The sequence below is a fragment of the Eurosta solidaginis genome, chromosome 3, assembly GCF_040869045.1.
Source record: "Eurosta solidaginis isolate ZX-2024a chromosome 3, ASM4086904v1, whole genome shotgun sequence".
NCBI classification, from domain to species: Eukaryota; Metazoa; Arthropoda; class Insecta; order Diptera; family Tephritidae; genus Eurosta; species Eurosta solidaginis.
In genome coordinates this window covers 275392401-275496643 of record NC_090321.1, presented here as the reverse complement: position 1 = coordinate 275496643, position 104243 = coordinate 275392401, and the positions used below count along the sequence as shown (strand labels likewise).

Sequence of the window (104243 nt, the reverse complement as noted above, 5' to 3'; positions counted from 1 at the left end):
AAGTAGAGAGCGCAGTGAGCGTAAAAGTCTCTTTGCAATTTGCTCATGCATTGACTGATGTTCGCTGTTGAAATGATCAGTGGGATCAGTTGTTTTAACAGAAAAATCAGTTAGATTGATTCGGAATCTGTCAATTTTACAGAATTTTGTTAACTTAAGAACGACAATTTATCTTCTGTATTTCTTCGCTTGACAAAGAACTCGGTTCGATCAATTTTGCCGAATCTCCGTTAAGTCAAGAACAACAGAACCGATTTGTTGATTTTACTAGTACCATTTCTTTCAGTGTAGCTTGGGAACGTGACCTATAAGACAGCATGGCGGATAATACAAAGGAAACCACTGTCAACTTAAAAACATATGGTAGGTATGCACGACCCTCGTCGTAGAGATGTTTAAACCTCGGTGTGGCTAATCCTTCGCGGCCTAAACCTTGTCGTGGAAATTTTTTTTTTGCTTGTGTGATATCTTTATTGTCAGTACTGACTTGAGGACTGTGGTTTTATTTTCCCCAAGTAAAATATATACTATAACGATCTAATCAAAAGTTTTATTATTATATTGCACGTTGTTGAATTAATAAAAATCTTAATCCAAACTACAATAAACCAATAAAAACTGAAGCTGTATAACATGATGTGTAGAGTTGTGATATGTTATTTATATATATTAGACTGGGTTGATTTATTAAGCGATATCGTGCCATCGATTTTTCGATAGGATTTGGGCTCAGGAAGAAAAGTTCCACTACGCATACCCAAAAAAATAATTTTCGAGACTGCGAAATTTCATTTTTTTTACTTTTTTTCGACTTTAATTTTTAAGGTTTTTTTCATGACCTAATTTTCAATTTACTTTAATGGAATTCGTACCACGAAAATTGCTCAGTCAATAAAATTTAGCACAACAATGACATTTCATCTGGGAGATAATTTAGGCAAGGCATTAAAAAGAGAAGTATTGAATTTTTCGGCAAACCCATTGTCATAAATTTTTGATGAAACAACGGACTTATCAGAAATATAGTCCTGTTTTAGTGGTTACTTAGATATTTCGATCGGTTATCAAACACTTTTCGTGATATATTTTTGTGACTAGTAGAGAAAAACAATGTATCTCAAATACCTGTGTGTCTCTAAGAAGTATGAAAATGAACTGAAGAAACTAATTTGTTCCAAACACTGTTCGATACATTTGATATATTCGTACTTAAATCAGCTTCATTATATGAAGAAGACTTAAGGTAGCCATTTTTCTTATTGCTCATCGAGTGGTGAATCACAAATCGTTAAAGAAAGACATATTAGTACTTTACTTTAAGCGGAAAAAAGTATGGAAAATGTATTTAAAGATTAAATTAAATATTCTTAGGTTGATTTTATGTTTTTACAACATAAATATCCGCACTCTATCCAGTCCTTCCGGCTTAAAATTGAAACAGCTAGTGGTACTTTCTACATTTAAAACAAAAATTTTGAATGGAAACATGACGGTATTCAAATATAGACCGCATTTGTTCAAGTTCAACTTTGGTCTGCATGCATAATTTTTAGGAATTTAACACCCCTTACTCTCCTTTTCCCTCTCACCCTTTTCTCTCTTTCTGGCATCTTCCTTCCTCCCCGTCGTGTTCTTCCCTTCTTTCTCACTCTCTTTCTCCCTCCCCCACTCCATCCTCCTATCTGCATCTAACTTAATCTAGTTCTCAGTTTCTTTCCTTTCATTTCCCTTCCTTTCCTTTCTTTACCTTTCCATCCCTTTTCTTTCCCTTCCTTTCCTTTCCTTTCCTTTCCTTTCATTTCGTTTCCTTTCCTTTTTCTTTCCTTTTCGTTATTCCTCTCCTTTACTTCCCGTTATTTGCTTTCCTTTCAGAAAAGTTCACTTAAAACCTTCGCAATTATTTTGATACATATATGCATATATGTAATGCTTCTATATTGCTAATAGAAAATGCTCGAATTGTGTTGTGAATTTGAAAAGAAAACAAGGCAGCCTATATTTTGTGATTGCAGCAGCAAAAGTATGACAAGAAAAAATTCAAATTTAGGTACATTCGATTATTTAATACAAAAACAAAAACGTTTAAACAGCAATATATCGGCACTCTGATGTTTGGGAATGTACCCAGCTTTTTTTAGCAATATAGGAGTATTACATATGTATATGCATATCTGCGATAATCTGAACTTTATTTATGAAAAATATTGATCACTTGTAATTATTTCATTGGGACTATTTATTTTTATTTAAAGAATCACACTTTTGTTTTAAGAAAGTTTGTGAGAAGTCACTGTTCCTTATAAAAGAACACATTTAGGGCTGCCATGAAAAGATATTAAGAATGAATACCAGGCATGCTTAACCAACGAACCGATATCATTTCGTTACGATAATTAACGTTAATAAACGAAACAAAGTCATTTCGTTTCGTTTATTAACGTTAAAAACGTCAAATTAGCGAAATGATTTCGTTTCGTTTTCTGCCATATCAAAACGAAATCAAATCGTTTATGTTGATTATTAATTTAAAACTATGCTGGCAAAGCTGATTGATGGCGGAGTCATTAAAGGTGAAAGCATTCGCCAAGCTGATTGCAACTTTTCTGATGAATTTTGACAGTACGAACATTTCTCAGAGTATTTTTGACATTACCACCAACGAATTACACAAACAAATTACATGGAGTTTGTGTGTGTATGTGCCCTCGTTGTTACCACCTTACGGCTTCACCATGGCTATAGCATTACCAGCACAATTCAAACATAAAGTATCACGTTTTTGTTAACGTTTTTAACGTAAACGAAAGCTTTTCGTTTCGGTTAAAAACGAGATACAATTTATCTTGATAATTTCTTTATCGATAATATTTCGAAGTGTTTCAACGGAAACGGTGGAAATTTTTTGATAAACGATTAGCTTAACGTTAAGGTGCATCCCTGATGAATACTCAGTTATTCTGTCTGTAATATCAGCATACAAGTGTTAGCATAAATATACTCCTGACGTTAAATAACGCTAGCGCATGCTGTGTATATACGTATGTGACGCATAATGTTCCACTCAAGGCAAGTTTCTCGCACAGTTGACAGCGAACAAACATACGCACTGCATTTTTTGATAAAAAAGCCACTTTTGTTTAAGGAACTTTGCTCATATAATAAATAATAGTTTAAAAAAACTAAAAAACATGCTTTTATAGCTAACCGAACTAAAAAATAGAAAATAATTTTCAATTAAAAAGAGTTTATATAACAGTAGTAGTAGGTCAAACAATCATTTATAGTTAATCACCTCAAAATAAAATTATAATAAAATTTAAGTTATTAACAGAATAATTTAATTCAGATTAAAAAGCGTGGGGTGCATTTGACTACATCTCATATCTTTCCTCTCAGATAGTTGCCAATAGAATGATTGTAACATTCAATATCAAGCACCCCACGCTTTTTACTGTGAATTAAATTATTCTGTTAATAACTTAAATTTTATTATAATTTTATTTTGAGGTGATTAACTATAAATGATTGTTTGACCTTCTACTACTGTTATATAAACTCTTTTTAATTGAAAATTATTTTCTATTTTTTAGTTCGGTTAGCTATAAAAGCATGTTTTTTTAGTTTTTTTAAACTATTATTTATTTTTAATTTTTTAGTTCAAGTAATTTTAAAAGTTTTAGTCGAGAGTGATGAAACCTCGAAACTCCAGCGGTCCATATATGAGTCCAAGCCCACGGCACCGAAAAGGGCCAAGACGCAGGGAGGCTGGACGCGGTCTTTCGCCGAAATTGCCAAGGGTCGGCAAATCATTGGCATTATAAGCGAGAGCAGCGAAGATGGCAGGATCCCGAAACAACAGTGGAAGGGGATCGTGGCCGCGCTCGCTACGGTGGCCGTAAAGGTCAAGAAAGACAACCCTGGTCCGCCGCCATCTTACACCGATGCAGGGTGGTTCCAGGGCAATGTCAAGCTAATTGCCTGTGACGACGCCAGGTCGGTAAACCTTTATAGGGCCGCCTTCACGCTGATAGGAGTGGTATATCCGGCGCGCGCCTCAAGGTAGTGGGGCGCGTGATATCCCCTCACGACCAAGGGCTAGAGCCTGGGTTCCAGTCACGCCAACGGACCCAGCTGACATCTTGGAGCTGCTCCAGGATTACGTCCAAAAGCCGGATGGACACTGGACGGACTCCAGCGCTGAAACCATAAACTTGCTTATGGATACACACTTCCCTGCAAGCGCGGGCGTGTCTTCAAATATTGTTAGCGGAGGATCACCCAATGATCAGCTAATAAGCGAAACCACAGATGATAAAGGGATTGACTGGGCTTTACAGACCTTCAAACCCTATAAATCCTCGGGGCCGCATGGAATTTTTCTGGCTCAGCTACAGTATACTGCCGAACTTATAAGGTCCTGGATAAAAGGGATTTTTATAGGTTGTCTTAGGCTCAATTACGTACCAGCATCTTGGAGAGAAGTCAACGTGGTCGTTATCACCAAGGAAGGGAAAACCTGCTACTCTAAACCAAATGATTATAGGCCTATAAGCTTATCTTCTTTTCTGCTAAAAGCACTCGAAAGACTCCTAGAGGACTACATCAGGAGGAGGATTGAGCCATCGCTTCTTTCGCAAGCTCAACATGCCTATACTAAGGGTAGGTCAACTGACACGGCAGCAACGTTCTCCCTGAAGCCATCACCTCGGCGCTGGCCGATCTGGGGGTTGACGCGTGCCTGGTGGAGTTTATATACAATCTGCCGTCGTGTAGGCAGATTAAAACTGAGCTAGGTGGATGCGTGATTTGCAGACCGGTCGGCAGAGGCACTCCGCAGGACGGCGTTCTCTCTCCGCTACTTTGGGTGGTTACCGTCAACCAACTACTACGCCTCATGGAGGCAGAAGGTCACCAAGTGATCGCGTATGCAGATGACATCTGTGTCACAATGCGGGGGAAATTTCCGCAAACTCTTTGCAACCTAATGGAAAGGGCACTATCCAAAATTTCGCACTAGGCCACAGCCACAGGTTTGGAACTGAACCCGGATAAAACCTAGCTTGTCCTCTTCACGCGGAGGTACAAAGTTCCAAATCTTACACCGCCCAGAATTGGAGGTACGTTCTTAGCGTTTAGCGATCAAGTCAAGTATTTGGGAGTCATTCTGGATAGGAAGCTATTATGGAGTGACCATATAGTGGAGCGATCCAAGAAGGCAGCAGCAGAGCTGTTCACTTGCAAGAGGGCAATTGGCACCTCCTGGTGATTCTCCCCTAAGGTGGCCTGCTGGATTTACACAGCCATTGTGCCCCCGATTCCTCTTTATGGTGCCTTGGTCTGGTGGCTTGCACTAGCTAAAAGTACCTATCTTAAAATACTTTAAAAGGTGCAACGGAGTTCGGAGCTCTGCATTACCGGGGCTCTCATCTCCACTCCATATTCCGTTACATACATTCATGGATACATAGATACATAGATAGATACAGGCCAAGCTAATAAAAGCGTGTTAAAAATGGCTCCAGTATGCTCTTTCGTAGATATGCCATCCATCCACTTCTATCATTAATAAAGGAATGCGTTTTTCGCATTATGTGCAAGGTTTCAAATCTATGGCCATTTGGGGTGGTCATAAGTTCAATTGACCTTATGTCCGTTAATCTTATGTCACCCCACCATCACATTATTGCATTGTTATCGAGCCTTGATACGTGTGCAAAGTTTCAATCGAACTTATGGCCATTCAAAGTGGTAATAAGCCCCATTGACCTTATGGCATTTGACCTTATGTCACCACACCATCACATTAATGCATTGTCATCGAGCCTTGATACGTGTGCAAAGTTTCAATGAAACTTATGGCCATTCAAAGTGGTAATAAGGCCCATTGACTTTATGGCCGTTGACCTCATGTCACCACACCATCACATTAATGCATTGTCATCGAGCCTTGATACGTGTGCAAAGTTACAATCAAACTTATGGCCATTCAAAGTGATAATAAGGCCAATTGACCTTATGACCGTTGACCTTATGTCACCACACCATCACATTAGTGCATTGTCATCGAGCCTTGATACGTGTGAAAGTTTCAATTAAACTTATGGTCATTCAAAGTGGTAATAAGGCCAATTGACCTTATGGCCGTCGACCTTATGTCACCACACCATCACATTAATACTTTGTCATCGGTCCTTGATACGTATGCAAGTTTCAAACTAATCAGACCTCTAGAAACTGGTGAAAATTAAGCTCAAAGTTTCCGTTACATAGATACAGGTCATGCTTATAAAAGCGTGTCAAAAAAGGAATGAAGTTTTTTTAATGCAGTACGTTTGTGTTTATAGCTGTGTAAATAAAAATATTATGATTTTTAATAAAAAAGTGGTGATTTTAGACTTTCTCAGACAAATATTATAATTTTTCTCTCTGTAAGATCCTTACTCGTACTTCAAGGAATATTTTTAAAAAAGAATTAGCGAAGTCGGTTCAACTGTTCTCAATATCTATTAGATGCTACCAAAAAGAGTATACGAAATTTTAAAAAATCAATGCATTAAAATTTATCACACTTACAGAAATATATAAATAGCTATGCTGGCAAATAATATATATATATATAATTTAACCCTACACGGAGATAATTAAGTTTCTGCAGGGGGACTTGTTCCATTATGTGATTATATTGCTGTTGTAATAAGCAGATTCATTATGTACACAATTGAAGTGGCTTACGAAAAAATTGTTATTTGCTTCCGTGAATTCTAAATGGCCTTCTATTTTTCAATGGCTTTAAAGTTAAGCCGGATTTGGTAGCACTGAAATGCTGTGTGTTAAGATGTTACTTCACTTTTTCGAAAAAGTTTGCGAATAAGTTCAATCGATGAGATATGATGCCAAAGCCAGAGACTCCTCGTTTCCTTAAAATCTTATTTCATTATATCTTCTGACAGTATTTCGTAGCACTGCCACGCTACAACAAATCAATGCCATGCTATTCCTACGAATAATACATATAAATATTTTTGCGAAGTTTCAGCATTGAGGTTGAATTTAATGTAATCATATTATAAGAGTTGATCATATTTGCAACATTTACATTTATAAGGAATATAGAAAAAAAGGCGGTTCTTTTTCTCCCATGTTTGCATTGGTGTTTACTGTTGGTATTCCTGGTGGTTTCTTGAATTTTTTATCTTACCTACAACTTTTTTTTCTGAGCTTATTTATTGAACAAAATTATGCACTTTTTGTAAAATCACTGCCACGCTAGTAGCATGACGCTGCATATGTTTGACCAGTTTTTGTCCATGTTGCCTGTTGTTATTCAGTGTGGTTTCAACAAATACCGAAACTCCATCAACGATGTTAAGAAAATTTCACAGTGCATCATTAAAATGTTGCCTAATTTCATAAAAAATAAATACACAAAATTGTAGCCTAAATCAATGCAGCCAAAAATGCTACAATTTTGTGTATTTATTTTTTATGAAATTAGGCAACATTTTAATGATGCACTGTGAAATTTTCTTAACATCGTTGATGGAGTTTCGGTATTTGTTGAAACCACACTGAATAACAACAGGCAACATGGACAAAAACTGGTCAAACATATGAAGCGTCATGCTACTAGCGTGGCAGTGATTTTACAAAAAGTGCATAATTTTGTTTAATAAATAAGCTCAGAAAAAAAAGTTGTAGGTAAGATAAAAAATTCAAGAAACCACCAGGAATACCAACAGTAAACACCAATGCAAACCGATCACAACTGGGCTTAGACTTACTACGATTCAATTAAGATTATCTATTTTCTTTCTGTTAAGTACAAAACTACGCAAAACAACCAAAAATTAAATGAAATTTTACTTACCACTTTCCACCTCAGAGTTTAGTTTAAAAATGAACGATATATAAAAATACAAACTTTTTATTCATTGACGTACAGTGTTACTAGGCAGTTTAAGAAATGAAATTTCATACACAATCGTTTTTACGGCAATAGCCGCAAACAAAAACAAATAAGGACGGGACTGTCATCCGCCATGCCGAAGACCTCGTACCTTTCATGAATGGAGCTGAATAACAATGTGTTGAAATTTAATCCGCTGGGCTTTTTTCTTCAATTTTTGTCCTTTTTAGGCAATAGCCACAATTTTCACCATTCTGCTACATGTTTCCCGCGTAGAAGTTTTCGTGGCAGAAATATACTCGAAATGTTTGCAAATTACTGCCGAGTTTGCAACAAATTTTTTTTCGAAGTTGAAAGACTTTACTTCTAAATTTTTTATGTTGATTTTCCCGGGAGTTGAACCCAGAATTTTTGGTGTGGTAGGCTGCCCTGAATCTGCTAAAAAGATTAAAGTATGTATAACATCTGCATATGCATCTCTTTGCCTTTAATAATTTGACATCAAAATCTTGCCTCTACGATATAACATTTACCGCATTTCTTTGACGTCAAAGTCTTTCTGGCATTTAGATGGCCAGAAAAGGGCCTTTGATCCTGTACTTTAGCCTCCTTTCTCAAAGAGTAATATGTTATTATCACTATCACTTTAGTTTTCACTATCACTCAAGTTTTTCGCTATCATTAAGATTTTTTTGTGGTAGTGAAAATTTTTTTTGACAGTCATTTAAGCACTAGCTTTGTTGCAAGGCTTAGTGAACTAAGTTTATATTGCACTTTGTCCAACCCTGGTTAGAAGATAGTCCATTGTACACCAACTTTCGTTCATATATATATTGCGTTAATTTTAATGCAGCAAGAAGGTGGTCGACGATTTTATAAATGTTTCTTATACTTTAACGCTAAAAATACTCCGTTCTCTAAATAAACATCTAAATGCATTAACGTTATATCTTTAATGTGTGCTATTATATGTATAAATTGTATCTAATTCGAATCTGTAACCTTAAAACTAATCTTGGGTTCCCGCTGAACGCTATCAAATCCAGAAATTTCTTCAAATGTACTTTTCTGCGCCGAATTGTTCATGGGCTCTTCAATATTTTGTTTTATAAGAAAATCTGGTGCATCCCATGGTGCGGGCTCCGATGAGCCAAAAATTAAGAATACGAGACTACCCAAAAAGCCTACCGCCGCCGAAATTCCAAAAATTATTTGCCATTCAGACCGATCGTGCTGAGAAAAACATGGTAAGAAGAAGAAGAAATTTATTATAAATGCTGCAGACTTTTATAAATGTCAAGCTTACCACATCTGTGACTACAACACCAACAACCAATGGCGAAACTAAGGGTATAATACTGCATATTGGGTTTATAATACCCATAACAAAGCCAGCATGATTTGGTGCCAAATCAATAGTACTAAGAAGAGCTCCAGTGGCTGTTCCAGCTTCCAAACCAATATTCACAATCAAAATAGTAATAATGAGCTCCATGTTTGCATCATCTAGGAAGCCAATACAAATTAGGAGAATTGTAGGTATCCACGTCCCTATCGTATTGGATATCTTTCGCATTTGTGTTAAAGTAAGCCAACCCTTTCGAATCGCCATATTACCCATAAATGCATAAATATATGTCATAATCCAATTAGCTATATAAGGCAGTGTCGAGTAGTAGGCATTATTTTTGATATCCATGTTCAACACACCATTTAAGTATGATGGAATTTGGCTTTGAAGTGTAGTCGATCCCCAGCTTATACACGCACTTGAAAATAATAATGCCCAAAATGTCACCGATTTCCACATCGCAACCCAAGGAACTGGTATTTTTTTCTTATGAAAATCATTTCCACGATTTAAAGATGATTCAATGTATATACATTCCTCTTTCGTAATAAAACGTGAGGATGGTGCATTCGTTTCCCCAAATATGAGCCATACTCCACACCACACAATGCAAAGACCTCCGGGTATATACGAAACGCCTGGCCAACCCAGTGAGCTACTTGCTATCAAACCACTAAACAAGATAGAAGTAACAGTTCCAGAGTTTACGCCGGTAAAAGCAAGTGCGCTAAGAAAATAACGTTCTTGTGGTGGTGACCATTTAGCTACATGATCATTAATACAAGGAAAGAGTGGACCTTCTATGAGGCCATGTGCCATACGAATGGCGCAATAAGCTTTCCAACTGCCAGTCATCACGACCAACGGTGTGAATAAAGTTATTATGGCTGAAGAGAAAGTTGAAAAAAATATTACGAACTTCGCGCCAAAGCGCCGATTTAGGTAACCAGCTGGAAATTGTGTTACCACATAGCCCCAATAAAAACTGGAAATGATGTAGTTTCTCTCTTTCTCTGACCAATCGAATTCCTAGGAAAAATAATTAAAACATGTTTACATAGTATGTAAATATTAGTCGGTAATTGTATTTTTTTATAGATACTAGAGAAAAATTACAAAGTTTGGTCACGGCGATGGTTACTAAGAAATGTTTCTGAATTTCACTTCTTCATCAGCTACCTTTTCGGGAGCTGAGGATTGAACTCGAAACCTCCAAAATTCATAATACCAAGTTGCAAATTAACGTCGTCATATTTGTGACGAAATAAAATGCTAACTAGTTCCGGAGTTGTGTTTACTTGAAAGGGAGCACAGTGGACGTTGTGTACCGCCTGCGAGACCCTATCACGGTCTATAAAAACTGTACCGCGAGGAGTAGGACATCCCAGTTGGAATCTGATGCAATGTATCGTATCATGCTTGTATTCATGATTTGACTCCTAGCTTTAGGATTTGGATGAACCGCGGGGGTTGTGGTTTCATGGCCTGTTGTGGCGTTTTCTTTGGCTTTATCCTTTTGGCTTTTCCTTAATACGTCGAATTCACCTTTAGGAAGTCGACAATAAAGCATACTCCTCGGAGTAATGCCGTCGCTACAGCCTTCGAATCAGACGATAAAGCATTATCTTCGGAGTAGTGCAGGGTTCTGCGATGGATGGTTGGCATACGGTAAACTGCCTCACTATATTTTCTCGTCTACGTACAAATATTTCAAACACTCTTCTGCGGAAGGTCATAGAAACGGTTGATCACATACCAAAATTGTGAATGTTGAGAATTGAAGGCAGCATTAAACTTGGATGAATAAATACGGAAGTTTAAAAAATGCAGAATAAAAAGTTGATTAATTGGGAGAATAAAAGTAACATAAATGGTCAATCCTTGTGGATAATTATTGATAATTGTAAGAGTGGGTTAGTGCCCACCATCCTTTTTGAAATTGTTTTAAACTTCGTTAGACAATGACGACCACATCATCTGATACTTGAGCGAATGGGATTAGTACTTGTGATAAATAAAGATGGTATCATAGATCGAAGTAGTTTTTCACAAAGAACGGACTTAAAAATCCTGTGTAAATTTTATCAATTTATTGTAGTAGTAGCATTGCTATCAGATGTGTTGACCATGTTATGATCGCATCCCCAAATTGTGATCCACGAATTTCGCAGTGCTCACATCCCCTAATACTTGTATTAAAATTGTGGAATAGTTTCATGTATCTGATGAGCCTTAGCATTAGAACATGTTACAGCGAAATATTTCTGCATAGAATATAATCCTAGTGTAATTCAAGGTGGAGTTCCGTTTCAACAGTATGCGATTTTCCTTAAAATAGCGGGAGCACGATAGATTCCATATCATACCAAGGTAAGAACTTCTAATTGAAACACCCGATTACAATCTAAGTTGGTACCAATGATTTGGCTAAGAAGTGCTGTGGAAGGCAATATCGAGCCGATAGTTGGGTCACTGATCATGCAATTAGATCCGTGTCTGACACCGTGCGGTTGAGCCTTCCACTGACAGTTAAGCCCCCATTAGTGATACTTAGCATAGACTTGACTTGACTTGGCGTAAACTTGGCAACTTAGCCACGATTATACTCCACTTGGCGCATAAAATGTGGCATCATAATCAGCGTTGAAATTTATTTTTAAATAAATGTCAATTTGTATGACAAAATGTCAAAATGAAATGGAAACAAACAAATGGCATCTCAAAATGTAAACGTCACTTAGAACTTACATAGAAAATCAAAATTCAACAGACTTCTAAGTCAAGTTAAGTTTTGAGTAATCAGTAACATGCAATGTTCATTTAACAGAACTGTAAGTGACAGTTCGCAAGCCAAGTCAAGTCTATGCTAAGTATCAGTAATGGAGCCTTTACTCACGTTAAGCACTTATCGTACTTCATACAAAGAGGATAAATACAATAAGAGGCGTCACTCGTTATTTTTTTGGCATTTACTCGATGTATACTGAGAGGTAGTCGCTACATTTTTTTTGGGCGAGATGTTTATAAATGTCTTCTATACATTTTCGTGGAGTATTTGTGTTTATTTTTCGACTGTATTTAATTAATTTATTTAATTCTCTTTCTAAAAATCACAGTTGCACAAGGGGCCTACACGGCATGGATAAATGCGAGACAATTAAAAATGTCCCTCTCAGAAACCATTCGGCATCAATTTTTTCAATTTCCAGCGAGGTACTCGCCACAAAATAACGAGTGACGGCTCTTATTGTATTCATCCTCTTTGCTGCATACTTCATACTATTGTAAAAGCAGCTGCCTTTATGCGCTCAGTCATATGAATGCCCCGCCAGAAATCGGAAGCGGAAGCATTGCTTAAAATCCAATGTTACCAAGCTGTTAAAAGCGCGCCCTTAAATATTCCACACAGTTTAGATAAAAAACATATAGTATATACGTACATATTATGTACCAAATAGTGTATAAAAAGGAATAGTAACAAAAAGGCAATACTGAGAGACAATTAACAAAGCAAGCAACGGGGAATTCATATGACTGAGTGAATAGAGGCATTTGACTTACCACCAGTAAGAAGTATAAATATTGAAGATCCCGAGTTCAATACGCAGCTCCCGTAAAGCTAACTGATGAAGAAATGAAATTCAGAAATATGCTCTAAAAATTTTCGTCACGTGTAAACTTTGTAACTTTTCTCTATTATCAATAACAAAAACATTTATATATGGCAATATCAGCATGTCTCGCTAGTTGAGTACATATAAGTAATAAAGTTTTGCAGTATGTATACATGTACTAAACTACTAAATTAGTTTACCGGAAAATCCGGATTGGTAGTTTCAGCGTTTGTCATTGCCACTACGAGAACAGATATGCTCAAGCGGGCCATATAAACGCAAGTCATATTGAGAAATAGCAAAAGAATCTGAACATGGCGAATTCCAAAGCGTGGACCTGAAAGTGTAAGAAAAAAAACGTATAAAAATTGTTTGGTGCTGGTCTGCATCAAAACAGTTCTTATATAGCTACTTTCTTGACTTTGGACGCAGCTAATATACATTTCATCCTTTGGTTTCTGCACAATTATATAAGTTATTGCTCGCGGAAATATGTCTGTGGCTTCCCGCCATAAACGCAATAGTCACGTACAGCTGATTTCGAGAAAATCAGCAATAAAGTTAGTGCACTTGATCGTGCAGTTTTTTTGTTAAAAATATCGGTATTATGAACTGATTAATAAATACTACATTATAAATTGATACTTTCTGGAAAAATTAATATTTACAGATATCAAATCGAGCACTAACTCAATTTAGGAAAAAGCTTTTTCGGGAATGTCGCGAACCCACAATTACACTAAAGGGATTTGAACAGATCCTATGTTATCTAGAAATATCTCATAATGCGTGCGAACCATATTTATAATTTTTTTTTCGCTGCGCTAAGACCGCTTGCAGCATAAAAAATGAACAAATCGCTGTACAAAACTGACACTGTAAAGGGTTCAAAATTTTTTAAAAATTGTCAAAATCATACATACTTTTGTGGAAACCTCGAATTCTTCTCTATAAAATATTTGAAAATTTTAAATCAATTTATGTATGTACATCCAACTATTTAACAACATTTATTCATTTTATTTGGTGGAAACAGGGACGGAAAATAATGGTTATTTTTTTATACGTTTGAAAAGGTAAAAATAAACATTATAGCAATCAAAATTCATAACGGACCTTCCATAACCATTATAGTAACCGATACTTTTTTTACGTCATTGTTTTATGTCGTATATTTGATTGTAACATGATGTAGGCAGGGTGAATTTATCTTGATTTTTACCGATGGCCAAAAAGCAAAACGTTCTCCAAAAAAAAATTTCGATTACGCAACATGTAAGTCTAAGTTCGAGTGAAACCGAACATTGCTTACCCAGCTGTACACATGAAATGCTGTTGTTGTTTGTTTTGTGTGCTTAGTAGTGTTACCCGGCTGCGGAATAATACATACTAGTATCGCCTGTGGTCGAAATTCGACCACCGTGTATTTTTTTCAACTCAGTCTATGCAAACTGGTCTAACTTAACTTTTTCTTTAAAATTTTGAATTTGATCTAAGACTTTGTACTTTTTGATTGTATTTTCTTAAATTTTCTACACACTTTTCACACGTAATTATAACGTTTTGGATGGAGCTCCTTAAACCAAAATATAAAAATTATGTAAAATCAAATGAAATTGACATAGAATTATGGTGAAATTACTTGAAATTTAATTGAAAAATAGGTCTTTCCACACCCGGAAGGTCCCCGCTGGCGCTCTACCGAAGTTAGTTTTGGGAGCTCGGTTCCCCAGTAGGCCTATATCTATCACCCATATACATATATCGCCCATTTACTTCAATAGTGTCATAATTCAAAAAACATGAACTCTTAGTTAAAAACGAAGAAATTTGCTAAAGGAATTTAGCCTATTTCACGCCACCCGTTTAATTTTGTATAAATACATATCTAATATGTAAGTGTGACACAAAACAAAAATTTCGAGTAGAATAGAGGATACCTTCATAAAAAATAAAATAAAAATATAACAAAATTATGTAATGAGAAAGAAGGCACAGTTTACTAAAAAAATGGTTAAATTAAAGAAAAAAAATAAAGTACTTAAATTGCGAAAAAATTAAGTGAAGTGAACAAACAGCTCCATATAAAAACGCAATAAGTGCACTTAAATTTTTTCCGAGTTTTAATGTGATCATTGTGGAAATATGAAGATTCTAATGTTCGGATATTTAATGTTGGGTTTCCTATTGAGATCTATGTACGTAATTAATTTGTATTAAATTTGTAAGCACTCCATTTCATTAATATATATGACCATATCTACCATAAAATATCGTCTGTGAACAATATAATACTAAGATATAATAAAGCAGAATAAATTAGGAAGAAAAGAAAAACAAACAAAAACATTGAAATTATTCACGCAAACATATTTACTAAAATAAAATTGATTTCATAACTTTAAGCGACATAAACAAATTAGGGTTATAGGATCTAAGCATCCGATTAATGTATATATAATCCAACAAAGTTAGCCTAATAATAAATATAGTGGGTAATATACTGCCTATGCAATACGGCCGCTATGATGCCTGTTGCCGCTTTGACCTAAAATCAAAAACGTTTTTGGGGCGTTTTGTTGTTTCGTCATTAGCATAAAAGGCAATTGCCATCATCCGGTGGTAAAATCCTGAGCCAGATAAATAATTTTGCATTTAAATGCAACAACAACGATTTGAGCCAGATAAATCCAGATAGAAGTCTGGTTCAATTTGAGAGCCAGATAATTTGTTAATTACTTCTTTTTAGTTTGGCAACGTTGCCTTTAATAAACCTAATTTTTCAAAAATAGATGTCGCTGCTTAGACTTTCGCCGTATAAGTTAAATGAAAAACGGCGGCGACATCTGCCTATCACATTTCACGTGTGCGAAAATTTAACGGCATCTGCTTCTCAAGTCTCTCAATGATCCAGAGCATTCCCGTGAGAATTGAGCGTGAGCCGGAGCTGTAAAACTCACTGAAAGACGGCAAATATAAAAAATGTAATGTTATATTTTTGTAACTTTTTTTTTGTTCAGTATAAGACGTACTTTATCTAAAATGAGGATTAAATCTGCAAATGCAACAAAATTTTCGAGCAAATTTGCCATTAATTGTTATAAATAAATTAGTTAGTTTCAACAAAAGTTAACTCATTATATGTGATTTCATGTTTTTTTGAAAACAACTAAAATAAAAAACAAAGAATCTGTTAAATAAAGACATGTATTTACGTGTAAGTGAAATTTGCCACAAAAAATGGGCCGGTCAAAAATTAATTCTATTTAAGATTTTTTGGTACGCTACAAATTATTTTGGAACAGTTTTTTAGGATTTTGGTAGAGGCTATTATAGGTAAGTGGCAACAATGGGAGTCCATATTTGTATGTTGGTGAAACATTTATGCTTTCGAATTTAGCGGGGATACATAAAATTTTAAATTCACATTAGAACACTTAGATAATTGTTCCCAAAGACGGCGCGCTTGTGAATAAAAGTTTAGGTCATTGAAATTCGCATTAGAAAACTTAGATAATTTTTCCCAAAGATGGCGCGCTTGTGCACGAAAATGAATTACGATATTTGTGTGAATTGTTCGAATTTACAAACAACTTTTTCTATTAATTATAAACAAATAGAGTTATATTTGTTAACAAAAATAGGCCTATGCACTGCGGCCGATCAATACGAATCGATTCATATAACTTTTGTATGATTTTACGTATGCTAATTATTCGAAACAGCCTGTCAATTGATTGTATGGAAATTTTGTTAGCGTATTAATATATAGATATAGTGTACTCTCTCTTAAGCGGACACCTAAGAGACTGCCAAATTTGCCCGCTTATGAGAGGTGGCCGCTTATGAAAAAATTATTATTGATGAATGTTTAAACAATTTTATTTCCAAAACAAGAATATTAATACATATAAATAAGACTGAGTAAGGAGGTTCATAAATTAAAGAATGAAGTTTTGTGGACAAAATATTCAAAAAAATTGTACGGAAAGTTATGTTGTGACGTTTTTTGAACCTTTCCAGCCAGCCGGATGATGCACTAAAATCGTCGTAATTGAGTCTCACTGCAATTTCTTTAGCTTTGCTCCTTATAAGTATGCCTGACAGAGGAATGCTCTTATTTCGAGCTTTCACAAACCATTCGTAGCACAATTTATCAAAATTAAGGCCTTTGGGCTTCAGCAGACTCCTTTTTGCTCCGGGTTGACGTCAGTGTCCCACAAACTTAAAATTTGTTCTTTGTTTTGATAGTGCTAACAGCTTGTGTTTTGCTGATCTTACATTTCTTTGCCAACTCTCGTACATTTAGTTTTTCTTTCTTATGAACTTCAATGACATTGACTTTGTCTTTAATACTCAACACTAACTTAGGCATTGCGATTCACGTACATACACACACAAGAAGATACTAACTACGTGTATGCATTTTTATGTTTTTTACTGTATTGAAAACAGGCTCTTCGTATTTTGGGGATTCCCCTACATCCATGCACGTATTAGTGAATAAGCAATAGCTGTACGAATATGGTAAAGAGTAAATAAAAAAAAAGTGTTGTAAGCTGACGGTTATGGGAAATTAAAAATCCCTTAAAAAGCCCTTTGGGGTAAAAAGCAAGTGTCCGCGTCCTCTTATGGGAGGGTTGTCCGCTCAAAAGGGAAAAACTTAAAAAATGCCTAAGGATTTTTTTGGTACTGAAAAAATTTTCCGTTTTTGAGAGGTGTCCGCTTAAGAGAGGTGTCCGTTAGGAGAGAGTACACTGTAAATGTGGTTCTATTCTGAACAAATTTTTCTTAGATTTATAGCTCCCGAAACATAGAAAATTAAAAATAAATAAATGTAAAGCGCGATAACCTCCGAAGATATCTAAGGCGGAGCTTCTCTTCCAATTTGCGTCGTGCACCTCTTGATTTTCTCTACAAACTGGCCGCACGGGACATACATGTTTTATGCCGACTACGAAGGGCATCTGCGAGGCAGATGAGTTTTCACTGAAAGCTTTTCATGGCAAAAATACACTAGGAGCGCTTGCTAAACACTGCCGAGGGGCGACCCCGCTTAGAAAAATTTTGTCCTAATTGAAAAACCTTTTTTCTAAAATTTTGATGTTGTTTTGCCCGGGATGACCCAGGGCATACGGTGTAGTAGGCGGAGCACGCTACCATCACACCACGGTGGCCGCCGACATAGAAAATTAAAAAAAAAATAAATGTAAGGCGCGATAACCTCCGAAGAGATCTAAGGCCGAGCTTCTCTTCCAATTTGTGTCGTGCACCTCTTGATTTTCTCTACAAATTGGCCGGACGCGACCTACATGTTTTATGCCGACTCCGAACGGCATCTGCAAAGCAGATGAGTTTTCACTGAGAGCTTTTCATGGTAGAAATACACCCGGAGTGCTTGCCAAACACTGCCGAGGGGCGACCCCGCTTAGAAAAATTTTCTTCTAATTGAAAAATCTTATTTCTAAAATTTTGATGTTGCTTTGCCCGGGAGTTGAACCCAGGGGATACGGTGTGATAGGCGGAGCACGCTACCCATCACACCACGGCGGCCGCCGACATAGAAAATTGCTTAGTCATAAAAGGGGCGGTGCCAGGCCCATTTTTTAAAATTTGAAGTTTTTCCTATTTGTTGTTATAAATCCACTTGGGGAAATGAAATACCATTGATATAAAACTCTTGTTTGCAAACATATAGCTTATTTTATTCGTCCACGACCGTTTTGAAAATTTTTTATATAAAAGTGGACGACAAAACTTCAGCACAAGCTTCTCAGTTTCAAGCTGCTTTTTCTAGCGCGCAAACGTTGCTGTTGTTGTTGTAGCGATAAGGACACTCCCCGAAGGCCTTGGGGAGTGTTATCGATGTTGATAGCCCTTGCCGGATGCAGATCCGTTACGTTCCGGTAACAAGCATAATAAAGGTACTGTGTAGCCAACGAGCCTTTTCGATGGCTATTTTAATTTGCCGAAATAAAAAAATGCAAATTTCCAATAAGCGTATAAATTTTATTGAAGCGATTTGAAATGCAGCCGGGTTCGATTTAGCCCGTGCACTCTGAATAGCGATTGAACAACGAGTAAAAAATGTACATGTTAGGTGAAAATAATGAGAGCCTTTAGCAAAGGCAAAAGCAATAAATGAGATTAATTTGGATAAATTTGTGTATATGCACGTGTGTAGGTATATGCTAGTATGTATCTAAAATGAATTTGACTTCTCATTGCTTTGCAGAGCAATTTACAATGTATGTATGTATGTACATATGTAAAATGTATTAATTTGGAGTGGAGTTTGTCATATTATATTAACTGGACTGTGCTGCTAGCATTGTTCCGTTTTCGGCAGTGCCCAGCAAGCCAACAGCTAATGTTTCTGCTGTAGACAGTGCAGGCGTAACCAAACATTCTCCCCCCGTTGGAAGGCCAGGGCTTTCAACCTCATCTTGCTTCGGGAGTGGGCACAATTTTCTGATAGCTCTCCGGATGGTCCCAGTGGCAGTTTTTAGCTCTGCAACTCGCGATACTCCATCTGTTCCGCTGATAAGTTTGACGACTCTTGCTAGTGGCCACTTAAGTGGTGGCAAATTTTCGTTTTTCACTAAAACGACGTCGTTGATATATAGACCAGCTTTTTGTTTACGCCATTTCGACCGCTGTTGTAGCAAAGTTAAATACTCTTCACGCCATCGGGCCCAAAATATTTGCTGGTAGTATGACATTCGCTGCCATTGATCTAAGCGATTAAATTTAAGAGCGGTGAGGTTAGGCTCGTCAAACAAGGCGAGAGGAGCCGTTCCTATGAAGTGCGCAGGTGTCAAAACGTCCAGATCATCGGGATGCTCTGAAAGTGAAAACAAAGGTCTAGAGTTAATGATTGCCGCAATGTGACATACGAGCGTGCGCAGCTCATCAAAGTTTAACAAAGAATTTCCGGCTGTTCGATAGAAATGATGTTTTGCCGTTTTTACTGCTGCCTCCCACAATCCACCAAAGTGAGGAGAGCGTGGAGGAATGAATCGCCAATCGATAGAATTGTCTAAACAAAACTCATGTACTGCCTTCGCATGATCATCGCTAAGAAAAAGCCGCCTCAATTCAGCAAGTTCATTCTTTGCGCCGACGAAGTTGGTAGCGTTGTCTGACCATATTCTGGCAGGACAACGTCGAGTGAGAATGAAGCGTTTGAGAGATTTTAGAAAAGCCTTTGTAGAGAGATCCATAACTAGCTCCAAATGAACGGCCTTGGTAGCGAAGCATATGAAGATACAAATGTAACACTTTATGGACTGCTTGTTACGTATTTCGTTTTTGTAAAAGAATGGTCCACAAAAGTCAACGCCTGTGACCATGAATACATACGATGTATTAACTCGATCATGAGGGAGGTCCGCCATGATGTGTTCAGCTATATACGGTTTAGCTCGAAAGCAGATTATGCATTTACTTACAGTATTCGAGACGGTTTTTCGACCTCCTATTGGCCAGTATTGCAAGCGAATGTTAGCCAGCAGCGCACGAGGTCCAGCATGTAAATTGCGCCTATGGAAGTGCATGATGAGTGCGTGGGTTACCGGATGGCGTCTGGGCAATATGATAGGATGTTTTGCATTGAAGTCCAAAGCTGTTTTTTGGAGTCGCCCACCCACACGGAGTAAACCATAATCGTCGATAAATGGGGAGAGAGACGCGATGCAGCTGGATGCCCTTACACCTTCACCATTTTTCAAAGCACTGTAATCATCACGAAGATTCGTCATTTGAATTGTGCGCAAAAGCAGTTTTGTCCCTCCACGAATATCGTCAACTGTCAACCCTGGATGTCGAGCCTTATGAACAAATTTGTAAATGTAAGCGAAAACGTGTTGCAGATTTGTAAACGAAGTATTGTATTTGCATTCCAAAGTTATATCAGATAACCGAGGGACGGCCAGTAGTACTTTCTTGAGAAGCTCAGGGAGCTCCTTTACTGCACTACAACTTAATGGCCATTTGTTTCGACCATCAACTAGAAACTCTGGACAATGCATCCAAATTGGTGATTCAATTAGTTCGCTAGGAGATGCACCTCTTGATAAGATGTCTGCTGGATTTAGCTTAGTCGGCACGTAATTCCACTCCATTTTTGTCGTCAGCTCTTGTATTTGTGCTATACGGTTGGATGTAAAAACTTGAAATCGAGATGGTTCGTCGCGGATCCAGGCTAATACAACTGCGGAATCCGACCAACAATAAAAGGGGCAATTGTAAACATTCATTTCAGCTATATCGTGCATTAGTTGCGATAACAATGCTGCGCCACACAATTCTAGTGCTACACGTGATTTCGAGCAAACTAAATGTACCTGCTTCCCCTTTTCATTGCCAGATACTACGTTTACACAGGCTCCGCATGCTTCTACGCTTGCGTCGCTGAAACCATGAACCTCAACTACTCCTTTTGTAAAGATAGACAGTCTAGGAAAACAAAGTTTAGGTATGCTTACGAGGTCTTCATACAAACTATTCCACGATGAGTCCAACGATGAGGGCAAGCTTTCGTCCCAGTTGAGTCGTTCTCTCCACAGATGCTGAAGGAAAATCTTTGCCCTTGAAATTATCGGACCAATTAAACCCAATGGGTCGTAAAAACGAGCGATTGTTGATAACACCGATCGCTTGCAGTTTCTCTTTGCTGTATTTGTGGGTGTAAATGTGAACAGCAGGCAATCGGAGGCAGGATCCCAAGTAAGACCGAGTGTTTTAGTGATGTTAGTTCTATCATCGAAGCTTAAGAGAGTTTCGGTGTCTTCGGGTGGTATGTCTCGAAGAAATTAGAGTTATTGGAGCACCACTTACGCAATTTAAACTGGCCCCCAGCCAACATTTCAGTTATTTCATTCATGATTTGTCGAACTTCTTGAACAGAATCTCCTCCGCTAATAAGATCGTCGACATAAAAGTCTCTCTTCAATATTTTAGAACCAACAGGAAATGAGTGCTGTTCGTCAAACGCTAATTGATGCATTGATCGCACCGACAGAAATGCAGCTGGGCGAGTACCATACGTAACTGTATCAAGTTTGAAAATTTGAATGGGGTGTCGTAGGGTATCGCGCCATAAAATGCACTGCAAGTAGGAATCAGACTCTGCCACCTGAACGCATCTATACATTTTGCAGATATCGCCTGTTAAGGCGACCGGAAATGTTCGAAATCGCAATAATGTGTTAAAGAGTTTGGGTTGTATGGTAGGCCCTGTCATGAGCACATCGTTGAGCGAATACCCGGTTGACGTGGCTGCCGAGCCATCAAATACTACCCGAAGTTTAGTGGTAGTACTTTCGTTTAAAACGCAGTGATGTGGTAGAAAATATTTACAAAGATTATGATTTTATTCGCTAACTAACGACATATGTTTCAAGTCTAAGTACTCATGAATGAAAGCACCGTACTGAGCCTTTAATGTTGGTTGTCGCTCTAGTTTACGCTCTAAATTCAGAAATCTACGCAAAGCTTGTGAGTATGACTCCCCCAACAGGCTTATATTTGATTTAATAGGCAAACGAACAGAATAAGCCCCAGAGGGTAGTCTAACGAAGTTAGCCTTAAAATGGGATTCACAATCCATTTCTTCTTTGGTATATTTGGCAACAGCGGAGCAAGAGCTGTCCATTTCCCAAAATCTACGAACAATCTGATCAAGTTGAACCATGTTTTCATCCTCTACATCGGCTGAGACTACCCACCCTAACCTGGTTTTTTGAAGTACTGGGAGGCCAGCTGCAAGTTTAATTTGTCCAACGCACAAGAGCTCATAAAAAAGACTTGCACCAATAAGCATATCAACGCGTTGGGGTTTATAAAATTCACAGTCTGCTAGTCGGATATTTGAAGGAATGTTCCACGACGATATATTCAGGCCTATGTTGGGTTGATTATCCGTTATGCTGGGAGCTACCAAAGCAGTAATAAGAGTTGAGTATTCGGAAGTTTGGGAGCGAAGATTGATATCAACGGTGAAGCCATCGGAATCGAACTTGGAGTCACCAAGACCAGATACTGATGCAGACGATTTAGTTCTACGCAGCTGTAATTGCTGAGCAAGACGCGATGTGATTATGTGTAACTGCGATCCAGAGTCGAGCAGTGCACGGCATGGTACCCAAGTACCGGCATTGTTTTTGACGTCAATCACTGCAGTAGCCAAGAGCACAACATCAAATTTGATATTCTGAGCAACTGAGGAAGAGGGGGAAACTACTGTCAAAGAGCTATGGGGCGGTTGTAAAGCAGCTTGCGATGATGTTTTAGGATTATGATCCGAGTTTGCGGCTTCCTGCTTGTTGGAGTGTTGTAGATGCAATAAGCTATGATGCTTATTGCCGCACGAACGACATAAGCCAGCACTGCATGCTCTAAGCTGGTGACCTTTTCGAAGGCAATTAAGGCATAACAAAAGCCGTTTGGCTTCTTTTAGTCGTAGTTGTGGCGATAAATTATTAAAACGAATGCAACTATATATTGAGTGGTCTGTATTGTCACAAAACACACAGCCATTAGATATGTTAGTTGTTATAAAAGATTTTCTACTAGTGTTAGAAATTCTACTGTTCTTTCCCACCTGAGATATGCGCGTGCTTGCTGCAACTGAGTGTTCAACATTTTCCAACTTTTGACATCGTTTCTCTAGAAAGGTAGTGAATTGTTCGCACGACGGTATAACATCCAAGGGAGCAGTTTCTTCCCACTTTGTCTGCGTTGCACTGTCTACCTTTTGAAGAAGAATCTGTATGACAATGCATGCCGCTATTTGTTCCAAATTCCCAATTGTTAGCAGTGCTCTTAAGTTGGCGTTAACCTTGTCAGACAGCTCACGCAATTTAGCTGCCGAAGAAGACTCTACCCTCTTAAGCCCCAGAATATCAGTGATGTGTGCCTGGAAAATAAGACGCTTATTGTTAAAACGTTTTTCAAGTAGTTCTAAAGCAACACTATAATTTGAACCACTGATTTCTAACGAACGGATGGTGTCTAATGCTGCCCCTTTCAGCGATGTTCGCAAATGCTGCATCTTTTCGACATCCGTTAGATCAGGATCTTTCCCGATTATGGTAGTAAACATGGAGATAAAGTCGGTGTATTCAGTGTAGTTTCCGCTGAAAACAGGCAACTTCAGCTCAGGTAAACGTGGCCGACTTTGCATTATAATGGTTTGCCCTTCATATGTTTGGTCATGGCGCATAGTTGAACAAGGTGGCATTTGAGACGAACGCTTTCGAATCTCATGCTGAATACGAGACCTGAGTGAAATGATTAACTCATCGCAGTTTGATCGCAGCTCCCCACGGATTTCATTAAAATCAAGTACTTCGAGTATGTCATGCGCTGAACAAAACGAAGTGCTAATGTGTTCAAGACGTTCCAATCGCACATTCAATTCAGTTTCGTTGATTAAACCAATTTTTTCACCTTCAATGGCGTTTTCAATTGTTTGCGCTTGCACATAAAACGACTGTGCTTTACGCTTATAAAAGGTCACTTTATTTTCTGCAGATAGATCTTCTGCCATCGTAGCAGTGTACCTTACCAATTAAAAACAAGAATTTTGTTGTAGACAAGGTTCAGGAAAAAACTTTATTTCCGCTACTAAAATTAAAAATGCTGCGGTAAGCACCCTGATGAAAATCAATCACGAGATTTTGTAGCGGTAAAAATGAACGGCTTTCAATTGCTTGAAAAAATATGCACCACCAGCGACACATGTACCCAAGCCGGAATATATATATATATAGATGCGAATCTCCGCTACTTTTATGTCACAAAATCGATATTAAAAAATATTTATCAAGACGTTCGATATTGTCCTGAATTTAACAATAAAGATCACGTCGGGGTCACCAAAAAATGTGTAGCCAACGAGCCTTTTCGATGGCTATTTTAATTTGCCGAAATAAAAAAATGCAAATTTCCAATAAGCGTATAAATTTTATTGAAGCGATTTGAAATGCAGCCGGGTTCGATTTAGCCCGTGCACTCTGAATAGCGATTGAACAACGAGTAAAAAATGTACATGTTAGGTGAAACTAATGAGAGCCTCTAGCAAAGGCAAAAGCAATAAATGAGATTAATTTGGATAAATTTGTGTATATGCACGTGTGTAGGTATATGCTAGTATGTATCTAAAATGAATTTGACTTCTCATTGCTTCGCAGAGCAATTTACAATGTATGTATGTATGTACATATGTAAAATGTATTAATTTGGAGTGGAGTTTGTCATATTATATTAACTGGACTGTGCTGCTAGCATTGTTCCGTTTTCGGCAGTGCCCAGCAAGCCAACAGCTAATGGTTCTGCTGTAGACAGTGCAGGCGTAACCAAACAGGTACCATGCCGATCATCTCGGGAAACGATTTATTATGACCACATGAAACCTTCGAGGCCATACCGCCCTCCCACCCCTTCATCCATCAGGAGTTCGGGGTCGCCAGGGCCTCGGCTGTTAAGGAAACAGGGTTCGCCACGGATAGGTGAGGTTGACAATTGGGTTGGATAAGCTATATAATGTGCTGTCAACCCCTTTCGCTGCACAAGAGACCACGCATCAGTAAACATCAATTAAATAGATGCAACGTAGATACTGAGAGCGTCGAAGATTATTATAGAATCGCATTCTATATTCCATTCCTTGATGCATTCATAATTCATATCAAGAGCGGTTACATGAAACACCAACTAATTTTCGAAAATTTCGGTGTTTTGTTCCCCAAAAATTAATACAAGGCTGAAAAATGCAATAAACTGCATGAATTTTATGATAATGTTGTGAATTGATTCAAAACCGAGATTGCAATGCAAGTCAAAATGTGGAGAAGGCGAGTCGATGGTCAGAATTTTAAAAACGTGTTTGATGCACTTGAGGTGGGTACAATTTTGATGATCACCTACAAAATTTGTATGCTATATTTCTTATTTATCTTATTTTTTCAGATGGTTAATCCAAATGCTTTCGAATATGTAAATAAGATACTGCGCATATTAGCCCTTCTACCAGTTTCGACAGCAACACCAGAACGCACATTTTCTGCCCTCAAAACGTTAAAATCATACTTGCGGAGTACAATCAGTCAAGCACGTTTGAATGGACTCGCTTCATTGAATATCCATATTGGTACACCACTGTCTGCAAACGAAGTACTAGAAGAGCTTTCAAAAAACCTAGGCGATTGTTGGGAAATAGTTATGGGAAAAATTAGTTTCTTTATGATGTACATATGTGTTTAAAGCTTGAATATACAGCCATATTTTACTGACTTTTGTATGACATGAAAATTGGTTCGTAGCCAAAATCGGTCAGTACTGATATTCTTATTAACCCATATATGCCCAGCGCACCATTTTTAAAACGCCTTGTATTTATAAGTTATTTAAAAATCTAGCGAAGCAGTATCAGTAAATGTTTCAGTTTGGTATTTTTGTTATTAGCGGCAACACCAGCACGTGCTTCGTTTTCGCCATTACCTTAGTTTATTCATAAAAATGGTAAAGAGTGATTGGTGTTTTGTACGATGTACGATGTTCCGAAATAAAAAGTAAGTTTGCGTGGTTCTTTTTTTATAAATGTGATATTTTTCGTTTATGCTAACAGTTTTATCTATGTAAAATGCTAAACTAAAATAAACAAATGTGTTATCGTTTATGTGAACTTTTGTGAGCGATGTTTTGCGACGCCCCATTTTTGGGGCGCTGAGCACAGCTGCTCACATGATTTTGCACAAACTTTTTAAGAAAATTTGTTCAAATTTAGTGGATATATCCATGCATTTGCGCTTTCTTTCATTCGATTTTTTCAAAATTTTATGGTGACTCCGCAATCCATAATACAGACTTAACTCTTGCTGATATAATAGACATATAAGACAATAAAGGCGATATTTTCAATGCTGCTGTCTACATTTCCCCTCTCGAAAATTAGTTGTTAAGTGATGAAGATGACACTGTTGAATGAGATTTTAATCATCTGTCAGGAAATAATTTGCCAGCATGTAATAAGAAAAAGTGGTAGTGAATTGAAAACAGAATCTTTTATGCGTAAGGATGAATCAGATATGGATGATAGTGATGAGAACGTTCTCTATCACAATTGAAGCTATACTATCAAGACCAAGTAATAAAGTTATAGAAAAAACCACCTCTAGAGAGGGAATGGTATAAAACAAAGACTTTCCAACATATGAAAAGCAAGTTTGGAGTAAGCCTGACTTTCTCAACGATTTAGGAGCCCCGTGGAGTGGGTTTTTACAATGATGAGTTGATAGATTTAATAGTGCTGAACTCAAAAACGTTTGCTACTTACGAAGGAAACGGAAATTGTACTTGTTATATTCTTATTGACTGGGTATTTTTCTAATTCAAGATATCGAATGTTTTGGGATACCGGTGCTGATACATATTATCCTGGCTTTGCTAATTCTATGCCTAGAGTGAGGTTCGAGCAAATTCTAAGTTATATGCACGTAAGCGAAAATACTTCATAAGTTCACAGTGATAAGTTTACAAAGATTCGGCCATTGTGGGATAAGCTAAATACCAGATAAATGACATACTTCCCGAACTACCATACCATAAGTTCAAGTTTATATCGATAACTTTTTTTATGTTTGCCTACGGCGTTGAAGGAATCTTGGCATCATATTTAACTAACTCCATTTTTTACTAAAAGAAATCTGTCCTGTATTTATAATTTTCCTTAATAAAATAAAGGTCATAATTTTTTCTAAGTTCAGCTACTTAATACATTTTTATTACTCTCTGGCATGACTAGCGCCCCAATTTTGGGGCGGCCTTTTTCTAAAAACCGGCGAGAGATATGAATGAAATTCTTAAAGCACTCGGATATTTGGGTCTCTTAGCACACTTATGTTGTATAATTCACTTCAAAATTTTAGTTTTAAAAAGTTGGGATTATATGGGTTAAAAGTGCATATATTAGTTTATTTAAGTTTTACCGGTAAAGCCGTCATTTTAACTTTAGTACTTTCTATCAACATCTCCACGGGGGGGGTTTGAACCCGAAAACCGCCCCCCGTAAATCCGTCACTTATTTTATTGCAAACTTTGAACTTTCAGGTAGAAAAATGATCTTAAACAAAATTTTATAGAAGTGACAAGGCATCATATGTACCTAAAACTTGAAGAGCCCAACTTTTTAACCCCAGTTTCGAACTCTTCAAGGAAGTATAGTTCGGTTTCTGGTTACAAAATTAATTTGGATTTTTGTTGGTCAGTTGTAAAGCAGAATGGAAAATATGAATTCATATTTAGCTTCTTGAGAAGCCAATAGCGAAAATCTTTATTTATTTTTATTTTATTCGGTGTCCGGTGTTATTCATGTTTTGATTTTAAAAAGGTAATATCTATTGAATAGATTTATTTAATTGGTATTTTCAGCATTCCCGGGATTAAATGACAACAACTTTTGGGATTCCGGGATCCCTGGATATACATCCCTAGTTATTATACATTGGTGCACAGTATGACAGCCAGATCACTGCCATAGTCTGGAATATTTTGGGCCCATGCATTTGGATGAATAATTGAAGCGGAAAAACATGTCCATGGATTCGACGGGAGCAAAGAAGAGTGAAAATTGTTTATATTGTTGACAAGGAGCAACGAGATACTTCGTACCAATCTCATCTTGAACTGATTTCACCATATTTCGGGCTTAGTTATATGAGTCAAAACAGCGAATATAATTACATGGCTTTGGAGTTAAGACATTCATATGTATATAATGTATGGGGAGAGATGGATTCAATACTTGGGCCACGAGAAGATTCAATAGCAAATCTGTTGAAAGGGCTGCTTCGACGGCAACATACTATTAACTATATGGGCCCGCTTTGGAGAAATATTTTGCTATATTTGAACCGTCTTTGGTCGCGAAAAAACGCATGATTCCCGTTCACGCACCACTTGCCATAGGAACATTTAGTTATTTCATCTTTTAAACTTTAGTGTCATCCTTTCTATCAGTAAAAACTGATAGATTGTGTTTATTTTGTTATTAAATTAGGTACTTTAAAAATTTTGATAAGAGTTTTATTGCAAGCAGTTGAATTGATACAAAACGGTCAACAATTTTAGCTTATTTTTTAATCTTTGCAAAGCCTACTGCTGATTTCAAGTTTTTTTATACTACTTCTCAAACAACTAAATAGTCTTAAGCAATTTCTAAGCTATTTTGGTTTCAATTTGAATACAGTCATTTGAAGAATATAATCTTCGATGGAAAGTTTAAAACTAAAACCAAAAAGTTTTGCCCAAAAATTATGAACTATTAGAAGATAAACCCAATTAATAATATTTTTGTTTTTAAACTTAAGTCCAGCAATTTGAAATTTTTTTTTTCCAATGAAAGTCTTAAATTCCAAATTAACAGGGGACTAAATTTAATTGTTTTTGTAAGTGTTTTGAATTTTGTAATTGAAATTTAAGTAACTTCCCGATCAGCTAGAAGCTTGAAACTTGGAATATAGTTCAGAACCTGATGACAATACAATAATAATAAAAAACCGCCGCTAGGTGGCGCAAGTATCGAGATATTCACAAAACTCGTATTTGAGGTCCGAGTTGGCTCATATCTGGAACAAATAATATATACAAAAATAGAAAGCGACCTATGAAAAAAATCGCCGCTAGGTGGCGCAAGGTTCGATATACAAAAATCGTATTTGTGGTCGGATTTGGCTCATATTTCGAACACATAATACATACATGAATAGAAAGCGACATATGAAAAAAATCGCCGCTAAGTGGCGCAAGGATCAAGATATTGAAAAAATCGTATTTGCGGTCTGATTTGGCTCATATTTGGAACACATAATACATGCGTGAATAGAACGCGACTTATGATGTCCGATTTGGCTCATATTTGGAACAAATATTACATACAGTCCGGTAGAAGTGGCATCAAAATATTTCGGAGTTCGAGGAGAGACAAGCACCAACGCTTTTATTTAATTGTCTGATCAACGCCCTAGATTGATGAGGAGTGTGATGACTAGTACCTAGGACCTACCTAATTATTTTATAGCTTTCAGTATTATTATTACTTCATGCAAATATTGTTTACAATAAAACCGTTTAACTTAAAACAATTTTTTTTCTGTGATTTAACATATGGAACATTTTTGGTAAAAAAATTTTAACTGCAAGGGATTAAGAAACAAATAGAAGTGTATTATTTGCAAAACTATTTTATTCTTATTTTTTTATTTACTTTTTTTACTTTATTCTATTCTATTCTATTTTGTTTTGTTTTTGTTTATTTTATGCCATTTTTGTTTTTTATTAATTCTGTTTATCATAATACGGAGAGCACCATAAACAAAACATTATAAGCACGTGTACAAGCTGGTAAAAATATGGGTATGACAATACAAGCACAGCTAATAGGCCCGTCACATAAGATTTTTGATGCAACATCATGCGCTGACAGATGAGTAGATTGAATGCCAATATTTGCATGGGGGCGACAAAAAGCATATTACCAGTGCCATCTGACGTGAAAAAGTAGCCTGCTTGAAGCTTTTGTAGCTAGCAAAGCATAAAAAGAAGAATTTGGCTGTGGATGCTTTCAGAATTAGCAAGTGAAATTACTATCACACTCTTTGGTGCTCTTGTAACATTTTTCACAATAAAACTGTCTTTTATCAAAGTAATAGAAGACAAAGTATGTAAGCTAGTGTTTTTCTGTATAATGAGAATTTTTATAAACGTGCTTACCTAAAACCGCAACATTTTGCGCGATTTTTACGGTGTTCGCTTTTGCATTAAAACTCGTGAACATGAGAAAATTCATTGTGACGCTGCCATAAGTCAACTGATATATATGACGTCAAAGTAACAGTTTCTGGGTTACCATTCCGCTACCTATTTCCCAAACACAAACCAATTTAAAACTGGATATCTGTACTCTCATGCAAAACCGCTGAAGTTCATTCATACAAAAATTGAAGTTACGAGTTTCAAAGTTTGCTTTTTGATGCTGTAATGCATTCTCATTCGATTTCATTCAATAACAAGTTTTGGAGAGGTTTTTAACAAATAGATTTCAACTAAAGTCTTCATATTCACCCAACTGACCAATGCTTGGTTTTCATGAGGTCAAATTTAACACAGGCTTGGCCTTATCATGAATACGGCCTATCATTAGTGATAGAACTTTTAGAAAAAATATCGATACCGGTACTCAAATGAAATGATCGGATCAAAGTATCGATGCTGATACTCATACCCAGTCAAAGGATTCCATTATACTCAATCTAAATGGGTACTTCGGAATTTTAACCAAAAGTGATGAAACTCTTTTTTAAAACGAGATCGTATGTTTTGAGTTTAGTGGAAAATAAGTAAGGAACTTTATGTTAGGACGAAGCCGAACATTCAACAGAAATGTCACAAAAATTAAATGATTTAAAAGATTTTTCATGGACTTTAGGCATTGTAGCATTAGCAAAAATATAGTAAAGCATCCTATGTGGTTGGGGCTTTAGTTGTACTTGACAGGCGCACGCAGTGGCAACACGCATGGCAAGTACAACTGCAGCCAACGTCACACAAAGAAAAAAAAGAGAAATAATGAAATACAAGCGGCCATTACATTTTTGACCGACATCGTGGAAAGTGGACATAGGCTGGAGACTCGGTCATTTGAAATTTGGCAGCGACGATGAGTAGAGTGAAAGAAAGTGGTGGTACAGTGGAAAAGAAAATTTTAAAACATTAAATAAAACGCTAACAAAATAATTTCAACTTGATAACAATACAGTTAATAAAATTTTTCTAATAAAATAACTTAAATTTATTTAACAAAAACGGAAGTAATAAAAAGATTTCTAACAAAATATTTTAAAATTATAACAAAAACAGAGGTAACAATTTTCCTAATAGAACATTTTCAAAATTGATAACAAAACGGAGGTAATAAAATTTTTCTAATAGAATGTCCTAAATTTATATAACAAAAACGGAAGTAATAAAAAGATTTCTAACAAAATATTGTCAAATTATAACAAAAAAAGAGGTAACAATTTTTCTAATAGAACATTTTCAAAATTTATAACAAAACGGAGGTAATAAAATTTTTCTAATAAAATAATTTCGAATCTAATAAAAACGGAATTAATACAATTTTTCTAACAAATATTTTCAACTATATAACAAAAACGAAATACAACATTTCAAAATTTATAACAAAACGGAAATAATAAATATTTCTAATAAAATATCTTCGAATTTTTAACAAAATACAGATGTAATAAAATTGGCTAACGAAATACTTTAAAATATATACAGAGAAATAATAGGAAAATTTTACAACTAAATCTACGACTACAAATACACATTAAAAGAAGCAGAGATAATACAAATTAAAGAAACGGAAATAATAAGATCTATAATTCGGAAAACTTAATTCGTCTACTTAAGGGCAACTGTACCACCAAGCATCGACATTAACAACAACATTCCTCTACTCACCTAACGGCAGAAAACCACGCCATATATCTATATATGCAGCAGCAGCAACAACACCAGCAGCGCATAATACTGGCAGCGCAGTAGCAGCAGCAGGACCAACATCGGGGCAGCAGCGCAGCAGAAAAAGCAGCGGCGGCTAAAGCAGAACCTCGGAAGCAGCTCTTAAGTATATTACTTACATATGTATATGTAGTTTTTGTGCAAATTTTTTTCTACATACACACATTTACGTATATACATAAATTTTTTTGGATTTTGATTAAAACGGTGGTACTGTTGAACAACCAAATACATTTTGGATTAAAGCGGTGCGTCCGTCTAAACTTAACAATTAATACTTTTTCAGTTTTCAACAATTCTAAAATTTTCGAACCATTTTATAAAATTCAACATTTGCAAATTTACATTTAAATTTTCCTCTCAAGTCTCAACTCATTTTACGAATTCACATTTTCTTCAAATTTCTAATATTTTCAAATTTCTAATTTAAAAGCTTCTCAACTCATTTTACAAATTCCCATACTCTCAAGCTTCAATTTTTATTTCAAATTTTCAAATCATTTCACACATTTTTCATTCAAAGTTTCACATGTCTGTATTTCCATTTCTCAAATTTTCATTATACTTCAGTTTTTTAATACGTACATTCTCCAAAAAAATTCTTTTTCACCATATAAGACTCAGTGAACTAGATAAGCAGTTCACGTGCAATCTATAAATTTTGGAATTTTGATATAAGCGTTGGTTTGTGGAAAACCAATTGAATTTTTTTTTTGATATAAAATGTGGTTCCGTGAAAAACCAAATGAGATTTTGTTTAACAAAGCGGTGCGTCCGTGATTACCACATTACTGAGATTTTTGCCATTCATACTTTTAAATTTTTGAGCCCATTCTAAATTCAATTTCTTCTTTCAGCTTTCTAGTATCAATATTTTTGTTTCAATTAGATTCTCCAGTTCTAGCAAAAATTTAACTTCTAATTTAGAGTCAAATCTCAACGATTCCAATAGTGCAAAATTAACTTCAACTTCTTCTACCTTAAACCCAGATCTTAACGATCCAATTAGTCCAAACATTGCCTCAAATTCTTCTAATTCAGCTTCAGATCTTAACGATCAAATCATGGCAACACTCGAGCAAAAGAGATATTCCATTACCATGTGTGCTACTTCTATTAGAGAAAACTACAGCGGCGATCCGTTGGCGCTTGAGTCCTTTATAGACAAAATTGGATTACTTGAAGAGTTCGCCGATGAAAATTTAACTGGTACTTTCATATCGTTTCTAAAATCGAAACTCGAGGGTAAAGCACGCGAAGAAATTCCAACTGAGGTAAATTCCGTTAGTCAAATTAAAGCCGCGTTACGAAGTAGAATTAAACCCGACAATTCAAAAGTTGTCGCGGGTAAAATCGCGTCTTTGCATGTGGTAAACAATAACTACTCGGAATTTACCAAGCGTGTTGAAGAATTGTCAGACTCATTAGAGCGTTCCCTGATCATTGAAGGTATGACGCAAGCGAAAGCTCACGAAATGGCTGTAGAGCAAACATTTAACGTATGTAGGCTGAACACTCGTTCAGAATTAGTAAAGTCAATTTTAGCATCAACTACTTTCAGCGACTCAAAGGACGTAGTTGCAAAAATGATAGTAGAACGTAATAATGAGGTTAAAGAACGTCAAGTGCTAGCGTTTCAGTCGCGTGTTAATAGGCCAAATAGTTTTCGAGGCGGATTTAGGGGACATAATTACAGTAATAGGTTCAATAACAATAGCAATCGTTTCAATAACAATAACAGCCGTTTCAATAACAATAACAGCAGACACAATAATAATGGAAACAGCTATAGGTTTAATAACAATAGTAGAAGAGGCCACAGTAATAATTCTAATAACAATAATTCGGGCAATTGTTCTAGTTCTCGGAGAAACAATAGTAACAGACGTGAAAATTAGAGTAATAATGCTAATGTACGTGCTTTAAACGCGGATGCCCCTCAGGAGCGAACAATGGGGGAGCAAGAGCTAGAATACTAGATGAAAACTTTCCTAAAAACGCTGTTTACTGTTTGAATCTCAACTATTCCGATTTCATCGAATTAAAATGTAGTGATTCTTATAAGTCATGCATTTTTCTCGTAGATTCTCAAGCTGATATTTCCTTAATTAAATTTTCAAGTTTAACAGATAGAGTTCAAATTAACGGTAAAGATATTATTAACATAACAGGTGTAACAACAGATTAGGTTTCAACGTTAGGTACAGTAAATATAAATTTAATTGCATAAAATTTTTTCATTCCGCATAAATTACACGTAGTAAGTGACGATTTTAACATACCTTCGGACGGCATACTCGGCAAGGATTTTCTAAAAACATGTAAGTGCATAATCGACTATACAAACAATAGCATAACAATTAGCATTGGCACAGAAAGTCATAGTATAAAAATTTTACATGGTATGACCACAGACACTTTAGTGATTCCTCCAAGATGTGAAGTTTATCGGTTGTTTAATTTGAAAAAATATAAAAATCCAGTTTTTGTAGACGCGCAAGAAATTTGTAGTGGTGTTTTTACCGCAAAGTGCATTGTTGATACAAATAACCCAATTTTAAAAGTTTTAAATATAACCGATGAGGTAAAATATGTCAACAAATGCAATATAGTAACCGAAGAAATTACCAACTTCAACGTATACAAAATCAGTGAAACTTCAGAAAATACAAAACGTCTGGAAGAATTAAAAAGTGTTCTACAAAAACAAATGGCAAAATATGACCAATGCCAATTGCTTGATTTATGTCTAAAATATGCCGATGTATTTGCTTTAAAAACGGACCGTATGACTCTTAACAACTTTTACGAACAGAAACTTAGATTGACTGACAAAAACCCGGTTTACATTAAAAGCTATCGTTTGCCTTATTTACAACGGGAAGAAATAAATAGACAGGTTGATAATTTACTGCAGAACGATTTAATAGAGCCAAGTTTTTCAAATTACAATAGCCCACTAATTTTAGTTCCAAAAAAAGATCCCACAGGTCAAAAGGCATATCGTATGTGCGTAGATCATATAAAGGACAAAATCGCTTAAACCTGGATACTGGTAATTAACGAAGTGTTCCTAAATCAGTTGATTTATTTTAAACCTTTTACTTTTTTAAATAAATACAAAACAAATAAGTAAGTTGTTTTGTCAAATGCCTTTCCTTACAGAAAATCATCCTACCTCATACAAGCTGTTTTTTCAAATTTCATTTTTGTAAAATAGGACATGGTTTTTTTGTCTTATGTCGACACAAGTTTTTTTGACGAAAGCCAATTAAAAAAAAAAGCCAAATTAAGATTTTTTTCTAGCGGCATTTATCTTTGAATTAATTTTATTAATGAATTTGTTTTAAAATAAAGAAAATATTCCATTTATTTTTAATTAAAAAATTCAAAAACATCGCGTATAATATTAAATTACTATTTGCATATGCATATGTAAGTATAGAAAATAATTATAATAATTATTATTAAGTATAATCATCTAGGTCTGAATCAGCTTCGACTTCGCATTCACCTTCTGCTGGTAAATGTCTATAAAAATTATGTAAATCGGTGTTGATCAGGGGCAGCATATCCAATAAATCTTTCTTTTTGTTTTTTGTTATAGTCAACAAAGATGTATAGCTCGTCGGCAATATAGGAATCGGCTTTCCTGGACGACGTGGGTTGATGTTTAACTCATTAAATTCTACTTCTGGTTTCAAAGACGTCTTATATTGTAAAACTCCAGGCTTTTGTTTCTCATAGCGCATCCAGCGAACGTTTTTCCACTCAAACTTGTCACCTGAAATTGACGAGATTAAATAAATTGACTAAATATATACATATAAATAAGTATCATTATATGTTTAATAATGAAAAATTTGAAATTTATAAGTTACGATTTGAAAATTACCTTTTGCGTTTGTCGTTCTCAAAGTGTAATTCATTTTAAGGAGGGCACTGAAGTCAAAAAACTCTTCCTGATGACATATTTTTCTTTTTCCTTTCAATCTTTGCTTGAACGGAATCACATTCAAGATGCGTGTATCCCACAACTAGGAATTTATGGTCTATAACCGCTATACTAGGATGTTTTTCGATAACTTGTTCAAATATGGCTGAAATATAAGAATTACGATTCTGCCCCGGACATGAGTCGCTGTACATAATAACATGACTAATTGATTCTGGCAGGCTCATCAAACATTTAAAAATGCAAGAGCCAATATCATTTGCTCCACGTTTTGCAATTACTTCGTGCCATATGTAACAGTTTGCTTTTTTCATTTTTCCGTCGTGCACTGTTAAATTGAAAGTCCATAATGGACGTTTATAAAAAAACATTGAAGCATTTAGGTACGGAGTTGGCAAACATTGTTGTAAGTCAAACGAAAACATTTTTACATTCCCATGGTTAATGGCTATCTCTTTGTCGGTTTTTTTGCAGTTATATGCAAAATCTGCCTCATCGTGATGTCCTTTTTGTTCCATTAATAGTTGTTTCTTTTCATTTTCCCCCGTCGTGTTTTCTACACGGGATTTTAGGATTTCACATTTATTGCAAAGATCAACTTGAGGCTTCTTAAACTTTATATTTAATTGTCGAAATATTTCTTGATATTTTGTTTCTGAAACCGGTTCAGAATACTTTTCTTTATACAATCTATATAAGTGAGCAAGGTTTAGGCCACGCTGGAAGTATAGCTGACTAGTGTGACGACGACTGTATTGGCTTTGGTACTTAGGTATACTGTGTATATGTGCAAGTACTTCATTATATTTTTCGATTGACAACTTATGATGAGGAGAATGCTTGCCTCGTTGGTCATTTGCGATATCTCCACCAAAATGGCCTTTGATCTTTTGACGACATACAGTTTTAATACTTTGATCCGTTTCACCAAATATTTTTAAAAAACACTTTTTGCATACTCTAGTTTTCTGTCCATTAGTTTCAAAGTGATAAAAATAAACAAACTGTCGATTTCTTGGATTTGAGGCTTTTTTAAGCGTTTCAGTTTTTTGGGCTCTATGTGTATCATACGAGCAAGATAATAGTGTCGCTTGTTATAATCCTCGAGTTTCCAGTAGACTTTGAATATTTTTTCCTGTTGGTCGACGGTGATTTTTGTATTACACATTTTAAAGCAATCGACTAATTTTTCAGTTTTCTTTGCTGGAATTGTCTTATTCTTCCACGTAACATATTCCTTTCCCAAATTTTTGTTTAGTTTATTAGTTTTCTTAAAATTTGTTGGCTTCGAGTTATTCAGAAGTAGTTCCTCATTAAATTGTGGTGAAACTGTATCGCTAAGGTTTGACTCAATTACACCTTCCATCATTCTGATACTTTCCGATGTAGTGTTATGACTAGGAATGCTCGAAGATACATAATCTGAATCGTTGTAATCAGTTTCATGAAATATATCTTCTTCTGAGTGGTCGCTTTCAATGCTCCTAAATTCGGAAGTATTTAGATGTTGTCGCAACATAGAAATGTTACTAGTATCGAATAGCACATTATAGGATGAAGCTGTTTCATTTGGGAGTTCATTCAATACTTCACGATCCACGAAGCTAAACGGATGAACTATTTTTTATTTTGCACACTTTTACTAGGGCATATACTGGAGGTCACTTTTTTTTTTTTTGGGCTAAAGCCACTAATTTTTTACCTCTACCCATTTTTTTCAATAAAACTTGTTTTATTTTCGAAAAGCAACTTAAATTTGCTTATTTTACTTTTATAACTTTAGCTAAAGCAATTCTCTGCAAATAAGATTTCACTTTTTACACTGTTTTTCGCAATAAATAACCTGTATTGATGCAAGATGTTCTGTCACAATTTCATTTGGCAACTGAATGATTGACAAATCAGCTTGTTCAAATTAAGAAAGCAGTTTTTTTTAAGCATGCATTTGACAAAAGAACTTCAACCGAAACAAGTTGTTTTGTCAAATTAAAATTGTTGAAGTTACTCAAACGATAAACAGAGACAAGTTTTTTTGAAAAATTTCCGTTATGATTTTTACGTTGGAAATTCCAACTTAATCGAGACAAGCTCTTTTGTCACACGTAATTGTGAAAAACTACAAAAGAAGTTATTTTGATGACCGTTATAACTTTTGAACTAACGTTCCTAGGAATATGGCTATAAGACAGAAATATGCGCCTTGAAATTTCATATATATGATAAAAATCTTGGAGAATTGTCTTATTTCGAGAGAAGTTGTTTTGTCAAATATCCACAGATATGTAGACGCAGTTATTGTTTCGTTTATGTAGATACATGATGATTGAATTATTGATGTGCATTCACGTCACTGCTTAGCATCGGCCTGGAGCTGGCAGCACTCCTTAGTTTTGCTAATATTCGTAACAATATATATGGCTAAACCGATTTGGGATTTCAAAATCAACTAACCATCATCTCTCCTTCCTGTATCTTTCCTAAAAATTTCATGGAAATCTGTCGAGCCGTTCTCGAGTTATGGAGTGACAATCAAAATGTACACTTCTTTATATATATATAAGATGTTTTAGATACGGACGAGGTCATCAGCAAATGTATATCGGTGAAACCCTTAAAAACTTCACGAAATTTTCGGATGGTGATTACGTGGCGGTTTTAGAAATGAACAAATAGCAAGTAAATGTTTCTTTTTTTGCAGTTTATACGATATAAATAAAAATAGTAATTGAATAACAATTAAAAGCTAAGCTATAAAAAATTAATTTATTGAGTTACTTTATGAAGGCAAAGTTGTAAACCAAATGTTTCCAAACTCAAACTAGCTTCTAAAATTTCTGTTCTATCTTATCGATGAACTAATTAATAACTTGTTAGCTTTCAACGTTATCAGATAGTTTTGAACAATTTTATTGGCTCTCACAGTGTATGAACTAATTAAGATGGAACTGTGTTTTTAATATATAGTGAATTTGTATGTATGAACTGACTATATGTATGTATGTACATCATAACAAACAAGAATTGGAACTAATCAAAAGACGAAAGTGCAAGAGAAACTGAGGGAAAATATATACCCTAAATTTTTTAGTTTTGAAAACACCTTCGGCTTATTTTTATCTCAAGTTATCGTGTTAACGGGCAGACGGACGGACGGACATGGCTCAATCAAATTTTTTTTCGGTACTAATGATTTTGATATATCGAAGTCTATATCTATCTCGATTGTTTTATACCTGTACAACCAACCGTTATCCAATCAAAGTTATAATACCCAGTGTACAAGTACAGCTGAGTATAAAAAAGTGCCGAGTGCTGTTAAAGTAATGCACATGGGCAAGCACAGAAACTAAAGTGTCCTGTGTTTAGAACAATTAACATCCGCAGAGCCTTCAAGGATTATGGAAACATGGCCTGGACGTATTTTAGGAGTCGCTTAACATTAAATTCTATCGTCTTAGAAGAAGCAAGAACGCCGCTGAACGCATGATATAAGTCCTGATAATATGTAATTAACGGCCCACTCTAAAATTTCGGGCCTTGTCCCTCTTATATATTAAGTCTAATGCTTGAAATACAATGCCGAGCGACGATGATATACGCCGCGTCAGGCGATGACATTTATTTATCAAATTACGCCCAGACATTTCGTCTACTTAAAACACAATGCCGGACGAAATTGACGCTGTTTATTCAGAGTGGCCACTATTTAGAAATAAAGATGAAAACTATTAATACTTTTTTAATTTCTTGCTTTAGCTATTGACTGCTAAAACACGCACAAAATGTTAAGAGCTGTGTTAATCCGGAGGGCGAACATTAATATTATAACCCTTTAATTTAAAAAATACAGTTTACATGTGTCAACCCTACCATCGAATGACATGAGTTGAGCGAGGACAGCGAACGTGGTTGCAATCATTAAAGATTGGCTTTTCATTTTTCTATTAATTAACTTGTATTTGTATACTCATTTCAATCGCTTAGCGTTAACACATGCCTACGGCACGTTACGTATGTACGTTTCCACAAGCTTGCATGAGTTAAAATTTTTGACAGCGCACGTTCCCGGTTAGTTGAAAACATTGATTGAAAAAACGAAAATTTAGCAAATGTTTGTGCTAATTACCTTTCAGTTTTTAATACCGAAACACGTCTTTTTATATCCCTCCCAATTTTTTTGAACGTGTTTTGGCAGTAAAATTAAGAATTATATGTAAAAAAGAAATGTTTTTGGATATTATGATTTCTTTTTTTATGCTTAAAGAAATTGAACAGCAGCAACCCTTGGGATGTTTGTCGTCTTCGCCCGGCGACGACGATAGAAATAAATCTATTTGCGCAAAATGACGTCGCGTAAATTTCGCTCTTCTCTTTCATTGTGTTCACCTTCATGTAATTACGGGGATTCTTGATAACTCGAGTTACGTACTAATATTCACCACCCACTTAAACCATCTCTCGTTCACCTACACTCTTCATCATAGTGCTTTTAGTTTTAATGTTAGTAAGTAAGGCTTTATATATGTATATAAAGATTACTTTCAATAAAAAGCCCTTTTGGATGAAACCTCAAACAGTAAGTTCAAATTGGAATTTTATTTAAGGATCGAAGTGGACTCAAATCCGTTAATGAAAGTCGCGCAGTCGAAATGAACCGAAAAGAAATTAAATTTCAAAGTGTTTATTTTTGTGGCAACCTAGAAAAAAATTAAATTAACTGTGGTAAGTGTGTTTTTTTTCTGTTTATCAGAAAACCTTTAACGACTACAGTTGTTTTAATTGCTACGACGCCGTAGTATTTTTCTGGGATCTAAAAATAAATTCGAACTAAATCAAATACTAATCGAAAATAATAAGTAAAGGGCGTAACAAAAACCTATGCATATGTTCAAATAGTTGCTTATTTAGGAACAATGTTTTTGTGAGTACTTAAGTTAACAAATTTAAAACAAACAAAAAACAAGTAAGGAAGGTTAAGTTCGGGTGTAACCGAACATTACACACTCAGTTGAGAGCTATGGTGACTACATAAGGGAAAATAACCATGTAGGAAAATGAACCGAGGGAAACCCTGGAATGTGTTTGTATGACATGTGTATCAAATGAAAGGCATTAAAGAGTATTTTATGAGGGAGTGCGCCATAGTTCTATAGGTGGACGCCATTTAGGGATATAGCCATAAAGGTGGATAAGGGTTGACTCTAGAATGCGTTTGTACGATATGGGTATCAAATGAAAGGTATTAATGAGTATTTTAAAAGGGCGTGGACCTAAGTTCTATAGATGGACGCCTTTTCGAGATATCGCCGTAAAGATGGACCAGGGGTGACTCTATAATGCGTTTGCACAATATGGGCATCAAACGAAAGGTGTTAATGAGTATTTTAAAAGGGAGTGGGCCTTAGTTCTATAGGTGGACGCCGTTTCGAGATATCGTCATAAAGGTGGACCAGGGGTGACTCTAGAATGCGTTTGTACGATATGGGTATCAAATGAAAGGTGTTAATGAGTATTTTAAAAGGGAGTAATCCTTAGTTCCATAGGTGGACGCCGTTTCGAGATATCGCCATAAAGGTGGACCAGGGGTGACCCTAGAATTTGTTTGTACAATATGGGCATCAAACGAATGGTGTTAATGAGTATTTTAAAAGGGAGTGGGCCTTAGTTCTATAGGTGGATGCCGTTTCGAAATATCGCCATAAAAGTGGACCAGGGGTGACTCTAGAATGTGTTTGTACGATATGGATATCAAATTAAAGGTATTAATGAGGATTTTAAAAGGGAGTGGTGGTTGTTGTATAGGTGGTCGCCTTTTCGAAATATCGCCATAAAGGTGGACCAGGGGTGACTGTAGAATGCGTTTGTACGATATGGATACCAAATTAAAGGTATTAATGAGGGTTTTAAAAGGGAGTGGTGGTTGTTGTATAGGTGGTCGCATTTTCGAGATATCGCCATAAAGGTGGACCAGGGGTGACCCTAGAATTTGTTTGTACAATATGGGCATCAAAAGAAAGGTGATAATGAGTATTTTAAAAGGGAGTATTCCTTAGTTCCATAGGTGGACGCCGTTTCGAGATATCGACATAAAGGTGGACCAGGGGTGACCTTAGAATTTGTTTGTACAATATGGGTATCAGAAGAAAGATGTTAATTAATATTTTAAAAGGGATTAATTCTTAGTTCCATAGGTGGACGCCGTTTCGAGATATCGCCATAAAGGTGGACCAGGGGTGACCCTAGAATTTGTTTGTACAATATGGGTATCAAAAGAAAGGTTTTAATGAGTATTTTAAAAGGGTGTGGGGCTTAGTTTTATAGGTGGACACCTTTTCGGAATATCGCCAAAAAGGTGGACCAGGGGTGACTCTAGAATGTGTTTGTACGATATGTGTATCAAATTAAAGGTATTAATGAGGGTTTTAAAAGGGAGTGGTGGTTGTTGTATAGGTGGTCGCATTTTCGAGATATCGCCATAAAGGTGGACCAGGGGTGACCCTAGAATTTGTTTGTACAATATGGGCATCAAAAGAAAGGTGATAATGAGTATTTTAAAAGGGAGTATTCCTTAGTTCCATAGGTGGACGCCGTTTCGAGATATCGACATAAAGGTGGACCAGGGGTGACCTTAGAATTTGTTTGTACAATATGGGTATCAGAAGAAAGATGTTAATTAATATTTTAAAAGGGATTAATTCTTAGTTCCATAGGTGGACGCCGTTTCGAGATATCGCCATAAAGGTGGACCAGGGGTGACCCTAGAATTTGTTTGTACAATATGGGTATCAAAAGAAAGGTTTTAATGAGTATTTTAAAAGGGTGTGGGGCTTAGTTTTATAGGTGGACACCTTTTCGGAATATCGCCACAAAGGTGGACCAGGGGTGACTCTAGAATGTGTTTGTACGATATGTGTATCAAATTAAAGGTATTAATGAGGGTTTTAAAAGGGAGTGGTGGTTGTTGTATAGGTGGTCGCATTTTCGAGATATCGCCATAAAGGTGGACCAGGGGTGACCCTAGAATTTGTTTGTACAATATGGGCATCAAAAGAAAGGTGATAATGAGTATTTTAAAAGGGAGTATTCCTTAGTTCCATAGGTGGACGCCGTTTCGAGATATCACCATAAAGGTGGAGCAGGGGTGACCCTAGAATTTGTTTGTACAATATGGGTATCAAAAGAAAGGTTTTAATGAGTATTTTAAAAGGGTGTGGGGCTTAGTTCTATAGGTGGACGCCTTTTCGAGATATCGCCATAAAGATGGACCAGGGGTGACTCTAGAATGAGTTTGTACGATATGGGTATCAAATTAAAGGTATTAATGAGAGTTTTAAAAGGGAGTGGTGGTAGTTGTATATGTGAAGGCGTTTTCCAGATATCGACCATAATGTGGACTAGGGTGACCCAGAACATTATCGGTTGGATACCGCTAATTTATTTATATATGTAATACCTGGCAAGATTTTAAGGGTGTTTTATTCCGCCCTGCAGAACTTTTTCATTTTCTTCTACTTAATATGGTAGGTGTCACAACCATTTTATAAAGTTTTTTCTAAAGTTATATTTCGCGTCAATAAAACAATCCAATTACCTTACCCTTTTTTCGTATTTGGTATAGAATTATGGCATTTTTTTCATTTTTCGCAATTTTCGATATCGAAAAAGTGGGCGTGGTCATAGTCGGATTTCGTTCATTTTTCATACCAAGGTAAAGTGGGTTCAGGTAAGTACGTGAACTGAGTTTAGTAAAGATATATCGATTTTTGCTCAAGTTATCGTGTTAACGGCCATGCGGAAGGACAGACGGACGACTGTGTATAAAAACTGGGCGTGGCATCAACCGATTCCGCCCATTTTTACAGAAAACAGTTAAAGCCATAAAATCTATGCCCCTACCAAATTTCAAAAGGATTGGTTAATTTTTGTTCGATTTATGGCATTAAAATTATCCTAGACAAATTAAATGAAAAAGGGCGGAGCCACGCCCATTTTTAAATTTTCTTTTATTTTTGTATTTTGTTGCACCATATCATTACTGGAGTTGAATCGTGACATAATTTACTTATATACTGTAAAGATATTAAATTTTTTGTTAAAATTTTACTTTAAAAAAAATTTTTTTTTAAAAGTGGGCGTGGTCCTTCTCCGATTTTGCTAATTTTTATTAAGCGTACATACAGTAATAAGAGTAACGTTCCTGCCAAATTTCATCATGATATCTTCAACGACTGCCAAATTACAGCTTGCAAAAGTTTTAAATTACCTTCTTTAAAAAGTGGGCGGTGCCACGCCCATTGTCCAAAATTTTACTAATTTTATATTTTGCGTCATAAGTTCAACTCATCTACCAAGTTTCGTCGCTTTATCTGTCTTTTGTAATGAATTATCGCACTTTTTCGATTTTTCGAAATTTTCGATATCGAAAAAGTGGGCGTGGTTATAGTCCGATATCGTTCATTTTAAATAGCGTTCTGAGATGAGTGCTCAGGAACCTACATACCAAACTTCATCAAGATACCTCAAAATTTACTCAAGTTATCGTGTTAACGGACGGACGGACGGACATGGCTCAATCAAATTTTTTTTCGATCCTGATGATTTTGATATATGGAAGTCTATATCTATTTCGATTCCTTTATATATGTACAACCAACCGTTATCCAATCAAACTTAATATACTCTGTGAGCTCTGCTCAACTGAGTATAATAACAAATAAATGCGAGAGACGTAAAAACCACAGCAAACATAATTCGCCTAACGTTAGGAAAACAAAAATTGTACAATTATTGCAGAACACTACCAATTTAGTGCTGGACAGGCGGACTTCCATAGCATCGATAGAAGTGCAGCGAAACTATACTGCTGTGTAGCGCCAAGACTTCCAAGCTCTTGTGCGCATACAAAAAAGGTTGCCGAAGCACATACTGAAACGCATCACTCGATTAACTCAGTGCATCGCCGTGCAGATGTTGCCTTCGCGCTTTACTAACATGCGTAAAATGCCTACATACTACATAATCGCAACGCTTTGTTCGCATGATCTGGAAGTCTCCCATCCATAGTACTCCAAGGTAGGACATAGATGTAACTAGTCTAGATTGCATAGTCCAGAAGACAATTATAAACATGTAAAATAGATTTAAGTTAGGCTTAGGAAAGCCGTAATAAATAAATACATTACATTACATTACAAACATAAATAAACATCGTATGATGTGTATATACAAAATTATTTATACATACATAAAATAATATATACGTTTGTACGTTAATAAACAAACGAACAAGCAACAATAAAAAGGAGTAATGCAAAAATTATGCGAGAAACAGTGATCGTGTTACGTTAACATAAAACGTTACCGTGAGAAAATGAGAGCCACAACATAGTTATGTAGTGCAAGTACAGAAGAACAGAACTGCAAAAAAAAAAACACAAAGGTAAAAGCCTAGTTTGTAAAAGCAAATATAAAAGAAACTAAAATAAAACAAGTAAGGACGGGACTGTCTTCGGCTGTGCCGAAGACTTCATACCTTTCATGAATGGGGCTGAACAATAATCTTATCCCGTTCGTAATCTCCAAATAATCGGATGTATAAGATAAGAAATATATAGTGAACAGATGTGCATACCTAAACGATTTTTAAGATAAATATAAAATAAAAAATGGCAAAAACCCCCTTATCTGAACGATCGGTTGTATAGGATATATATTATATATAGCTCCGATTGAAATGGTTTTCTTTCTATCTGAACGATCGGTTGTTTGGGATAGGTATGTACTATATACATATTACTCCGATAAACGTGATTTTCTCAGGGTATCTTCTATGATATATTAGAATAAATATCACCAAGTTTAACGTTTTTATATTGGAAATTAAGGGAGAAATTGCCAAAAATCTTTCTATTTGAACGATCGGTTGTATGGGATATATACTATATAGAGCTCCGATCAAAGTGATATTTTCAGAAAATCTTCTATGATATATTAAAATATATATCTTTTTGTTGGTAATAGGCTTTTTTGACCAATCGTTTCTTAATTGCAAATAAAGATATTTATTTCAATTTTTCCACCTAACGTTTCGCTAGACTTCCTAGCATCATCAGAGGTGATGTAATATATTTGTTATTTAAATATTAAAACTAAAAGCATTAGTACCATTTAACATTGGTATCATTGTCATACGGTACTAATGCTTGTCAATTTCATTTACATAATCAATTGTTTACAAAGTAACCCTCAAAATAAAGCCGTTAGTTCAACAACGCTCTGGGGATACCATTCTTGTAATTTTGAGACATTCTTTATATCAAATCGAGGTCTTTCAGTTTTTAAAAAATTAGCAACACAATAAAAACTTCAATTTGTTATTGACATTTTTGGTTTTCTATTTCATCAAATTTATTCATAACCGTTTGTATATTTAGTTTCATAGTTTCTTTTTTGTTCACAAACCTTTCGCTATTTCTGGATCACTTTTTTCTCCATTCATCCTCCTCTAATATATTTTTATATTACGTTAAATAAATCACTTTACGCAGATTACTCAAATTAATATAAAAACATTTTTTATAAACTTTGTTTCAAGCGGATCTATTCCGGGTCACACTCTAACCAATCTAATCTACTTGGTGAAGCGAATGCGATTGCCTATATTGCCGAAGTTTTCTAAACATGTTTCATATTTATCTGTATCAGAAACTAAATTAGCCGCAGGTACTTGAATCGAGTCATGCTAATTCATTGTAGCACAAATGAAATAAAAATATTCTCGTTTTCTTTGGGTTTGGAGAAAAAACTGTATACCGTGCAGGAAATTTGGATGAGTTTAACCAACTAAAATTTGTGTATAAATAGTACTTGAGCAAATTGCATACAAAACTGAAGTCAGTAAGAATTTCACTACATGTTTATGGTTTAAAACAGGGGAGGATCTAGAATCTAGATGAACTTTGTGGAGGGGTGGTTCAACAAAATCTTTCAATTCCTCATACAAATCGACCGTTTATATGTAAACAGATGCTACTCAAAATAATTTTTTTTTTTCGATGTGTTAACATCTTTGCTCCCTATATGGGAGAGTCCTGAATATGTAAATGCAGGCGTAGTGTGTAATACTGGTATGTATATATGTATGGAGTACCAAAGAATGTGTTAGTGTAGACGTTGAGTGTATTATCGGTATGCTGTATGTAGTAATAAAGAATGAGAGCGTGATTATGTGGGAGCAAAGTACGTGGTAGAGTTGATATGAGCGAAATCAAACAACAACTTAAGCCTACCAGGACATCTACATAGCAATTAAAGTTTTTGTTCACATACACAGTTTTTGTGGATTTATGTACGTGATTGAGTAAAACCTGTAGGGAAAGTCTCTGGTGGTTCAAAACTGGCACTAGAAGGTGCTCTCAACTGGCGAGTTAAACATGGCGATGTCTTAGGAGGTGGAAATTGTCCCCGCTGCGTTACTTTTTCTGTAGCTCCGAACTAGATTCAAGTTTCCACTTTAGAGATAGTTGGTTTATTGGTACTTTTTCGATCGTTACGAACTATTGTAAAAATTTACTGTTTAGATTTCTTTCTTTTGATCGCACTATTTGGTTCATTCCGAAACGGTACATGTTGCACCTAATACGATTTTATCCACTTTTTCGATAGTTCCAAACATCTCCATAAATATAAGCAGTGGAAATATCAACTCCCTTTTTCTGATAGTTCTGATTCAGGCGAAAATTCCAAATATTTTAGTTGGTACCTTCCTGCTTAACCAGACTTCGGCCGCCCTTTAAAAGAATATCCCTTAATTGGTCTAATACTGTTTAAGCGATGCAAAGTATTTCCAGACCAAAACCCTTTGATAAATGTGTGTAAAGTTAATAAGTACTTGGGATTTCCCCGAAATTTCCCTCCAAAAGGCTCTTGGCATTTTTAATATGAATTCGTTCCGAGGTGTGGCTAGATCAAGCAGTTGTTTGCTAAGGTGTCCCGGTTTTTGACAATTTAGCCTGTTCGGCTATGGTTACTAGGGAATATTTCTGAATTTCACTTCTGCATCAGCTAGCTTTTTGGGAGCTGAGTATTGAACTCGAAATTTCCAATATTCATACTTCTTTTTTTTTTAATTTTTCATTTTTCGAGATTTTTCGAATTTCGCCATTTTTTTTTCTCATAAAAAACTTCAATTAATTCTGCAATCATCCCCACTAATCCCGGAGTGGGCCGATTTTCTTTTATATTTTTTTTTTATTTAATTGAAAAAAAAAAATTTTAAAATAAAAATTTTTTTTTTATCAATTTTATTTATATAACAAAAAAATGTAAGAAAATGATTTTTAAGTATTATTTTCTGATTCTAAGTATTGATTTCTGATTTTTAAGTATTCTTTTCATTAATCCTGGTTATTTTAATCGTAGATTACCATAATATAAAAAGGAAAGAATACTTAAAAATCATTTTCTTATATGTTTTTGTTATATAAATAAAATTGATAAAAAAAATTTTTATTTTTGAAAATTTTTTTTTCAATTAAATAAAAAAAATATAAAAAAAAATCGGCCCATTCCGGGATTAGTGGGGATGATTCCATAATTGATTGAAGTTTTTTATGAGAAAAAAAAAATGGCGAAATTCGAAAAATCTCGAAAAACTGAAAAATTAAAAAAAAAACTTTAAAAATTTTTTTGTATTTTTTCCGAAAAGTATATTTAAAAACAAATATAAAAAAAAGATCCCAAACGGTCAATTTTTGAAAAAGTTATAGCATTTTGAAAACAAATATAGTGTTTTTTAAAAATTCATATCTTTTTTTGAGTTGCATAAAAAAAATTTGAAAAAATTCTGAAAAACGTCTTTCGTAAGCTAGAAAGAGAAGAAAAACTTTCAGCCATTTCTAAAGGGGTCGGGTTCAAAATTGGTCGAAATGGGATGGAATACCCCATATATTTTCTAACAAAAATGAGAGTCCAAATTGGGTTTGGTCATGCATATAGTAAAAACTAGTTTCATATCTAGGCTCAAAGTTTTGACCGTCTATATTTATAAAAGGATCCATAAAGATCCCTATATCTATCCTTAGAACTAGTTATCAATTTGGTTTGTTTGAATTTTTTGAGAGGTTCTGCCGGCTGTAGACACTATCACATTCCTATGACCAATGACTAAGTGTTTCATTTGCTCTGCTTCATAGTGTGTGGGTAATGGCTCATTCCACCACTGCACTTTTGTTGTGCCAAATAATAAAAACAGAAGATTACCAAAAAATGCAATTGCTCCGGAAAGAAAGAATACAATGCGCCATTGAGTAATGTTTTTCTGTAAGCGAAAAAGACAACTATAATACATGTAATAAAATAAAAATACTTTGGCAATTCACAAGGTTTCTTATTCGTCGAATATGCTGTATTAAAATCAAATTTTATACGGAAAAACCTTACAAATTAAGACTTTACTTGCCTAATAAGATACCCGTCAGAATTGCCTAATTGATTTTTTTTTTGCCAACCGTATCTGTGACAATGAATCCCACAGCTAGCGGAGCCAAAATGCCCATAAAACTAGAAAAGCAGTTCGCAATGCCAACCAAAGTTCCGGCAAGATTTGGCGCCAAGTCGAAATGATTCACAGAATAACCAAAGTATAAGTTCGTGGATAGGGCAATAGCGGTCGTTAGCAAACCAATAGCCAAATCAGCTTGATCAGTATGTAAATAGCCCAAAGACACAAATCCCAAAGCGGGTATCCAAAAACCAATTGTGTTGAACATTTTTCTGCTTACAGTTACATGCAATAATTTTGACTTTTCCAACCAACTTGCCAATGGGCACAATAGCAAAGATAAAGTAAGAAAACATAAGTATGGTAACGCCGAAAAAAGGGCATTGCTATTAATATCCTTTCCTAACACACTCTTGATATAAGTTGGTATTTGCGTGAGCATTGTCCAAAAGCACCAATCATTTGCGCAATAATTAAATAGAAGCACTAGAAATGGTGTCGACGTAACAATACTTCGCCATGGCACCACCACCGGCGGTCTTTGAATTACTCCCTTGTCTTTCTCCTTATAAGCAGTCAATGACTCTTCAATCATAGCCCGTTCATTCTCTGAGATATGTCTACAATCTCGTGGTGTATTTGCGCCATACACAAACCAAATTACGGACCATAGCAAACCCAAAGCACCGGGTAAATAGAAAGTGCTTGGCCAACCCCAACGAGATGAACAGAGTTTACCACTGCTAGCCAACATCAAAACTATGCCGAATGGTCCACCAGTGTAGGTGAATGTTTGCATTGAACCACGCTCTTCGATTGGTGCCCATTTAGTCAGTATTGTAGCAAGTGCCGGCAGCAGAAGACCTTGTGAGAGACCCTGAGTAAATCGTATCACGCAAAATAATGGCCAATCGCCAAAGCTTACACTAAGTGGTGTTAAAAGTGAAAGTAAACTGTTGATGCCAATGCTGAGTAACATCAACAAACGAGCTCCGAAACGGCGTGCCCAACCACCAGCGGGTATTTGCAGTAAAACGTAACCACAGAAGAAACTGCTGAATATATACGATTTGGTTTGTTCAGACCAGGAATATTCCTGTAATAATATTGAAGATTGTGCATTGATTAATTTGTATTACATATGAAAATTTTTAACTTCTTCAACTTACGGGAAAATTCGGATTTGCTGTATTCTTATCCATCATAGCCATTATGGCTATAGATATGTTAACTCTGCTGGCAAAAAGCAGTCCAAATCCTATGAAAAGTTGGAGACATTGCAGGTGTCGATAGCCCAGTTTGCTGCGTCTACTCTTCCTATTGGCTTCCATACAGAGGCGTTAACGTCTTTTCGCGATATTTTTTATTTCAACTCTATATCGAGTTGTTTAAATCTTTTAAATTTTCAGAGTGTGTAGAATTTCTAGGTGCCAAGGTTACGTGGTACAGCAGCGAACAGAAAAATAGCAGTGGCAATTTGTAGCAAATTTCTTTAATTAAAATGTTTTTTTCTTATTTGATAAAAAATTTAAAAAATTATTTTGCGATTTACCTACGAAGAGATTTAGGCCAAGTTTACCTTCCAATTTGCATAGTGTTCCTTTTAATTTTTCCTAAAAATTTGCGGCACCTGCAGGCAGGTGAATCTTCATTAAGAAGCTTTTCAGGACAGAAATACACTCAGAGTATTTGCCAAAGCACTGCTGATGGGCGACCCAGATTAGAAAAATTGTTTCGTAATTGAAAAAAAAATTTTTTTATATATTTTTCATGTTACTTTGACCGGGTGTTGAACCCAGGACCCTAGGTGTGGTGGGCGGAGCACCGTATGCCACATCACGGCGGCAGCTGTTTCGATTATGCCTTGTAAATCTTTTCAAAGCCATTTCTCACAGGAGCAGGAGTCCAATCAGCTAAGGATATGCCTTTGTTGTTGTGCAACTGCAAATGTCTTCTTTGGATAGTTTATTCTTTGTACAGTTATACTGGGTTGGTCCCCATACGAAATAAAAAAGTTGGAAAAGTCCGACCCCAAATGTGAAGTTTAATGATGAGAGACTTTCGGAAGAATTTAACAAAAATTTGATCCTTGCAAATACAGCCGAAGTTGCCACTGATATAATCTATAATTATTATACTCAGTTGAGCAGAGCTCACAGATATTATTAACTTTGATTGGATAACGGTTGGTTGTACAGGTATAAAGGAATCGAGATAGATATAGACTTCCATATATCAAAATCATCAGTATCGAAAAAAAATTTGATTGTGCCATATTCGTCCGTCCGTCCGTCCGTTAACACGATAACTTGAGTAAATTTTGAGGAATCTTGATGAAATTTGGTATGTAGGTTATTGGGCATCATCTCAGATCGCTATTTAAAATGAACGATATCGGACTATAACCACAACCACTTTTTCGATATCGAAAATTTCGAAAAATCGAAAAAGTGCGATAATTCATTACCAAAGACGGATAAAGCGATGAAACTTGGTAGGTGAGTTGAACTTATGACGCAGAATAGTAAATTAGTAAAATTTTGGATAATGGGGGTGGCACCGCCCACTATTAAAAGAAAGTAATTTAGAAGTTTTGCAAGCTGTAATTTGGCAGTCGTTGAAGATATCATTATGAAATTTGGCAGGAACGTTACTCTTATTACTATATGTATGCCTAATAAAAATTAGCAAAATCGGAGAAAGATCACGTCCACTTAAAAAAAAAATGTTTAATTCAAATTAAAAAAAAAAGTTAGTATCTTTACAGCGTAAAAGTAGTATAAAAGTAAATTATGTCAACATTCAACTCCAGTTATTATATGGTGCAACAAAATACAAAAATAAAAGAAAATTTCAAAATGGAATACTTTTAATGCCATAAGTCGAACAAATATTTACCAATCCTTGTGAAATTTGATAGGGGCTTAGTTTCTAGGACGGTAACTGTTTTCCGTGAAAATCGGCGAAATCGGTTGAAGGCACGCACAGTTTTTATACACAGTCGACCGTCTGTCCTTCCGCTCGGCCGTTAATACGATAACTTGAGCAAAAATCGATATATCTCTACAAACTCAGCTCAGGTATTTATCTGAACTTACTTTGTATTGGTATAAAAAATGGCCGAAATCCGACTATGACCACGCCCACTTTTTCGATATCGAAAATTACGAAAAATGAAAAAAATGCCATAATTCTATACCAAATACGAAAAATGGATGACACATGGTAATTGGATTAGTTTATTGACGCAAAATTTAACTTTACAAAAAAATTTTGTAAAATGGGTGTGACACCTACAATATTAAGTAGAAGAAAATGAAAAAGTTCTGCAGGGCGAAATCAAAAGCCCTTGGAATCCTGGCAGGAATACTGTTCGTGGTATTATATATATAAATAAATTAGCGGTACCCGACAGATGATGGTCCACGTTTATGGCGATATCTCGAAAAGGCGTCCTCCTATAGAACTAAGGCCCACTCCCTTTCAAAATACTCATTAACACCTTTCATTTGAAACCCATATCGTACAAAGAAATTCTAGAGTCACCCCTGTTCCACCTTTATGGCGATATCTCGAAAAGGCGTCCACCTATAGAACTAAAGCCCACTCCCTTTTAAAATACTCATTAACAACTTTCATTTGATACCCATAATGTACAAACGCATTCTAGAGTCACCCCTGGTCCATGTTTATGGCGATATCCCGAAAAGGCGTCCACCCATAGAACTAAGGGCCACTCCCTTTTAAAATACTCATTAACACCTTTCGTTTGACATCCATATTGTACAAACGCATTCTAGAGTCAACCCTGGTCCACCTTTATAACGATATCCCGAAAAGGCGTCCACCTATAGAACTAAGACCCACTCCCTTTTAAAATACTCATTAACATCTTTCATTTGATACCCATATCGTACAAACAAATTCTAGAGTCACCCCTGGTCCACCTTTATGGCGATATCTCGAAAAGACGTCCACCGATAGAACTAAGGCCCACTCCCTTTTAGAATGCTCTTTAAAACCTTTCGTTTGATACCCATAATGTACAAACGCATTCTAGAGTCACCCCTGGTCCACGTTTATGACGATATCTCGAAAAGGCGTCCACCTATAGAACTAAGGCCCACTCCCTTTTAAAATACTCATTAACACCTTTCATTTGATACCCATTTCGTACAAACACATTATAGAGTCACCCCTGGTCCCCCTTTTTGGCGGTATCCCTAAATGACGTCCACCTATAGAACTATGGCTCACTGCCTCTTAAATACTCTTTAATGCTTTCCATTTGATACACGTGTCATACAAACAAATTCCAGGGTTACCCTAGGTTCATTTTCCTACATGGTGATTTTCCCTTATTATGTCTCTATATCTCTCAACTGAGTATGTAATGTTCAGTTACACCCGAACTTAGCCTTCCTTACTTGTTTTAGTAATATATTCTTTTTGCAAAGCGTTTTTCAAAATTATTGGCATAGTTTCTGTTACAATTTATGAAATATTTTTTTTTTAAACATCAAAAACAAAAAGAAGAATTTAATCAACGACATTTGATAAAAATTGCCACTGCTATTTTCCTGTTCGCTGTTGTATATAAACAGTTAAAATATTTGCTTTTGATTTAAACATTTTATAAAAATTTCTTGACGTTTACCATAAACAAGATGTAGATTAAAATGATAAGAGTATGTAAGTTCAACTGTAACAAAAAACAAGTAAGGAAGGCTAAGTTCGGGTGTAAGCGAACATTATATACTTAGCGTGAGCTTCAGTTGTACATTTCATTTCACCGCCCATTTAAAAAAAATGTCTCCCCATTTCCTCTTACAATAAAACTTGATAAGTGAAATATCGTTGATTCAAACTATTTTTTGCTAATTTATAGCTTATTATTCTAGTTTACGACCCTTTTAAAAATCTTTTATATAAAAGTGGGCATGGTCTTTAACTGATCTCGCCCATTTTTTCTAGAAATATTTCCTGCTATAGGGAAAATTTGTGTACCCAATTTTATACCGATCCATTAATTTTTCTTCGAGTTATGGCTACCGAAACATAGAAAATGGCTTAGTCATAAAAGGGGCGGTGCCACGCCCATTTTTTTATATTTGAAATTTTTCCTATTTGTTGTTATAAATCCAGTTGGGAAATGAAATACCATTGATATAAAACTCTTGTTTGCAAACATATAGCTTATTTTATTTTTCCACGACCCTTTTAAAAATATTTTATATAAAAGTCGGCGTGGTCCTTAACCGATTTCGATAATTATTCTTCTAAGAATTGCTTATAGTAAAGGCAACCTCCGTGCCTAATTTTGTTACGACAGGTTTAACGATTTTTGATTTATGATTAATAATATTTGTAAAATTGATATTATCACAAATGGGCGGTGCCAAGCCCATTTAAAAAAAAATTTAAATTTTTATCAAGAGTCTTAATATCAGTCCACACGTTAAATTTCAACATTCTACGTGTATTATTTACTAAATAATCAGGTTCTTTGTGTTTTTCAAAATGTTATATCATCCCAACTGGAAGCGCAAGAGGCACGTATAACAGAAATGTCATCACAAATATCCACAAATATGTCATCACAACTAGAAGAACAGAAAACGTATATGTCATTACAATTGGAATCGCAGGACACGTATAACATCCAAGATGGAAGCACAGGAGACACGTATATCCGAAATGTCGTCGCAAATGTCATCTCAACTGGAAGAGCAGAAGACATATATGGCATCCCAGCTGGAATCACATGAGACACGTATTTCAGAAATGTCGACACAGATTACATCAAAGATGGAAACACAACTGAAAGAGCAAGAGGCACGTATATCATCAAAACTCGAAGCGCGTATGGACGAGAAAATAACGCAGTTTGAAGAAAAATTCGAGGCAGAGGTGGATGCTTTGAGAGGTCGTATACAGGAATTGCAACTAATTCGCCCAGTTGTTTCAGCAAGCAATACGAAGGTAAAAATTCCAACTTTTGACGGCTCTGTTCCTTTCCAGGTGTTTAAGATACAGTTTGAGAAGACCGCAGCAGTGAACAACTGGAATGTGGAAGATAAAGTTGCTGCATTGTTCATGGCGTTGAAAGGGCCTGCAGCTGAGATTTTACAAACCATTCCAGAGGGCGAACGGAACTGTTATGAAGCATTGATGGACGCTCTAGAGAGACGATACGGAATTGAGCATAGGAGACAGATATACCAAATGGAGTTGCTGAACCGCTTCCAGAGGCCTGGTGAAACATTGCAAGAGTTTGCGTCGGATATTGAAAGGCTAGCACATTTAGCGAATGCGGACGCACCCGTGCAATACACTGAAAGGGTAAAGATTCAAAGCTTTATAAATGGCATAAGGGATGTCGAAACAAAGCGAGCTACATACGCAAACCCAAAGCCAACATTCGCAGAAACGGTATCACATGCTCTGATTCAGGAAACAGCGTCGCGTCTGTGTAAGCCAGTTTTCAAAGCACGCCGTGTGGAAGTAGACAGGCCAGAGTGGGTAGACGCAATATTGGAGGCACTGAAAGGATCGCAAAAGCGAAGTGAAAAAGTTATCAAATGCTTCAAATGCGGGAAGTCCGGTCACATAGCATGTCATTGCGATCTTGGTCTTAATAGTTCCAACAATGTGAGTGGCCGTAAACGCAAAACTGGAGGAGATGAGAAAGAGCGAGTAAGAGGTAGAGAGCTAGATCCAGCTATTGAATGCCCTGTGATATCTGTGTCGCAAATTGGTAGAAAATCGAGCAGTATTACCGTCAGAGGGAATGTGGATGGCAAAGAACGAGTACTGACTGTAGATACGGGCGCATCTCATTCCTTGAACCGATCTGACTTGGTCAACAGGAGAGTAAAACCGTTACCTGGAGCAAAGTTGCGTACGGTCACTGGCGAGTATAACCAAGTTCAAGGCGAAGTGGTATGTGAGGTATTAATTGGAAAAGTCATGGTTCTACACAAATTCGTTGTGGCGGAGATCGTTGATGAAGTCATATTGGGAGTGGACTTCTTGGTTGACCATGACGTCAGGATCGATATGCGGAGAAAAATTATGCGCTATAAGAACCAGGACATACCACTTAACTTTAGTTTGGAAAAAGGGTTCAGCAGTAATCGGGTACTGGTGGAAAAGACTTGACAAAGACCACGAAAGTCAAAGGCAAAGGTTGATAGATCGAATGGGCCAAATAAATCAAAATCAAAAGTACCTGCGAGAGAAACACTGGCTTTGACAAAATCTAAAAGACGCAGGAAAACAAAGCAACGAATTTCCGAGAAAGAATGCGAGGGTAGTTTCAAGCCGGAGCGCACTAATGTTGTGAAATGTGGGAACGATACCGATTATGCAAAGCAAATCCGTCCAGCGCAAGCTCTACGAAGTGGTTCATTGACCAAACAACAGAGTGTGAAGGAACGGCCCAGAGTAACGAGCAGTAAGATGAAACACTGGCATGACAAGAACTTTAATTCGGAAGGTTTCTTGGCGGGAGATTTGGTACTGTTAAACAACCCTCACCGGCGGAAAGGTGTTCCAGCCAAATTTCGGTGCAGTTGGGAAGGCCCGTACAAAGTTGTGAAGAAGATCAGTGATACCAGCTACCGCACACAAACCACTGGGAAATCACGGATTAGAAGGGTGGTACATTTGGAGATGCTAGCGGCGTCTAGATTGGGAGATTTGTCTGATCGGGACGATCAGACTTAGGTGGAGGGCAGTGTTACGAATATTAGCAAAACTAAGGAGTGCTGCCATCTCCAGGCCGATGCTAAGCAGTGACGTGAATTCACATCAATAATTCAATCATTATGTATCTACATAAACGAATCAATAATTGCGTCTACACATATGTACACATTCCGACGAGCAACATTTACATACAAGGCAGCGAGAGATGAGATGGCACACACAGATGAATTTACTTATACGATTATGTGTGTGCGAGAGACTGTAAACTACAAACTCACATATGTACATCTGAGAAGCGCTAAAAAGTAGACAATTGTAAACAAGTAGAAACTATATGAGAACTATACACACACGAATATAGTTGGTAAGTTCTGGAAATGGAAGAGCCTAGAAGTATGCAGCGTAAACTATAAAATCGGGGCAGGCGAGTAAGAAATAATTCAGTTTGAGTTGAGCTATCAATCAGTTTGATTAAGCACGCGATCTGGCGGCCAATAGTAGAGTTTCATTTGAGTTATCAATCAGTTTGGTTATTAAGCCAGCGAGTAGCAAAGTATAAGTGTTATTGTGAAGTACTTTAATAAAGGCCATTTTTCCATTGTTCAATATTGGAGTTATTTATTCAACAGTTTAGTGATTCGAACTTAGCAGAGGATTGCAAATAAGAGGATTTTCAAGTAAATTCGTTACAATATCCTGTGTACAAGTACAGCTGGGTCTAAAATATTAAATTAACTGTGTTAACAGGAAACCTTTAACGCCGATGTATTTTTCTTGGATCTGAAAATAAATTCCACCTAAATCAAATACAAATCTAAAATAATAAGTAGAAGGCGCAATAAAAACCTATGGATATGTTCAAATAGTTGCTTATTTAGGAACAATGCTTTTATGAGTACTTAAGTTAAAAAATTTAAAACAAACAAAAAATAGCAAATAAATGCGAGAGACATAAAAACCACAGCAAACATAATTATCCGAACGTTAGAAAAACAACAAAAAATAAATAATATGTTATGATGTGTATAGACATAATTATTTATACATACATGAATACGTTTGTACGTTGATAAACAAACAAACATGCAACAATAAAAAAGTTTTACATAAAACTTTACCCTGAGGAAATGAGAGCCACAATGTAGTTATATAGTCAGTGGCGTAGTGAGGCTTTCTTGTGCCCGGGACAAAATATATTTTTGGCTCCCTCCCTCCTATTATTACCACAACAATATAATTTTATATAATCAAAAATTATGAACCAATAAAACCGTAGGCTGAAAATATCATCTATAAGTAGACTCAAATACATATTTAATAATAATATGATTATAATACTGATCGTGCGGGGATCGAACGAAGAAAATGCCGGTGCGAACTCACGGCAGATTTGGTACCAAAAGAAATGAAAAGCAACGAATTAGAGTAATGATAAAAGTGTATTTAAAAGGATAAATACAAAGGTATACAAGCAAGGTAAGTATATAGATTTATAGGTACAATAGAAAGTTAATCACGATAGAAAAAACTTATAGTTTACCTGTAAGACACGATGATGGCTGGATGCGATTCCGATGATGGTTATCAAAAGACTCATCGTTCCAGCCAATCATTAGTTACTTCACTCTTATTATGCAAGTGATCACTGGTAATTTTCCAATGACAGAGTTGCTTTGTACGGAACTGCTGAATTGGGAGAACACCAGCGATTCCCAACCATTGCAAGCCTTTTGGCTTCAACAATACATTAGTAAAACTAATATCTATGTGCAAAATTTGCTTGCCTTTGAGGAACCAAATATATCAATGATATCATCAAAATTTTCTTTTTCCACACTTAATAATGTTAGGTCACTTAGACGACATTGCCCCATCATCCATCGTAAATATGTCAAAATCTGTTTTAATTTGCTGAATGAACGTTCACAGCTAGCTATCGATACTGAGATATACAAGAGTATTTGAAGTCCTACTCGCAAGTTTGGAAAAACATCTTCTCCATGCGAGATTATAAAAGTAAGTAATTCTAACGGAGTTTTATGTTCAATTTCTTTTCTACTGCCAAGTAATATTTTGCAATCACATATTTCGAAAAGTTCTGTTCCATCGAAATCTGTAATATAAAATTCACCAAAGTTCTTATAATTTCTTTCTAATTCGTTATTATCTTTGTTTAACAAATTTCCAACGTCTAATAGGAATCAGATTTAAAATTAAGGTAATTTATGTAAGTATTTCTTGTTGGAGGCGATCGAAAACACTTTTCATAACGGGAGAAATGTCACATTCTGTGGAAAGACCAACATCACTAGCCGATTCTCCGGTCATTTTGCGGCGCCTTCTTGCACGTTTTATTATATCAGTATCCCATTTTTCACAAAGAGATTTCGCTTTTTCTATTGCTTCTTCACAGAGAGTGTCTCGAATTTCGGATAGTTCAGTCGCTAATGATTTAAGATCATGATACACTTCTCTAAAATTCATCCCCGGATTTTGTAATCTGAGCTGCACATGATCAATCCTCCTTAAAATTTCATACCAGAAATGAACTGATGTTATGAAACTAAAATTTAGTATATTTTGCAACAGAATAGTAGCGTCGCTTCTGGTGTCACTTGTGGTGTTAGTGTCCTCTGCTAATTGTTCTAAGTTATCTACTACAATCTCTAGCCCATCGACGATAATGCTAACCGCTTGTTTCTGTCTCTCCATCGTCTTTCATATTCACGTTTGACAGTTTTCGTTAAAGCATTTTTTAATAATTCCCATCGTAACGTTGAACGTGAGAAAAAAGATGTGTACATATATGGGCAAATCCCAAAAACTTTTACTTTTTTGGAAATTCACGTTTTACACACGGGCAAAAAACTTAAGGTCTGAAAAAGGTAAAAGGATATTAAGTTTCGCCTTTTGACTATACGATCTGATGATTTTAAAAATCAAGAAAGTTGGTAGTAAGTTTTTGCAGAACTTCGAAATGTGAAAAACGCCGATTTTTACACTTTTTTAAGCGATACCCCTGATTTTTTTTTTTTGAATTTTTTTAAATTTTGAGGCATCGCTGAAACGCTATGGAATTTAAACTGAATGTTGTTTTTGAGACGGAGATTCTCAAAGTATGAGCAAAATTAATGTGCCCCTCCAATACTCAAAACTATCATCAATCAAAGTAGCGATACTTATTTTTGTCATTTTCAATATTGACAGTTTTTTGCTTATAGCTTTTTTTTTAACCAGGTTTTATTTAAAAGTAAATGAAAAGAAACACAAATTTGGTACAAAAATTAAAAAAAATAAATAAAAATTTTTTCTACACTTTTTGACGATTGCCAATTTTGGTCGGAAATTTCGTATATTTGCCCCAATAACTTTCCTTGCGTGAATATTCCAAGATGAGGTAATTGGTGGTATACTACTGTGGTGTAGAGAAAAAATTAACAAACGGGTATGAAATATTTGACGGTTACCCGGTTTCATATTTTTGCCGATATCTCTAAAACCGGGTTTCGGGTATCAACAAAATTTTACCTAAATATACCCCACATAGATAGGTATGTGCATCCTGATAAAATTTCAACACAATCGGTTAAGAAGTGTTCAAATAAGTAAACACATTTAAAGTTTTCCGGGTTTATATTTTTATCAATATCTCCAAAACCAGATCTCGGGTATAAAAACTTTTTTACCTAAACATACTTCGTTCACATATCTATATGTTTTTAAAGTTTTAAAATAATCGATAGAAAGGTGTTAAAATACATGTGTTGCAAACTTTGCAGTAAAAAATATTTTGTGGTTATTCGGTTTTATATTTTTACCGATATCTACAAAACCGGGTCTCGTGTATCAAAAAAATTTTATATAGCTAACAGCTGCATATATCTCCATATTGTGTTAAAATTTCGATATAATCGGTACAGAAATAAATGAAATAAATGTATACATATTTAACATTACGACCTCAATTTATATATATTTTGCTCGATCTTTTGACTATATCTTTTTGAGGCATTATCTAAGACGAGTAAAGGCGATGCACTATAGCTCAAATTGACCCATCAATGTTCCTAACAAAAAGATATTTGCGTGATACCATGTTTCAAAAAAATGTTTTTCTCCAAAAAAACCAAAGTTTGGCGGATTTCCCCATATACTTTCAATTATTCCACACCTGTCGCCAGTGTTCCGGATAAATGCTTGCATTTTTTAGTATAGAAAATGTTTTCCAGAAATCAGTTATAATAAAAATACAATTTTTCCAGGAAGTTCTGCTTTGCCGACCATTTGGCGTCCCCTGTAATTAGCGCCTGGTGCAAGAAAAGGGCAGCAACAAATAAACGATTAAATTAAAAGAATTCAAATTGCAATTGATAAGAACAGACAATTAGTTGGAACATCGGCTACAATGAACGAACAATCAAAGCATCAAAAAAATTTTTTTTACATATCCAGCACTATTTTCAGAACCGTTGAAAATGAAAAATACCGCGGGAAGTAAAAAATAGGTATAGTTTAGCAAAAACCTTTGCGGTCACTGTCAGTAACCATAATGTTGATTAAAACTGCCAAAATATCTGTTCTCAATTGATAAAATTTAACAATCCTTATCTTATCCCGTTGTTTTCATTTTAATCAAAGTGTGCCACTTCATAGACATTTTTAAACATAAAAAGGCGAATCTTTAGCTTCTACATAGAGTGAAAACAGTAATGCACTAAAAACATGTTATTCGAAAATTATAAAGAACTTACTGATTACACAGTACAACAAAATTAAAAATTCTTCTTGTCCCAAAGAAACCTGAACATATTTATGGCTTAGCATGTCTGAGTGCTTATTTTATTTGCACAAATAGGATTTATTTGCATCGAGGATTCACAAGTACTCTTTCGGCCAAGTTGTATAATGTATACAATACATAGTTACTTACTTACTTAATTGGCGCTTAACGGTTTAAATGGTTATGAGCTTACAACTTTAATATCGCAGCAAATATTTCTCCTTAAATAAAGCTAAATATATCATAAATAAAACATGTAAGGCGCGATAACCTACGAAGATATCTAAGGCCGAGCTTCTCTTCCAATTTGTGTCATGCTCCTCTTGATTTTCCCTACAAATTGGCCGGACGGGACCTACATGTTTTATGCCGACTCCGAACGGCATCTGCAAGGCAGATGAGATTTCACTGAGAACTTTTCATGGCAGAAATACACTCGGAGCGCTTGTCAAACACTTCCGATGGGCAACCCCGTTTAGAAAAATTTTCTTCTAATTGAAAACCCTTATTTCTAAAATTTTGATGTTGCTTTGCCCGGGGTGAACCCGACGTTCAAAACAGTGATTTAACAAGTAAAGGTGTCTAAGTTCGGGTGTAACCGAACATTATATACTCAGCGTGAGCTTCAATTGCACATTTCATTTCAGATAAATTACTTTTCTATATAACATGTGGCACCGCCCGTTTAAAAAAATGTCTCCCCATTTCCTCTTACAACAAAACTTGATAAGTGAAATATCATTGATTCTAAGTTATAGCTTATTATTTTCGTCTACGACCCTTTTAAAAATCTTGTATATAAAAGTGGGCATGGTCTCTAACCGATCTCGTTCATTTTTTCTAGAAATATTTCTAGCTATAGAGGAAATTTATGTACCCAATTTTATTAAGATTCGTTAATTTTCTTTCGAGTTATGGCTCCCGAAACATAGAAAAATGCTTAGTCATAAAAGGTGCGGTGCCACGCCCATTTTTTTAAATTTGAAATTTTTCCTATTTACCGTTATAAATCCACTTCGCAAATGAAATACCATTGTTTTAAAGCTCTTTTTTGCAAAGATATAGCTTATTTTATTCGTCCAAGACCCTTTTAAAAATCTTTTATATAAAAGTAGGCGTGGTCCTTCACCAATTTCGTTAATTTTTCTTCAAAGCATTCCTTATAGTAAACGCAACCTCTCTGCCGAATTCTGTAACGATACGTTTACCGATTTTTGATTTATGATTAATAATATTTGTATAATTGATTTTATCACAAGTGGGCGGTACCACGCCCATTTTAACATTTTTTTTTACAAATTTTTATCAAGAGTCTCAATATCAGTCCACATGTCAAATTTCAGCATTCTAGGTGTATTATTTACTAAATAATCAGGTTTTTTGTGTTTTCCAAAATGTTATATATATAAAAAGTGGGCGTGGTTATCATCCGATTTTGCTCATTTTCAATTCCAATCTATTCTGGGTCCAGATAAGCTCGTGTACCAAATTTGGTGAATATATCTCAATATTAACTCAAGTTATCGTGTTAACGGACAGACGGACGGACGGACGGACGGACGTGACTCAATAAAATTTGTTTTCGATAATGATGATTTTGATATATGGAAGTATATATCTATCTAGATTCTTTTATACCTGTACAACCACCCGTTATCCAATCATATTTAATATACTCTGTGTGCAAAGCACGCTGAATATAAAAGTGGAGAAGATACACTTAAGTTTTTGCCATTGTTGAGAGTACATTCAACGTTTTAATTGAACTCATTTTAGTACTTCGAAGTTGCGGTGGTTAGGGTTGAAGAAGAAAAGGAGAAAAAGGTTAGTGGGTTTAACTACATCAGCATGTTCATTGAGATAGACCCAAAATTAAACTTCCCAGATTTATCTTTCAGAAATATGAAACGGAATCCACTAACCTGGATACAAGTTCAGGCCAAAGCATCATCTAAAATATGTATAAATATGGTTTGGAAAATACTCCAAGTGTAGTTCTGCTATAAAAAGCTTCTCAGTGAAAATTCATCTGCTTGCAGATTCCGTTCGGAATCAGCCTTAAATATGCAAGTTCCCTACCGCCTATTTATAAGTACGTTCTTTGTTAATAAGTGTCTATATGGCAATATTGTCAATATCTGTTTTGTTACAGTTCGGAACCATACAAGAGCTGCACGGTAGCATACATACAAACATAAATAAAAATGCCATGTGTGTTTTTGTAAATCGATGGACTTATACAAAAATCCTACAGAACCGGAAGTTGGAGAGTCAAACCATATTAAAAAGTACCAATCAGCTTATTTCTGGCCGTCACCTGTTCCTGTTTTAGTCTTGGTTTTGTTGTCTATACTTTTTTTTGTCGATGTGTTTATTATAGCCCTGTTTCTTTTTACATGTCTACATTTGCAACTAAAGAAGCGCTTATTGTTTGGAGAAATAGGGAAGACACAGACCTTTTAGGTGAAGTGAAGAATTGTGGAGGCATACACTTTTTAGTACTTATTTTATGCGCACCAATTTCATAAGTGTAGATAAAGTTATGCACCTAGCATATAAAGTTTAAACAAAACACAGCTTATATGTATGTAACATTTCTATGTCGTGCTTTCTTACTTGTTATTCTTGCTGAGCAACTGAAGCGTCGTTGAAGTTCGGATAATGGCTTTTGTTAGCACAGTGGGCCATGAGTGCTGTTTTATAGCTACTCGTACTGTATGGTTTGGTATGCGTTATACACTAGACCGCAGATTTGTATCTCTATTATTTCTCCACACAATACTTCTAAGTATAATTGTGGGTGAGCGTTTTTTAATCGCAAATGTAGCGGGTTATACATGTAAAAAAACATGGCTACTGTTTACATTCGGATTTATATTGTGAGAGTCGAGTCTACAATTTTGATTTGGTAGTGCCCAGATAATCAATCTCATTCCCTTTGCATGGTATTTTATAAATTACATTGCTTTTTTCCTTTAAAGGAATTTTCGATTTTGTTTTATTGATTTAAATCATTTTGGGGCCCACGCTTTTTTTCTGTTTCCATAGGCGGATTCGGATAAGAATATTATCTTGGCCGGAGGATCATCTTTCATTCGCTTAGCATTGTTCGGTAATCGGCGTCACAAATACGTAGAGTCCCGTAAATATTTCGGATAATTTTTCACTCGAATACACCCAGGGCCGCCTGATTTGATTAGTTTAGGGTCCACGCTTTGGCACCATATAACAGGAAGAGTACCATAAGTGAGAGGAAGAGTACCATAAGTGACTTGTAGAACATAATTTTCGTTTGCCGAGAGAGGACTTTATTTTCAATTGTCTATTCAGTCCAAAGTTCCACTTGTTGACAAATATAATTCTTTCTTAGACTTCTAGAGTACCATTGTTGTTTGTGTTAATGCAGGTTTCCAAATAAACAGAGATCTTTACTTTTTCTAATATATGCCTGCAAACAGTCGTGTGGCAATTTAATTTCTAAAATTACAAAATTTACACACGGCGATAGTAACTGGGAGATGAACTGCTGAAAAATCCAATGCTACTAATCAGTTCTGTTGAACGCGCCTGAAAATATTCCACAGTATTTGCATTAAAAACACAAAGTATACATATGCACCTAGTTGTTTTTAAACGGACCTTGCAAAAAATGCGATTTGTCTAGGATGAATACGGGATAAGTCGCAATAGAGTATGAGACCAATGCCAATATTGTGCTCTTTGCATGAGTCGAACTTTTCCCCTTTGTTTGAGCAAGTCCTATGAAGAGACTAATTGTACCCATTTATACCCGAACGGGATCGATAGGAACAATCTCCTTTGAACATATATAAGAACATATGAAGACTAGTCCCTTTTCGGTTCAATAAGAGAAACACAATCGAAGGGTTTGTCAAGCCTCAAATATATTTGATGTAAGTTGTTTGCCCGCTTTTCAAAAAGGAATAAAAAATATTCGCTAAAAATTTAACCCTAACTCCGTCGAAGTTGTTAAGTCCTAGTAATTTATGTTCGGTATAGGCCGATTCAATCACCTGTAACCTTTTTTATTTCACTCATTTTGTTGCCGTTCTTTTTAATATTTCTTAAAATGGGCTACGTAGATTTCAAACTGTCTAAACCCAACTGTACTCGAAAGGGACTTAAGGCGACCAATTATGCCCAAATGTAGAAACATATCCTAACTGGATTAAGCTTTATTTTTTAACAAAATAAGTTGTACAGACTTAGGGAAGGATTTTTATGACGAAACATCATATACCATTTTTCCATATTTGAATAGCTACTTTCTCATTTTTTATAATTTTTTTTTTTTGAGTGAAGATTGGCCAGGTCCTAAGCAGCACTGACTGACCCGGATCACGGTGGGCGTCAATATTTTGCCTATATACGATACTTAGAAGACCGAATTCGCTATAAGTTTCTCAGTTTACAGGATCCCTTACTTCAAACTCTCCCCAACCAACTCTCATAATACTATACTTACAATTCTCCATAGTAAATTTGCATCTGTTTTTTGGCCATTAGAATGCGCCATTTCATAGATAAAAAAAAAAAATAAATATAAGGCGCGATAACCTCCGAAAAGATTTTAGGCCGAGTTTCTCTTCCAAATTGCGTCGTGCTCCTTTTTAATTTTTCCTACAAATTGGCGGAACGGGACCTACTTGTTTTATGCCGACTCCGAACGGTATCTGCGAGGCAGATGAGTTTTCACTTAGAGTTTTTCATGGCCGAAATACACTCGGAGTGCTTGCCAAACACTGCCGAGGGGCGACCCCGCTTAGACAAATGTTCTTCTAATTGAAAACCCGTATTTCTAAAATTTTGATGTTGTTTTGTACGGGGTGTGAACCCAGGGTATTCGGTGTGGTAGGCGGAGCACGCTACCATCACACCACGGTGGCCGCCGTCTAAAGTCCGGATTTAACTTTTATTTTCGTCCGGGTTTAATAATTTCTTTCGCATATAAAATTAAAAGTTCGAAAACAGTTATTTCTGAAGCATTTTTATTATAAGAGTAATAATGGTTTGGTTCCCTGGTTTTAAGTCGTTTACAATTTGTGAAAAGGAATAAAACTTAATTTAAATCATATCTCGTATGTCAAAAAATTTATTTTTCAGCTACCATGATTCAATCACAAGACGTTTGCTCGGCTGACAAATTTTTTGACAATTGCAGAAATTTTGCTCCTAATCGACATCCAAATTGACATCCGTGAATTGTGTTGTTTCTTTGCGATTTTTCGAAAAATATTAGTAGTAGAAATAGGAAGCAATCAGTTTACAAGTACTGAACTGAAAATTCCTTAGAACAATTTTTTAAACTTTATGATGAATTGATTAACTATACCATGATCCATTAGTGTGGCTGAACTCAATGTAACGAATTTTGCGAAAGTCCTGATTATTTTGCAGCTTCTGTTAACGTGCGAATCTCTGAACTGTCGACTGAATAACTCAAATATTCAATATAATAAAACGTTCTTAATTTAGACTAATTTGGGAGTAGTACTTCAAAATTACAATTATCGCATACTTCAATTAAGCGTGTTCAAATCAAATTGAATCCTCAGCTTGCGTTCCTTTTATACTCTTTGTAGCCTCGTTCGCATACTTCTCCTAGGGTGTAGACGTCTCACGAACAACTTACTAGAACAGCTGCTTATTTCTTTCTCTTTTATGCATCTGGTAGTTACATTTTTCTTCATTTTTCTTTTCTGTACTTTTTATTACACCCTCAGATTTATTATTTTCTGTTAAACAAATCTACTAAGCATATTCACTTGTCAAGTTTATTTTTTAATGTTATTTTTTAAAGTAATTATAAGCTCGAACACTGTAAATTAACCTAAAGTTGTGTGCTTGATTAATCATAAATAAAACAAATAAAATAAATTATGTCAAAATGCATTGAAGTTATGCTCAGATAGGGAGTCTTTGAAACAAATTTTGAATAAAATTCTGACGTACGGCATTCTTCAAACAAATTCCGAAAGAATGACCAAACCAACATAACTCTATCAATTCACGTATTATTTAGTAGAAAATGAATTATTTCCACCAAAACCTGTAAAAATTATTATCACTACCAATATACTACTAAAGGTACTCTTCTACTACAACTTTCGTTGAAGGAGATTAAATTATTCCCCGTTTTCCTTAGTTCGTAAAAGCAATCCGTTCAGATTCTTAAATTTGGGAGTGTCAAAACTCTGTCATCATTGGAGAACAAACCCCTCCTAATTGAATTATGTTCAGTTACAACCTTGCAACCAGTCTCCTGAGATATGATTTTATTAATGACTTTGCTGAGGTACGTCCTTCTTAACAAAACTTTTAAGTTACGTCCTTTCTATTAGTATAGGTCGATATATGCGTTCTAATTAATAAGTATTTTTCAATTTTTATTGATATTAATTTCTATTTAAAGTTTCAATTTTGTACTTGATTTAATTTAAATCACACTCCTTTTTAAAATTTGTGTTTCCAGATTCATGATTTCAGTGTGTATACTTTGGTCTCGTGCTTAACATTATCATAGCCGAATATATCTTTAAATGTACTTTTCTGATCTGGATCAGAAGTGGGCTCCACATTATTATGTTTTATCAGAAAATCTGGTGCATCCCATGGGGCGGGTTCAGATGAGCCAAACATTATGTATATACAATTTCCCAAAAAACTGACCACAGCTGCAATTCCAAATACAATTTGCCATTCAGAACGATCTTGCTAAAAAAGGATATAAGATTGATACTCATTAAAGTGGGTTTACCAAACACAATAAGCTGCAAACTTACCACATCTGTGACTATTGCACCAACAACTAAAGGTGTAACTAAAGGTATAATACTGGCTATGGCATTTGTAATACCCATTACAACGCTAGCGTGATTTGGCGCCAAATCAATTGTACTAAGAAGAGCTCCGGTTAATGATCCACCTTCAAAGCCAACACTCAAAACCAATAGAGAAATAGCGAGCCCACTATATGTAGAATCAAGAAAGCCAATAACGATCAACAGCACTGCAGGTATCCACATTGCAAAAGTATTGGCGGTTTTTCGCATCTTTGTTAATGTTAGCCAACCCTTTTCCACCACTTTTATGCCGACAAAGGCGTAAACATATGACATAATCCAATGAGCTATATATGGTAGTGTCGAATATAATGCATTACTCTTGATGTTCATGCTCAATACACCATTCATATATGATGGAATTTGATTTTGAAGTGTAGTAAATCCCCACATTTCACATAAACGTGCAACAATTAATGCCAAGAAAGGTACTGATGTGAACATCGCTAGCCAAGGTACTGGAATTTTCTTTTTATGAAAATCTTTTTCGCGATTTAGCGACGACTCGATATACTGACATTCTTCCTGTGAGATATAAGGTGAGGATGGTGCATTCCGTGCTCCAAACATTATCCATATTGTACACCAAGCACAACAAATGCCACCAGAAATATACGAAATACCTGGCCATCCAAATGAGCTACTTGCTATTAAACCACTAAACAACATTGAAACCACTGTACCACAACTTATACCCGAATAAGCGAGTGCACCTAAAACATAACGTTCCTCATGCGGTGACCATTTAGCTATGTGATCATTGATTGCAGGAAAGAGTGCACCTTGTAAGAGACCTTGTACAATACGAATGCCGCAGTAAGCTTGCCAGCTGCCCATGGTCACTAGATAGGGTGTTAACAAAGTTAAAATCGCTGAACTAAACGTGCTGAACAACATTACGGTTTTTGCACCTAAACGTCGATTTGCATAGCCAGCTGGGAATTGTGTGACAATATAGCCCCAATAAAAGCTGGAAATGATGTAGTTTTTTTTCTTTTTCTGACCAATCGAATTCCTTAATTAAAAATATAAACAAATGTTTGTAACACAATTTGTAAGTAGTAACCCTGCAAGAACAAAAATATCAACTACTGAAATTAGCTTACTAATACGTCACTATCTTACGGGTTTCCGGAGAGTAACCCATTTATAGTTAACTTCAAAATGTTGAGTATTAACTGGTTGGAAAGTAATATGATGCTACCATGGAATACACCGTAAAACAGAGAAATTAGAAAGGCTATTTCTGTCTAGTCCCAAGTCAAAAAATTTTTGCTAAACAAAACTTTGAAATACATGGAAGTTTTAGGATTTTCAGGCTGGCTCCATCTTCGCTGGCTATCGAGCATTGAAAATCGAATTTCAAACTCAAATCATGTATTTAATTTTAGATCGAATATAACTTTGTTGCGCTGTATCGAAATGAAAGTAAATTATTTAGAATGTAATTGTATCAATTTTATATACATGTGTCCAAGGGCATGAGTACAAAGCAACAGCTTGAAATACTGGTTTCAATAATGGAACAAAGCCGCTTATAGCAAAAGGAATTTGCACAAAGGTTTAGGCTACAAAAAAGTGGGATCAAATATCATTGGACAAAGCGAATAAAGGACACGGAAAACACGGAAATGGGTTTTTTTATTTCAATAAAATGAAGTAACTTTTCACTTCTGGCTAGTTTCAGTAGGCTTTCCTCTTCATCTGGCGAATGTGAAACCACAACCTTGTCGTAACCATGGTTGCCACTTTGGTCCATTTGGACCAAAAATGGCCATTTCCAACCTCATTTAGTCTGCTTGTAAATTTTTTTTTTTTTCAATTTTAGTCCATTTTAGGATGTAACGTAAATTTTTGTACTTTTGTTTCTTTTTCATGGAGGTAAAAATATACAACACTGCCCACAAAAGGTTCCACATCTTCATTAATCCATATAATAATTTTCAATTTACCTCAATGGATTTCTTACCAAAAAAATTGTTCGCATTAAAATGTAGCAGAACAATGGCGTTTTACTTGTCAGATAATTTAGGCAAGGCATTATAAAGAAAAGTGTTGGATCTTAGGGCAAACCAACTTTCGTTAATTGGTGATGAAACAAGAGGTTAATCAGAAAATATTGTTTTGGTGGCTAGATATTTCGATAGGTTATCAAACACTTTTCGTGATAGATATTTGTCACTATCTCATGCGCTTAAAAAAAGTTTTTGCAAATGTACGAGTACCTCAAAGAAATAACAAGTAAAGGCGTCTAAGTTCGGGTGTAACCAAAAACCATTTTTACTAGAAATATTTTCTGCTATAAGGAAAATATGTGTACACAATTTCATTACGATATGTTAATTTTTCTTCCAGTTTTGGCTCCTGAAACATATAAAATTGCTTAGTCGTAAAAGAGCCGGTGACACACCCATTTTCAAGAATTGTAGTGTTTTCCAATTTAATGCTATAATTATATTTAGTAAGAAAACTTCTATTGATACAAAGCTCTTTTTCGCTAAGATATAGCTTATTTTATTCGTCCACAACCCTTTTAGAAATCTTTTATATAAAAGTGGGCGTGGTCCTTAACCGATTTCGTTAATTTTTCTTCAAAGCATTCCTTGTAGTAAAGGCAACCTCTCTGCCGAATTTGGTAACGATAGGTTTAACGATTTTTATCACAAGTGGGCGGTGCCAGGACCATTTAAAAATTTGTTTTCAAATTTTTATCAAAAGTCTTAATATCAGTCCACACGTCAAATTTCAACATTCTAGATGTATTATTTACTCAATAATCAGGTTTTCTATGTTTTGTAAAATGTTATATACATAAAAAGTGGGCGTGGTTCTCATCCGATTTCGCTCATTTTCAATACCAATATATTCTGGGTCCAGGTAAGCTCGTGTACCAAATTTGGTGAAGATATCTCAATATTTACTCAAGTTATCGTGTTAACGGACAGACGGACTGACGGACGGACATGGCTCAATCAAATTTTTTTTCGATACTGATGATTTTGATATATGGAAGTCTATATCTATCTTGACTTCTTTATACCTGTACAACCAACCGTTATCCAATCAAAGTTAATATACTCTGTGAGCAAAGCACGCTGAGTATAATAAATAATAATTTGACAAATATTGCCACTGATGAAGACACTACTGAATTGAAAACTTAATTAAAACCTGAGACAAATTTGTTTATATTTAGTGCACTTACCACTCAAGTGGTGTTACTTTTCGTTTGATATGTCGATACTTAAATTTTACTCATACAGCACAAAGTAAATCAATAAGTTCAAGGAATTCCAAGACTATTGTGGTGTTAAGTCACGCAGGATACTAGGCATTTATTCTACTTCTTGTGGCTTAATTTTTTATCTTTGTGTCTGGAATTTACCCTGCGAAAATCTTCGAATCATGTGGTCCACTGGGGTACTTACCATTATACTCCACTGTAATGCAGCAATGGACCAACTCATGTTTCTACACGAACATATTTGCCGTCTTCCAGTGAGTTTTACAGCTCCGGCTCACGCTCAATTCTCACGGGAATACTCTGGATCATTGAGAGACTTAAGAAGCAGATGTCGTGAAATTTTCGCACACGTGAAATGTGATAGGCAGATATCGCCGCTGTTTTTCATTTAAATCATACGGCGGAAGGCTAAGCAGCGACATCTTTTTTTGAAAAAATAGGTTTATTAAAGACAGTGTTGTCAAACTAAAAAGAAGTAATTAACAAATTATCTGGCTCACAAATTGAACCAGACTTCTATCTGGATTTATCTGGCTCAAATCGTTGTTGTTGCATTTACATGCAAAATTATTTATCTGGCTCAGGATTTTGCCACCGGATGATGGCAATTGTAAGCGGATCATTGCTCGTTTTTAACGAATGTAATCACTGCACGATGTTTATTGGACTGTGGGTACAAACTTTAAATACACCTCTGAAATTGCTACGCATAAAATTTGTACTATTAATTTCAATACGCATTCCCTGCAGTCAAAAGCCAAAGTAGTCAGCAAACATTTTAGTTCGTTGACTAGAATTTTGTGGCGCTCATCATAATAGTCAGTTTTAGGATGGTTCATTGACTATAACTTTGCGATGTTATTCATACTAGTTAGCATTTGAATAGTTTAATTTGCAATGCATACTTCAGTTGACAATGCTAGATATCGTCCAAATCAACGGGCACATAAAGACAAGCATGACGAGCCGCACTTCACCGTTACCTCAACAGAGGTTAAGGAAGCCATCGAAAAGGCCAAGCCTTCCATATCAATAGTCCCAGACGAAAAACCTATGCCGATGGTAAAACACCTTGGTATTAGAGGGATCAGTAGGCTAGCATATTTTTACACCTTTCATGAACATGAAATAGTATACTAACTTTGGTCCGATGATTGTAACGTTGAGAAATATAGAAAATAGACTCACCATTAAATATACCAATTGATCAGGGCGACGAACTGAGTTGATATAGCCATATCCGTCTGTCCGCCCATCTGTCCATTTGAACGCAAACTAGTCCCTCAAATTTTGAGATATCTCAATGAAATTTGGCACAAGTATGTACTTTTGTATTAACCATTTGTCGGATCCGGTAGGATCCGACCACTATGACATATATCTCCCATACCACCGATCGTTCAGATAAGACGATTTTGGTAATTCCTGCCGCAATTTAATCGAAAAAGTATAAACGTGAAGCTCGGTGATATATATTTCAATATATCATAGAAGATTTCCTGTAAAAATCATTTCGATCGGAGCTATATATAATATATATCCCATATAACCGATCTTTCAGTTAGGGGGTTTTTTGCCATTTTTTATTTTATATTTATCTTAAAAATCGTTTAGGTATGTACATCTGTTCACTATATTTTTATTATCTTATACACCCGATTATTTGGAGATTACGAATGGGATAAGATTATTGTTCAGCCCCATTCATGAAAGGTGTGAAGTCTTCGGCACAGCCGAGGACAGTCCCGTCCTTACTTGTTTCTACTTGTCGGTAAAAGCCTTTGCCATTCCAGAATAACGGGGAATGGCACGTATAAACCCACTACCAGGACCCAGCCAGTATCTACTTATATTATCACTTTAGTCATAAAAGTAAAATTTTAAAGCTATTATAATTCCCTCATTTAAACGAAATTCTTCGTTTGTCCAGCCATCAGCATGTCTTCCGTAAAGTGCATATCACTACCACCGTTCTGAACTCCATTAACACTCATCATAAGATGGTGCTGGTGTAGCTAGGCCTATTTTGACACAGTCAACCAAGACTGCTTCGTTCCTTCTCCGCTGGATAAATATATAATTTATTGAGGATTGCACTGCGACCATTGATCTATTGTGCCCTCACTTCCTTCACAGCACCTCATCCAAGCCAACTTGATGACCCCCTTGGCTTGGGGGATTTAATTTGGGAAAGTTCTGGCCATGGTGAGTCTATAAACTTACCCCTGCACCTTGAGATTGCGTCCCATTCTGGGAGGATATGGTCCGCCGTCTCCATCAGCATGTCTTCCGTAAAGTGCATATCACTACCACCGTTCTGAACTCCATTAACACTCATCATAAGATGGTGCTGGTGTAGCTAGGCCTATTTTGACACAGTCAACCAAGACTGGTTCGTTCCTTCTCCGCTGGATAAATATATAATTTATTGAGGATTGCACTGCGACCATTGATCTATTGTGCCCTCACTTCCTTCACAGCACCTCATCCAAGCCAACTTGATGACCCCCTTGGCTTGGGGGATTTAATTTGGGAAAGTTCTGGCCATGGTGAGTCTATAAACTTACCCCTGCACCTTGAGATTGCGTCCCATTCTGGGAGGATATGGTCCGCCGTCTCCACTGATCACAAAATCGGCATGTGTTATTCGGTTACTTTTAGTTTTTATTGTGATGGGTATGAGTGACACTAAGTGATACTCACATCCCTAGTCTGATGCTAAGTAAATGAAGTCACAACAACATTAAAGCAGACAGTTACTTGTATCTACATAAACGAATCAATCATTATGTCTACACATATGTACGTATACGCAGCTTAGAAGCAACGCACAACCACATGCATATATCTGAGATACTCCCGAAGGTATGCAATGAGAGAAGCTATAAAATCGTGCATCAGCAGTTACAGCTGAGAAATCTGTTAGCTGATGGTCAACTAGTAGATTCTGGAATTGGAAGCGCCTAGAAGATGCGAACGATGAAATCAGAGAGTATAAAAGGCATCAAATGTAGAGGCGCAAAAAGTCAGTTTCATTTAAGCTATCATTCAGTTTGGTTATTAAGCCAGCTAGTTGCAAAGTATAAGTGTTATTGTGAAGTACTTTAATAAAGGCCATCTTTCTGTCATTCAATATTGGAGTTATTTATTCAACAGTTTAGTGATTCGAACTTAGCAGAAAGTTGCAAATAAGAGGATTTGCAGTAAATTCGTTACATTATATATATGTGCATTTTTAAGTATTTTTATTAAAATTTATTGCAAAGTATAATGTATTGAAGTGATAATTTTTAAAGTGAAATATGTAGATATGGGGTATTCCATCCCATTTCGACCAATTTTGAAACCGACCCCTTTAGAATTGGCTGAAAGTTTTTCTTCTTTTTCTAGCTTACGAAAGACGTTTTTCTGAATTTTTTCAAATTTTCAAAAAAGTTATGAATTTTTAAAAAAGCACCGTTTTTGTTTTCAAAATGCTATAACTTTTTCAAAAATTGACCGTTTGGGATATTTTTTTTTTTAAATTTGTTTTTAAATGTACTTTTCGGTAAAAATACAAAAAAAAAAATTTTACAGTTTTTTTTTTTGTAATTTTTCAGTTTTTCGAGATTTTTCGAATTTCGCCTTTTTTTCTCATAAAAAACTTCAATCAATTCTGCAATCATCCCCACTAATCCCGGAGTGTGCCGATAATTTTTTTTTTTTTATTTAATTGAAAAAAAGAAAACTTAAAAAATTTTTTTGTATTTTTTCCGAAAGAGACATTTAAAGACAAATCTAAAAAAAAAAAAGATCCCAAACGGTCAATTTTTGAAAAAGTTATAGCATTTTGAAAAAAACACCGTTTTTTTTTTAAATTCATAACTTATTTTGATTTGGACACCGTTTTTATTTTCAAATGCTATTACTTTTCAAAAATTGACCGTTTGGTATCTTTTTTTTTTTTTAAATTTGTTTTTAAATGTACTTTTCGGAAAAAATACAAAAAAAATTTTAAAGTTTTTTTTTTCAATTAAATAAAAAAAAAAAATTATCGGCCCACTCCGAGATTAGTTGGGATGATTGCAGAATTGATTGTAGTTTTTTATGAGAAAAAAAAAAAATGGCGAAATTCGAAAAATCTCGAAAAACTGAAAAATTATAAAAAAAAAACTTAAACATTTTTTTGTATTTTTTCCGAAAAGTACATATATGTAAAAACAAATAAAGAAAAAAGGTCCCAAACGGTCAATTTTTGAAAGAGTTATAGGATTTTGAAAAAAACACCGTTTTTTTTTAAATTCATAACTTTTTTTGAGTTGGATGAAAAAATTTTAAAAAATTCTGAAAAACGTCTTTCGTAAGCTAGAAAAAGAAGAAAAACTTTCAGCCAATTCTAAAGGGGTCGGGTACAAAATTGGTCGAAATGGGATGGAATACCCCATATATACATACTTTTTATGTATATGAAATATAATGAATAAAATGAATTTGAGCTAACTTATCAATTTTCAAGTAATTTTTCAACCCGACTAGGACTAGTATATTAACTAGTAGGATGCTGATGCAAATATCGACTAGTATGTCAACTGGTATTACAATGATGCATAGACTGAGTAGTATGCCAACTGGTATGTTGATGTTGAATACACTAACTAGTACGTATGTCAATTGGTGTATATAATAACTAGTATGCCATCTGATATAATGCTGGCGCAAAGGCTGACTAATGTGTTAATTGGTATGGCCCTGATGGGTATGCTGACTAGTATGACATCTGGTACGATGTTGGTGGATGTACTGACTAGTTTGTCAATTGGATGTTAAATGATGCTGATGCAGAGACTGGTAATTGATATTTCGTAGGACATCGCCGTGTTAAAAATACCAGTTGCTAATATGGAAAAATTTGAGAAATGATACTAGTTGGGATTTTCGGCAAACTGGTTGACTGCAGGGAAGAAGTCGCACCAGTTTATGCATCGAGCTCTAGCAGTGACTGCAGGGAAGAAGTCGCACCAGTTTATGCATCGAGCTCTAGCAGTGATAACGAAGAATCAAGAGATAAAATTACTTCAAAACCCGTCGCATCAAACACTTATGTTATATGGAATACTCCTGATGAGAATTTCGTACCGAAAAAATATGTTTATGAACCTCGCAATTGCACAATAGCAGATAATATACCAGAAAAGATGTGCCCAAGTTCTCTGGAAAAAAACTGAAGAGAGGTGAGACCGAGTTCATATGCACATCAACTGGACTGTTGTGCGCAAAATGGCAAGACACTAAAGAAGTATTGGTACTGAGCAATTGTAGCAACACGCAGCTACTGTAGCGACTGTGACAAAAACCTTGAAAACAGGCGAAAAAATTCAAGTACCATGTCCAAGTCAAATAAAATTTTATCCGCAGATCATGGAAGCTGTCCATTTGGCTGATCAAAGGTCTGGGCTTTACCAATACGATAGGAAATTGGATAAGTGGTGGAAGAAAGTATTTTATCGTTTGATAATGATTGCAGCCGTAAATGCTTGAGTTATTTGATTTGATATCAACCGGAACAAGATGCCATTCAAAATATTTTTAGTTACTTTAGCTGAGGAGTTGATCAGCGAAGGCTCAGAAACCACTTCCGTTCACCGATCACTAAAGCCTGGACGACTGCCACAAACCTCCTCACGTAAGACAATGCATCTTCCTATTGAAGGTCCTACACGAAGGCGTTGTATTAACTGCAGTTCTCAGAAAGTTCAGACTCGCACTAAGACAATATGTCAGGAGTGTCAAGTGCCGCTTTGTAAAATGTGTTTTGCTCAATTTCATACGTGAATTTTATGTCTAACAATATTTTTCCCCAAAATGTTCTTCAATAAAATATATATTCAATAAAATATTGTTCATTATATGTCTTATCTACATTTTTGTGTAAGTTATTATTAATTTAAAAAAGGTGTTTTACCGAACGGTTGGTACATAGTTGTACCACATAACATCCCGGATGGTACAATGGTTTACCACCACCCCCTAAGCCACCCTCTTATTGTACTTCAGATTTTCTTTGATTGGTATAATACATATCACCTAAACAACCAACTCCAATGAAAATCTGGATTCCATCATTGCTGTGCGAATGTCGGGTCGAAAGGGTAAATGTATGAAAAAATTTATTTGAAGCAATTTTTAATTTATAATTTATTTAATAATTTGGGAAAAATTTAAACAACGTGACATCAGGAAGGACAAGGCGACAGCTGTTTCGATTATATTTGAAGAGATTTACAAGGTATAATCGAAACAGCTGTCGCCTTGTCCGTCCTGATGGCACGTTATTTAAGTTTTTCCCAAATTATTAAATAAATAAAAAATGAAATAATTTGACTTGCGGCACGTGTCTTCCTCTAAGGTTTTTCGTTGAAATATATGTATATTTATATAAGGCTTTTTGTTAAAACGAAAGTGCGTGTGACATTGTTCTTTACCAAAGCAGACTAATTCTAGGAATGTTCTACCTAAAAATACACTTAATTTTTGTTTATGCAAGCCTTTACTATTTTAGTATATACATATTTAGATAATTTTGATTGAGCTTTAGGCCAGATTATTGAATAAAACTTCTTTTTTAGTAGTATTCAAAATATATTTATTTTTCGATATTTCGACTTCAATCTGAAGTCATCATCAAGAATCTACGAAAAGAAAACAATTAACATTTTTAAATATACATTTCCGTAGCAAAAATACGACTTACACATATGGATATGTATGATCGACTGAACCGAAATTATGACAACATAATTTTAGTAAAAACAAAAGAGCGAAACATATAAATAAAGATAAATCAAAAACTCCCGCGAATATAAACAATTTCATGTACCGCAAGTGTAAACAAAAAACATATGTATACAATAAAAAATGTGTTTTTAAGACCAAATTTCTGTAGGTTTGTGCACAATGGTCTACATCTGATTTAAAATTCATTTTTATATCATTAGGGATGTTCAAAATGTGTAAGGTTTCTAAAATGAAGCGCTTATTATAATGTTTTTCATGTTCCAGAATGATTACGTTTTCAAAATCTGGATAGTGTCCCGTGTCTTTGCAATGCGCAGCCAATGTTGTCTTGTTTTCTGGATTATTATTTCTCAATTTAATATTCGATTTGTGGGTGGAAAGCCTCGTCTTCAGTTTAAGTTTAGTTGTCCCTACATATACTTGTTCGCATACGTGGGACCCGCCGCCGTTGCATGGAATTTTGTACACCACGTTGGATTTCTCATGATTTGGTATTTTGTCCTTTAAATTACTATAAATTGGTCGTAGAGTGTTGTTGTAAGTAAACGCGATTTCATATTTCTCTTTGTCATATAAATTTGAACCCTTGATTCTTTCAGACACTCCTGGGATATATATCATTGATTTATAAATTTTATCACCTTTCTCGGTTGTATTATTATTGGCGTTCGCTGTGTGATGTTTGTGAATCAGTTTGTTTATAAGGGACTTGGGAAAAGAATTTTGTTCCAGGGTTTTTCTAATAATCGCTATGTCTTTGTTGTGAAACATCTTATCACTTATGTTAAGAACCCTTCCTATAAAGTTTTTCGCTATGTTCAAAATAGTGTTGGGTGCATGTTTGGAATTATAATTGATAAGTCTACCCGAAGCTGTTTGTTTTTTATACCAATCAATGTATAACTTATTATTATTTTTAATTATTAATGTGTCAAGGTAGGGAAGTCTGTTGTTTTTCTCCACTTCCATAGTAAATCGTATGGATTTGTAATATGTATTAAGTAGTTTAAGCATGTTTTCCATTTCCCTCGTTTTGACTATGGCAAATAAGTCGTCAACGCAATAGGGGTTTGGTTTTTGATTCCATCTCGAATCTTGTTAGCACTTCATCTACATTCTACATATTTAGGCAAATCACAAAGTCTCCTATTCGTTTAATCAAAATTTTAAATAGGAAACCATGAAAACAACCTGAAATTTAAGATTTTACAACGAATTCGACACATTTGTGAATTTGTAAACCAAATAAAAACAAGTAAGGAAGGTTAAGTTCGGGTGTAACCGAACATTACATACTCAGTTGAGAGCTATGGTGACAACATAAGGGAAAATAACCATGTAGGAAAATGAACCGAGGGAAACCCTGGAATGTGTTTGTATGACATGTGTATCAAATGAAAGGCATTAAAGAGTATTTTATGAGGGAGTGCGCCATAGTTCTATAGGTGGACGCCATTTAGGGATATAGCCATAAAGGTGGGTCAGGGTTGACCCTAGAATGCGTTTGTACGATATGGGTATCAAATGAAAGGTATTAATGAGTATTTTAAAAGGGCGTGGACCTAAGTTCTATAGATGGACGCCTTTTCGAGATATCGCCGTATAGATGGACCAGGGGTGACTCTAGAATGCGTTTGCACAATATGGGCATCAAACGAAAGGTGTTAATGAGTATTTTAAAAGGGAGTGGGCCTTAGTTCTATAGGTGGACGCCGTTTCGAGATATCGTCATAAAGGTGGACCAGGGGTGACTCTAGAATGCGTTTGTACGATATGGGTATCAAATGAAAGGTGTTAATGAGTATTTTAAAAGGGAGTAATCCTTAGTTCCATAGGTGGACGCCGTTTCGAGATATCGCCATAAAGGTGGACCAGGGGTGACCCTAGAATTTGTTTGTACAATATGGGCATCAAACGAATGGTGTTAATGAGTATTTTAAAAGGGAGTGGGCCTTAGTTCTATAGGTGGTCGCCTTTTCGAAATATCACCATAAATGTGGACCAGGGGTGACTCTAGAATGCGTTTGTACGATATGGATATCAAATTAAAGGTATTAATGAGAATTTTAAAAGGGAGTAATCCTTAGTTCCATGGGTGGACGCCGCTTCGAGATATCGCCATAAAGGTGGACCAGGGGTGACCCTAGAATTTGTTTGTACAATATGGGTATCAAAAGAAAGGTGTTAATGAGTATTTTAAAAGGGTGTGGGGCTTAGTTCTATAGGTGGACACCTTTTCGGAATATCGCCACAAAGGTGGACCAGGGGTGACTCTAGAATGTGTTTGTACTATATGGGTATCAAATTAAAGGTATTAATGAGGGTTTTAAAAGGGAGTGGTGGTTGTTGTATAGGTGGTCGCATTTTCGAGATATCGCCATAAAGGTGGACCAGGGGTGACCCTAGAATTTGTTTGTACAATATGGGCATCAAAAGAAAGGTGATAATGAGTATTTTAAAAGGGAGTATTCCTTAGTTCCATAGGTGGGCGCCATTTCGAGATATCGCCATAAAGGTGGACCAGGGGTGACCCTAGAATTTGTTTGTACAATATGGGTATCAAAAGAAAGGTGTTAATGAGTATTTTAAAAGGGTGTGGGGCTTAGTTCTATAGGTGGACACCTTTTCGGAATATCGCCACAAAGGTGGACCAGGGGTGACTCTAGAATGTGTTTGTACGATATGGGTATCAAATTAAAGGTATTAATGAGAGTTTTAAAAGGGAGTGGTGGTAGTTGTATATGTGAAGGCGTTTTGCAGATATCGACCAAAATGTGGACTAGGGTGACCCAGAACATTATCGGTTGGATACCGCTAATTTATTTATATATGTAATACCTGGCAAGATTTTAAGGGTGTTTTATTTCGCCCTGCAGAACTTTTTCATTTTCTTCTACTTAATATGGTAGGTGTCTCAACCATTTTATAAAGTTTTTTCTAAAGTTATATTTCGCGTCAATAAAACAATCCAATTACCTTACCATGTTTCATCCCTTTTTTCGTATTTGGTATAGAATTATGGCATTTTTTCATTTTTCGCAATTTTCGATATCGAAAAAGTGGGCGTGGTCATAGTCGGATTTCGTTCATTTTTCATACCAAGGTAAAGTGGGTTCAGATAAGTACGTGAACTGAGTTTAGTAAAGATATATCGATTTTTGCTCAAGTTATCGTGTTAACGGCCATGCGGAAGGACAGACGGACGACTGTGTATAAAAACTGGGCGTGGCATCAACCGATTTCGCCCATTTTAACAGAAAACAGTTATCGCCATAAAATCTATGCCCCTACCAAATTTCAAAAGGATTGGTTAATTTTTGTTCGATTTATGGCATTAAAAGTATCCTAGACAAATTAAATGAAAAAGGGCGGAGCCACGCCCATTTTTAAATTTTCTTTTATTTTTGTATTTTGTTGCACCATATCATTACTGGAGTTGAATCTTGACATAATTTACTTATATACTGTAAAGATATTAAATTTTTTGTTAAAATTTTACTTTAAAAAAATTTTTTTTTTAAAAGTGGGCGTGGTCCTTCTCGGATTTTGCTAATTTTTATTAAGCGTACATGCAGTAATAAGAGTAACTTACTTACTTACTTAATTGGCGCTTAACCGTCTAAACGGTTATGGCCGTCCAACAAGGCGCGCCAGTCGCTCCTTCGCTCCGCCAACCGGCGCCAATTGGTCACACCAAGGGAGTTTAAATCGTTTTCCACCTGGTCCTTCCAACGGAGTGGGGGCCGCCCTCTACCTCTGCTTCCATAGGCGGGTTCCGATAGAAACACTTTCTTGGCCGGAGCATCATCTTTCATTCGCATAACATGGCCTAGCCAGCGCAGCCGCTGCGTTTTAATTCGCTGGACTATGTTGATGTCTGCGTATAGCTCGTACAGCTCATCATTAAATCTTCTTCGGTACTCGCCATCGCCAACGCGTAGAGGTCCATAAATCTTTCGAAGAACTTTTCTCTCGAACACTCCCAAAGCCGCTTCATCTGCTGTTGTCATGGTCCATGCTTCTGCCCCATATAGCAGGACGGGTACGATGAGTGACTTGTAGAGTATGATTTTCGTTCGCCGAGAGAGGACTTTACTTTTCAATTGCCTACCTAGTCCAAAGTAGCATTTATTGGCAAGATTGATTCTTCGCTGGATTTCAGTGCTGATGTTGTTGCTAATGTTGATGCTGGTTCCCAAATAAACGAAGTCTTTTACTATTTCGAAATTATGGCTGCCAACAGTAGCGTGGTTGCCAAGGCGCAAGAGTAACGTTCCTGCCAAATTTCATCATGATATCTTCAACGACTGCCAAATTACAGCTTGCAAAATTTTAAATTACCTTCTTTAAAAAGTGGGCGGTGCCACGCCCATTGTCCAAAATTTTACTAATTTTATATTTTGCGTCATAAGTTCAACTCATCTACCAAGTTTCGTCGCTTTATCGGTCTTTTGTAATGAATTATCGCACTTTTTCGGTTTTTCGAAATTTTCGATATCGAAAAAGTGGGCGTGGTTATAGTCCGATATCGTTCATTTTAAATAGCGATCTGAGATGAATGCTCAGGGACCTACATACCAAATTTCATCAAGATACCTCAAAATTTACTCAAGTTATCGTGTTAATGGACGGACGGACGGACGGACGGACATGGCTCAATCAAATTTTTTTTCGATCCTGATTATTTTGATATATGGAAGTCTATATCTATCTCGATTCCTTTATATATGTACAACCAACCGTTATCCAATCAAACTTAATATACTCTGTGAGCTCTGCTCAACTGAGTATAAATACAAAAATTTGGTCCATTTTTAAGATTTCGTCCTTTTTTAGGATGAATTTTGGTCAAATGTAAACATGGTGTGGCAACCGTGGTCGTAATCGTACTTTTGTTTACTTATTTGCACTCAACTAATTTCTCTTTTATTTATTTTAAATTTATTTGACAGCTAATGGACATGAGTTATTGGGAACGATTAAATTTGTCAAAACTTAGAATGACGCTAGTCTTCATCGAATTAAATAAAAAAATAAAATAAATGTAAGGCGCGATAACCTCCGAAGAGATCTAAGGCCGAGCTTCTCTTCCAATTTGCGTTGTGCTCCTCCTGATTTTCCCTACAAATTGGCCGGACGGGACCTACATGTTTTATGCCGACTCCGAACGGCATCTGCAAGGCAGATGAGTTTTCACTGAGAGCTTTTCATGGCAGAAATACACCCGGAGCGCTTGTCAAACACTGCCGAGGGGCGACCCCGCCTAGAAATGTTTTTATCTAATTGAAAAACATTATTTCTAAAATTTTAATGTTGCTCTGCCCGGGGTGTGAACCCAGGGCATACGGTGTGGTAGGCGGAGCACGCTACCATTACACCACGGTGGCCGTCTTCATCGAATTAGCAATATAATATCGAATGACAATTTGTTCGATCAACTCGTTCGACCACAGTCGAAGATCGCGTTTGTCTCATAATTTCGAAAAAAAAAAAAAAAAATTTTTAATAAATGTTTCCCCACCTCCTGTTGTTGGTTTTCAGTTGGTTGTGATGCATATCTTTAAGCTGGAGACATTGGTGCTTTATCGGTAACCGTATCGGTAACCTTTTAACAGCTGATTCGACCAACCTTATGAGAATCAATGCAATCGATTATTGGTGCCGCTAAGGTCGTAACCGTATCGTAGCCAACCAATTGGGTTTTGGTTTACCGTCGTAACGATAAACAGCTGATTACGTTAGGGATACGGATACAGCGATACGACATACGGCACCAATGACTCCGGCTTTAGTCAAACAGTAACATATAATGAGTCATTATAGATTTACTGATATTTCGAGAAAAATTAGTTGACTTGTTGTTAATTGACAAGTACTGCAGACATAAGGACTTATTGCATTCACGACGGCGGCTACAAGGCGACATCTGTCAAATTATTTTTACACGTGTTCTTATCGGTCACTATTTTAAGCGCAACAGAGCAGTATACCAATCAATCACGAATGCCGTTGTAGCCAGATTAAACCTAATTCTATTTTAAGGTCCTTCTTATTTTGTCACTAAAAACTAAAATAGAAGTAAATAACAGATAATAAAAGCTAAAATCAATGTTTTGGGCATTTTTTGAACATAATATATTTTTTTCAAAATTTTTTCCCTACTGTTGACTACAATTTATAATCAATCGTGGCTGCCGCGTTCAAAGTAATCAAGTAATTGTAATTGTCGTCAAGCATTGCTTTATTGTGGTTGTGGGCTGTAGACGACGTGTTGAATGTAATCAGTCCTATAACCACTTCCGACTATTTTGCGGTCATTGCCATACAAAAGTATTTATAATTTTTTAAAGAAAACAAGCATATAATAGTGCGAGTTTGTTCTTTTTTTTTTTTTTTGGTTGGAATCCAACTTGTAGTTTGCTCGCAGTTGGCTTCTTTTCCTGCTGGGAATAAAGAAAACTGTGTTTGCTTACCGGAAAATTAGGATTTGTTGTTGCAGCGTTCGTCATTGCGACTATCGCCACAGATATATTTAAGCGACTCATATATACACAAGTTATGTTGAGAAATATCAACAGAATCTGAACGTGGCGAATCCCATAGCGTGGACCTGAATGTGAAAGGAAAATAGCTTTGAGTCATAAAAAAGACCATATCGCACACCTAGATCAAAAGGAAGCTAACTCAAAAATTTGAAATTATGAAGTTATGAGTACCACTGGGCTTCCCATTTAAATAGTTACCGAACTTTATACTCGATTTATTAATACCTCCAGTTATCAGCGAGGAAAGAATTTGCAAAAAAATAAAAATTGCATTGGCGCATATGCGGGAGGCAGACAGTGTTTCGCACTTTCTGAACATTTCGATTTTTTGAGTTGATCCCTGTTTTAATTTAGGTGTGCAAAATGTGTTTATTCCTATGTTATAGATAGCCAGGCTTTGGAAGCAGGTATTGTTTGTATTATAAATAAAATGAACCACGGCTACAACGTTACAACGCGTAACAAAGTGATAAACATACTTATATTTATAAAGTACTAGTCTTTACCCGAGGCCCCGGCCGTTAAGGCTATTCACGTTAGTCTGCTTATGAAGTTATCTGACTTTTCTATATAAAAAAGTAATATTTAGGAAATGTTTTTTTGTATGTATTTAGAAAATTAACGTTTTGACAATTTCGGAAAGATTTGCTGTTTTTTGTTTCAAAGTCACTTGGATCGTTCAACAAATTTCAAGAGTGGCTCCTTGCGGAGGGACTGTCCTTTGTTCACTTACTCCAGGGAGACTTCGATTCTAACCCCGGTTTTAGGGAATGGTACCGCTGCGTCTACCGAAAAAAATTTTATCACTTAAAATGGTCACACATTTGTCTATATGTCTCGTGCAAAGCGTAGTTTCGCCAAAGGAGATGTACTGGGCTAACTTCTAATACTCATTGTCTACATGAGTACATCAATTGTGGCTCCTTGCTGGTCACGCACAAAGGCGACTTACGGTTGTTGTTAGTAGTCTTTTAATACTCATGACTCTCTTGGCATAGTCCGAATGTCCAGTCGTTTGTCTTTGTGACTCAATCACACAAGACGGATTCGGATGAAATACGGCACACTTATAGCCCATAGTATAGGAGGATTATATATATATTTTCGTCTTTGTAACTGTAAGGGCTCAAATAAGACGAGGGCTTACCAGGTGAGCAGTGACACCCTCCTTAATTTGACAGCTGGTTGGCTCATCTCTACAGCAACAACATAGGTACCTTTGTTCAGACTGTCAAAATGTGCGTGTTGGTATCAGGCGAATGGAATGGAATGAAAACATAAAACTTTCAAATTTTTGTGTGTTGTAAGAAAATGTGTTCAATGTTTTGGTTTCATTTTGAATTTGCCATCTTCTTTTGACAATCCCTACTTCAGTGAAATGAAAAAAATAAAATCAGCTGATGAGATGAGCCAACAATATAATTGTGCCATGCGTAAAACTGACGTTTAAATCTACTCAATAAACACACTTTTCAAAGTTGCATTTGCAGTTTGAAACAATTTATTACGCAATATTTTTTAAATTGGCAATTTATTATTACAATTTATTATATGATAAATTGCGTAATAAATTGCCCAAATGGTATAAATTGCCAATTTGGTGTGTGTTTGTACATAGTATTATGCTGCTACAATCACAAAAATTTTATAGCCTGTCTTGTTTTGATTTCGAATTCAAAACAAATTAGAGCATCTTCTATCAGCAATATATACATACATATATGTATAAATTGTTATAACTCGAAAAAAATTTTCTCCTAAACCAATTATTTTTTGGTATCTGGCAACAATTTTGGAAAAACGATCAGTGGTGCTGTCCTTCTCCTCCCTCCATCCTTCGTCCTTCAATTGTTTAATTAACGCAATTTTTAACAAGCTTTACCTGTATGTTTGTTTGTTTGTTTCTAACTCTTCATTCGCTTCAACGCCCCTGCTGTCTTATTAACATGCTTTTATAATTAGCTTCTCCTTATTTGTAATCCCGTCGGGGTTATTTCGGGACCCTTCCGGGATCGTTTCTGGATGTCTTTCGAGATTCGTACGGGTTCCCGTCAGGGTCATTTCGGGACTTTTTCGGGATCATTTGTGGTCCCTTCCTGCATCCTTTCTAGATGGTTTTCGGGATCCCGTCGGGGTAAATACCAGACTTTTTCGGGATTATTTTAGGACCAATCCGGAATCATTCCTGGATAATTTTCGGGACCCACCGGGGATCATTTGGGGGCCTTTCCAGCATCATTTCTGAATACTTTTCGGGATCCCGTCAGGGTCATTTCGAGACTTTTTCGGGACTATTTCCATATCATTTGGGGACCCTTCCTGCATCATTTCTGGATGGTTTTCGGGATCTGTCCGGGATCCCCTAAGGATCATTTCGAGATTTTTTCGGGATCATTTACGGAACAGAATAAATATTTTTTGAAAACGATATCTTGATAAATGCTCAACTATTTTGGGATCATTTATGGAACCTTCCGGCATCATTTCTGGATGGTCTTCGGGATCCGTTCGGCATCCCGTCAGGGTCATTTAGGACCCTTGTGGGATATTTTCTGTATGGTGTTTGGGAACCGTCTGGGATCCGGTCGGGGTTATTTTGGGACCTTTTCGGAACTATGCCGGCATCATTTCTGAATGGTTTTCGGAATCTGTCCGGGATCCGGTCAGCGTCATTTCGAGACTTTTTCGGGACTATTTCGGCATGATTTGGGTACCCTTCATGAATCATTTATGTGTGGTTCTCGGGATCAGGCTAAAATCCCACCGTTGTGATTTCGGGACTGTTTCGGGATCATTTGGAGACCTTTCCGGGAACATTTTTGGATTGTTTTCGGGATCCGTCCGCGATACCGTCGGAGTCATTTCGTGGCCTTTTCTGGATAGTTTCGGCATTATTTATGATCAGGTTTTCAGCTCGTTTAGTTCTTTTTTACTCTATTACAAAAATAAAATACATTAGACAGAAAAAATTTTTTTTAACAAATAACTTGATAAGCAGGCTAACGTGAATAGCCCGCATATTTTTTTTCTCCTTGCGGATTAGGCCACGAGTAATGGGATATTTTTCAGGATAAAATCGGAACTATTTGGGCCAGTTCGGAACCGTGTACGGAATCTTTTCGGGACTATTTTTAGAATACCTCAGGATTATTTCGGGACTGTGCTCGCAATAGTTTCAGAACTGTTTATAGAATAGACACTTTAAGACTATTAGAGGACAGCTTCGGGATTAATTGAGGAATATTTTCGGGACTAATTCAAATTTTTCTAGGTCTATTTCGCAACCGTTGTGTTCGAGATCTTCTTTATGGCGTTTTTGGCTTTTTTAAAATTTGCCAGCTAAATGTCTAATTAAAAAAGTTCATTATATTTATTAATTAAATAGACTGATTAGGCTCCTATAACAGGAAATTTATATGGAAATGTCATTATAAACGCTTAATAAGCTTTTTGTATTTTCCATGAATAAAATTTTAATTTTAGCAGGCACTTTCACACAAATATTTACACAAACTATAATTGATCGAGGCGGCCGCCGTGGTGTTGTGGTAGCATACTCCGCCTACCACACCTAGGGTCCTGGGTTCAACTCCCGGGCAGAGTAACATCAAAAATGAAGAAAAAACTTTTTTCAATTAGAAACAAGTTTTTGTAATCGGCGTTGGCTCTCGGAAGTGTTTAGCATACACTCCGAGTGTATTTCTGCCATGAAAAGCTCCTCATTGAAAGCTCAACTGCCGTGCAGATACCGTTCGTAGTCCGTAAAAAGAGGTAGGTTTCGTCCCGCCAATTTCTAGAAAAAATTTAAAGAAGCACGACGCAAATTGGAAGATAAGCTCGGCCTAAAATCTCTTCAGAGGTTAAAGCGCCTTGCATTTATTTACTTATTTTATTTATAATGTACCGAGTGAAAACAAACAAGATTTTTATACTCAGCTGAGCAGAGCTCATAGAGTATATTAACTTTGTTCGCATAACGGTAATCCGTAACGGCATAAACTAATCGAAATAGATATAGACTTCTATATATCAAAATTATCTCGGCGAAAAAAAATTCATTTAGCCATGTCCGTTCGTCCGTCAGTCCGTCCGCTTGTAAACACGATAACTTGAGTAAATTTTGAGGTATCTTGATGAAATTTGACACGCAGGTTCCTGGGTGCCCATTTGAGATCCGTGTTTAAAATGAACGAAATCGGACTACAACCACGCCCACTTTTTCGATATCGAAAATTTCGAAAAACCGAAAAAGTGTGATAATTCATTGCCAAAGTCCGAGAAAGCGATGAAGCTTGGTAGGTGCGTTGACCTTATGACGAAAAATAGAAAATTAGTAAAATTTTGGACAACGGGCGTGGCATCGCCCACTTTTAAGATAAGGTAATTTAAAATTTTGCAAGCTGTAGTTTCGCAGTCGCTGAAGATATCATGATGAAATTTGGCAGGCACGTTACTCTTATTACTATATGTGTGCTAAATAAAAATTAGCAAAATCGGATGACGAACACGCCTACTTTTAAAAAAAATTCTTTTTAAAGTAAAATTTTAACAAAAAATTTAACATCTTAACAGTATATAAGTAAATTATGTCAACATTCAACTTTAGTAATGACATGGTGCATCAAAATACAAAAATAAAAGAAAATTTCAAAATGAGCGTGGCTCCGCCCTTTTTTTATTTAATTCGTCTAGAATACTTTTAATGCCATAAGTCGAACAAAAATTTACCAATCCTTGTGAAACTTGTTAAGGACATAGCTTCTATGGCGATAACTGTTTTCTGTGAAAATCGGTGCCACGCCCAGTTTTTATACACAGTCGACCGTCTGTCCTTCCGCTCGGCCTTTAACCCGGTAACTTGAGCAAAATCGATATATCTTTACTTAACATAGTTCACGTACTTATATGAACTCACTTTATCTTGGTATAAAAAATATCCGAAATCCGACTATGACCACACACACTTTTTCGATATCGAAAATTATGAAAAATGAAAAAATGCCATAATTCTGTACCAAATATGAAAAAAAAGATGAAACATGGTAATTGGATTGGTTTATTGACGCAAAATGTAACTTTAGAAAACACTTTGTAAAATGGGTGTGACATCTACCATATTAAGTAGAAGAAAATTAAAAAATACTCATTAACACCTTTCATTTGATACCCATATCGTACAACACATTCTAGAGTCACCCCTGGTCCACCGACCCGAAATGGCGTCCACCTATAGAACTATGGCCCACTCCCTTTTAAATCCATTTGAAGCCCATGTCATACAAACACATTCCAGGGTTACCCTAGGTTCATTTTGCTAAATGTTGATTTTCCCTTATTTTGTCTCCAAAGCTCTCAGCTGAGTATGTAATGTTCGGTTACACCCGAACTTAACCTTCCTTACTTGTTTATTTTATAGCCTTGACTTTATTTAAGATGTATAGTTGTTATATAAAAATCCTGAAACTTTAATTGAAAAGTTCTGCTTATTTTCTACTCACGTGACTCAGTTGGTATAAATAGCGCCCACAAAATTAATGGCGGTGTACTTTATACATAAAAAGTGGTGCATGAGTTCTTAAAATAAAATGAAGTCACGTATTCATTTCGTGATCCTCTTTGTTCTTCTTAGCTTCCCTTTATCCTATACGAATGCGCAATTTCGCATTTTAAATGGCGTAGAAATAAGAATAGAGGTCTGTTCACATTCGATGTCAATATTTATTTGTTCCGTGCACAAGTGCGTTGCTTCCTTAGTCACTTTGACATCGGTGGTTACAGTTGCGCATTGCGTAGCCGGGGTACGACGGAGAGTTATCGAGGTTCTAGCTGGTGTAGCCGATATACGTGAAATAGACACAAGAATGGAGCAACGACGCAAAATGCGGAGCAAAATTCATCATCCTGCTTATACTCACGGATCAGCATCTATGGATATAGCTGTGGTAAAGTGGTTAGGTCTTTTGAATGGACTGAGGCAGTAACACCAGTAAGCCCTTGTGATTCCGTATTAGTACCGAGAATGGCAATGCAAGTTAGTGGATGGGGTTTGTTAACTTTAAATGATAGGGCTCCTAATCCTCTTCTCCAAACTACTGAGATGCCTATAATACCAAAGGATCAATGCCAGAACCGTTATCTCAGTTTATAGCCACCATTGATTCTACCTAACAAAATCATTTGTGCTGGATGTTGTGGAAGTAATTTGTGTTTTGCAGATTCTGGAGCAGGGGCAATTGTAATTTGGGGTAAAACAATGAGTCGAGTGAATGAAATAATTAGCAATTATTTTAATTCATTTAACCTTTATTAAAAGTATTCTTATTCCTCCAGAAATAATGCCGGAAAGGACCCTAAATGTTCTCGTAATAGTCCCGAAATGACGCTGACGGGATCCCGTATGGATCCCGAAAACCATCCAGAAATGATGCCGGAAGGGACCCAAATGATCCCGAAATTGTCCCGAAATTAACCTGACGGGATCCCAGACGGTTCCGGAAAACCGTCCAGAAATGATGCCGGAAAGGTCCCAAAAGGATCCCGAAATAGTCCCGAAATTAACCTGACGGGATCCTGCATGGATCCGGAAAACCATCCAGAAAGGATGCCGGAATGGAACCCAAATTATCCCGAAATAGTCCCAAAATGACCCTGGCGGGCTCCCGGATGGATCCCAAACACCATCCAGAAAATATTTCGGAAGGGCCCTAGATGATTTCGAAAAATTCCAGAAAAAGTACCGAAAATACCACGACGCGATCCCGGACGGATCTCGAAAACCATCCAAAAATGATTCCCGAAATAGTCCCAAAAAATATAGAAATGATCCCGGAGATCTCCAAATGATCCAGGAATATTCCCAAAAATGTTCCGAAACCCGTGCGCATCTTGCGCAACCAATATAAAAGTCTTTTATCAAATATCAACAAAACTCAGCTGTTCTATCAATCAATTAAAACTTACAGCTGGCGCTGCCATCTAGCGTATGATAGCCAGCAATGCAGTGGTAATATTCACAATAGTGCCATATTACAAAAAGATTTCGTTGTGAGCTCACAACAGTTTATTTTTAACAAATTATTTTAATAAAATATAGCTAAACAAAAGCACTACGACCAAAATTGCCCAAAGCGCGCTAATAGCCCGAATCTCCATCTTTACAACCAAAACTTTATTTATAGATTTGAATTCCAAATAAGAGCGAAAAAGGGACCCGTACATAAAAACAGCAATTAGAAATAATATATATATATGATGATGATGATTATGATGATAGGATTTTGTTGTTTCAAATTCTCGGTTTAATGAATAATTTCCACTGCTTGTAGTTTTTCTATAGTTAATAATCAGTTGATTAATAACAAAAAATTATTATGTGTTCCTATCTTGCTTGTATTTTTTATTGCTTTGTATTTCAAGCAATTCCTTTTAATTTCATTTTGGCACAATTAACGTAATTATTTGATTATTTTTTATTATTTTATATTTCTTTATTTATCTGAATAAAATAATCTTATGAATATGCTTAGTAAATTTTTAAAAGTTTTTTGCATATATTCAGTGGTACCAGCACAGAGAGTACGGTACATATGGTGCGACCAGTGCGAAAACGCCACAACCGATAAATTTTAGCTTTGTGATATTCGGCCTAACTTGTTCCCCAGGCATATAAGACTGTAGCTTCCCGGCATAATCGAGGAAGTCACTTTTCTATCGAAATTGAGTTAGTTAGTACGCCTTGCAATATCTGTTAATGTTAATCTTTCCATAAAATATCAATTTATACTGTAATAGCCAAGATTCAGTTCATAATTCGACAACTCTCAACCAGACAACTGCATTTTTTCCGGCATAACCGAACAACTCATATTTTTCCTGGCATAATTTTTAAATTTTTTTTTTGTTATATAACATATTTTTGCCTTAAACAATTCTGTCGTTATATGATGCGAATATGCGGCCTAATCCACAGTTGTGTGGGTAGAAACGATTTTGGAGTTGGGTCGTTTTCGTACTGGTAGCCTAGTAAAAGGTACGAAATTAAAAAAAAAAAAAACTGCTTGATTTAGGGACATAACCGTCCATTATTGTTTTGCTAATAGTAATAATTTGTGCCAAAATTTAAATACCAAATCTTAATTTTTCTCATTTGTTATGTGGCTGCCGTTGTGTGGTGGTAGCGTGCTCCGCCTGCCATATCGAAGCTCCTGAGTTCAAATCGCGGCAAAGGTACATCGAGAATTTAGAAAACAATTGTTTGAACTAAGGTGCTTAGCAAATACTCCGAGTGACTTCTGTCATGATAAGCTTCTCATCGAAAATTCATCTGCCTTGCAGCTATCGTCCAGAGTCGGCATAAGGAATATAAGTCCAGTACTGCCAATTTTCTGGAAAAACTAAATAAGATCACGACGCAAAATCGAAGAGAAGCTCAGCCGAAATCTTATCGTAATTAAATCGCGTCAAGAATTTCGTTATGTGATACCCAAGCCACTTCGTCGTTTACATTGGGAAAAATCTTTCTGTTTAAAGAAACAAAATGAAACACAACATCGTGTACTGTTTACGACGTTACACTAACATAATAATAATTGAATATGGTGTGGCTCGAAAACCGAAAGCGAATGGTTCTCGAATGATATCGAAATGGTTCTAAAATATTCTAGACAAATTGGACCAATAAAGTGTTGTCCGTTTGTTATCACCGTGCTATCTATTTATTATCAGTGTGTTATCGATTCTATATCGGTTTGCTGTCAATGAACTATCGATTTGTTAAAATTAGGTGATAATCGTTTGTATCGCTAACACGCCAATATATCGTCGATAACAAATCGAACATACGCCGTTTACACTCCCTTCACGTAATTTATTTGTACCTATCTAGTTTTTACAAGAATATTCTTCGTGAGCGCCACACGTATATGGCATTTTATTCTGGCTACTATAAATAATACCCTAAATCAAAACACCTCCACTACCGTTTTCGACCTATTTTGCTTTTTTTAAACTACACCTTTTACAGGATAAATTCGGAACGTGGCAATTGAAGTTCAGAAAATTACTATTGTACCTGAGAATTTTCATTTCTGAAATACGAATATAAATTCTGAACTATAGTTGTTATTTTATGACCTTCAATTGTAATTTTATGAATTTCAACTGCAACTGTCTGTACTAAAACTAGAAAGGTGTAGACTCTTCGTTTAAATATAATATCTAAAGATTTTTATAAGTTGAGAATTAAGATCGCGGGTTCGAATCGAGCTCAAGGCCTAACAATAATTTTTTATCATTATTATTGTTATGATAAATTTTTTCTTAATTGAAAAAATTTTTAAATTAGAATAGAAGAAAGAAAAAATTTTTGACAACTGCCAAAGCTCGTTGTATAGATCCATTTCGGGAACTGCTAAATTCCTTCATCGGCAACGTTTAGGCTCCGCTGCTATAACCATTCAGCCACCACAGCGGTTTTTTGTTTGTCTTCATTAATCCTACTTCTATTCTGGTTCGTGCCAATTGATATTCACAACACTGCGACATCTGTTGCAGAATGGCTGTGAAAATTGGACTTGTTTGTTGGCAATGCTGCCATAGTGTCATATTTTATTGACACTTTTTTCCCCGTGCTCTGGGGTGTATTAACAATTTTTGTTGTTATATCGGCCTACTGATTTTAAGATCGCGGGTTCGAATCGAGCTCAAGGCCTAACAATAATTTTTTATCATTATTATTGTTATGATAAATTTTTTCTTAATTGAAAAAATTTTTAAATTAGAATAGAAGAAAGAAAAAATTTTAGACAACTGCCAAAGCTCGTTGTATAGATCCATTTCGGGAACTGCTAAATTCCTTCATCGGCAACGTTTAGGCTCCGCTGCTATAACCATTCAGCCACCACAGCGGTTTTTTGAGAATTTTTATTCTGACTATGTAATCTGTATTTGCTATCTGTTTTGTAGCATCATCAAGCTGTTTGTCAAGTCCCAATACCTGTGCCTCTGCTTCTATAACCTCATCATTTGCTGCCACTTCTTGTTTCTCGGGGTCGTTTTTAACTTCTCCCTTCTTTAGCATTTTGTAGTTGTTTGTAATATTTGAAGCGAAATTGAGGTGCGTTTCCATCTCGAACACCTTCGACAATGCGCCTATGCCCTCGTCATTTGCCTATATTTTCAGGCTCCCACGGTCCTTTTCCATCTTCCCGGCATATATAAAAACTGCCTCCAGGAGCCTCAGCGTTAACTCCCTTCAGTATTTTCGAATAAGCTTGCGTATGATTGTTACCTTCCATTTGCATATTAAGCTTTTCGTCCTTACTTCTTAAGTCATTATTGCCCTTTCATCTCTGTATTGCAGCTTTTAGGGTACATTTTGAGTACTTAGACTTTCCTCTTCGCCCTGTTTTGCAGATCTATAGGTGGGGTTCCTGTTTACCGGCTAACTTGCCTCGTGGTTCTGGGACTAAGGCGTCTGTCCTTCCGCTTCAACCGATCGCTGCCTTTTCTTTTCACGAAGGTATTCCTTGTGCCACCCACTACACGGGAGTACATTCTCCGGGCTGGCAGACCACTTCTTTACCGAGCGCACTGACTGTACACTTTCCTCACGATCCGAGCCTGAATAATCGCTCATAGCGACTTCCTATTTCTTCCCCAAACGCTGCAATGCTATTGCCCCTCCTTTCTCATCCTTTTTTTCCTAAAGTCTCAGAGTCTATCTTAGTCGTACGACCACCTGCCAACTAGATGGGATCAGCGGTCTGATTTTAAATATTAAGATAAAAAACACCCTCCACAGCAGCGCCCCTTGCTGTAGTAAGGTCATCGTTACTTTCCGAGGCGGCCCGGTATCCTATGAAGCAAAATGGCGAAGATGCAGGCCCATCAGCTTCGCTCAGCGTAAAAGTTGGGCCGTTTGAAGTTCGGCTAAGGCCTCACATCAACTACAAAGTCGTAGGCCTGCTATAGTGAGGACGGAAGCCGAGAAACAATTTTAAGGAACATTAGTGAGAAAACCCTATCCAACCTAAATTCTTCAACTCCATGAGTTGCAGTCAAATAAAAATGTTGTAAACTACTTTACAAATAGTATGAATTCCAAGCCAACTGCCTTTTTTCATAACCCAATCGAAAGTTACTCACGAAAATGGCGCCGGAATGGTGGATAAGTACTACACTCCCGTGGGAGAGATGAACCCATTATCGTTGCCAGAAACAGCAATTTTAAAATTGAAAGACCTAAATGTAGTTTTCGAACTCCAATGTTAGCCAAAATTTTGATTTTTGGATGACATAAAATAGATCGCTTTCGGATTGATTTGATAAGTCAGAAATTTTTAAACGTAAAAAAATACTAGTTTCTAATATGTTTTTAGTTTCAATGCAGGTTATTTATCCTAAGTAAATATAATAATAATAACAATTGCCAACAAGTGCTACTTTGGACTGAGTTGGCAATTGAAAAGTTAAGTCATCTCTCGATGAACAAAAATTACGCTCTACAAGTCGCTCATCGTACCTGCCATGATGTATGGCTCGGAATCATGGACGGTGTAGAGACAAGATTATATCGGTCTCAAGATTGGTCCTGTCCGTGATGCCGACGGCGAGTATCGATGTAGATATAATATTGAGCAGTTTGAGCTTTACTCAGATTTACTGATAGTGCAGCGAATAAAAACTCAAAATTTTATGCGAGTGAACGAAGACGCTCCGGCCAAGAAAGTCATTCAGTCGACACCGAACTTTGGAAGCAGGAGAAGGTGGAGACTTTCGCTGAGTTTGAAGAGGCAAGTCAGCGTCAGTTTTTGCGAAACAAGGATAGCTGGTGTGACTTGTTATGTAACGGTCAAATGGCTTAGGCGGTAAAGCCGCAATTAATGATGATGATGAATAGTAGCGTCAAATACACTTATAATCAAGGTCAAAAATTAATGACATAAGTTATTTGATATGCATAATATCGATAAATGAAGTGATATAAAATGATAAGTATAATTAATCGCCAGACGTTATAAACTGTACGGTTTCCAAAACCGACCTATATAACGCTTTTTTAGTTATGTGCATTTTTATTTTAAACAAAATTTCGTAGAGTATAACCCCCAAGGAAAAAATGGACTTAACAATAATTGCAGCTTAAACTCGAACGGAAAACCCGGCTGAGAGCAGCAAAAGTAACAGTTTAAAAATCTAGCAAACCAAGATCATTTCGCACCATATCGGACATTTTTTTTAACTTTAAATTACTAAATTGTTTGCAGGATAAAAGAGAACTCAACAAGAAGAGCATCTGAACGTTAGCGCGAATTGAAAAATTAAGCAATACGCCTTTACAGGATGAAAAAACGGAGGCAGAAAGGCGTAAATGCGAGGAGCTTGAGCTGCCAGTCACCAGTAATGACGCCTGCAAATTTAACCAAAAAATTCGGCAGCAGCAAAAGGTTTTAAGTCCTTGGAAAACTCTTGTAAGAACGAAAACGGGGGCTTTGCAACCGATGTCCAAAGATTACTTAGATCATGGATGCAACACTTCTTTGCTCCCCTAATGGAGACAGCGTTGTACGGCATAGTAATGATTAGCGCAATATCGCAATCGATGATGATGGAATTAATTTTGTTCTACCCCATTATGACGAAGTCAGATAAGCAATAACCAGATTAATAACTACAGGGCCGCGGATTGGCTACGGAGCTATAGCGTAAGGCTCATGCATTAGCTTCTTTGCAATATATGGTCGGACGAGTGCATGCCAGTTACCCAGTTCACAAAAGGAGGGATCCTGGAAATTGTGTCAACTAACGCGGAATCAGCCTTCTTAATACTGCATATGAGGTCCTGTCAAGCGTAATGTGCCGAAGATGGAAGCCCACCGTTAATCGGCTGTTCGCATCTTATTAGATCTGGTAAATCTACCACCGACCAGATTTTCACTATGCGCCAAATCTTGGATAAAGCCCGCGAAAAAAGAGTTGACACACATCACCTCTTCATTGATTTTAAAGCAGCCTTCGACAGCACAGACAAAGAAGCTGAATACATGCCGCTATGTCTGAATTTTGTTTCCCCACAAAACTTAAACGCCTAATACTATATTCAAACAGAAAAATAAATTGAGGCAATTTCGATTTTAATTGAGTGGTGTTCATACAACTCAATTTAGCTAACAATAGTATTATGATAGCTGGTTGGCTCATCTCTACAGCAACAACATAACTTTGTTAAAGGGCCAACTAAACTTCCTTAACCCTAACGCCATAGTCGTAACCATACGCATATCCATAATAATCTCCAATGTGATCGATTAATGGTGCCTTAACCTAAAAATCGTGAAAAAGTCATAAAAATGAAGAAAACGCAAAAAATTGCAAACATATTCCACAAAAAATAATTCTCTTAGTCATAAAGTATCCAAAACAATGAACAAAATCTACAAAAAGTTATTAAATTCACCAACTGAAATATTTTTAGGTTATAGATATGGCGAGAGGCCAAAAACCAATTGGTTGGCTATGATATGGTTATGGCGTTAGCGTTATTTTATGGCACAATTAATCGATTACATTGATTTTCATAAGGTAGGTTCGATCAGCTGTTTTATCTGGTTATGGTTTTATGGTTATAAGTCACCACTAATTGGCCTTTAAGACTGTCAAAATGTGCATGTTGGTATTAGGCGAATGGAATGGAATGCAAACATAAAACTTATACATTTTTGTGTGTAGTAAGAAAAATGTTCAATGTTTTGGTTTCATTTTGAATTTGCCATCTTCTTTTGACAATGCCTATTCCAGTGAAATGAAAAAAAATTAAATCAGCTGACGAGGTTAGCCAACCATATACATAGTTGAGCCATGCGCAAAACTGACGTTTAAATCTACTCAATAAACACACTTTGCAAGGTTGCATTTGCAGTTTGAAACAATTTATTACGCAATTTTATTTAAATTGGCAATTTATTATTACAATTTATTATATGATAAATTGCGTAATAAATTACCCAAATGGTATAAATTGTCAATTTGGTGTGCTTTTGTACTAGTATAAACAAAATGACGTTGAGCAGCTCCATCAGTTCAGTTTGAATTGCGAAGGACATCTCCGAGCCGTTCGAAACTAAACGAGGTTCCAAGGAGAGTCACCCCTTTTTGTGCGATTTTTTTAATTTGAGGCTAAAGAAAATAGTACAAACTTAACCGCTCTGGAAGAATATTTTATAGGAGCGTGCAATTACTGGCGTATGCGGACGGCATTGAAAAAAAATAGTTTTCTTAATTAAAATTAAGTAACCTTACGCCCCCTACTTTTTGGTTATCTTGTGTTGCAAAGAAAACCACCTCTAATTTTTTTTTTGGCCGTCACCATACAAAAATAGTCATCTCTTTTTAAAGAAAGTAGTCAAGTAATAATACACATAAGTTTATTTGGCTTTTTTGCATGGACCTAATTAATATCTTTTTTTTTTTTGAGTTGGAAAAGTCCGTGTCAAAAACGTGTTCTAGGTGTTTACTTATGGGATCTCAGGGATTCCCAAAGCATTTCATGACGAATCGTGAATCCTTTTTATTTTTCGAACTCTTCGAAAAAATCAACAAATAAAAGTAAAATTCGGTATTTAGTTTAAAATTTCGAAAATAAAAATAAAATTCGGACTTTTATTCTGTACAATTTAGGTCCCTGCTTTTTTGACACTATCACTCTTCTTTTTCTGCAGGGATCCGGTTGTATTTAAAGTATGCCCGTGCAAAAAAAAAAAAAACTATTAGTCCGATGGTTGGTAAAACTGTAGGTCACTACTTAAAAAAATATGTACACACTGAAAACTTGTATATTTCACTGATTTTGTTTTTTTTTTGATCGTTCTATTTTTTCATCAGCAATTTAGTTCAGTTCAAGGTTTTTTCTTTAGGTTGACAAACCTTTTGGCACTTCCACCTCATTTCTTTCTCCTTGCATTTTTTTATAAATATGTACTTATTTACTTTAATTTAAAGAAAAATATATTAAATAATTTTTTAAACGCTTTTTGAGGATCACTCTCGCTCTACTTGTCGAGGCGAAAGCAGTTGACCAATGTACCTAAATTTACTTAACGTATTTTGTATTTATTTCAATCCATTATTAAATTAGCCACAGGTGCTTTAATCTATTATGATTATATAATTACAGCCAAACAGCACAAAAAAATGTCCCCTTATCTTTTCTTTTGAAGGGAACGCTGCATACCCGGCAGGAAATTGTGGTTAATTTAAATTGTATATGCAATGAACTGTTTATCGAGCTATACGCGTCAATTTGACGTAAAATGCAAAATTTCAAAATTTTCAGTTTTTAACGTAACTAGCTTATGCCAATGGGTTTCACCCCACGCAATATGCGAAACAAATGTTAAACTTCTGCTAAGATTGTGAGTTTGCGAATTATGGTATTGCTGAAAGCCTAAGGATATACGATAGTTTTTGTAATATTATTTCATGTATTATTAAACAAATTTTTCGATTAGCCAATCTCTACGTATAATTGACTATGGGTGAAACATGAGTTGGTAAGATTGAGTCCTGCTAGAGTTAATGACTCTCTTTGAGCTTTATTGATGGGAATTGCGAAAACCAGTCTAGTAGGAAATTAGAACGTTTAAAGTGGAAAGGCATATCTGTCGGTATCAATGAAATTCTTGGTATTAAAATTTTGTTGTTTTCGAAATTTCCTGATAAAACCATTGCTTCAATGGCGTTCGGTTAAAGTTTTGTGATGATAAGGCTTGTCCCATTATATCAGTGCGGATGATCCAAACTACGAAGCATAATTAATATGGACCCTTTTTTGAGGATAAATCGATGAGGAGAAATTCCTGGTGGCTCCAACGAGTTAAAAAAATTAACCAGATAAAACATGGTTTGGGATTTTTCGACGACTTTGTCTATGGATTGATAACTTTTCTCGGTTAATGTTATCACCATCCTCATTTTTAAGTGCCAAAATCGGCCTTAGTTCCATAGGTGGACGCCTTTTCGAGATATCGCCATAAAGGTGGACCAGGGGTGACTCTGGAATGTGTTTGTACGATATGAGTATCAAATGAAAGGTGGTAATGAGTATTATAAAAGCGAGTGATCATTAGTTCTATAGGTGGACGCCTTTTCGAGACATCGCCATAAAGGTGGAGCAGGGGTGACTCTAGAATGTGTTTGTACGATATGGGTATCAAGTGAAAGGTGTTAATGAGCATTTTAAAAGGCAGGGGTGACTCTAGAATGTATTTGTACGATATGGGTATGAAATGAATGGTGTTAATGAGTATTTTAAAAGGGAGTGAGCCTTAGTTCAATATGTGGACGCTTTTTCAAGATATTGCCATATAGGTGGACCAGGGGTGACTCTAGAATGTATTTGTACGATATGGGTATGAAATGAAAGGTGTTATGAGTATTTTAAAAGGGAGTGATTCTTAGTTCTATAGGTGGACGCCTTTTCGAGATATCGCCATAAAGGTGGACCAGGGGTGACTCTAGAATGTGTTTGTACGATATGGGTATCAAATGAAAGGTGTTAATGAGTATTTTAAAAGGGAGTGATCCTTAGTTCTATAGGTGGACGCCTTTTCGAGATATCGCCATAAGGATGGGCAGGGGTGACTCTAGAATGTGTTTGTACGATATGGGTATGAAATGAAAGGTGTTAATGAGTATTTTAAAAGGGAGTGATCCTTAGTTGTATAGGTGGACGCCTTTTCGAGATATCGCCATAAAGGTGGACCAGGGATGGCTCTAGAATGTGTTTGTACGATATGGGTATCAAATGAAAGGTGTTAATGAGTATTTTAAAAGGGAGTGGACGCCTTTTCGAGATATCGCCATAAAGATGGGCAGGGGTGACTCTAGAATGTGTTTGTACGATATGGGTATGAAATGAACGGTGTTAATGAGTATTTTAAAAAGGAGTGATCCTTAGTTGTATAGGTGGACGCCTTTTCGAGATATCGCCATAAAGGTGGACCAGGAATGGCTCTAGAATGTGTTTGTACGATATGGGTATGAAATGAAAGGTGTTAATGAGTATTTTAAAAGGGAGTGATCCTTAGTTGTATAGGTGGACGCCTTTTCGAGATATCGCCATAAAGGTGGACCAGGGATGGCTCTAGAATGTGTTTGTACGATATGGGTATCAAATGAAAGGTGTTAATGAGTATTTTAAAAGGGAGTGGACGCCTTTTCGAGATATCGCCATAAAGATGGGCAGGGGTGACTCTAGAATGTGTTTGTACGATATGGGTATGAAATGAACGGTGTTAATGAGTATTTTAAAAAGGAGTGATCCTTAGTTGTATAGGTGGACGCCTTTTCGAGATATCGCCATAAAGGTGGACCAGGAATGGCTCTAGAATGTGTTTGTACGATATGGGTATCAAATGAAAGGTGTTAATGAGTATTTTAAAGGCAGGCGCCTCAGTTCCATAGGTGGACGCCTTTTCGAGATATCGCCATAAAGATGGACCAGGGATGGCTCTAGAATGTGTTTGTACGATATGGGTATCAAATGAAAGGTGTTAATGAGTATTTTAAAAGGCAGGCGCCTCAGTTCCATAGGTGGACGCCTTTTCGAGATATCGCCATAAAGATGGAACAGGGGTGAATCTAGAATGTATTTGTACGATATGGGTATGAAATGAAAGGTGTTATGAGTATTTTAAAAGGGAGTGATTCTTAGTTCTATAGGTGGACGCCTTTTCGAGATATCGCCATAAAGGTGGACCAGGGGTGACTCTAGAATGTGTTTGTACGATATGGGTATCAAATGAAAGGTGTTAATGAGTATTTTAAAAGGGGTGATCCTTAGTTCTATAGGTGGACGCCTTTTCGAGATATCGCCATAAAGGTGGACGAGGGGTGACTCTAGAATGTGTTTGTACGATATGGGTATGAAATGAAAGGTGTTAATGAGTATTTTAAAAGGGACCAGCGGTGACTCTAGAATGTGTTTGTACGATATGGGTATGAAATGAACGGTGTTAATGAGTATTTTAAAAGGGAGTGATCCTTAGTTGTATAGGTGGACGCCTTTTCGAGATATCGCCATAAAGGTGGACCAGGGATGGCTCTAGAATGTGTTTGTACGATATGGATATCAAATGAAAGGTGTTAATGAGTATTTTAAAAGGCAGGCGCCTCAGTTCCATAGGTGGACGCCTTTTCGAGATATCGCCATAAAGATGGACCAGGGATGGCTCCAGAATGTGTTTGTACGATATGGGTATCAAATGAAAGGTGTTAATGAGTATTTTAAAAGGCAGGCGCCTCAGTTCCATAGGTGGACGCCTTTTCGAGATATCGCCATAAAGATGGAACAGGGGTGAATCTAGAATGTATTTGTACGATATGGGTATGAAATGAAAGGTGTTATGAGTATTTTA

At 36.0% G+C, this 104243-nt stretch overlaps 2 protein-coding genes and 1 pseudogene across 2 annotated transcripts; all 3 read right to left on the bottom strand.

Moving 5' to 3' along the window:
* Positions 1 to 8004: 8004 nt before the first annotated feature.
* On the bottom strand, positions 8005 to 48566 carry LOC137245615 (putative inorganic phosphate cotransporter). The gene is made up of 4 exons (XM_067776567.1): positions 46875 to 48566; positions 13072 to 13208; positions 9213 to 10286; positions 8005 to 9139 (listed from the first exon to the last, which is right to left on the bottom strand). The coding sequence occupies exons 1-4, from the start codon at positions 46909 to 46911 to the stop codon at positions 8891 to 8893; spliced, it is 1497 nt and encodes a 498-aa protein (XP_067632668.1). The 5' UTR covers positions 46912 to 48566; the 3' UTR covers positions 8005 to 8890.
* An 853-nt stretch (positions 48567 to 49419) lies between these two features.
* On the bottom strand, positions 49420 to 51291 carry LOC137245617 (putative inorganic phosphate cotransporter). Its single transcript, XM_067776568.1, has 3 exons — positions 51084 to 51291; positions 49922 to 51010; positions 49420 to 49731 (listed from the first exon to the last, which is right to left on the bottom strand). The coding sequence occupies exons 1-3, from the start codon at positions 51243 to 51245 to the stop codon at positions 49498 to 49500; spliced, it is 1485 nt and encodes a 494-aa protein (XP_067632669.1). The 5' UTR covers positions 51246 to 51291; the 3' UTR covers positions 49420 to 49497.
* Positions 51292 to 67396: 16105 nt separating this feature from the next.
* On the bottom strand, positions 67397 to 100893 carry LOC137245616 (putative inorganic phosphate cotransporter; annotated as a pseudogene).
* Positions 100894 to 104243: the final 3350 nt, after the last annotated feature.

Bases quoted from the DNA above. Each gene is read 5' to 3' on its own strand.
- LOC137245615 (XM_067776567.1), bottom strand. From the start codon at position 46,911: ATGAATGGAGAAAAAAGTGATCCAGAAATAGCGAAAG. The intron at 13,209-46,874 runs GTTTGTGAACAA...TTACACTTTCAG, and splicing joins TGATCCAGAAATAGCGAAAG to GTCCACGCTTTGGAATTCGC. The intron at 10,287-13,071 runs GTAAACTAATTT...TATTTTTCCTAG, and splicing joins CTACCAATCCGGATTTTCCG to GAATTCGATTGGTCAGAGAA.
- LOC137245617 (XM_067776568.1), bottom strand. From the start codon at position 51,245: ATGGAAGCCAATAGGAAGAGTAGACGCAGCAAACTGGGCTATCGACAC. The intron at 51,011-51,083 runs GTAAGTTGAAGA...ATATTATTACAG, and splicing joins CAGCAAATCCGAATTTTCCC to GAATATTCCTGGTCTGAACA. The intron at 49,732-49,921 runs GTTGGCAAAAAA...TTTCGCTTACAG, and splicing joins GATTCATTGTCACAGATACG to AAAAACATTACTCAATGGCG.